The 144179-nt window shown below is 38.7% G+C and overlaps 2 protein-coding genes across 2 annotated transcripts; both read left to right on the plus strand.

The window, feature by feature from the left end:
• The first annotated feature begins 15306 nt into the window (after positions 1-15306).
• LOC127634878 (SEC14-like protein 2) lies at positions 15307-37130 on the plus strand. Its single transcript, XM_052114609.1, has 12 exons — positions 15307-15461; positions 15992-16067; positions 22093-22136; positions 23820-23882; positions 25497-25685; positions 27278-27373; positions 27465-27525; positions 27687-27770; positions 28482-28588; positions 34625-34764; positions 35942-36111; positions 36215-37130. Exons 1-12 carry the CDS (start codon positions 15408-15410, stop codon positions 36316-36318), a joined length of 1188 nt encoding a protein of 395 aa, XP_051970569.1. The 5' UTR covers positions 15307-15407; the 3' UTR covers positions 36319-37130.
• A 1767-nt stretch (positions 37131-38897) lies between these two features.
• LOC127634871 (metal transporter CNNM4-like) lies at positions 38898-96567 on the plus strand. Its single transcript, XM_052114600.1, has 7 exons — positions 38898-40274; positions 53675-53818; positions 54795-54929; positions 55554-55723; positions 66570-66666; positions 74579-74754; positions 94854-96567. The coding sequence occupies exons 1-7, from the start codon at positions 38903-38905 to the stop codon at positions 95079-95081; spliced, it is 2322 nt and encodes a 773-aa protein (XP_051970560.1). The 5' UTR covers positions 38898-38902; the 3' UTR covers positions 95082-96567.
• The last annotated feature ends 47612 nt before the right edge of the window (positions 96568-144179 follow it).

The raw sequence follows: 144179 nt of genomic DNA on the forward strand, positions 1-144179 counted from the left end.
CCCTTTAACAAATAACTACATGTAATTACTGTATTTGATGGAGCAACCTGCCTGTACTTATACATCACTGTTTGTTTTTATTGTAATTAAATCTATTGACATGAAATATGTTTTATAAACTATTTCAGGTAAGCCAGTTTCTCAAACACAATGGAATCTTTCACATGAGTTCATTGGGAAAGTGAGTTGTTCGTCCTGCATGCACAGGTGTTTATTTATAGGATTATAATACAGCGCTGGACTGCAGACACTGTTTGAGAAAGCTCAGTCTACACCGTACATTTTTTTTAACTGCATTAAATTCTTTGTTTATCGGTGCAACTTGAAAACAATACAGATTATTCTCCAACACCTAATGATTAAGACCATTTAGTAAGCATCAACAAAAAACATTGCCTCATAATGTCCCCTGTTAAATAATAGGGGAAAATTATATTAGACTGTACATTATTATCTTATATTCCAGACTGTCATTAAAGGAATAGTTCACAAAAAAAAAAAAAAACGAAAACATTCTCTCATTCAATCACCCTCCACTTATATCTGCTGAACATAAACATATATATATTTTATTTAATTATATTATATCTTTAAAATGTTTTTATTTCTCTTCTCTGTAGGTCAATTAAATGCAAGTGAATGGTGGCCAGAACTTTGAAGGTCCAAAAAACACATACAGGCAGCATAAACGTAATCCATACGACTCCAGTGGTTTAATCTGTGTCTTCTGAAGTGATATGTTAGGTGTGGATGAGAAACAAATCAATATTTAAGTCCTTTTTTTACTATAAATTCTCCTTTCTGCCAAGTAGGTGGAGAAATGCACAAAGAATGCAAATACAAATATGCTAAAAACAAAAGAAGAAAGTGAAAGTGTACATTTATAGTTTAAAAAAATGACTTTTTCCACCCACTTCTATCATATTACTTCAGAAGACAAGGATTTAACAACTGTAGTCGTTTGGAGTACTTTTATGCTGCCTTTATGTGCATTTTGGAGCTTCAAAGTTCTGGTCACCATTCACTTGCATTGTGTGGACCAACAGAGCTGAGATGTTTTTCTAAAAATATTAATTTGTGTTCTGTAAAAGAAAGAAGGTCATACACATCTGGGATGGCATGAGGGTGAGTAAATCATGAGAGTTTTCATTTCTGGGTAAACTCTTCATTTAAGCAGTCTGGCTCAGGTTGTGGTTACCTACACATCTCATGTTTTTGTGCATATCTGAACTTGTTTCTTTGTCGTCTTATTTAGCAATATCAGACATAGTCATACATACATTGGTGTTCCTATTTTAATTAAACTATTACATAAATGAGGCTGTTGGTTTAGATATTAATTTAGAGCAATGCTTTCAGAGAGACTCACTACAGGTATTTTTTTCTAGTAATTTCTACTAGTTTGATATTGACACTTTCTTGTAAGTTGCTGTTTAAGTGTCTTATAAGAACTTAATGTAATGGAAAATTCGACAATGCAACTAGCCTAAAAAAATCAACTGCTCAATGATATCAGGTTGTCTTGAATTTAAGAAAATAAAGTGCGGTCATGCATTTTCTTTTGGCACATTATGAGAATTGCTGAGAATTTAAATTTGGGATGTATTTTTGCCATATGAGCCACAGTCAAATCTAATGATTTGCCTAAAGAGATGATTTTATGTAACACCTATATTTGATTGGTGGAGACAAATTTTTTTTCACAGATGAACCCTTAAAGGGTTAGATCACCCAAAAACGAAAATTATTTCATTTACTCACCCTCATGCCATCCCAGATGTGTATGACTTTCTTCTTTACAGAACACAAAGATTTGTTGAAGAATATCTCAGATCTGAAGGTCCAAGCAATGCAAGTGAATGGTTACCAGGCCATTACCATGTTAAAAATGTATTTAAATTAATAGGTTTCATTATTGTTCATTTTATTATGCTACTATGAACATTGTTAATACTTGATCATTATTCTAACTAATAAACTAATTCATAATACACAATAAAATGTTAAACCATATATAGAATACATAAAAATGTATGTTTTTTTTTAATTATTTTTTTTATTTGTGAAATATTATGAGCTTTTCTGGGTAGAGTGAAATTGTTTTCCTACTTAGAAATATGATTTGATATCACGTGAAAAAGGCAACACAGACAGCAGTAAAAAGAAAAAAAAAAAGAGGGGTGCAATAACATACAGTATTTTCACAAAGTTTAAGTTACATTTAAATGTATATACATAGTATATACATATATTTACGTTTAGCAGGGAAGTAAATATGCAGTGTAAATTATAGTTTCTCCAGGATTGCTTGTGTATCAGACGCTGGAAATGTCCCGCCCCTTACTGAAACGGAAATATGATTGGTTAACAAATATCCAATCGCATCTGAAATGAACGTTCTGATTGGTGGATCAGCTTAATCCGACTGTCTGTCTTGCCAGTGCTACCCAGTGCATCTCCGTGCGCATTTAGAGAGAATCTCTGTAAAAAAAAATTTTTAAATCATAATAATAAAACACAATTCACTCAACGGTGCTGCGGCATCGCGTTATTAGATTGAAAAATGTCCGGGTCAAATGCTCGTTGTACTGGCGGTCACACGTAGGCCTATCATCAGTTATTTAATGTGGGCATCCGCAAAATCCTAAAAATGATAGGAGGACATACGACACATAGACTACACACCAGAAGCTGTTTCTCTGATTTTCTTTCATTACCTCTACAAGACACTGATCCCTCTTGTTTGAACGAGTCTTGTGACGGCGCGAGCGCTTGTGTTTTTCAGCATTTATGAAGTTAAGATGCGTAGAAGAAACAGCTCCCAAACTGCACAAGTGTTTACTAATATAGCCTAATCCATTTTATTTCACTTTGAAGCTTATGATTATTGTTCGTGGTAAACAAATAATAATACCCCTAGTTAAAAAAAATATATTTAGAATCGATATTTTTTGTGTAATAATCGATATTTTCGATACAACATCAGTATCAGAGGTATCGATACTTTTAGGATCGATCCGATCCGCCCATCCCTAGTATGCCCCCGGACACAAAAACACAATGATAAGAGTTCCCAAGCTAGCTAAAACGGGTATTTATTGATAAAATATTATAAAAGTATTGATACATTTTAAGTTTTAATGAGCGAATTACCTCATGAAAAAGGCATGCAGAAAAATAAATGTAGGCTACAATGCTACAAGCTAGAAACACCTAAAGGTGCTATAAGTTGCTTTGGTAAATTGACAATTGTGAGTCGGCTTGTAGCCTACTAAATCCATTATACCAGCACAGTTGAGAACGGTTAAGCGGTTAGCTAACTACGGTGGCCCAGTAGTGCACAACACAACGAAATTCAAAAAGCAAACATAAGTTCACAACACAACGCAAAAAAGCCGCAACACAACGGAAACAAGCCACAACACAACGAAATAGCCACAACACAACGGAATAGCCACAACACAACGGAAATGCTCCCGACCACTAGGGGGACAGGTGGTCTCCGGAAACGGTAAATTGCTCTCAATCTCCCATGCGTTATCGCTGGCGGTCTGGATTAGTGATGGGCAATCCGGCTCTTTTTCGTGAGTCGGCTCGTTTGACTCAGCTCACTGAAAAGAGCCGGCTCTTTTGGCTCACAAACGGCTCTTTAAAAAAAAATGTTTTCTCTATGATAGGTGTGAAAACAATTCTAATTCAATTATTAAATGAAATCATACTCGCAATGTCTCACAATTTCTTTAAAAATGCATTGATTTGTTATGAAAAAATAATACTATTAAGCATTTGCATTAGAACTTTTTAATGTATAGAAACAACATTCAAAACAAATACAATCTGAACATAATAGAACCCTTATTAAAGAAAAAGCTGTTTCTCGAAGCTCCGCTAGCTTCACAGTTGGGTGCACAGTTTGCATATGCCGGTGTAGGTTGTGCGTAGGACCGGCTTTATGCGATATTTTTTTTGGGCAAATTCTACACTGTGCTTTAACATTGTCCACATCATTAAAGTGGTTCCAAATGCTGCTGTGCTTCCGACTCATTTTCCTGCTTTTGCTTTGTTTTCACATGTGTTTTTCCTCTCCTCTCCTCCGAGTTTGACGCTCTGTGTGTGTGTGTGTGTGTGTGTGTGTGAAATATCAGCTTTTTAGTGCCGATGCTGCCCCCTAGTGGTCGGGATCATTTCCATTGTGTTGTGGCTATTCCATTGTGTTGTGGCTATTTCGTTGTGTTGTGGCTTGTTTCCTTTGTGTTGCGGCTTTTTTGCGTTGTGTTGTGGCTTGTTTCCGTTGTGTTGTGAACTTATGTTTGCTTTTTGAATTTCGTTGTGTTGTGCACTACTGTGCCAAGAATGGTTTATAATCGTGCTTAAGTGCAGATGCTACTGTAACGGTTCTGTACACAGAACCGTTCGGCATGACAGCAGAAAAGCGGCTAATGTCTTATGAAGTGATCCAGTTGGTTTTGGTTGAGAACAGACCAAAATGTAACTCCTTTTTCATTGTACATCTTGACAGCAGTGTTCTTGAAGATCATGATTTCAGATTTGATTGCACTTCCTGAAGCTCCATCTAGCACTCTGCATATGCGTCAAGCACTAGGAAGTATAATTGAGCCTGAAATCACGATTGTGCATAGAGACTGCAATGGCAAGATGTACAGTGAAAAATTAGTTATATTTTGATCTGTTCTCAACCAAAGCCAACTGGATCACTTCAGAAATCATTGATTGATCCACTGGAGTCAATGGATTACTTTTATGCTGACTTTATCTCCTTTTTGGAGCTTCAAAGTTTTGGTCACCATTCTCCTGCATTGAATAAAAGGATTAAATATTGATCTGTTTCTCACCAACACAACATATCGCTTAGTATCATATTAGATGTATCGAGTCGTACGTTTGGAGCTTTTTATGGAGCAACAGAGCTGAGAAATTCTTCTAAAAACCTTCGTTTTTTTTCTGCAGAAGAAAGACAGTCATACACATCTAAGATGGAATGAGGGTGAGTAAATGATGAGAGAAGTTTCAATTTTGGGTGAACCATCCCTTTTATTCCTGCTTGAGGAAAAAGGGAATTGCCTCAAGCAGAGTCTCTTTTAAAGTGGTTGCTTAATTTCACCAATGTATAAATCTGGAGAATCCTTGAATTGTGTGAAGTCTCCATATGTGATGTGTTTCCGCTGTAAAGTGTTAAACAAGCCACGTGATTAGATGCATGGATTGCCGGCCTCAGACGTGGAGGCAACTTAGATTCGTCCTCTGTCACCTGGATTGAGGCAAGTCACAACACCACCACGAGGACTTAGAGTGTATTGGGAATTGGGCAAATTTATTTTTTGCAGTAAATATACTTAAACAAGATGGGTGGACAGTTTAAGGTCTGTTTTGCATATATCAATTTGTGGAATCCATTGATCCCTGTGTTTGAATGTGTTGATCTAAAATGAGAGTTTATTGCTGTTTGTGAAATGTATCTTTTAAGGACTGTACCCAAGAGATGCTGGGACTGTTTGCAACTTGGTGTCTTCCTGGACCTTTTGAGGGAAGTTTCAGTCCTGTTCCAGACTATCAATGCTCAGCTCAGTCCCCTCAAAATGTCCCTGTCTGGTTCCACTTCCTCTGTGTTACCTCGCCATCTGACAACAACCCCTTTTCTGAGACTTTTCTACAATGGTGGGACAGTGTAGGAAGATTCGGGGACTCTTTCGTTCCTCTTTCTCTGAGCCTTATCTTCTAAACAGTTTCAGTTTTGTTTACTTATCGCTTGTGATTTTCTTGTATTATTGTTTTTAAAAAATGTGCATGGTCATTTTCTAAATCTGCATGGGTCTTTGCTGCACTCATAAGTCCAGTCCAACATTCAAACCTCAGCAGGTGGCAACTCATGTACCTCCCATTAACTACCGCCAGGGAAATCCAATCTTCACTATCGATGACCAGTACTTCACAATACCACAGGTGTATGCATCCATTCATTTATGAATGTATTGTGTTCTGTCAATGCAAATCACACATTAAATCATTGTCATTTTGCTTGTATTCTAATTCTACACATGCATCTCATTGGATCACATCCGGTCAGTTGTATAAACTTTTCAGCAATTATATTTAAATATGAATTAGTACAATTGCTAAATAGTAACTTTAAAAGTGAAGTGTATAATTCCTGTGCCACAGAATAGCTGAAATAGTGTTCATTTACATTTTACATTTTACGAATTTGGCAGACGCTTTTATCCAAAGCGACTTACAGTGCACTTATTACAGGGACAATCCCCCCGGAGCAACCTGGAGTTATGTGTCTTGCTCAAGGACACAATGGTGGTGGCAGTGGGGATCAAACCAGCGACCTTCTGATTAACAGTTATGTGCTTTAGCCCACTACGCCACCACCACTTTTCCAAACATACAATGCAATGAAATGCCACAGTGGCAATGAAATAAGTTGTGATCTGAAGAAAAGTTTAGAGAATAATAATAATAATAATAATAATAATAATAATGATTCATGGTCACTGTGGGCTTCCATATGTTTGGAAAGATTCATTACTTTGCCGTTCCATTTGGTGCTGCTGCTGTTTCAGAAATTACACACTATACATAAAATCAATATATTTAATATTTTTCACAATAATAATGTCAGCTTATTATATATCATTCATTATTATATTTTATTACACTGCTATATGGAATACATTCCGATTGGTTAACTGTGCCACCCAGCGATCTGATATTTCTGAATAATGACCACACATTATGGTCATTCACCAGTCATTCGGGTATTGTGAATCATCTTTCCTACTTCTCGTATCATTCTGTGTCTTTACAATTAAGCTAATAAAATAATTAACTCATATCAATATTTCAGGCTATGTTGGAAAAGCACTAGCGCTAAGTGCAGCGGTATGCTTTAAGTCATAAGTGGCAAGTCGATGGGCATGGCCATAATGTTTTGGTAAAAAATTTAAACAAAATATTTCAAAATTTAAATTACACCTCAGACGAAATGAAAATATAACCAAAATAATGAAGTGGGAATAAAAATCATTCCATATTCCGACTTCTTTTACCAGCACCTTTTGCAGTGACATAAAAATCACTCAAGTCAACAGGTGAAAAAATATCAGTACAAATTATATCATAAATACAATAGTAAATAAATAAATAAACAATAATAATAATAATAATTGAAAAATAAACCATGACCTATAGATAGTTTAACACAAATCTAATACATTTTTGTTTCATAAAACGGTGATTGTCAGGGACATCATTTAATGTTCCACTATATTTTCAGAGTTTGAACATGAACTTTATTACCATCTGCTGGTGAAATCTCTAAACTGCAAATGTAGGAAGTGAATTTAGACTTTGCACTGAAAACAGACATGGGTTTTAAACATCTTAGCACAGTGACCTAAACCTCAGGAAATAGCCAATCGCACTTTGCACCACTTCATTACGATACAATACACCCGTTGTGTGCATAGACCCACAGATAGCACAAACACTACCAACCACAGCACGAAAATTTTGCAAACTGGATAAGACGTAGTGCAACGCTGCACCTTGCATGCTTATGAAAATAGAGAATAGAGAAAATAGAAAAAAAACCCTTTATGGTCAAGTAGTATTCAATATTGGAGGGGTCACAGCCTATTCAACGTCTATCTCTTGAACAGCTGAAGCTCATAGTGTGGATGTTGGCACAGCACTATACTGTCATGCAGAGGCAACTACACATTTTGCCAAAATGTTGTTTTAATCAAAATGAGGTCCACTAAAATCTAGACCAGGATCTATCCTGTGACAGACGGGTTCAGCTCACCAACAGTATGCTCAGATTCGCACAAAAAAAGGAGTGTGAAAATTGCATTAAATACAAAAATCCTCACTAAAGGCCATTTTTCTTATTTCAAGTGTTGCCATAGTTACTGCCATGCACAGCATAAAACAGTTCTAAGCGCAATATATTAGAATGTTCCAACTAAACTCAATATTACAGCACAATTTAACATGACATGCCCGTTTTGACTGTAATTTCACACTGCATGCTGTTCTAGCTGGATTAGTGTCTGCAACTCTGGTCTCCAGAATAGGGAAGCCAGATTTTTCCAAACTTGTGTACTGGGTCAACATTTCTAGTGAGCAACCAGACAAAGCACAAATACACATCACTGTCTATAATACTGTATATTAAGCTGTTTTTAAAATTGCTTTCCACTGAGTCCAGCTCTGATTACTTAATTATTGAACACTTGAAATTCCTGCCAAAATACAGCCTATATGTCAAAATAAGATAAAACAAATAAAAACATTTCACAAGAACTTTCAAAAAGTTTTGTGACAACTTCTAACCGTGCTCCTTTTAATCTCAGCTTCGGTGCAGAACTCCAGTCAGCCAGCAGATGGCAGCAGTGGCGAATATTCTGCTGTTCCAACACGCCTCCATATTCACGGTAGTAGCGTCATCATGGGTAGGGTGCAAGGTGTGCCACAGAATGTTTTCCAGGCAGTGGAGATTAGGTACTGGGTCATCTCATTTAGCTTCTCCTTGCACCTTGATTTACTAAACAACATGGAGGATAGAGTGCAATATGGGCATGTCTAACCCCTGTGTAGGCCCAGAGATGATGCAGCTGTTCTCTGAGAATCCTCTTAAAGCCCAACCCCCTAGATCCAGGTGCATATCAGCGTGATTTTAACTTTATTATATAATTGCACTTACTTAAAGTACCATATATACTGTATATACCTGTATAAATATACAAAACGTTATTTTATTAAATTACAAATGTTTGGTTTTAAAAATGAAGCATTTCACAAATGGGTGATCTTTTATTCCTGTTTGTTTCAGTCTAAGGCTTACGTGAAATGAATTCATAAACCTTAGAAAGCCATCTGGCCTGTGTTTGAATCTGTTAAATATAATTGAAGTGTTTTTTCTGCTGCAGGTTCAGTATTAACTTCACAGAATTTGACTGTGACAGGAACGATGTGTGCTGGCCTGAGCTGGCTTTCCCTCTCACAAGATACTACACTGGTAAAAGCATGAATGAAGTACAGTTACTAGTATAGCATGGCAGGAATACAGTACAGTACTGCATACTGTAAAAGTTTGAATGTGTGAAAATGGTCAGGAACAATTTGCATGATTAATACGTAATTTTCCTATTTTTCTATGGGCTTGGAAAGTGTGCTGAAATTGTAACATGTGGAACATATGGTTCAACTAGTTTATCACTTGTGTTTCTGGTATATTTAAATGAATATATTGATTTGTTGACATGTCTGTGCCTTAACCTCTTTGCAGGTGAGCCATATTCCCAGGCTCTGGCTAAAGGTCTCATTCTAGTGTTCTTCTTCATTGCTGCGTCTGTCTGAGGAACACCATGGATACAAATCAGACAAGCATGGAACAGTGCTTCACTGTAAGAGAAAGAGTTTGCAGTAGGAACTCTCCTTTGGGTGTAACATGGATATGATTGATTTTGGTTTCCAGAATAGCTAGTGTTGTTGGAATGGATTTAAATTATGAACCGAGATTGTCAGACAAATTATATATATATATATAATTCACCAAAGTGGCATTCAACTGATCCCAATGTATGGTCAAGATATTAATAATGTGAAAAATTACGAAAAACAACTACTTCTTAAACTACTACAGAGATTTCTCATCAAAAAATCCTCCACATTTAGCAATGATAGCTTTGCAGATCTTTGGCATTCTAGCTGTCAGTTTGTCCAGATACTCAGGTGACATTTCACCCCACACTTCCTGTAGGACTTGCCATAGATGTGGCTGTCTTGTCAGGCACTTCTCACACACCTTACAGTCTAACTGATCCCACAAAAGCTCAATGGTGTTAAGATCCATAACACTCTTTTCCAATTATCTGTTGTCCAATGTCTGTGTTTCTTTGCCCACTCGAACCTTTTCTTTTTGATTTTCTGTTTCAAAAGTGGCTTTTTCTTTGCAATTCTTCCCATAAGGCCTGCACCCTGAGTCTTCTCTTTACTGTTGTACATGAAACATGTTGAGTGGGTAGAGTTCAATGAAGCTGTCAGCTGAGGACATGTGAGGTGTCTATTTCTCAAACTGACTCTGATGTACTAATCCTCTTGTTTAGTTGTACATCTGGTCTTCCACATCTCTTTCTGTCCTTGTTAGAGCAAGTTGTCCTTTGTCTTTGAAGACTATAGTCTACACCTTTTGAAATCTTCAGATTTTTGGCAGTTTCAAGCATTGTATAGCCTTCATTCCTCAAAGCAATGATTGAATGACAAGTTTCTAGAGAAAGCTCTTTTTTTCTGCCCTAATATTGACCTTAAGACAAACAGTGGGTGAAAGTCTTTGGTGCAGTTCTAAGCAACATAGCTGTCATGACAGTGATGAGACATAAACCAATATACAATAAACATCAGATTTACACAACACAATTTACATATCTAATATACACATAATTACAATATACAAATAATAATATACAATGTACAGTATACAATATAGAATACACATACACACAATATAGTATGTATACATGTATACAACAGAAATAGTATATCTAAAATATACAGTACGTTGTATTATACTGTATTGACTTCAGGCTGTCGGTTGATAGACAGTTGCCAGTGTGTTGTCAAGAGAGATTATAATTTATGACAGTACAGTGTGAGATTAAAGTGCAGTGCTGGTGTATATTGATCGTGAGAGATCAAGAGTTCAAAAGTCTGATTGCTTGGGGGAAGAAGCTGTCATGTAGTCGGCTGGTGCGGGTCCTGATGCTGCGATATACCGTCTACCTGATGGTAGCAGTGAGAGCAGCACAGGTGGCTGGAGTCTCTGATGATCCTCTGAGCTTTTTTCACACACCGCCTGTTATATATGTCCTGGAGAGAGGGAAGCTCACCTCTGATGATGTGTCTGGCAGATCGCACCACCCTTTGCAGGTCTTTGCGGTTGAGACAATGTTAAGCTTCATTTAATAAACCAAATAGCTTTCAACTGTGATTGATATAATGGCAAGTGATTTTCTTGTACCAAATTAGCAATTTAGCATGACAACTCAAGGATAAGGTGTTGGAGCTGCTGGAAATGGGGCCTGTCTAGATTTTATCAAAAATAACTTATTTCAAATAGTGATGGTGCTTTTTTTTTACATCAGTAATGTCCTGACTATACTTTGTGATCAGTTGAATGCCACTTTGGTGAACTAAAGTACCAATTTCCTTCCGAAACCGCAAAATCTGTTCCAAACATTTGGCTGCTAGTGTGTGTGTGTGTATATATATATATATATTTGATTTTTAAATAACTGTAAAGATGTAATTATTTCTTTTCTATTCTGGTTTATACATTTATTTATTGCTTATTATGTTTTGTGAAAATACAGTTTGTACTTTTTGAATTGTGAATACAAAATAAAACTATAGATTTTTATATGTAAAAGCAATAGTTTCCACTAACTTCTGCTACCACTATAATAATAATAATAATAAATAATAATAATTTCTTGCACTTACTGCTAATATATTTAATTTACTTTTAATATCATTATATTAATAATGTACAATATTTGTTATAAGTTTTAAAATTTGATATAAAGTGTTGCTTAATTAAATACTTGAAATCAGTTTTGTAGAAATATAAATTGTGCCTATGTATGAAATTTTGTAAAAGAAAATACAAAATAAAAATTACATATATTTTTTTAGATTTATTGTAATGGATAAGTGAAGAAAAGTGAAGAAAAAACAGCCAACAAATGTTCAGCATATGTGGGAATTCTTTTACAAACATTCCAGGTGTCATCTCATGAAGTTGGTTGAGAGAATTCCAGAGTGTGCAGAGCTGTAATCTAATCTAAGGGTTTTCACGTGGGGGTGAAAAAAAGGGGGTGTAAGAAACGTGTACGAATCTTGACATTATCAATATTTCATTCTGAAATCATTAGATTAATCACATTTATTTTGCATTTTGTCATGTATTATCAGCCATGGAAAAACATAAATATAATTTAATATATTATATAAAAATCTTATTGTAAGAAATAAGGGTTGTAAATTCTTTGTAAAGCTGATTTGAAACAATATTTATTGTTTTATTGCATACATTTACAAATGTATTTATATAGTATTTTTCACATTAAAAGTATTATTAGTATATAAAAAATACACACACACACATACACACACACACACACATATATATATATATATATATACACACATACAGTATATATAATTTTTTACATTGAATTGAAACTATGGGTTTATTCATCTAACATCATTAATCAGAGTTATTATTATTCATCAAGTATAAAATGACTATAGTAAAGCATAAGAAAGATACACTGTCAACTTAATGAGAAGTAATTATTTTCCAGATAATATTTTAATAATTTATTTTGGCTTGAGTACAATGACAAAATATATACCGATTATTTAATTTTGCAAAAAATATGTCTTTATAATATCATCTTGGTTGCTAGTTTTCTCACACTGGGTGTCTCTCACATGGGGATCATCAGATTTGTGTGGGTCCTTGGATCAAAAACTATGAAACCCCCTTATTTAGGCCAGGGCCAGCCCAAGCCTTTATGGGGCACTAAGCAGGTGCCACCAATACGATTGACTACTGTCAATGCTGGATTATTCGCACACTATAACACACCCATTATTCATTTTATTAGTTGTAGCTGTGTTGCTTACATCATACCAATGTCTGCCTGTCATGTTTTTACCTTTCTACGGTTTTTAACTGTAATGGTAGCAAACACACAAGAGTAGTCAGGTGTTAATTTGCACTTTAATAATCAAAGTCTTACAGTACTAAGTGGCATACTTAATGTGGTGTACTGAAAAGTAGCAAAATAAACCAGCAGACAATGCATTACTTTAATTGCTTTTGGTTAAAAAAAAAAATAGCAAAGTGCAAAAGTGCAAATAAAATACCTTAAAAGTGAAATAGCATTACATTAATAACTATAATTATTAATATTAATATCAGGATATTCTACAGTGAACTGAGCAAATACAATATACATTAAATAGCTGCTGTGCTATTAACTTACCTGCCACATCAGCTGAGGTTGAAACAGACAAGGAACAGTAGGATCAGTGGATGGACCTGATGAAAGATTCAAATATAATTATTATTATATATTATATATTATACTATAAAAGCAAGCCATGTTAGATGTCATATTAGAAGGTAATCTGTCAAAAACAAAAACAGATTTCACAAAAGACATGGTTTATCCAAATAAATATATTGATCTGGTTTTGTTGAAAACTCACCTGCCGTATCATTATCTGCTGTAGCACTGGCAATTGGGGCAGGTGGGGTTGGTTGTGCCCCACCTCCAAAATATTTCAACAGTGCTTCTAGGGAAGTTTCATAAGAGTAGTTGATGGAACAGGATGTTTTTTAACAACATAAATTATTATAAATGGCAGCAAAGCCATCTGTACACCTAAAACAACTACTCTTAAACTAGCTAATTGAGGCATAATGATATTGGAATATAATAGCAAAGACCCAAAATGATAGGCTAATGTAAATAATGTTAAGCTGTTATCAGTACCAAGTTTATGGAACAGAAGTTTATTTTTACTAAAACTAGCTCAGTAATATGTTGTATTATAATATATTAAGCTGCCAAGGCTATTAGATGTTTAATCAAATGTGAACTTTCCTAAAACTATGTTAACTAATTAGCCGGCTAACTTTAGCTCGCAACATAGCCTAGCTATTTAACATACCTTTATCTTGCTGATTTTTCTCTTCCTCGCTTTTCTTCTTTTTCCTTTTCTCTGCACCAGAGGGATTTGTCCCTTTTTGTGTCATTACTGTTTTGCTGCAATGTTGCTGCCTCTTCTGACTGTGCTCGCGTTGCATTTAATATTCAGTTTTTGGATAATTACCATTGTCATAATATCCCCCCCCCCCCCAATAAAAAAATTCAAGCTGTCATTTCATGTGCTCTTGGGGGGCCCATGGTGACCATGGAGGCCCTAAGCAGTCACTTAGTTCACTTATGCCTCTACTTTTTGTCTACTTTAAAGGGTAACTAAACCCCTGCTCAGAGTCTGACTCCACCCACTAGCAATATTTGAAAAATGCTGGAAAAGTGGGCAGACCCCAGCGGGGATAGAGGGGACGAACCGAGGGCAGGGCTGAGCGGGGGGGGGGGGCCTGCACCTGAGAGCCGTAGTGACGGATTAATTGACAGCTGCTGTCAGACTCTAAAATGGAGAGTGACTGGAGTGACGCAAGTAGCTTTGCCACGGAGCGGTCTTTTGAAGTCGAGGACTTTTCTCCCCCACCTTCACCTGAAGTGGAGGAGGGTGAATTGTCTGTTGACACAGGGCCGGAGCCATATCAATTCGAGCCGCTGGCTCAAACTGCGGTTTTAACTCCCGCATCGCGATCGGCATCCGAAGATGCTAGCGAAGCAGCCGCGCAAGGGAGAATGGGGCCAGTCTAGCTCGTACCAAGGGCGTGGTGAGCTGGAACCTGCTTACAGCTCTCACCGCTTATGTCACGAACTACCGCAAACAGCCAATAGGAAAATTCAACTGCAGTAGCCACCGTTCAACCTGAAGAGGGCAGCACTCAGACGTTTTTACACCATATATTGTAGAATTAAAACACTTTATACACAAATGTCAAAAAAATTACTTGAATCAATGACCAGTACTAATAAAGCCCCATTCTTACAGATCATTAACTAAAAAAAGTTGGTTTAGGGTTTAGTTACCCTTTAAAAAGGCTAAAATATAGTTTAACCTTTATTTTGTAAAAATGTTGGTCATGACAGTTCCCATTCTTTAATTTGTGCTATTCCATGGGTTTGATGACAACAATACATATAGAAAGTATCAATAATAAAGAATGAGTAGGTGTGAGTAGGCCAGTACTGTAGGCGCTTATACCTTATTCACGCTAGCGCCATTTTTGATTTTTATGTGAACGACAATGAGGGTGTGAGGGATACACTTATCATGTTTTCAACGACTATAAAGCGGTGTGATTTTCCACAACTCATGTTGTCTGGAGCTCTTTGTATACGGAATGTTCTTGGACAGATATTTTGCAATGTTTTGTCAACGGAACGATCCAAAAACACTTTAAACTACATTAAACCCCATTAAAGAGACTGTACGTCTGTCCCTCACAGCCTCGATGACATTCCAATTTAAAATCAAAGAAGGCGCTAACGTGAATAAGGTCATTTATGTGTTCGTATTTGTTTCCAATCCGTCGTCTGGCGTAAATATGAACTGAATGAGTGTTGTAAACGCTGCACAGCTGGTAGGAGGAGATACGAGACATCATTCAGTCCTCAAGTCTTTACAGTCTTTTTCACTGCTGTTATTTCTGGAGAACTCGTGGAAACATGAGCGGTAGAGTTGGAGATCTGAGCGTAATACAAACTGATTCCTTGGCTCAGGTGACTTATTTACTAATACATCTATCAACAGTTTGTAATAGATAGAATTTAACAGGGTTTTCAGAGTAACGTGGTCCTAGAGCTGACGGGGATGGAAAGCTTTTCCCGATCAGAGGACACGTAGGCTACTGTACAGGTCTTTGGTAGGCTAAATGAAAAAGGTTTCACGATTGATTTGGATGGATATTTAAAACACAAGTTTCCTTTTAAAAACTAAGTTTAAGATTAAAAAGTGTATCACTCGGTTGCGGTGAGTTTTGTAAATTACATTGTAAAGTAAATGTTCATCCTAGCACTGTTGTCGTCACACGTGAATAGATGTATTTAAATGGTAGAATTAGGTTTTGCCTGAATATAATCATATGCAATTTCTTACACGTGAATGAATGAACTCAAATGGAAAAATTATTAGTTTTGCCTGTATATATTCATGGTTGATTTTATGACAGATGAATAAATGCATGCATACAATTAATGCAAATGAATCAGTGCATTGCATAATTATTCATCTGTACTCAAACTTTTGTCAGTTTCGGGAGAGAGTTCAGGATATTCTGCCCCAATGTCCATCTCAAAGTGACTCCTTTCTTCTCAGATGGCTCAGAGGTACGTTTCTTTCAGTGTGAGATTTATGATTTATAAAAAAAAAATTCTAATGTGTTAAATATTAATTTCTGCTCAGGTAAATATATTTTGGGGAAGAAAGAGAGAGAGAATAATTTAATCAATTCTGTTATAATTATTAAATGTTACTGACTTGGAGAGAAGTTGTAAAACTCTGAATTACTACATATAGATTCGAATCTTATAGCAGGCCAATACCCGCTGAATAATATTTTATTGAATGGTAATAACTACATTCACAGAATCATAATATCTTTTGAATAGTCTTACAAAATTATACTACCTATTGAATATAAATATTTGGAATGATAGTGCATACAGAATAGAATTTCAGAATTATAATACCTATCAAAAAGTATGCTAATGCATACAGAATAGAATTTCAGAATTATAATACCTATCAAAAAGTATGCTAATGCATACAGAATAGAATTTCAGAATTATAATACCTATCAAAAAGTATGCTAATGCATATGGAATAGAATTTCAGAATTATAATACCTATCAAAAAGTATGCTAATGCATACAGAATAGAATTTCAGAATTATAATACCTATCAAAAAGTATGCTAATGCATACGGAATAGAATTTCAGAATTATAATACCTATCAAAAATTATGCTAATGCATACGGAATAGAATTTCTGAATTATAATACCTATCAAAAAGTATGCTAATGCATACGGAATAGAATTTCTGAATTATAATACCTATCAAAAATTATGCTAATGCATACAGAATAGAATTTCAGAATTATAATACCTATCAAAAATTATGCTAATGCATACAGAATAGAATTTCAGAATTATAATACCTATCAAAAAGTATGCTAATGCATACGGAATAGAATTTCAGAATTATAATACCTATCAAAAAGTATGCTAATGCATACGGAATAGAATTTCAGAATTATAATACCTATCAAAAAGTATGCTAATGCATACAGAATAGAATTTCAGAATTATAATACCTATCAAAAGTATGCTAATGCATACGGAATAGAATTTCAGAATTATAATACCTATCAAAAAGTATGCGAATGCATACAGAATAGAATTTCAGAATTATAATACCTATCAAAACGTATGCTAATGCATACAGAATAGAATTTCAGAATTATAATACCTATCAAAAAGTATGCGAATGCATACAGAATAGAATTTCAGAATTATAATACCTATCAAAAAGTATGCGAATGCATACAGGATAGAATTTCAGAATCAAAAAAACCAATCAAAAAGTATGCGAATGCATACAGGATAGAATTTCAGAATTATAATATCTATCAAAAAGTATGCTAATGCATACAGGATAGAATTTCAGAATTATAATACCTATCAAAAAGTATGCGAATGCATACAGGATAGAATTTCAGAATTATAATACCTATCAAAAAGTATGCAAATGCATACAGGATAGAATTTCAGAATTATAATACCTATCAAAAAGTATGTGAATGCATACAGGATAGAATTTCAGAATTATAATACCTATCAAAAAGTATGCGAATGCATACAGGATAGAATTTCAGAATTATAATACCTATCAAAAAGTATGCTAATGCATACGGAATAGAATTTCAGAATTATAATACCTATCGAAAAGTATGCTAATGCACACGGAATAGAATTTCAGAATTATAATACCTATCGAAAAGTATGCTAATGCACACGGAATAGAATTTCAGAATTATAATACCTATCAAAAAGTATGCTAATGCATACAGAATAGAATTTCAGAATTATAATACCTATCAAAAAGTATGCTAATGCATACAGAATAGAATTTCAGAATTATAATACCTATCAAAAAGTATGCTAATGCATACAGGATAGAATTTCAGAATTATAATACCTATCAAAAAGTATGCAAATGCATACAGGATAGAATTTCAGAATTATAATACCTATCAAAAAGTATGCGAATGCATACAGGATAGAATTTCAGAATTATAATACCTATCAAAACGTATGCTAATGCATACAGGATAGAATTTCAGAATTATAATACCTATCAAAAACTATGCTAATGCATACAGGATAGAATTTCAGAATTATAATACCTATCAAAAACTATGCTAATGAATATAGATTAGAATGTGATCTTGTCAAGAGCGGGTATGCCCTGTACTGACACATGTGCAGACAGTATGAATCAGTGTAATCGGACCAAACCCTGATAACTGTGTCTATCACTGTAATCAGGAACAGGGTTTGCCAAAGGTTGACAAGTTCAATACAACTCCTACTTTATGACAGCCTTTGATCTGTTGTTTGGAAATGTTCTTAATGTGTTCGTTCATGCACTTAGTTTTACTGTATGCAGTATGCACTATGCAGATTGTACATCAATAGAGGTTGCAGACTAAATTTAACCAGTGTGTTGCTTAATAATAATTAGTTGCTAACTTTGGCAGCGTTTCAGACTGTCTTTGGGTTTTGACAAAGGCTGTTTTGTGTGCATGAATATGGCTGAGTACAGCCAGTATTCTGCAGGGATTTCTAGGCAGAGAATAGCAGCACAGAATTTATGTAAGATCACTGATGATGTAACTTTTAATTAGCATATCCATATAAACAATTACACCACCTAGAGTCTAGAATGTATAATAGAAGTTTGACAATTTAGAATGAATGTCATAAATTGTGACAAAACATGTATTTCCTCTAAGGGATCTGAGATTTCTCTTAAATGTAGCATTGCAGTCTTGTGTTATCTTCTTTCATGCAGTGCTAGAGAGAGTTTATTTTCGTTAATAAAGGCCAGGCTGTTTCGGCATTGATAAAATAAACACTCCATTATGAAACATGTCATTGAGGTCTGCAAGGATATGACATGAGTTCACTGCTGTCTAATGGCCCTGGATCATTACAACATCATGGAGTGTGTATAGTGTGAGTGTTAATGCGCATGGAGTTAATGCGTTTGAATAAATCAGATGACAATGATCTGTAACTTCCTCAATGATTGTAGAGTTTTAATTAGTGGTACTTGCCAAGGCATTTGAACAAATACCCATCCCTAAGTATTAAACTTCGGCATGAAACTTGTCCCACACCATTTGTGCTCAATAATACGGCTTGTTGAGGTGAGTGTGCTATTTGTTTTCTAAGCATTTAGACATGGGATTGTTTGCTTGGTGGATGATAAAACAAGCAAATAGACTTATTTAGCCTTGCAGTGGCATTACATAATATCATAGAGACTTGCCGTTGAATTGTTTTTTATTTGGGCCAGTAAGCAATATCCTTACTATCAAACAGCAATGTTCTAAAAACTATTTAGAGCACCTTAGCAACCACAAAGCAATGCCATAGCAACCACCAACAACATCCTAGAATCATGGTGGCGACTTTTGCATGGGCAAGCGCTCACATTTTCAACAGAAAAGTCAAAATGTAGATTGCTTGAATATTGGTGCATTCCAAATAAAAGCATTTAACTGTGATTCATGTTTATCAATAAATAAATAAATATATATATATACTCTGCAAAAAAAGAAATGTCCTCTCACTTTCAACTGCTTTTATTTTCAGCAAACTTAACATGTGTAAATATTTGTATGAACATAAAAAGATTCAACAACTAATGGACTACACCAGATTTGCCCGTTCTTGCTGTGAGATGTTACCCCAGTCTTCCACCAAGGCACTTGCAAGTTCCCGGACATTTCTGGGGGGAATGGCCCTAGCCCTCACCCTCCGATCCTACAGATCCCAGACGTGCTCAGTGGGATTGAGATCCGGGCTCTTCGCTGGCCATGGCAGAACACTGACATTCCTGTCTTGAAGCAATTTAAGCACAGAATGAGCAGGATGGCTTTTGGCATTGTCATGCTGGAGGGTCATGTCAGGATGAGCCTGCAGGAAGGGTACCTCAGGAGGGAGGTGGATGTCTTCCCTGTAACACACAGCATTGAGATTGCCTGCAATGATAACAAGCTCAGTCCGATGATGCTGAGACACACCGCCCAGACCATGATGGACCCTCCGCCTCCAAATTGATCCCACTACAGTGTACAGGCCTCAGTGTAACGCTCATTCCTTCGACGATAAACGTGAGTCCGACCATCACTCCTGGTGAGACAAAACCACAACTCGTCAGTGAAGAGCACTTTTTGCCTGTCCTGTCTGGTCCAGCGAAGGTGGGTTTGTGCCCATAGGCGACGTAGTTGCTGGTGATGTCTGGTAATGACCTGCATTACAACAGGCCTACAAGCCCTCAATCCAGCCCTTCTCAGCCTATTGCGGACAGTCTGAGCACTGATTGAGGGATTGTGCATTCCTGGTGTAACTTGGGCAGTTGTTGTTGCCATCCTGTACCTGTCCCGTAGGTGTGATATTCGGATGTACCGATCCTGTGCAGGTGTTTTTACACGTGGTCTGTCACTGCGAGAATGATCAGCTGCCCCTCCTGTCTCTCTTAAGCGTCTCACAGTACGGACATTGCAATGTATTGTCCTGGCCACATCTGCAGTCCTCATGCCTCCATGCTGCATGGCCTAAGGCACGTTCACGCAGATGAGCAGGGACCCTGGGGATCTTTCATTTGGTGTTTTTCAGAGTCAGTAGAAAGGCCTCTTTAGTGTCCTAAGTTTTTATAACTGTGACCATAATTGCCTACCGTCTGTAAGCTGTTAGTGTCTTAACGACCAGGTGCATGTTCACTAATTGTTTATGGCTCATTGAACAAGCATGGAAAACATTGTTTAAATCCTTTACAATAAAGATCTGTAAAGTTATTTGGATTTTTACAAAATTATCTTTAAACAGAATCCTGAAAAAGGGACGAATCTTTTTTTGCTGAGTTTATTTATGAAAATTCTTAGACCGGAAGAAAGCGATTGACATTGAATCTTCTTTATGAGTATTAAACACTTATGTATGACTCAATGTCTGTGTAATTCTGGGTCAGTCATGTCTCTCAGACAGTCAGGTACAGTGATGTCTATGAAAGTAATCCAGTGTGTCTTACTTTGTCAGGACTGTGAAATTGAAATGTATATAATACATCAGTTGAAGTCTGATTAAAGGGACAGTTCACCCAAAATGTAATTATTTAATTAATAAAAAAATACTTGTGTTGTTCCAAGCTTGTTTGACTTTCTTTCCTCTGTGGAACACAAAAGGAGATGTTGGGCAGAATAATGTCTCAGTCACCAGTCACTTGCATTGCATCTTTTTTCCACACAATGAATTTGAATTGTGATTGAGGGTGTCAGTCAGTCAACATCTCTTTATGTTCCATGGAAGAAAGAAAGTCATACAGGCTTGGAACAACATGAGGGTGAGTAAATGATGACATAAATTTCATTTATGGGTGAACTATACCTTTAAAATGTTTTACTAGTAGTATAGGCTTACGAAGTTCTTACAAAATATCTTACAAACATAATAAGCCAGCCCACATGGGAATATGCTGAAGGTCAGAATACTTTGGCCTACCGTATCTACTCAGGAACCTACAGACCTGTAGAATAGCCTCAGCAAACATTCCTTCTTTTCAACCGAAAAGTTAATGTGTTACCAAAAGTAAGACCTTCAGTGGCACATGGCATTCAATTATTTGCAAGTCACCTTCTTAGAGTTAAGACTAATAAAAGCACTTTGTCTGCAGCTTGCAGAGTCATGATGTCTATCTGTCTATGATAACTAGTGGCAGTATAGACTAGTGATTAAAGATCAGGGCTCATAGCTGAGAAGTTGTAGGGAATGGTTACTATAACCACTGTGCCATTAAACAAGCCATTTAACCACAGGCGTTTGAGTTTTGAAATCAAGTCTCTGAGACAATTACACATCCAGTCAAACAAAGGTTTGGGTCAGCTAAGTTTTAATGCAAATGTCTAATAAATACATTACATTTACAACTCATTTGGCTAGACTTTGAAGCCATTTTTCTTTTTTTCAGAGATGCTGTAATTTGTAGGGCAGTATAAAATGCTTTGGATTAAAGAATAAGAAAATTGCTTACTTGCTTCTGTGCAATTTGTCTTTTTTGTGTTCCAGCCAGAAATTTCAATCTACAGAAAGCAGAGGCCATGCTGCGCAAGGTATGACACGACCATCAATCTCATGGAATTATTACATATTGATTTCTTTGATTGTTTGACATATTGACATATTGAATTCAGACTAATGCTGTGGATAATTCTTCTGGCACAGACAGTGCAAAATTGGTTTGATAAAAGATAATTTCTGTACGTCTAGAGTTCTCCATTATTATGTATTGGAATGTGACTTGACCCTCACAATGCCAGGCTTTATGTGAGGGGCTGGTGATTATGACCCAATGTCAAGGCCTTCAAATAAGATCATTAGTATAATTACAACATTTATAAAATATGGAACCTAAGTAAACAGTATCATGTTACATATCTGTATAATATTTAGTGTTACACCATTGTCAGGTGACATGATATGGCTATTCAAGAGAAAAAGGTTATTCAATGGGAAAATTGTAAGCTGGGAATTGATTTTATTGAAAAGTGGTTACATACCAGAATGCAGCCAGATGGTCCTACATGAGGAATTAAATATGTTTACGTCAACCAAAAAAGGAAAATCCTTTTGAATGAAGATTATAAAGAAAAGGCTTTTCTCTTTAGAATACTATTGATGAAACGTGATGAATGGTTCACATTAAGACCAAAAATGAGTATTAACTCGTTTTGATTACATGTTTACTTTAAAGTTAACAGTTTTTTACACTGTGTTTTATTTATTTATATATTTTTCTCCCAATTTGGAATGCCCCATTCCCACTACTTAGTAGGTCCTCGTGGTGGTGCGGTTACTCAATTCAGTCCGTGAGGCAGAGGACAAGTCTCAGTGACCTCCGCTTCTGAGACAGTCAATCTCTGCATCTTATCACGTGGCTCGCTGTGCATGACTCCGCGGAGACTCACAGCACGAGAGGCTCATGCTACTCTCCGTGTTCCTCGCACAACTTACCACATGCCCCATTGAGAACCACTAATTGCTACCATGAGGAGGTTACCCCATGGGACTCTGCCCTCCCTAGCAACCGAGCCAATTTGGTTACTTGAGAGACCTGGCTGGAGTCAATCAGCATGCCCTGTATTCGAAACTCACAACTCCAGAGGTGGTAGTCAGTGTCAATACTCCCTGAGCTACCCAGGCCCCCTCACTGGGCTGTTTTGTTTTTTTAAACTTCCTGTACATTTGATTTTAAGCATGCGAGTAGAACAAATTAAAGCACAGCAATTAAGAACAAATATTTATTTTGCATCATTAACATGTGGTGCAGAACTACAGTGCTTCCTGTGCTTTTAAGGATTTTGTTCAGCAGTTTGCACTGATGAGACACGTCTCTGCATAATCATAGCCTGTGGCTCATCTGATCAGAAAGTGATAATTCTATGGGGTTCTATTGGATGTTAACAATGCTTTCAAGTGAACAATGTTTGCTTTCTATTAACATCGTGTCATTAATACTGGTGTAGCTCATGGGTCTGCAATTGTTAAAACAAGTGTCAGTGTCCACTGTCTCCATACAGTGTCCATTGAACCTCCGGTCAAATCAAGTCAATAGTATCTAATGCAAAGAGACTCTGTGGAAATTGTCTTCAGGCAGAACTGATAACAGTCATACAGTGATACTTTGCTGTGCTGAGGGACTGAAAGCTGTTTAAAATGCTAAATTAGTTCATGTCAACAGTTTTTGTCTAAATGTAAAGGTATGTTTTTAATCATATGTTGTTTTGCATGTGCAGCACGTGGAGTTTCGGAAACACATGAAAGCTGACACAATTACCACGGAGTGGCAGGTGCCAGAGGTACAATAATATCACTTTATGATCACTTTATGATTAGCGAACGTATGCAAAGACACTTGTTATTTTGTAATTTTTCACAGCTAAATGAATTGAATAACATTTACAAGTTACAAGAATGCAATATTACTGTTTTCTACTAAATCTTAAAGGGGCCATATTCTTTACTTTTACAGCATTTTGTTTATTATTTTTTCCCTTTTAGTCCAGTTATAATGTTAGTTAAGGTTTATTCATTGATCTAGATTTAGTTAGGGATGATAGGGACATGTCCCTATCAACTTTCAGACAATTGAAAATGTTCCGACCAACATTTTGGCAATTTAAGACACATAAAATACTTTCACTTTATAATATGTTTTTATTCTACTATTAAAAATTGTCAGCATTATTCATGTGTAAATTATAGTTCAATGTCTTCTGAAGCGACGCATGAAAGGTATTGTCATGTGACAACTTTTACTTTGCTCAGCGCTGTTCAGGAAGGATGCACCAATCACAGTCGTTTGTGATTACTGTATAAGGGCTTTTTTAATCATTCTCTGGTGATTACATGGTTGGATTTCCATTTGTATCTTAAGTGCATACATTTAAACTAATAGATTTAAAAAGCTTGCTATATTTTCCTTCCAACTTTCAAACCAAACCTACACCCTTGGGTTTATTACACCAAAAACAATTTAGTTTAGCATGACCATTTTCTTCTCGTTCACTGACCTTTAGAATTAAACATGCACATTTTGTTACTGCATCTTTTTATGTGTGTGTGTGTGTGTGTGTGTTGGGGGTGTTCCTCCTCTTCTCTCCAAATTTGAAATGCCCATACCCAATGCGCTCTAAATCCTCATGGTGGCATAGTGACTCGCCTCAATCCGGGTGGCGGAGGTCGAATCTCAGTTGCCTCCGCATCTGAGACCGTCAATCCGCGCATCTTATCACGTGGCTTGTTGAGCGCATTACCACAGAGACCTAGCGCATGTGGAGGCTTCACGCTATTCTCCGCGGCATCCACACACAACTCACAACCACCGAGAGCGAGAACCACATTATAGCAACCACGAGGAGGTTAACCCAATGTGACTCTACCCACCCTAGCAACTGGGCCAATTGGTTGCTTAGGAAGCCTGACTGGAGTCACTCAGCACGCTCTGGATTCGAACTTGCGACTCCATGTGTGGTAGTCAGCGTCATTACTTGCTGAGCCACCCAGGCCCCTGTTACTGCATCTTCAAGATTAATATATGTAAATGACCTTGTCATGATTGTCTAACCTTTGCATACTGGTGTAGTTTACACGGCCAAATTGCTGTATACTAAATAGGTGTTGATATCCAAATTTTTTAGTGTGTCTAAAATCGAAATGTTATTGTGCTTATGGTTGTAACGTCATAAATATGATCATATATAAATGGCTTCTTTTTGCAGCTTAGTTGCTATACATTTTGTATGTGCACTGCGGGAGTGAGCTTTGCAATGTAAATGTTAGCGAATGTCTACAGTCATTTATTTGGTTATTTAAAAAATGATGTTTTCCATGATAAGTCCCCTTTAAGAGTTTGATCCTACTCGTTACTTTTGAACAGCCATTATATTTCAGCCAGTGTGTTTATTTTTCAGGTAATAGACAAGTACCTCTCTGGTGGCATATGTGGCCATGACCGGGAAGGGAGCCCCGTTTGGTATGATGTTGTCGGCCCTATGGACCCTAAGGGACTGATGCATTCGGCAACTAAGCAGGACTTAATCAAGTATAAAATCAGAGACTGCGAGATGTTGCAGAAAGATTGTGATTTACAGAGCGAACGGGTATGTGTGCAAGACGTTGAATGAGGACTAGTTCACCCGAAAATGTACATTTTGTCATAATTTACTCACACTCATTCCTAAACCGTATTATTTTCTTTCTTCCTTGAAGCGCATATGGACGAAAACACATCGGCCTGGTCGATAATCGGATCTGATATTCATAATCTTTCTAATTATCGGAATAGTTATTTTGACTGATCTGATTCTCGATACATTTTAAAATGCGCCCCGTTGGCTCTGATGCCACTGCTTGTAGTCTGGCTCAATTTCCCGCATACACCATTATCGGATTGGTTATATGTCACGAGTAAATGGCCATTCAACACTGTACTCCATGGGTGAGAGTTGGGAAAGAGGAAAGCAGTGAGAGAAAGATGAATTACTGAGAGGACAAACTGTTTTCAAAGATAAGAATGCAGATACTGAAGTTACAATAAACATCACAATACTCTATGTCAGCGATCACCAATTAGCAAACCACGGTACGGGTCCGGACCTCGGATTTATTCCATCCGGACCATGAGACATCATGACAACGGCCATTTCTACACTTCAGTTTATCAGCATGACAAAACAACCAAGCGCTCCGTGGCTTAGATAGCAGTGATCTTTCAGCTCAATATCTTTGAATATTTTTCTCTAACACCGAACATGCTTCATTAAAGCCCTTCTGCACTCCGCATGCATTGCCTCTCTCTCCCGGCCCACGACAGGAGGTGGCACATAGTAGAGCTGCAGACACGGTTATTTCAACGACAGTAGACTGTAATGGAGAAATACAGAGCAGCAATATAGATGGCCGGCAGAGATAAGGACTGATTTAACAGTAGTACTCACCTGTATGAGTTGCTGTTTTTACATGTTATAGCTGATGATGGCATTGACAGTGGTAGCTAGCTAACCAAGGTTAGGAGGAATAGCAAATATAACGTCAAGTTTTCTAGCATTAAATCTTTCACCTCCATTGTGAATAAAATCCTGTCGCCCTTTTTACACTTGACTAAATGAAGAGATGTCAACTCCAATATTCCAATGTTGATTCTCGTCTGTAATCACGGTAATATATAACATTCTGTTATGGGCTGTTTAGTTCATTTTTATATATATATTTAAAGTTTCAGTTAAAAAACTCCCTTCACTTTATTTTTGAAAGAAATAATGTTGATATGTTGTTTTCTAGTATTTAAAAAAAAAATACAAATATTGAAATGTTCTGTTTTGCAGTGTCTCATTAAACACATGTTCATAGGCATTTAGGCATATACATACTGCGAAATGTATATCGGCCCCAAATATCGGATATCGGTTATTGATATACTAATAACTGGTATCGGTCCCGAAACAAAATACATCGGTGGACTCCTAGTGGTCATTATGGACTTGTGTGTTCCATAAAAAAAAGAGAAAAAAAGCATATTGGTTTTGAACAACACGAGGGTGAGTAAATGTTGACAGATTTTTATTTTTGGGTGAACTTTTCCTTTTTTTTTTTTTTTTTTTAGTTATTAATAGCACTGAAGAACTGAGGTTAAAAGGAGTTTGTCACTCATCACAATGTTATTTCTGTTTGTTTTCACTTTCTCTCTCCAAAGCTGGGTAAAAACATTGAGACCATTACTATGGTCTATGACTGTGAAGGTCTGGGAATGAAGCACTTATATAAACCTGCTATAGAGACTTATGGAGAGGTGTGACTTTTTATTTATTTATTATTTGTTATCAATGTACTTTTGGCTTTTTAGTGTCACATCCTAATGCACTGTCTTATGTCATTCATAGATTCTTACAATGTTTGAGGATAATTATCCAGAGGGACTTAAGAGGCTATTAGTCATTAAGGGTTAGTAGCATTTCACAAGCTGTATCAGTTATCAGTGACATATAGACTGTATTGTCGTACAAACACTTTAGCAAGTTATTTAGCAAGCATTTGTATTTATGTTAAATAGCAAGTTGTTTTGCAAGCACTGTTATGCATGACACTTTGAATATCTGTTGCAGCACCCAAACTGTTTCCCGTGGCTTACAATCTGGTGAAACATTTTTTGAGTGAGGACACTCGCCGTAAGATCATCATACTGGGATGTAAGCAAACGCATGTATCGCACTGAAATAATGGTCTTTGTAATATTTATCTGTTGCTATTATGGAGACATTCCTCCACCAATTAAAGTAACCCCACCTAAATAGGATGATTTAGCAACTTTACAGCTTAAGTAACAAACTAATTTAACTGAAGAAATTATGCTTTAGTGCTTTACTGATACGAGATTCGCATCAATGGCTGATATATACATAATACAATTTAATATGAACAAATGAGAAGACACAAAATTGCTAAAAATCTAAATAACCCATATTTTATACAATGTTTGCTTAAAATTCAATGATAACAGAAAATGTTTATTATCCATTGACAAGGCTGTTGGTAGATTTTAGAATTGATAGCATGAGAAATTAACACTTCTGTCAAATTCAAACTGGACAGAAATTTGCAGGCTAATCGACCTGGTGAATATATTGGTCTGTCCTTATTTTAAGCACACTAGCCTGCTTGCCTGCTAAGCTTCCATTATAAGTACTTTTTAAGTTACTGCAAACGTGTTTCCCATTTTAGCTTGGGTCGAAATCTTTCGCAGATGTGATATATAAACATTAGGTTGAAAAACCCTTAAAATATTCCTACTTGGTGGTAACTACTGCTGTCATCCAAAAACAGAATCACGGTTATACACAATTCCATTTGTACCATAAAGTGAACTGTGACTAAGCTTCTCCATACTTCTGTTTCCTCAGCAAACTGGCAGGAGGCATTACAGAAATACATTGACCCTGAGGAACTTCCAGCTTTCTATGGGGGCAAACTGACTGACCCTGATGGTGACCCCAGGTGTAGAACCAGGGTGAGTAAAGGACAAAGGTCACACATCATTAGAATTCTGGCTAAGAAACTTTTCCCACTTAATCCCAGTTTTCTCATTTTGGGTACTTTCAGTTCCCTTTCTAAATAGGATGCCACGACATATGGAAGTCGAGTAACTCGCATGGAATTTAAACAACAGTTCTTTCTTTCTTTCTTTCTTTCTTTCTTTCTTTCTTTCTTTCTTTCTTTCTATCTATCTATCTATCTATCTATCTATCTGTCTGTCTGTCTGTCTGTCTGTCTGTCTGTCTGTCTGTCTGTCTGTCTGTCTGTCTATCTATCTATCTATCTATCTATCTATCTATCTATCCATCTATCCATCTATCTATCTATGTCCGTCCGTCTCAAACTCATATGACTTTCTTTCTTATGCATTTCAATGCAAGTCATTTCAATGCAAGTCAATGGGGTCCAACACTTAGGAATCCAATACAATTACACTACCTCGCTCTTGACACATGCACAGAGCTTGTGCAGAGCGTATGTACAGTGCCATGCGCCAAGCACAAGGAAGCGTAATTAAGCTTTAAATCATGAACGTGCCTAGGAGACGGTAATTTCAAGATTTATAGTTAAAAAGGAGTTACATTTTGGTCTGTTTCTAACCCAAAATTAATCATATCGCTGCCGAAAACATGGATTACACAACTGGAGCCATATGAATTACCTTTATGCTGCCTTTATGTTTATCCTTTTTTGGAGCCTGGAAGTATTGCACCCCATTGACTTGCATTGTTTGAATTAATTCACATCATATCTCCTTCAAAATATCTTTCATAATATAATCTGTGTTCTGCAGAAGAGAGAAAGTCATATGAGTTTGAAACGGAATAGGGGTGAGTAAATGATGAGAGAATTATTATTTTTGGGTGAACTACTCCTTTAAGGGTTGGACAGACTGTCAGACAGAAGAAGGTCAAAGAGAAAGTCAGGCATTATGTTCATCTGTTTTATCATACTGTTGGCCAGATATAAATGAAATTCTGCAGTCCACCTAGTGGACTCTTGCACAGCATCCTGAACTTCATTATGATATGCTTGATGCTATTTGGTGTAATCTGTCATGGGATTGCGTCACTGGTTATTGCATATAGGCTGATTACTCAGTTGATCGGCTGGCAAGTTTGAAGCTAGAAGCACATGATATGACTAATCTGTCCACTAATCTGTCTGAGCATTGTGGGCATGATTCTGTTTGTGATAAGTCCTAAGTGTAATGAGCTTTTATGATGGTGCAATGGGCACTTGATAAAGCACCTTATGTAATGGGCAAATTGCACATTTAGGCATTTGTTTCTCAATGTTAATTTTGTGTATGTGTGCTTATGTATACAATGGATATAAAGGAGGCAGAATCACGTCCAAAGGTGTGGTTCTAAACTGAGGCCGTGTTTAAAATAGCAAAGCCTGCTGAATGTATACTGTATGCACAGTTTTCAAATTTTCTGTATACAAAGAATACCTGGATGACCTTGTTCATTTTGCTAAAATGTGCAGTATACAAAAGAGCATACTGTGCTAGGTACTTTTTCGCACGATCCAGTGCATTATAACTTTATTATATAATATTATTTGCATCTTTACACAAAATTGTATATAAAAAAAAGCGAAATAAATGTTTTTACTCCCAGGATGATAACTGGATGCGACTTGCTGCATTAAACATGCAACATGATGAAGTCACGTGACAAGTGCTGCATACTGCTGTTTAAAACATGAAGGTTTCGGTTTCCGGAAGTAGAAAAAAATCGTATATAAACCTTCAAAGACAGACCTACCGTGAGCCTCAAAGGTTGTTGGATAATGGTACTTATTTCTTTTGAAGCCATCAGTTTGTGTTATTTCAACTTTCAACATTTGTAAAAAAAATAAAAATAAATAAAAACGTGTTTAATAGCGGAATTCCTGGTGAAGAACTACATTACCAATGAATCCTGAAAGGGATAGTTTACCCCAAAATGAAAATTCTCTCATTATTTACTCACCCTCATGCCATCCCAGATGTGTATGACTTTCTTTCTTCTACAGAACACAAATTAAGATATTTAGAAGAATATTTCAGCTCTGTACGTCCTCACATTTTGAATGGTTGCCAACATTTTGAAACTCCAGAATCCACATAAAGGGAGCATAAAATTAATCCATATGACTCCAGTGGTTAAATCCATGTGTTCATCCATGATATGATAGGTGTGTGAGAAACAGATCAATATTGTAGTCATTTTTGTCATAAATTCTCCTCCCTGCTCATTAACGATATGCAAGAAGGATGTAAATCACCAAAAACAGGAGAATGAGAAAGAGGCAATTGACTGAGCAGGGAAGAGAATTGATAGTAAAACAAAAAAGCACTTAATTATTGATCTGTTTCTCACCCACACCTATTAAATCACTTCAGAATATATGGATTTAACTACCAGAGTCATCTGGAGTACTTTTATTTTGCCCTTATGTGGATTTTGGAGCTTCAAAAATTTGGCACCCATTCACTTGCTAAAAACCTTCGATTGTGTTCAGCAGAAGAAAGAACGTCATACACATCTGGGATGACATGAGGGTGAGTAAATGATGAGAGAATTTTCATTTTTGAGTGAACTATTCCTTTAAGAAGATATGAATTTATCCTGGAGTCTTATGGATTACTTTTATGCTGCTTTTTGGACCTTCAGTTCTGGTCACCATTTACTTGCATTGTGAGGACCAGCAGAGCTGAAATATTCTTTTGAAAATCTTTGTTTGTGTTTTGTAGAAGAAATAAAGTCATACACTTCTGGGTTGAGTAAATGATGAGAAAATGTACATTTTTGGGTGAACTATCCCTTTAAGAAAAAGCCAATCAAATAGTTGCGGCAAATGAACTCCGCAGCGACTGTCCACTTTCTGATGCATAATGACGCAGTCGAGTCTGTTTCTCTACACCATGAAAATACTTTTATATTTATATAAATCTGAATATTTTGCAATAAAAGTATATAAAATATAGTTTCTGTACTTACTGTAAATCAATAGTTTTCTATATTTTCAAAATTTTTATTCAGTTACATCATTCAAAGCAATATGCAATACTTCATGGGATTGCCGTTCATTCCCTCATTCAAGATGACAAGTGCACACTATATTTGTGTGAGATTTTCACTTTCATGCTTTAAAAATTTTGTTTAATGTTGTGATTCACCTTGGAGATGGCTGTTTTAGTTCATGGGGTAGAATTATTTTTATATAGTTCTTTATGCGAACCAAGACGGATGAAAAAGTTGACGGGCACTGTTGTGCTCTGTTGCTATATAATGCGTTCTGTTTCAAACATAATAGTAGGTAATTAGCAGCATATAATGTGCACTGTTCAGTGAGTAGTAAGCTAGTATACCATTCTGAACATAGCTTGAGATGTTTTGTTTCTGTGTAGATACATATTGTTGATCATTTTAAGTATTTAGGATTAATTATTGACTCTAACTTAAGTTTTAAAAAACACATAAAAAAAATATCCAATTGTGTCAGAGCTAATTTGGCTAATTTTAGACATATAAGACATCAGTTACCAGTAGCTGCAGCTAAATTGTTTTTACATACGATGATCTTTTCACATTTGTCTTATTGTTCTACAAGCTGGTCACAGGCGGGTGGGATTACGATACAACCCTTATGTACCCTTTACAAACAAGCGGTGAAAGTGTTGGATAAAAAAACGAGAAACTCCCACCATTGTATCATTATAAAAAAATACAACTTATTAACCTTTGACAGTTTTTTAAGCTTTGCTGACATGTGCCTGATGTATATAAATTGATACATGATCTTGCACCACCCCCACTCAAGCAATTTGTGTCATTTTGCAGAGATAATGTAAGGGTCACCAGGGCTTCTGTGAGAGGTGACTGTTACACTCAATTTAGGAAAACTACATTTGGACAATCAGCTTTTTCATTTGCAGTGGTTGAAAAGTGAAACTTAATCCCGCATTATATTAGAGATTGTGCAAGCCTTAGCAGTTTTAAAATGTCCGTAAAGACTTGGCTGAAGACGAATCAGATATGTGATCATTGACTTTTTTTTATATATTGTATATTTGTATTCTGGTTTTTATGTAAGTACTGTGTGTTTATGTTGTCTTTACTTTTCCTTGCCCAGGGACCACAGACGTAAATTAGCCGTATAGCTAACTCTGGTACAGGGCTTGAACTGTGCATGGTCCCTGACAAATAAACTAATAAATAAAAAAAAATAAATATAATAAAATACATAGGTAGAGCTGCATCCCCCTGCAGGACTGGAAGTGAAGTCCTAAAGACACCACAGATGACATTTTACATTGAGAATACTATGTAAAGTGGACTGATATTTAGGACACAATTTAACTTTAATGTTTAGTTTTTTTTAAGAATATGTGTTGAATTGTGACATCGCAATAAGTCAAATAAAGTTTATGTATTTGTGTTTCTGACTAGAGAGCCATACATAGATAGTTGTCTATTTTAAATAAACCTATTGTTAGAAATCTATTGTTAGAAATTAGTTTGTAAACGGTGTTCCACAAAGAATAGAGCAGGCATTAGTATTATTCTTGTTTGTGTTTTCCTACTGGTGTGACTATGTGTAGGGCAATTTATTTGACTATTAAACCAGTGATCATTGTTAAAGAAAAAGAGCATGGGGAAATGGGGAAAATGCAAGTAGATAAGAAAGATCAAGTGTTTGTACTTACAAAGTTAGAGAGGGTTGTGACATGTTTGCATGATGCATACACTTACACAAATCATAAAACAGAGCACTGCACAATCTATTAAAAATGTGGATGTGGATTGTAAAAGTTGTCTGAATCCCAATTTGCATTTTAGTACTTTTATGTATAGAGATAGATTGTACAGTATGTCAGTTTTGGACCATATTACCACATCATAAAATTGTGAGCGGGAACCGTCACAAACATATTTTCCATAGTGTAAGGGATTGTAGGCAACATTACCCCATGCATGGATGCATCCTTAAAAAAATCTAGCTATAAAAGTATAACATCCAAGCACTTTTGGATGTTATTTCAACAAAGTATTTAATATTTTTTGGGATGCACTGATCCTAATCTTGCATATTATCCTTTATAGGATGTATAGCATGTCAATTGGGATTTAGCCTACTGTATATGTTGAGTCTACTGTGAACTATTGTTAGTGTGTACTGTGTACTGTTCTCAAAGACTTCATTGGTCAATGTAGGATTTTGTGATTTTGAGTGACTCAGCCATTCTCTAAATATAATCATCTTTATTTTTGGGTCTGTGACTCCAGACAATGTGACTCTTTGAAGTCTGATGTTTTTGTTGTTGTATTGTCTATTTTGGACAATGTAGACACTTTTCTGTTTTTTATTGGATATGGAATGCTTGAATATGCTTTTGTGAACTTGAGGAAATCTACAGGCTGTTATCTTGCAACATTTCTTTCCTAGAGCCTCAGAGAAAACAGAGTATGCTACCCTATCTGTATGTAGTTGTGGCAGGGCGGAGGGCGGGCCGGGTCGGGATTTTACACACCCTGTCCCTTATCAGGCTAATTAAGCCTCTGAGAGGGATAAAGGCAGATTGCGGGCGGTGGTGCGGGAGAGAGAGATCGTTTACGGACATGTCCATCATGTGTGTGTTTGTGTCTTCTGTTTAAGTTTCTCATTAAACTATTATTTATATTGTCAAGACGGTTCTCGCCTCCTCCTTGCCCATCTAAATCACATTACAGTAGTGATGATAATTCATCTTAAACAGTGTTTATAAAAGCAATTTGTGTTCCAAATTAAAAGCCAATTTGATTGGGCTACTTACCTGTCCATTTTGTCCTTCTGTTTCCTTTTTGTCCATAAAATACTGAACAACTAATTATTAAATGTCAGGCTTTTATCTTTTGCACGCATGATGCTTCTGTAAGTTTCATTCTTTGTTTTATTTCCAATCATTCCAAGCAAATTATTACCAACTTATCCAAAACAAGCACATGTTAAACTCGTCTTTTTGTTGTTGTTTTTTAAGATTACATTTGCGTCAGAGGTTCCCAGATCCTACTATGTTCGAGACTCCATTAAAGTGGAGTATGATCAGTGTGTGACTATAGGCCGCAGCTCCTCACACCAGGTGGAATATGAGATACTTGCACCAAACTCTGCACTGAGGTGAGCAGATCTTATTATTAGTCTGAAGAAAATATTCTCACTGATAATATTAATGGGATTGGAGTGTGCCATGAACCAATGACCATAACATAAAATGTGCCCTCAGTAATTGTTTTATGCATGTCATCTTGGACTTCATTCACAAACGTGAACAATTTCAATTACTGATGCCATTGTAGAAATTAATTATTCACAGAGAGCCATGATTCCTTTAATCCATGCATGAAAGTGTCCAATAACAGGGTGGTCACTAAGGCTAAGCGAGAAGTATTTGGCTGGTCATGTGATCTCAACATGGCAGTTCCCATGAGGGGACCCTCTCCATGTATATTTATACAGCTTTTTTAAGGTTACTGATGTGACTGCAGTCCTTATCATATGAGTACTGATGATTTTATACAAATGTTTCAAAATAACAATTTATTTCTTAAGAAGTAAACTTATTTAATGAGGAAAAATTTGATTTATTTTAGGAATAGCATGCTTATCAATGTCCATACTACCTGACAGATATCACTGAAATAGGTGTCATGAGAAATCACACCTGTCCCTGTAACAGCTCGGCAGGTCAGCTGGTTGTCCCGCACTTTTTTTAGCCAATCAGAAAACAACCAACATCCTGAAACGCTCTGTTAACGTCATAAAAAAGAATTTACACAATAAATCATTTTGTTTGTTGGGATTTGCTGACATTGGGTTTGTTGACATGTTTTCCGAGGGATGTTTTGGTGGGCATGGTCTAATTCATCGACTAAGTTCGGTGAAAATTAGCAAGATGTTGAAATCGATAACAGCACCTATACATTTACTATGCAGGATTCAACATACATACGCCTCCATAATTTTGACCTACTGTGAACAAAACTAGTGCACTAGCTCTGTGTGTCTTTAATGGAAAATATATTTGTGTATATATATATATATATATATATATATATATATATATATATATATATATATATACACAATTTAAAGAATAAGGAAAAATATTTTAAAACATTTAATGCAAGTTTAAACAAATGTTTAATAAACTGGAGAGAGCAATTATCTATGTACACATGAGTCATTAAATATATTGTGTCGTAATTATAAATGTATGGTTATATATTATCTCCCTATTTGTTTATTTAAATTATTATTATTATTATTATGACTTATTCATTGATTTCTTTCTCAGATGGCAGTTTACCTGTGATGGTGCCGATGTGGGATTTGGCATCTATTTGAAGAAGAAGATGGGTGAGTGGATGAAGGCCGGTCAGATGAAGGAGATTGTGCCGAATCAGCGTTACAATGCACACCTGGTACCTGAGGATGGATCCCTCACCTGTCCAGAACCAGGAGTGTGTAAGTACAGAGTTACAGAGAAGACAATTCTATAGCATTACAATTAAAATTAAACTTGCATGATTGAACTAAAATAAATGTACTATCATGTATTTCTTCTTAGATGTACTACGATTTGACAACACTTACAGCATTTTCCAGTCCAAAACGGTCAGCTTTTCAGTGGAGGTCCTCCTACCTAGTAATGACAACCAATCAGGACCTTAAAAATGCAAGAATTGAAGACAGAATTGAAGACCAAACAAATAACAAGTAGCAACCTATAAAATTATATTGTATAAAGAATACTGCATTGTAGCATAACTAAAAACTTTGATCTGTGTTGTAGTTCATAAATGAAATGTAATAATGCTGCTCTCAGAAAAGAGGTGAGTATTAAATCAAACTGACCAATCACTGCAATAAAATCTTGTTTGAGAATAACCATCTACAGTATGATGGTGGGATGATATTTATGGTTCACTCATCAACATCCAATGATGCTATATTGTTCACCGGCATATCTGGATCCCAATTTCAGCCAATACGATTCTTTACTTTTTGTTTTTCCGAGATAAAGCTGTTATCAAGTTGATTTTTCAGAATTGAATTCCTTGATATTAATGAGGTATTTACTGTATCATTGTTATTAAGTGTAACAACTGTATTAAGAGTCACAAGACCCAAATGTTATGCTCAAAAGCATATAGTGTATATTATTTGAGCTTTCCCATGTGGATATTTCATGACTGCCTTAAATACTAGTTATTTCACCTGTTTTTCTCATTTATATTGGGAGCTCAGATAAGACTGAAGACTATTTTCCTCAGATTACCTAAGGTTAAATTATTTTATTTTAATGGTAAACACAAATATGTGAACTTTTAAAACACATTGTTTACAAAAAGATTATTAGATTATTATCAGGAATATTGCATTAATATTATTTACTAATTATGCATTAAAATATCAGAAAACATTATAGACCACATCTCATTTTCTTTCACTTTAAAGTAGAGTGTAATACAACCATTTATATGAGATAGAATTAAGAGTACTAATATATATATATATATATATATATATATATATATATATATATATATATATATATATATATATATATTACAATCTTAATCTGTGCTTCAAAATCCATGCAGCACCAACAGCAACACAAACTACCACAGGACTTGCCTAAACACCTGTTTGGTACTACAGTATGCACTGCAAAATGTTCCTGTTCCATGAGATCATTGTGTTTATAAAGGTTGATTTTGAGGTTATTTCAGCTAACATTTAATATTTTTTAAATGTTGCAAATGTATGTAGCTAATGAAATTAACATTTCTTTTGAGACAAAATACTTGTTATTTTCAAATCAAAACATTTTTCAATAACTATCAAATAAGTGAAAGAATAGTATTTAGGGTAAAAAGCCCCCCTTTTGCTTGGGCTAAACTCCCCTTTTAAACACATTGTTTTCATTAAGTGGAGGGAATGCATTTGTAATGAAGAATGTTCAAAGTGGGCTCACATTGACTCATCTGATCATTATAGAGATTAGTTTGTTTATAGAATACTTGAGATGTAATGAAATGCCAAATGTGATTGAAATGAACAATAAATCATGCACACTTTTTCTGAAGAGGTTATTCTGAATAAGCATTATCTTAATTTGTTACTTAAAAAATAAAAACATCTTACTGTCTTAAAAGTATTTGGGCTTTTGGGCACTGTTGGGCCCTTGAGCAAGGCCCTTGAACCTATCTGCTCCAGGGGCGCCGTATCATGGCTGACCCCAGCTTAGCTGGGATATGTGAAAAATAAATAATTTCACCATGTATATGCAGAAATGTATGTATAATGTGTGACAATTGGTCAAATTAAAAATTAAATTAAATTAAATGAAATTAAATTAAATTAATTAAATTAAATTATTTGCATAAATTGACAAAATGTGCCCTATAACTATTGCCCCGCTATCTACACTACATCAATAAATTATGTTGCTCCATCAATATTAAATTAAAAAAAAAATGTTTTTCCTTAAGGTGTTTCTTTAGCAGTTGTATCCTACTGTTTATTTGCAGCCTGTCTGATGGCGCCATCTGTTGGTGAATTATCACAATAACACGGCATATCCATTCAATTGTTATGAACTAGTAGTTGCCGCACACACACACACACACACACACACACACACACACACACACACACACACACACACACACACACACACACACATATATATATATATATACACATACATATATATAAATATATATATCAAGTGGTAGTTGCACATCTGTCCATTAGAGGGGGCCATTGTAAACGTAAACACGAAAATTGCCAACGAACGAATTGATCACGTTTCACCACAAATTTTTTTAAAAATAAAATAATAATAATAATATATATATATATATATATATATATATATATATATATATATATATATATATATATATATATATATATATATATTATTATTATTATTATTTTTATTTTATTTTTATTTTACTTACCATAAAACTACACGAAACTATTACATGTGTGTACCCGTTTTTAAAGTGACACTCCCTCATATTTTCAAAATTAACGAGCGCTTGTGACTAAACAAACCGCTCTACCTTAACGGTTAAAAACCCAAACGTTATTCATTTTTCAACTGAATCAAAGAGGGCTCTCTTCCTCATTAGGTGACGATTCGCACGCTGATTGGAGTTCCACAGGTCTCATGTTAATGAGGAGGCGTGGCTGTGGGGACTGAGTATGTGACGTCAACTCCCATTCCACAGAGAGTGAAACAAACATGGCGACAGAATGGAGTGGGAAAGGGTTCACGCTGACTTTAATGCTGTTAATTTATAGTGGAGTCTGTGCGAATGGAGCGGAATCTACGGGGAGCGACAGCCGGATCCTCGGCATGCGCCTGGAGAGGAGCGACAAGCCCGCCATGATCACCGATGATGGTATCCTACAGGTAACCGAGGAGAGTGACATCCTGCTCAGGTTCTACGGGCTGCAGATCAGCAATGACACTTGGACGCAGATTAAGTTCATGGAGCAGGGCGAGGACATCAGCGCTGACTTAAACAGGACTTGTGCTGACTTCACAAAAGACATCTCCATCAGGGCTAGTATGAGTGTCAGCAGCCAGGGCACATCAGGGGTGCTGGGGGTCAAAATTAAACCACTTAGGAAAAGCGAGTCCCAGAGGGATTATGGTGTGTGCATCAGACACAGCCAAGATGGAAAGTGGTACCTCCTGGGAGAACATGATGGAAAGTTACGGGTGGTGGAGGAGAAGTCGTCACTGCTTCCCATTTGGTTCCAGGTGATCTTGATCATTTGCCTTCTGGTGCTGTCAGGTATGTTTAGTGGGTTGAATCTGGGTCTCATGGCTTTGGACCCCATGGAACTGCGAATCGTGCAGAGTTGTGGCACGGATAAAGAAAAGAAGTATGCACGTAAGATCGAACCCATTCGGAGGAAAGGGAACTACCTGTTGTGCTCGCTTCTCCTTGGAAACGTATTGGTCAACACCACACTGACCATCTTGCTGGATGATCTCATTGGCTCTGGTTTGGGTGCTGTGGTGGCATCAACCATAGGCATTGTCATCTTTGGTGAGATTGTTCCTCAGGCCCTCTGCTCTCGCCATGGCTTGGCAGTGGGTGCCAATACCATCCTTGTCACCAAGTTCTTCATGCTTGTCACCTTCCCATTGTCCTACCCCATCAGTAAGCTCCTAGATTGTGTGCTGGGCCAGGAGATTGGCACTGTATACAACAGAGAGAAGCTGGTGGGGATGCTGAAGGTGACTGAGCCATACAACGACCTGGTGAAAGAGGAACTCAACATGATACAAGGAGCTCTGGAGTTGAGGACTAAGACGGTGGAGGACATTATGACCCCACTTAATAACTGCTTCATGATCAACAGTGACGCTGTCCTGGACTTTAACACCATGTCTGAGATCATGGAGAGCGGGTACACCCGCATACCTGTTTATGAGAATGAACAGACCAATATCGTGGACATTCTCTTTGTGAAAGACCTGGCGTTTGTGGACCCAGACGACTGCACTACGTTGAAGACCATCACTAAGTTCTACAACCATCCAGTACACTTTGTCTTTCATGACACCAAGTTGGATTCCATGTTGGAGGAGTTTAAAAAAGGTATGTCACCTTTGTCATGGGGTTATTCAGAGTTGGAACAGATTTAAAGAAATAGTTCACTCAAAAATGAAAATTCTCTCATTTATTCACCCTCATGCCATCCCAGATGTTTATGACTTTTTTTTTCTGTAGAACACAAATGAAGATATTTAGAAGAAAATCTCAGCTCTGTAGGTCAATACAATGCAAATGAATGGTGGCTGGAACTTTGAAGCTCCAAAAAGCACATAAATGTAGCACAAGCGTGGTAGTGGTGTAGTAGGCTAAAGCACATAACTGGTAATCAGAAGGTCACTGGTTCGATCCCCACAGCCACCACCAATGTGTCCTTGAGCAAGGCACTTAACTCCAGGGTGCTCTGGGGGGATTGTCCCTGTAATAAGTGCACTGTAAGTCGCTTTGGATAAAAGCGTCTGCCAAATGCATAAATGTAAATGTAATTAAGCATAATCCACATGACTGCATTGGTTAAATCCATGACTTCAGAAGTGATATGATAGGTGTGGGTAGGAAACGGATCAAAATTTAGGTCCGTTTTTACTATAAATCTCCACCAGCTCCACACAAAGAATTTGAATCACCAAAAAACAAAAGAAGATGTGAAAGTGAAAGTGGAGATTTACAGTAAAAAAGGAGTTTAATATTGATCTGTTTCTCGTCCACTGCATTGATATCACTTCTTAAAACATGGATTTAACCACTGGAGTCATATGGATTACTTTTATGCTGCCTTTATTTGCTTTTTGGAGCTTCAAACTTCTGGCCACCATTCACTTGCATTGTATTGACCAACAAAGCTGTTTGTCACACTCCAAAAAAATATTTAGCCTATTTGTAAGATTTTGGATTTCAGTTGAATTGTGTAATCTTTAACAAAATTAAATTAATGAAACTTATTCAAGTTAAGCTTGTTATGAAATTAAATGTGTTAATCGTAAGAATAGATTCAAATATGTTTTTGAGTGTAGAATGACAGCCTCAGTCACCATCTGCTTTTTTTTGCTTGGAATAATTATGTAACATCTCCTTTTTTGTTTCAATTTAGAAAGCATGTGGGTTTGTAACAACATGAGGTTGAGTAAATGATGACAAGCATTCTTTCCTTGCAGCATCATTCACACATATCAGCGATATTCATGAGGTGTAGCGAGTAACAGTACAGTAGGAAGGAGGAGTATCATCAGTGATGTCACTTTTAGAGAGTTTGTATCTCTCCTCTCTAATCTTAATTGGTCCTACTCCTAGGTTGGAAAACACACATCCTCTCTCCCTTTGGGCATTTCTCTCCTCCACTGACTGTCAAGGTCAGTTGTCTCGCCTCCCTTGTATTGTGTCACTTTGTCCCACACATTGTTTTGGGAGGCTGTTTTCCTGTTGTTCTGAATCCCATGTGAATTTCTTTCTTTCAGTGGATCATAATGCTAGGTAGAATATTAGGGACTGACAGCCTCAGTTAAATGGTGACTAAGGCTGTCGTTCTGCCCAATATTTCCTTTCATATTCCCCAGAAGAAAGAAATGAACATAAGGGAACAACATAAGTGTGCGTAAATTATGACTGAATTTTCATTTTTGGATGAACTATTGCTTAGTCTGTAAAGTCTACATGAAACTAACAGGCAGGGGCTACATTAGGGCGGAACGGACCACCTCAAAAATCCCAATTCTTATGTGTATGATTTTTTGCTTACATTTCCTTTCATTAAAATAATAACTTCCTCTCCCCCAAAATTACTTCCTTTTTTTTGGTTTTACATTACCAAGCCCACTGTCACATTATGGAAGTAAAATGGGTTGTGAAAATAATTTCACGTTTTATTTTTTGGCTAAGAAAAAGTGTTAAAAGTGTATAGGATGTATTTTTAGATGATGAATTGCACCATTGTTTTTTCACAGGCCCTATTGAAAGTATGTCTAAGCAAAAATATTAAAGCCATGTGTAAAATATCTGACATTTAACATGACTAAACTGTGTTTAGCTGATCATGTGTTTGTTGTTATTACAGCAGTCATGCCCATGACACTATGACTTTGTATTCTGCAGAACACAAATAAGGATTTTTAGAAGAATATCTCAGCTCTGTAGGTCCTCACAATGCACGTGAACGGTGACCAAAACTCTGAAGCTCTAAAAAGCAGAAAGGCAGCATAAAAGTAATCCATACGATTTCAGTGGTTACTCAATGTCTTCAGAAGAAATATGATAGTTGTAGTTGAGAAACAGATACATATTTAAGTCCTTTTTAACTATACATCTCCACCTTTGACCAGCTCCAATCAGTAGGTAGCGATATGCACGAAGAATGAAAATCGCCAAAAAACAAAAGACAAAGAATGTGGAAGTGAAAGTGGAAATTTATAGTAAAAAAAAAAAAGAGCTTTTATTGATCTGTTTCTTACCCACACCTATCACAGTGCTTCTAAAGACATGGATTAATCCACTGGAGACTTTTGGATTACTATGAAGCTCCAAAAAGCACAAAGGCCACCAATCACCTGCATTATATGGACCTACAGAGGTATTCTTTAAAAAATATTTGTTTGTGTTCTGCAGAAGAAAGGCAGTCATACACCTCTGGGATGGCCTGAGGGTGAGTAAATGATGAGATAATTTTCATTTTTGGGCTAACTATTCCTTTAAGACTAGCAACCAGTCAACAGAAGCTGTTTAGCCACTTGTTGTATCCATATGTGGTCTATAACAGTTTTTGTCAGTGGGTGACTTTGAAAGTGTAATTATTACATCAGGCTGTGGAATGAAACTGCGTTTGCTGTCTCTTGGTTTAGGATGAGGAAATCATCAATTATGCCATTTGTTTCTTGAGTTGCATTTTTAACTGTTATTTTGCAGGTTGTCATTTATATGCGGTTAAATGTTGGAGGCTAATTGTAGGCTACTGCATTTTAGACAGTGGTATCACTGCTCTAAATAGGCTGTGTTTGGAATGGAATACTAGTGTTCTGCTATAATTGCCTACAATTTCTTTTTTTAACACTAAAGCAAAATGTTAACCTCAGTCACCATTCACTTATATTGTATAGAAAAAGATTCAATGAAAGTAAATGGAGACTGAGGCAAACATTCTGTTTTGCATCTCCTTTTTTGCTCCATGGAAGAAAGGAAGTCGTACAGGTTTGGAACAACATGGGCTATGCCACTATGTTTTCATCGGGCTAGAGGGCATAGCCCATTTCCCAGCCTTCACCAGTATTCAAAACAGCATCACACTGTGGGGTGTTGGTCAGGTTAGCTCTCTAGCTCAGACACACTGACAACAGTCAGAAAGAATTAAGATGAGATGCGACATGAGCTTGTCTGTTTTGAAGCACTTCCTGTTCCTTATGCTGAAGTCTTATCTTACTGCACTGATAATCTTCCTTTCATCGTGCATTTGCCGGTGATGTGCCACTGGTCATGCCTAGTTTTTGGGTTGGACTTCTACTTTTGTTGAACTGTATCAAATTGTTTTAGTTATGTGTTAGTATTCGGGGCCAATTACAATATAATTATAAAGTTATTAAGAGGAGAAGCCTCATGTTTCTGTTCAACCCATGCTACTTCATGTTGTTTTGGTCAGTGGTCGGTTGTCCAAAGTGGATTTGGCCAACTCCCTGTCGGTATTGTCATGTCATAAGCCTCTCCGTATTCTAATAGGATCACAGTCTGTTGGGTTTCTGTGCAGGCGTTCATGAATCTGGCTACAGTGTCACAAATACACTACTCTCAACCTGTCCCTCACTTCCTGTCATGCAGTGGATTGATTCATGCTGACTGTGCATCTGATGGTTTTTGTGTGTGTGTGTGTGTGTTTGTGTGTTAGAGGCTAAGACGCAGTACTGGCTCTGTTGACAAAGGAGCAGGCAGTTTTCTTTGTAGGGATGCACCAATCCGATACCTGGATCGGTATCAGCTCTGATACTAAAGTTTTAGACAGATCCAGTATCGGTCCGATGAGCCCTATCCACGTCCGATACCGTGTTAGTTTCTGTCAAGCTCCAAAACTGACTGAAAAGCACCATTAAAGTAGCCCATATGCCACTTGAAGATGTGCAATAGCTGTGTGAATCACAAAAGGCTGTGTTTGATATGTAAATATACAGTATAGTATGCATGGGCAGCGCGTTAGTGAATGGTGCTACTTTGCTGACACACGTACATAGCATGTGTAGGCTGGTAAGGCAGTCGCGGCTATTTTCAGCCCTCATAGCTTGCGGCTATTTTCATATTTGAGCCCTACTCACGAACAACATCTCAGATGTAGATGCTCAATAGTTCGGTTCACTTATAATATGCATTTAGAATGGCAGCAGAGGAGCATTTTACCAGAATTTGAATAAGAAGCGAATTAAACGTCTGTGAACTAGCCCACATACAGACACTTACAGGACTTCTTGGAGTGTGCCATCTTTCAAAATAAAAGCCTGCATGTTTTAAAATGAAAGGTGCAAGACTGAAATATATTACTGTTGTATTCTAAAATTCCAAAAGTAAATAAAGATAATAATAATTTATTATTATTATTATTATTTTTACAAATTATAACAACATTGAAAAGAAAACTAGCGTCATTTCTTCTGAAGGCTTAGACTGGAATCTCTGTTAATTTGCTGCAATCTCCAGCAGACTAGATTACAATAAAGTTTTTCTTTATAGGCTATACGTTTATAATGAAATAATGTTAGAAGTTTGTGATATTCTAAACTGATTATGAAAAAAACAACACTGGTATTGGAATTGTTATCGGCTGATACTGAGATATCCTAATCAAATCGGAGGAGAAAAAGTGGGATTGGTGCATCCCTAGTTCATAGTCAATGGCAATTGCAGAAGCCCCTAATTCTCCCTCCAACTCTATACTTCATGCAGATTAAAATGTATATTAAACAAAAGAAAAGGAGAAATATACATGTATATCTAAAAAAAAACACATTTCTACTACTGTGTGTCCTCACAGTAGGTCGAGGTTAATTAAAACAATATGCTTCTTTTAAAAGTTTACACAGCTGTGTCCGTACAATATCAGACATTTATAAAATCAGGCAAAGAGACCGGGGCTAGTTGTCACATTGGGAAGTTGTCAAAAGTCCAATTCGCCAAATGTGATTTCTTGATTGCTGAGGTTTTGCGTGTTGTTTTTAACACCTCAAAACCCTCTTTTGATTTTGTCAGTTTTGTGAATTCAACTCTCCAAAGTAAATTTTCCATATCATCATACTTTTAGCCCTAGAAATGAAGCACACAACCGGTAAAAAGTTTTGAAAACCTTGACTAAAATGTTTCTCATGATCTTAAAAATCTTTTTTGATCTGAAGGCGTAAACTTAAATGTTTGAAATTAGTTTTGTAGACAAAAATATTATTATACCACCATATTAATTTATTTCATTTTAAAACAAAAATGTAATAAAAAAAAAAAAAGATTTTGAAATCGATGACTTGGACCAAATAATAAAGAAAAGCAGCCAATAAGTGCCCAAAATAGATGGGAACACCTTCAATACTGTTTAAAAAGCATCCCAGGGTGATACCTAAAGAAGCTGGTTGAGAAAATGTCAAGAGTAAATTTCTGCAAAATCTAGGCAAAGGGTGACAACTTTGAAGATGCTAAAATATAACACAGTTTTGATTTATTTTGGATTTTGTTCAGTCACAACATAATTCCCATAGTTCCATTTATATTATTCCATAGTTTTAATGACTTTACTATTATTCTAAAATGTGAAAAAAAAATTTATACAAATAAAATGATAATAAAGAATGAGTTTTTCAAAACCTTTGTTTTACAGTTTTACCTTTACCTTTACCTTTGTTTTACCTTTGTTAACAGTGTATATAAACTTAAAATGTAGCAGTTCTGTATGTTTTGGCCAATTAAGGTACTGAATAATTAGTGAATTAATGTGGCTAGCAGGGCGGGGCCGAGCGGCGTCTGGGCAGGGCGGGGCCGGGAAGAAGTGAATGAAATCCACCTGTGTGCCACACCGGTCTCGCGTCCAGTGGGGGCGGCGGGAGTATTTGAGGAGAGGAGACAGCGGCAGACGAGAGAGAGATGCATGAAGCTGTCTGCGTGTATCTGCGTGTCAGTGTGGTGTTGCTGAAAAGCAGCCTTATTGTGTGCGACTGAAAAGTGCAACAATAAATGTCTATGTGTTTTTTCAAGCTGGCCCCAGCTTGCTCCTTTCCATAATTGTTACATTGGTGCTGAAGCCCAGGAAGGAGGAAGGACACGCTGTCAAGGAGTCCTTCCCGCTGACTGAGGATCGTGATGCCGAGTGTGTGCTCGATCCGGTGGCTCTGGAGGAATGCATCAACCGGCAACCGAAAGGGATGGCTGAGGGGTCCAGTGCCATCGGCCAGTGTCGCAGACGGAATCACGGCAGCGAATTGAGGGCCAGTCGACAGCATGTCCGGGCCAGCGAGTCAGTCTCTCTCTCCTCTCTCCTCTCTGCTTCCTCCTCTCTCCCTCATCCTGTTCCCACTCCCAGGCATGTGGGGGTCGGATCCTGAGAGCTTCACGATGCATCAACACTCCCTCCCTAGAATTGGTGAGAGGGGAGTGGGTGGTAATGTCACAGGCCGGAGAATTCCCCAACCTGAGTTTGGCGATGGGGATATGTGGCGAGCAGGGCTGGGCTGAGCAGCGTCTGGGCAGAGCGAGGCCGGGAAGATAAGTGGTAAATGAGCTCCACCTGTGTACCACACTGGTCTCGCATTCCAGTGAGGGCCAGCGGGAGTATTTGAGGACAGGAGACTACGTGTTTTGTCAAGCCGGCCCAGTTTCTGTCCACGACGGCGGGGGATGGCACTGGACCCTTTAGCCATTCCTTCCGGTTGCTGGTTGATGCGGGGCTCCAGCGCCACCAGATCGAACACTAACCTCGGCGTCGTGACCCCCAGCCAGCAGCGACGACTCCTTGGATGCCGCATCCTTCCTCCTCGGGTTTCGGCACCAGTGTAATGTTTAAAGATGGGAAAGGAAGAAGCTGGGGCCAGCTTGACAAAACACGTAGGCATTTATTGTTGCACTTTTCAGTCGGTCACAATAAGGCTGCTTTTCAGCAGTGCACAAAAGGTTTGATTTTCAGCAACACCACACTGACACGCAGATACATGCAGACAGCTTCAAGCATCTCTCTCTCTCTCATCTGCCAGTGTCTCCTCTACTCAAATACTCCTGCTGCACCGAACTGGAACACGAGACCGTGGAGATCATTCACCACTTATCTTCCCGGCCTCACTCTGCCCAGACGCCGCTCGGCCCCGCCCTGCTCACCATACTTAATTGGACACATCTACTGTTGACTGGTGATTCTCAGTCAATTTACTTGTGCTGCAGTGATGTAACTGTGAAGAGTTTTAGAAACTACGGAGCCACAAACCACATGTGCCACTAAAGATGCAATGAAGTGCTTCATTGCTCAGGGGACTGCGGCTCAGTTTAGCAAAATGACTCATTGTGATGTAACGCCTTGATGAGATCAACACTGTTTTTTCTCCGCCTCAAACTATTTCTGTGGGACATGAGTTTGTGAATATATTTTTTTAAAGTTGGCTGACTGCTTAATTTACTAATAATCATATAAATCCCTTGATTTTCAATTTTCTGGCATCTTTTAAATGGAACAATCGGGCCTGATTACATAAATCATTAGAGGTGTGACATTTATAAGCAAAAGTGATCCAAAAGGTTTAAATGACAACATCAATGTTTTTTATTTATTTAATTTATGGAGTTGTGTTTGTGAAATCAGAATATTTTCAATTTCAAGTGAACTTTTTTTTCAATGCACCTCTATCTTCCAGAAAGTAACTAAGTGACATATAAACTAGCGTTTGAGAAACTTTAAAAAATGATGTATACCATATAATGGTTCATATCTTACATTTCTTTAACCTTTTGAGCAATCTTAGTTTTTGGTAGTTTTTTAGTATTTAGTTTAATTATTTATTTCTCAAGTAGATATTTGAATGGCATAATATTGATTACCACAAAAAAATTTATTCTATATAAAAAAAGGAAGAGGCACTTACAATGGAAATGAATGGGGCCAATCTGTAATTGCTAAAATACCAACTTTTTCAAAAGGATTGCCACCAGACATAAACAATATGTGTTAACTTGATTTTAGAGTGATAAAATCGCTCACTAACCTTTTCTGTGTAAGTTATTTCTAAATATATGATTTTGTTTGCATGATGACGTACTGTAACACATTAACCATACAAAACTAAAATGGCCATAATACACACGTTTTAACTGAAGAAATCGTGTTTATGCTTTTTTTAAATTATGACATTTCTTACTAATTTCTTGTGTAAATTGGCCCAATTCACTTCCATTGTAAGTGCCTTAAGCCTTTTTTTAAAGAAAAAGAGGAACAAGTCGAAACAATTGTTTTGTGGTAATCATCATTATGCCAAAAATGCTTTCGACTGAGCTTAACTTGTATTGAACCCAAAATGTTAATGTAAGCTAATTGTGAAATGTTGAATTAATGGAATTTGGAATAGGGTGCAATGGGGCTAAAGGGTCTGTGGGGTCAAAGGCTCCATTGATTTTTTTTATTATCTCCTAAAACTCTAAATAGCATCAAAACCTACCACAGCACTTTCCTAAACACCTGTTTGTCTTTTCCTTGCGATCTTTGCATGTGGTGTCTAAAGGATGATTTTGAGGCAGTTTGATCTAGTTTTTTATATATTTTTTTAAATGTTGCAAATTTATGTAGCTAATGAAAATCCCTGAAATTAACACATTTCTTTTGAGACAAAATACTTATTTATAATGTTCAGCTTTGATTAAGGACATTAAATCAAAATTGTTTCAATAGCTATCAAATATGTAAAAGAATAGTATTTGGGGGTAAAAAATAGAGCTAAAGGCTCCCCTATAAAACACATTGTTTTTCTTATGTGGAGGGAATAGATTTGTAATGATAAATGTTCAAAGTGGGCTCACATTGACTCATCTGATCATAATAGATATTAGTTTGTTTATAGAATAATTGAGGTGTAATAAAATGCCAAATGGGTTGAAATTAACAGGAAATGGTTGACTTTTTTTGAGGAAGTATATCTAATTTTCTTACTCGATTTGCATTAGTTGACAAATTATAAAATGAAAATCGAAAACTGATTTGCATTAGTTGACAAATTATAACCTATAATTATTGCCCCTATATCTACACGATATCACTTTAAACCCCCTAGGGGCCTTTTACTCCAAGTGAGGGAGACTTTTACACCAAGTGTGTGGTAAAAAGCTCCCTCACCACCTTTTTTCTTTTTTTACTGAATTTTAATAGAAAAAAAAAATCATCTGTTTTCATATACATATTTTTTTTTTGTTTTCGATCTTGACACAATTTGTGACCAGAAAAAAGCAAAGTTTCCTTATTGGGTTCCTTTTGCCCTATTGTACACTACAAAAAATGTGTTGTCCACTCTTGGTCTTTGGCACTTAGTTGTATTGAATTGATTAGAATCTATATTATATCTCAGCCTTTGGTATTAGCTGACAGCTGGCTGAAGAAAGAAGCCAGCTGTCTAGACAGAGAAACATTGTTTTTAAAACTTGTTTTAAGAAATTAAAACTTTGCTTTTAAGGTTTTCATGACTCACAAGATTTACGGTAAACAAGTATTTGTCTGTGTGTGTCTTTGTCTGACTCAAATGAACGTGTATGTGTGGAACAGATGATGTCATATCTGTGAGAAATATATTTAGATTTGCAGTCTGTGTTTTGTTTTTCCTGTTGTCATCATTATGTTAGCTCATTTCCTCCCCTGCAACATAATGTCAACCCGCTGAGAAATCTGCTCTGTTCCAAAGCCATGTCGAAATGATTTCACACTCAAAATGCTTTGAGATTTTTTTACATCAAAGACTCTTGCTCTAGAATCCACCTTGAGTCAGTTTTCTAGAACTCACTCAGCAAAGTTATGTCTCTTTTTCTACATTACTCAAGTTCAGGCTGCCTGTGGTGCTGCATGCTTTATTAGCTCAATCCTGTCACGGGCAGATTTGTTTCACATTACTAACAGTGAGATGGCAGATAAGCAGACAGACATTAACTCTTCGCTCCCTGTTCACTTACCCAGTACTATTTTATTATCATGTTTTTCAGGACATGGTACCTTGCTAATATGATGTTACTGGACTTTGTGTCATGGTAATTTGCACTGGTAATAGTTTTTTTTATGTATACTTTGGCGTATGTAGAACCCTATAAAATCAGTTTAATTTTATTTTCCCAGTTCTGTGTTTTTCCATTCATTTATTTCCTAAATCCCATGTTTTAAAGTCTAATTAAATTGTATCATAAAAACATGTCTAATCTAATAAAGTTATAGAACCTTAATCAAATGAAAATAATAAAATAAAAAATATAATGAAATAAATATTGGGATTATTATTTATTATTATTATTATATATTGTTACTACATTGTATATTAAAACACTGTAATTTACTATGGAGTGGTTATATTGTATATTTTGTTGCAATTTCGTCAAGTTCTCGTATATTTAAACTGAGATTTTATTTTGGCGGACAGTTGAGTAAAGCATTTTTAGTTTGTATGTTTTTGACGACAACTTCTCGTCTCTGCATAACCTTTGGCATTGTCGCTATATGGCTCATTGTACCTATTGAACCTCAAAAGGCTGCAATTTTAATTATATCCAGATGTATTCTGCATGTTAAGGTCATGATGCTAATGATGAGGTGTTCAGTGTTCACTTTGAAGCGTGCAGCATGTGCAAACTGTATATTTATTTAATAGTCTTTTGTGGTTTAATCATTACACTAGGACACATGACGATTTTTAACTTTATTAATTATGCATTCATACATTTGTTTATCCCAAATAAGTCATATTCTGTGAAATTCCACCTTTTATACATAATTCTGAAATCATAGGGCCCTATTATGATGTATAGAGCAAAGGTTAGTTATAGTCATTGTTTAGTACTATGGTTTGCATATCAATATCATGCCATTACAATCTGTTACCATGGTATTTTGTATCAGTCTATAGTTGTTTTATTTGGGTTTCTTATAGACACTATATGTACTTTATGGCAGTAGTATATGTGGTCCTCTGACAGCTTTGAAGTCTGTATAGTCGTGGACAGTCTGACGGATTGTATTTAATGGCTTTTATATGAGACAGGAAAAGTTGTAGTTTTGGATGGGAAGATGATCCTGTACAAAAAATCCTGTATTTTATTGTGAAACTCACAGTATTTGCTATTTATCATTATGAATGTCAGTGCAGCATTGTGTTTTATCTACTTGTAACTTCTGTATTGAATGGGCTTATTGTTTTGATGAGCAAACTCTTTAGGATTTCCTGGCTCTTTGTATGCTGCATTGCCTCAATAGACATTCTCAGTCTGATAAACGGCATTAACCCTTAACAGTCACCATTTGTCCTTGACACTGTTTATGCAGAAGACATTACAGTCCTGTGTTTTGTCTTTACTATCTCTGCGTTACTGAAAGTACCGCAGTGTTTTTGTTTTTTAGATTTGGTATAATGTATTTACACATTTTGTTTTTCTATACCATACCATGTAATGCCATGGTATTCATTGATGTACCCTTAGGTGTTCTATGTAAACACCATAAATGGTAATCATCAGATTCCATCACTAAGACATAGTACCCCCATAGTGCTTTTCTTTGTAAGGGTATGGGTCTGTCTCTGTTTTTCTCGCATACTGTCAGCTTCACAACCTCCCTCTGTCATAGAAAGCATTAGCTTTTCAACTACTCGTTATTTCATTTTGACAGTGTGAGGTAGCTTATTTTAATCTCTGATTCTATATTTAGGTCGAATATAATGTGTATTATACACTCACCTAAAGGATTATTAGGAACACCTGTTCAATTTCTCATTAATGCAATTATCTAATCAACCAATCACATGGCAGTTGCTTCAATGCATTTAGGGGTGTGGTCCTGGTCAAGACAATCTCCTGAACTCCAAACTGAATGTCAGAATGGGAAAGAAAGGTGATTTAAGCAATTTTGAGCGTGGCATGGTTGTTGGTGCCAGACGGGCCGGTCTGAGTATTTCACAATCTGCTCAGTTACTGGGATTTTCACGCACAACCATTTCTAGGGTTTACAAAGAATGGTGTGAAAAGGGAAAAACATCCAGTATGTGACAGTCCTGTGGGCAAAAATGCCTTGTTGATGCTAGAGGTCAGAGGAGAATGAGCCGACTGATTCAAGCTGATAGAAGAGCAACTTTGCCTGAAATAACCACTCGTTACAACCGAGGTATGCAACAAAGCATTTGTGAAGCCACAACACGCACAACCTTGAGGCGGATGGGCTACAACAGCAGAAGACCCCACCGGGTACCACTCATCTCCACTACAAATAGGAAAAAGAGGCTACAATTTGCAAGAGCTCACCAAAATTGGACAGTTGAAGACTGGAAAAATGTTGCCTGGTCTGATGAGTCTCGATTTCTGTTGAGACATTCAGATGGTAGAGTCAGAATTAGGCGTAAACCGAATGAGAACATGGATCCATCATGCCTTGTTACCACTGTGCAGGCTGGTGGTGGTGGTGTAATGGTGTGGGGGATGTTTTCTTGGCACACTTTAGGCCCCTTAGTGCCAATTGGGCATCGTTTAAATGCCACGGCCTACCTGAGCATTGTTTCTGACCATGTCCATCCCTTTATGGCCACCATGTACCCATCCTCTGATGGCTACTTCCAGCAGGATAATGCACCATGTCACAAAGCTCGAATCATTTCAAATTGGTTTCTTGAACATGACAATGAGTTCACTGTAATAAAATGGCCCCCACAGTCACCAGATCTCAACCCAATAGAGCATCTTTGGGATGTGGTGGAACGGGAGCTTCGTGCCCTGGATGTGCATCCCACAAATCTCCATCAACTGCAAGATGCTATCCTATCAATATGGGCCAACATTTCTAAAGAATGCTTTCAGCACCTTGTTGAATCAATGCCACGTAGAATTAAGGCAGTTCTGAAGGCGAAAGGGGGTCAAACACAGTATTAGTATGGTGTTCCTAATAATCCTTTAGGTGAGTGTAAATGCAAACTCTAAGAACTATGCATGAGTTTCTGAGTAAGTTGGATGATTGAGTAAAACTGTAATGGTGCCTTCTGTCTTTTGTGGAACTGTTTTGTCATATGTTTTGTAGCTTGATTCTTTTATGATTGTGTTCACTGTTACAAGGTCTTTGATGGGTGTTATTTGACAGCACACACTGCACATTATTGTTATTGAAAGCTGTTAATCTCAGTAATTGAAGAAGAAATAATACAACTCTTTTATAAATGTGTTGTCGTGTTGTTATGATTGATTTGATGATTTCTTAAGTGATCTGATGAAATTGTTATCTTCCCCTGCAGGTAAATCCCACTTGGCGATTGTTCAGAAAGTTAATAACGAGGGGGAGGGAGATCCGTTCTATGAGGTGCTGGGATTGGTCACCCTGGAAGATGTCATTGAAGAGATCATCAAATCAGAAATCCTGGATGAATCTGACCTCTACAGTGAGCGTCTAAATTATTATTATTATTATTATTATTATTTTTTTATGTAAAAAAATTCAGTGTGCTAACTGTGTTGTGTGTTGAGAAAGGGATAGTTTGTGCAAAAATGCACATTCTGCCATCATTTACCATTTTGTGTTCCTTGGAATAAATGAAGTGATATGGGGTTTGGAACACATGAGGGTGAGTAAATGATGACAGAATTTTCATTTAATCTCTTTAACACGACATAGGCTATATTAAAACATAGAAGTACAGGACTCTCGAAACACCAACCAGACTTTTGACTGACAAGCGCAAGATTGTTGCACGCATAACTGCTTCTTACAAAATCAAAGAGACACATACTCAGCATTTTTATAGAACATGTGATTTTAGGGGTTTTATTGTACCAGTGCAAACTTTGGAGTAAAAATATTATTTTTAAGATTTATTATAGTATTATTTATTTGTCACTGTAATGTAGTACATGGGTCATTGACAAATAAGGTATAAAAAATAAGATATCCTTTAAAAATCTAGTTTGAAACACTTTATGTCAAGATCTTGTCAAGATCTTAGAAATTTCATTTTGACTGATGATTTCATTAATTTGTGAAAAACCTTTTATAGTATTTTCTACAAAAACAAAAATAATGATTTAAAAAATGTCAGGTGATGTAACCATCGAGTTAAATGTATTAAAATACTTTCCTTGCACCTTGTAAGATTGCGCATAAACAACTTAATTTTTAATTTCCAAAAACTTTTTAAACATTATTTCAAGGTAAAAATATTTGTATATACATCATGATTTTTTTTTTTTGGTAAAAAATGTCAAGAAGTTTTCTCAGGGTTACAACATATGACCTGAACAAAATGTGTCTTTTTTTTTTTTTTAACAAACGCAATTGGTTCACTGCTTATTTTTTTTTTTTACTTATTTCACTTTCTGGTGAATTGGAATTAACTCTTTGTGGATCTACTGTATTTGCAGCTGATAACCGCAACAGAAAGAAAGTGGCACACAATAAGAACAAACGTGACTTTTCTGCCTTCAAATACGAGAGTGAGTCTAAAGTTAAGATCTCTCCTCAGTTGCTGTTGGCCGCTCACCGCTTCCTTGCAACAGGTAAATAATCAATCACAGCCATCCCCAGAATGACTGTAAAGCTTATAAAGTTCTTCCCTGTCATATCATTCCCTCCATGACCCACAACACGCTAACATGTTTAGTGTTGTTGTAACTTTTGGACTCTGTTATCGAGGCCTTGTGGGCTGGCAGTCAGTAAATTGCATTGTAAGTAAAACAACGGCTGTTATTGAGGTATATGATAGGGAGGTTTGGAGAACATAGTTTATCAGTGTGTGGTCAGCTCACTGTTCTTGAGTCAGTGGTTGAGTCATTATTACAGAATGAGAAATCTACATTGTTTAACGGCATTGAGAATTTTATCTCCTGTTTATACGAATATGTGACAGAATACAATTTGGATGACCTTTCTGATTCTATTTTAGTGCTATGAATAAGAAACGTGTATCTGTTTTGTGTTAACACCTTGCTCTACTATTTGAATCCTTTTTTACATTAATATTTATTCAGACACTTTCAAGGTATATATTTTATAAGTGTGTTTTCTGGAAATCAAACCCATGGCATTGCCGTTTGTTAGTACCAGTTGAGCTAGAATTACTTTTTTTCTTTCTTTCTTTTAACATTATATATCTCTGCCCTTTTTCTTTTTTGGCTCTGCAGAGGTAAATTTGTTCAGTCAGTCTCAAATATCAGAGAAAATTCTTCTGCGGATCCTTAAGCACCCTGATGTGATCCAAGAGATCAAATTCAACGAGAACGACAAGCGATCACCGCAGCACTACCTTTACCAACGTGGCAAACCGGTGGACTTCTTCATACTCATATTGCAGGTAACAGCACCACTGTTATCTGAAGTGCTCCAAATCTGGTGCCTGCTGTTGGTTTAAGTGATGGCCTTATTTGACCAGGTTTGGGGCTACGAGGGATCCTAAAGCCAATTAGGCAGGCAGGGTGTTTTAAGCCATTTAAGACAGCAGGGTTTGGCTTGCAGCATTGGTGTCTGGTTGGCATTATATTGTGGCACCACATTGTAAAGTAAAAAAAAAATGGGCTCAACTGATGCTTTAGCTGACATAAGAGTACAAAAGAAACTTCCTTTATGGAATTCAGAGATTCCCACCCTGGGTATCTGCAAGGTACTTACATTTTGGTTTTGCATGTATTAAAAAAAATAAAAAACAGTTTTTATTAAAATTATAAACAAAGATTTGGATAATTCATTTAATATTAATTTAAATATATACTAAAATAGAAATACAAATATATAATTAATAACAAATATATATATTTTCTGTAAAGCTGCTTTAAATCAAAATGCATTGAAAAGTGCTTATACAAATAAACATGACGAATTAAACAACTAAGCACTTCCTGATTCAGTTCCTTGGTCAACTTAAAACTTTTTCTGAAAGTTTTTAAAATGTTTCTAGTTGATGGGTCTGTTTTTCGCCTGCAGTATATACTTTATATTTCATTTTTCTTAAGTAACTGTAGTCCTATTACTGGTAATGCTAAAATGATAAACAATCATCCTATAATATGAATTAAAGGAACATGTTTCAGGTTTGGTGTCAATGAATCATACCCATGAGACTGTGTGTACCTAAAACAAAAAAAGCTAGTGAAACACTCCTAGTTTATCGGGCCAGATGGTGATTTTTTTGGAATGTTCTGACTATAAATGTTCTCATTCAGTCCAATTCAGCTGATCAACTAATCTAGTTTGACAAACTATGTAGATATTTGTTATGTGAGGATAAGCTTCCATCTTTAGCCATTGTGAGCTAGAGACAAGTGGTGTTGAGCAGAATGTTAATTTGTTGCTGTCTGTTGTGTGAAACCCTAAAAAAAAAACATCTATTTAGAAAGGCATCCCAAAAATAAGCCTGAATTGCAACTGTTTCTTATAAAGACATGCACCAAAAAACATTATAACAGTTGCACAACTGCAATAAAGGAGCAATAAAAAGCATTTGGTAGAGGTTATAGACAATAAATCAGGTTGAACTAAATATAAGTCTTCCCATGATTTTCCCATCAGGGAGCTTGATTATGCAAATCATTTGTTTACACTGTAAAATGTTGTTTCTTAAAGGGATAGTTCACTCAAAATATGAAATTCTGTCATAATTCACTGACCTCATGTTGTTGTCTTTCTTTCTTACAAAGCATGGTCATTGCAGGTTGTCATTGCATCTTTTTTTCCATACAGTGAAATTAAATGTTGTCTGAGGCTAACATTTTTATCTAACATCTCCTTTTGTGTTCCAAAGAAGAAAGAAAGAAAGTCGTACAGGTTTAGAGGGACATGAAGTTGAGTAAATGACTTTTAGAATGTTTTGATAGAACTATGCCTTTAAAAGGCGCATGCCATTTCTTTAATTATTTTAAATAAATCCCTTGAAGCTCACGTATGATATTAGTTGTTTTTTGCACAAAAAAAAAAGTCATACAGTATATTTGTAAAACATGATCTTTTGCCACCCTCATTCTGACCCTCAGTCAGAAACACTCAGTTTTGGTGTTGCTGCACCTTTAAGACTTGACAGTAAATGCCCACTCTTATGATTGTCTCTTTGCTCTTGGCTGACCTGCTCTCTCCTTACCATCTCACTGCTCACCACTGCTGGGCGGGCTACAGGAGTAATAAGGTAAAGTAGGTGTTGATGTGTTGTGTAGGTGGTCACAATAGCCTAGTTTCCTTCCACCTTTCACGCTATTTTATTATCGACAAAGTGAAAATGCGGAAAAAATAAAAAGTGCGACATTTGCCGCCTTTTGCCCGTTTCCATTCAAATGGACTTTTATCGATAAAAATGGTGTGCGTGATGACGTCATGCCTAAAAAAAACACTTTGTAGCATAGGTTTTGGTTTAGTGCAAAATAAATCTGCCCTGAAGCCGTTTCCATTCAGAAATGTGTGTTTATCGCAAATTCGCCTCCCTATTTTGTTTCCTCTGACGTTTGGGTAAAATGAGGGATTATTGAGACAATTCATTGAAATTATTCAGTTTACTATCATTTGAATTAACAAATAAAAGCAATCAGAAGAGGAGGAATTACAATCAAAAGGGAGCAGTTGCCCTGTAATATTGTAATATTAGACTGTAATATTGGTCCTGATGTTGCGCATATCGCAGGTTGGCACCGGTTCCGACCCAACAGCAGATCGTCATGGCCCTGTTCAAGCTGGCAACCTGCTGGCAAAAGTAGTGGGGGAAACTTTCTGTCTCAGTATAAGGACCATCAATCGATGTGTATATGCGGTGTGTACTGCTATTAAAGAATAAAAAATGATGCGCTGTTATATCAGGGTTTACATATGATACATTCCTGATATTCAATATTTTGAACAATCATCTAATCAAAAGCATCGCCGTCACAACTGCATTATGTCCCGCATATTTCTCCAGCAACTTTTAATTATTTGAGTTTTTGAGTTTAACTTTTAAACTTGATTATCATCTAAAATTTATTTTAGCTTCATAATGCAAATTTACATTTTCTGAAGAAGCAGTAAATGCGATCCAAGGTAAAGATGGTTAGATTTAAAGTATTTAAACGTTTAAAATTTTTATTTTGAGGACTTGTTTAAGGACCCGTCAATGTACACCTGCGTCAGAAAAATAAACAGATTAATCAGAAAATATGAACTTAAGTTATCAAAACTGTGAAAACCAAATAAAACGTCTTTATAAAGCAAAGAACAACTAGTTAAAATAGAGGTACGTACAAACAATTTTCTCCAAAATACAACAGCGTGGACACATTCCCCAAACATGTGAGGGGGCAGATTCATCTACAGCATTACTGAAGGAGCAAAGTGGATCTATTTCAGGGAGCATGTTTCTTAAATAAATATTGACTAGGTAAAAACAGTGTAACAGTTTAAAGGACACCTCCTTAACCTTGTTGGTAATTAAATATTCATTTTTCTCAATCTTCAAACACATCTTGAGATCCCTTAGTTTATGTTGTGTGTCTGCTGAAGAGTTGTTAATGTTTTGTTCACTGTAATAAACTGCACGTTGCTGAAGTTTCACTTACTGCCCTCTGGAGTAAACAGGTGGTACTACAAGCTTGAATCTCTCAGGAAAGCATACAAAAAAAGTATTTTTTTTAAACTTAATCGCACGTTATTAACGCGTTAAATCGACAGCCCTAATATATATATATAACAGATCAGTGGTTGGCACTCCTGGAAGTGTCACGTCTGCAGATCGGCTCTATATGCCGTAAAGATCAATCCATAATCACGTACAATAAATTGGCTTTCAATACTGTCATGATTAACACAGGCTAACAATTAGGGCAACTCGGTCATGTGACACTATATTTTTACGATAATGCCAATTTTATCGACAAAAATGTTTCCAAACCAGATTTTCGCGACATTTGATGTATCGACATAGAGTTTGTGCGCTTGAGTTAAACAGAAAAATATGATGTCGACATTTGTGACATTTTAGCGATAATGTGCGTTTCCATCAGCTTTATTTTGATGCGCTAAAACGTTTTGCGCAAAAAATCCTTGGATGGAAACGTAGTTAGTGATAATGTTTTTACCAAGTTAAAAGGTCCCCTGTATATTTAACAGCATGAGTCTGGTCTAATTGCAAGTTTCTTGGCTTATATGGGCTGGTTTTGTTTTAGTTGTAGTTGATGAATAATCATCATAACCGGCAACTTCCTCTTTTCACTTTGAGCATCAGGGATAATAAATTTTAATAATATGATATTTAGCCTTTGGTATACAAGTATATATTTTGTGTCGATGAAAAGGGGTACTTGAGCCTTACTGATGGTGCTGTGTGTGGGTACTTATAGCAAAAATGTTTGGGAAACACTGTCTTAGATGAAGATTAGATCTTATTTTAGTTCCTGAAGGTAGAAGTTGTACTTTTTCCCACAGTGTTAAACGCTCATATTCACATATTCCCTCGTTCATTGTCTCACATTACCTCGGATTTGTTATGTTGCTATTAGCTTCCAAACAATCATTAGACCGTTCAGATCATGATGGCTAAACATCTCATGCCCACGCCAGAGAATCACGGACCCCACACATGCTGTCTTTACCCATGAACATGCAAAACTACAACAATCCCCCAAAGAAATTAGACATTATTAAAACAAAACCACTTTAATGACATCAAAACATCACACACATCTGTGCATGTATAGAAAAGATCTAGATCTTAAGAATGTCTTTGCTGCTAACTAATGATCTTTGTTCCTTGAACTATAATGAATTCAAGTTAACTTCAAGTTCAAGTGCCGAGAATGTCTGATTTCAGTTTACAGCTGTGTAGATTATTCACTGTCATAAGGAAATTCAATAATAGGTTATGAAGTGTGCACTAGCAGCAGTTTGAGACTTTTAAATATGTTGAGCATCTGTTTGTATGTTTGTTATTTATTATTTAAAGCACCCAGATGATGTGTTTGTGCAAACAGGATGTGCTGTATTATTATAATTAATATTTAATACATTTAGTGTGCATGCAATTGCAAGTAGACATTCCAACATGGAGACCTTTCTTTCCTGGGATCAGTTGAAGATTGCCTCCTGCCAGACTTCAAGCTGAGAGCGGGCCGAGTGACCTTCATCAAACATTAATGCAGCTTTCTCAGAGGTGTCAGACTTTGTGTTAAAGATCCACAACACTTCTTCTGTTGAATTACTGTTTATATGTGCAACAATGACTCAGAAAGGCAATATACTTTTTTCTCTTGTGAAATACAAGTTACACTTAAAAAAAAAAAAAAAAAGGACAAATTAGCATCTAAAACTTAAACTTCACTTAAATTTAAATGAAGGTTTAAGTGCAATCAAAAAACATAATTTTAATATAAACTAACAAATATATTAAATACATCCACAGGTACACACAATTCAGTACACCTACAATCAGAAGCGAATTGTCTAAAGGCTTGACATAATTTTCTGGAATTTACCAAGCTTCTTAAAGTTTAACACAGTTCATTTAGTGTGTGTAAACTTCTGACCCACTGGAATCATGATATAGTCAATTAAAAGTGAATTACTAAATTACAAATGACTTGTACAAAGTAGATGTACAAATGTCCTAAACAACTTGCCAAAACTATAGTTTGCTAATATATACTGTATGTGTGTATACATACATACATACATACACACACACACACTATATATATATATATATATATATATATATATATATATATATATATATATATATATATACACTCACCTAAAGGATTATTAGGAACACCATACTAATACTGTGTTTGACCCCTTTCAGCCTTCAGAACTGCCTTAATTCTACGTGGCATTGATTCAACAAGGTGCTGAAAGCATTCTTTAGAAATGTTGGCCCATATTGATAGGATAGCATCTTGCAGTTGATGGAGATTTGTGGGATGCACATCCAGGGCACGAAGCTCCCGTTCCACCACATCCCAAAGATGCTCTATTGGGTTGAGATCTGGTGACTGTGGGGGCCATTTTAGTACAGTGAACTCATTGTCATGTTCAAGAAACCAATTTGAAATGATTCGAGCTTTGTGACATGGTGCATTATCCTGCTGGAAGTAGCCATCAGAGGACGGGTACATGGTGGCCATAAAGGGATGGACATGGTCAGAAACAATGCTCATGTAGGCCGTGCATTTAAACGATGCCCAATTGGCACTAAGGGGCCTAAAGTGTGCCAAGAGAACATCCCCCACACCATTACATCACCACCACCAGCCTGCACAGTGGTAACAAGGCATGATGGATCCATGTTCTCATTCTGTTTACGCCAAATTCTGACTCTACCATCTGAATGTCTCAACAGAAATCGAGACTCATCAGACCAGGCAACATTTTTCCAGTCTTCAACTGTCCAATTTTGGTGAGCTCTTGCAAATTGTACCCTCTTTTTCCTATTTGTAGTGGAGATGAGTGGTACCCGGTGGGGTCTTCTGCTGTTGTAGCCCATCCGCCTCAAGGTTGTGTGTGTTGTGGCTTCACAAATGCTTTGCTGCATACCTCGGTTGTAACGAGTGGTTATTTCAGGAAAAGTTGCTCTTCTATCAGCTTGAATCAGTCGGCCCATTCTCCTCTGACCTCTAGCATCAACAAGGCATTTTCGCCCACAGGACTGCCGCATACTGGATGTTTTTCCCTTTTCACACCAATCTTTGTAAACCCTAGAAATGGTTGTGCGTGAAAATCCCAGTAACTGAGCAGATTGTGAAATACTCAGACCATGCCACGCTCAAAATTGCTTAAATCACCTTTCTTTCCCATTCTGACATTTAGTTTGGAGTTCAGGAGATTGTCTTGACCAGGACCACACCCCTAAATGCATTGAAGCAACTGCCATGAGATTGGTTGATTAGATAATTTCATTAATGAGAAATTGAACAGGTGTTCCTAATAATCCTTTAGGTGAGTATATATATATATATATATATATATATACGTGTGAGTCGGGGCAGCGGGGGCGGTATCGCACTCGCTCTATCTCACTGTTGTCACGAAAAGAGAGCTGAGCCGAAAGGCAAAGCTCTCGATCAACCGGTCAATTTTTGTTCCTACCCTCACCTATGGTCATGAAGGCTGGGTCATGACCGAAAGAACTAGGTCGCGAGTACAAGCAGCCGAAATGGGCTTCCTCAAAAGGGTTGCAGGCTTCTCCCTTAGAGATAGGGTGAGGAGCTCAGTCATCCGTGAGGAGCTCTGAGTAGAGCCGCTGCTCCTTTGCGTCGAAAGCAGTCAGTTGAGGTGGTTTGGGCATCTGGTAAGGATGCCCCCTGACCGCCTCCCTAGGGAGGTGTTTCAGGCACGTCCAGCTGGGAGGAGTCCTCGGGGAAGACCCAGGATTAGGTGGAGACATTACATCTCCACATTGGCCTGGGAACGCCTTGGGGTCCCCCAGTCAGAGCTGGTTAATGTGGCTCGGGATAGGGAAGTTTGGGGCCCCCTGCTGGAGTGGTTGCCCCCGCGACCCGACTTCGGATAAGCGGTTGAAGATGGATGGATGGATGGATATATATATATATATATATATATATATATATATATATATATATATATATATATACAGTACTTAAAATCGGCTGAACGTATCGAGACGACCCGTTTGCATTCTCTGTCTAGGGGGAAAACAGTATGGCATTTGCGATAACTGGCATGATGAAGAGACAGTATTCCGTGTTTTCTTGTCATGTTTCAGAAGATGAAAGACAAACAGAAATGGTTTGCTTGGCGACATTTTCATAGTATTCGTCCAATCACTGTTATTGTAAACGGTGGAGCGACTCTCGTCTATGGGTTCTTCTCTTTTATAACATTGTACATCTTCGTTCTCTTTCCTTGCATCATGTCTTTGTGAATTTTATGTGAAATATCAAGAATATTTGTATTATTTACTGTGAGCATTTTTGGGCGGAACCATGTTATTTTCTTTTTGATTCTCTCATAAAAAAAAAAAAAATCCCATCTGCGGATTATAAAAAGGCATTTAAAACACATTTCATTTTAATGTGGTGAGGCCTATGTTTAAAATTAAAATCCCTGTTCAGTTCTTTATTTATTTTAAATGCATCAACAGATTATTGTTTTTTTTTTTTTATTTTTTTTTTATATAGCATACAGTCAGGGCCGTAGCAAGGTAATCTGGGTCCCCTGACTGTATATTGCTCTGGGCCCCTTTCCTATTAAAAAACACAGTTTCGAATTTGTTGTGGGGCCCTTCTGGACCTGTAGGCCCCTAGAATCAGTACTACTTTTCACCCCACTAGCTACGGCCCTGCCTACAGTACATATGAGCCATTCATTTATTATCATAGTATTTTGAAACACTGACATATTACCTGGAATTTAGACTCTCAGACTGTCATCTAAGAGTGAGTTAGGCTACCTTTTGTAAATAAACGTTTGGATTGATTGTTATAAAGTTTATATGTGTCATTTTATTTCTGTATTTAGATTTTTTAAGTGTAGGTTTAAATACTCTGTATTTGAAATTAGAGCTCAAACTATAGAATTTAGCTCTTGGAATTCATTTATGAAATTGAGGTAGGCTAAATTTGTGCCTCATTAAATAACATCACATTAATTCACACCTTTGTAAATGTACTATTACACCATATCTATTGTTTTTTTAGTGTTATTAGTGCTCTAATTTCTTGATTTATACTTGGCTAATACACCCGAATGTATATATCATGACTATTTTATTAGCAGCTATGCGTAATATTACTACCCACACGCTAATCAGTAAAACTAACAGACAAACAAATATGAAATAAAAAACTAAATTGGATTTTTAAATAAATGTAAAAAATAATTAATAATTCCTAAAGGAAGGTAACCTCACTTTGGGGACATTTGGGTATGTCCTCAATTGGAAAATCAATTCATAATGTTGTTTAAGGTTGATCTAAATTTACAGTATTATAATTATCTTTATATAAAAAACTATTGAAATCTATGCTGCCCTGCAAAGGCAAATGCCGATGGAAAAATGTCTTCTTACAGTGTCCAGCCAAATGTGGATTATCAAATTTTCACACTTGTTTTCTCTCAATCGGAGCATAGTTGTTTCATGCCTCTCTGTCTAAGGATCGATCATAGTCCTTAAGACTCAATCACTCAACTTTCACAAAATATGTAGTTACTATGTTGTGGTTTGTTGTTTAAATAGCAAAGGAAATGTGTTGCTGTGTGTTTGGGTTTAAGACTTGGTTAAGAATTGATTATCTGAGAATGTTCAATCTTGACATTTTAAGGAGGGAAATGCTTTGTGAAATGTGTTTATGATTGACAAATTTGAACTTTTCCTTTGCCAACACACAACTTAGTGCTGCCCCCTCATAGCTATGAATTTGTATACCAAGCACAAGGTCAAGACAGTCTTTTGGAAAACCATCCCTACATTTCTGCTGTTTGTGTGTGTGCGCGTGTGTACACTGTTTGTTCTGGAGGTCTCATGAAGGTCAGTTCATATATTTGTGAAATGCAGTTAATCGCATCTTTCCAGAAAAACAGGATTTACTCTGGCTGCTGCAGTACCCTCCCTGCAAAACAATCTCTCTCTCTTGATTGCTCTCTCTGTCTCTCCAGAGCACTCGCACACACAAGGTGAACTGTGTGTGCATCAACATTGTAATCACGATGCATTATGCACTGCATTGTGTGGACATCAATCACTCGATGGTATTTGACCCCTCTATTGTGTGTGCGCGCGTGTGTGTGTGTGTGTGTGTGTGTGTGTGTGTGTGTGTGTGTGTGTGTGTGTGTGTGTGTGTGGGTGGGTGGGTGGGTGGGTGTGTGTGTGTGTGTGTGGGTGGGTGGGTGGAGGGGGGCCAGTTTCATTGTTGTTTGAGAGGGGATTTACTGTGCTACAGTTCTCACATTCCTCTTGACCAGAGCACACACACCCTTATCGTTTTAATTTACCCATGGCCTTCTCAGTCTGTTTAACAGCTATTTGTTTTCCCCTTTATGTCCTTTATTGGTCTGTCCACCATTTGTGTTTCTGAACAGGCCTAGGGGCGAACCTTCCAGAAAAATTACTTTAATTTATCCATCCAAAACATTTTTGTCCTTGACATAAAATTTGTCTAGGAAACTAGTCTTGTGGTATTTTTGACTTTCGGTTTAAAGAAGGATTAAAGGAATAGTTCACCCAAAATTAGAATTTTCTTATAATTTAGACCCCGTTTCGGGTGATCCGATCGCATGTGGTCAGGTGAGACACATCGCTGTTCACACATGGTCGCTAAATGCATCTTCGGTGACCACTTGTGATCAGATTTGGAGAGGAAGAACTCTGATTTCATGACAGCATACATAAATCACTATTTCAGTGTGTTCCTGGATGTTAATAAAAATACCCATGAAAAACAACTCCAGGGAGTCAAATATTGCCCCTTATTGGAAAGGTATTAGAGTGACCACTAATATAGTGGCATGTGACTCAAGCTCCAAAACATGGACAAGCACCTTGAAAGTAATTCATATGACTTGTGTTTTACATTCCAAGTCTTCTGAAGCCATATGATAGCTTAGTGTGAGAAAAAGTTATTTTCTGACAATCTCCCCGTCTGCTGCGGCTTACAAGTTTTGTTTGTGTGCTTTCAGATATGGCACAATAAGTCACAGTGTGCTAGGTTTGACCTCAATGATGCCAAACGTTATTTGTTTAGTTACTAATTTAAGTTATAATAGGCTGATACAAGTTGAATCTCATTCACGTTGCCGCTGAGAAGATTTTCAATGAATAACAATATACATTTTATTTTACACATTTATTTCATATGGATTTTTATGCTTCATTTCTGTGTTTTAGGGAGCTTGATAGCTCCTTTGTCACTTCATACTTTTGTTCTATGGAAAATTACAGCTCAGATATTCTGCAAAATGTCTCCATTTGTGTTCCACAGAAGAAATTAACTCCTATAAAACAAAATTAGAGTAAGTAAATGATGACAGAATTTTCATTACTAGGTCAAATATTCCTTTAATAGTACAATGATTGTATTCTCAGTAAGATGTGTATGTTTAAACCTACAGTTCATGCAACTGCTGGTAGGGCCACCAGTTCGACTGGTTTGTCTGTTTAAGCAATATGCTTGTCTAATGATGATGTGTTTGTGTGTTTAACCAGCCAAAATCATTCCTTCTCTCTTTGTGCACAGGGCCGTGTGGAAGTGGAGGCTGGGAATGAAAATATGAAGTTTGAAACCGGACCTTTCTCTTTCTATGGAGTCACAGCTCTTAGTGCACCGACATTAGGTGAGACTAGCATACTCAATGTACATCACATGCAAACAAAGCCCTCCATCTCCTTTTCATCCTTAAACTCCTGTCTGCTTCATACAAATATTTCAAACAGAAGCAAAAAGTATTTTTAGAGTTTTTAGCCACACTTAAAATGGATGAAAGTCATTACATTAGATAGCAAATTAGCATTTATTTGAAGCACACTTTTCATGCACAACATTTTATGAAAAGTTTTAAATGATCAAACACACATACAATCTAATGCAATCAAATTCATACATTTAAAGAGTCGCTTAGGTGTGCAAATACTTTTTGAGGCAAATGCTATAGATATATATTTTGTTGCATGGTGGCATTATTTTCAAAATGGGATTCTACAAGGAAATCTGTACCTCTAATATTTAACAACAAGAACAATATACTTTTATATTTTGTTGCGAACCCCCTCACAGCTGTGGTTTTGAGGCCATTATGTTCTATTTAAAGATCTACATTTCTCTTGTGTGAGTGGGCAAGTGGTAGGTGGACCTTTTGTGTGTGTGGGTGTGTGTGTGTGTGTGTGTGTGTGTGTGTGTGTGTGTGTGTGTGTGTGTGTGTGTGTGTGCGCGTTTTAACCTATGGTAAATATCAGGATTAAGCAAAAGATGGGAACAGACTGACATTAAAGCAATGGGCTGCTTTGCCTCTGATCACTCATAATAATAATTATTTTATGTGGGATATTGAGATTTTAACAGGCCACCCATCTTCACTTGTTGGGCTGTGTGAAAAAGCAGTAAATCATTTCCCTCTAGTGGCTGTCTAGGCAATGACGGCTTCTCCGTTTATTCAAAGGAATAGTTCACACAAAAATGAAAATGTTTCATCAATTACTCTTCCTCATGTTGTTCCAAAACTAAATGTATTTCTTCTGTGGGACACAACGAGATGTTTTGAGGAATTTTCACACTGCTCTTTTCCAAACAGTGAAAAACAGGTAATCAAAAAACTTTAAAGTATTGACTTTAATAATATTGAACTTTAAACATAAAAGAAGTCCATGTGACTTTATGAGCTGTAGTCCAAGTCTTCTAAAACCATAAAATAGCGTTGTGTGTGGAAAACAAAAATCATTTTAATTTGTTATTCACTGATAATCTTCCACTCTGTCATAGCTCTCAAATCTCATTAGCACTTGTACATATTAAATTTGACCTGTCAGCTTAAACTAAAGCCGTTTGGCATCATTGACATCAAACCTGGCATGCACTGTACATTTGAGAGCCAGAGCTGAGTGGGAGTTTTTTAGTGGATAACAACTCAAGGGGATAGTTCACCCAAAAATATAAATTCTCTAATCATTTACACACCCTCATGCCATCCCAGATGTGTCTGACTTTCTATCTTCAGCAGAACACAAACAAAGATTTTTAGAAGACTATCTCAGCTTTGTTGGTCCTCACAATGCAAGTGAATGGTGATCAGACCTTTGTAGCTCCAAAAATCACGTAAAGGAAATATAAAAGTAATCCATATGGCTCCAGTGTTTAAAGCCATATTGTCAGAAGCAATATGATAGGTGTGGGTGAGAAACAGAACAACATTTAAGTCCTTTTTTACTCTAAATCTCCAATTTAACTTTCATTTTCAGATGTGAAAGTGACACTAAACAGGCTTTCTGATGTAAAAGTGAAAGTGGAGATTTAGAGGACAAAAGGCTTAAATTTTGATCTGTTTCTCACCCATACCTTTTATATTGCTTCTGATGTTTCCTTTATGTGATTTTTGGATCACCATTAACTTGCATTGTAAGGACCTGCAGAGCTGAGATATTCTTCTAAAAATCTTTGTTTGTGTTCTGCTTAAAAAAAAATCATACACATCTGGAATGGTATGAGGGTGAGTAAATGATGAGAGAATTTTCATTTTTCGGTGAACTGTCCCTTTAAATTTCGGTCTGTTTGTCACACAAAGCTATTAAATGGCTTTTGAAGACTTGACATATAGCCCCAAGTGATATGGAGGACTTCAATAGTGCTTGTTCTGTGCTTTTTGGAGCTTGACAGTGTCCGTCCACATTCACTTTCGTTATATGGAAAAGTGCAGTGAGAACATTCTGCTTTTGTGTTCGACAGAAGAAAGTCATACAGGTTTGGTATGATATAATGGTGAGCAAATTACAGAATATTCATTCTTTCGTCAACTAACTCTATCTGTGATCATGAATACCCAATGTGTGTCTTCTACCGTTGTGTTCTTCCCTTTACCTGTACTTCTCCCTTCTCTCCTCAAAACCCCAACCCTTACTGTTCCCCCTCTCTCCCTCTGTTTCTCACTTTCAGTGAGTGTGTCTCGTCCTCGTCATCTGTCTCTTAAGAGATGCTCTCTCTTCTCTCGTTTCCCAGGTAACTGCCGGCATGTCGGGGCACTCTAAACACTTACTGGGGAGGGTCAGCTTGATTTACAAGTCTTTGCTACCGTCATTTCCCCTTCAAGTCATGAGTGGTGGTGGCGGCATAGTGGTCTAAAGCACTGTTATACTGTTAAGCAGAAGGTTGCTGGTTCGATCCCCACAGCCACCACCATTGTGTCCTTGAGCAAGGCACGTAACTCTAGGTTGCTCTGGGGGGATTGTCCCTGTAATAAGTGCTCTGTAAGTCGCTTTGGATAAAAGCGTCTGCCAAATGCATAAATGTAAATGTGTTGTAGGAGGGGCAACACAACATTTCCAAATTTCCCACCACCACCACTGAAACTAAATCTATGCCTCTGTTTAAATGTGCACCTGCAGCTAAATAAAAAAATTGAAACAATTATGAGGCACAAAATTATTTATAAAGCAACAGAAATGGCAATGTACAAATATATCAAAACATTGTTTTGGCAAACAAATATTGTAATTTATAAATTGTATAAATCTATACAATAGCCTGCCCCGATAACAATTTGACAACATGTCCCAACCTGACTTTCATGAAAATACAGTTGTCCTAAGAACACGTTTAAACGTTTTGATAAAAATATATCTTAATAATATAGTTGACACTTAATAATATAGTTGATACTGGCCTGAATTTATGGCAGTGTGGTTGATTGTGTCGGCATGAAAAAGTAAATGAAAATTTACTTTGGAGGGTTGAATACACAAAATGATTCTAATATTAGAGGGTTTTGAACTTGGTGTTTGAAATCAATGTACAAAACATCTACTAGAGAAAACACACAATTAGACTTTTAACTCTAAATCTTATAGTTACTGAGACATAGCCCTTGAAACAATTTCCCAGTGTGACAACTAGCCCCATTCTTCCCCATATAGCAGAATTTCTCAGCTGCTCTTTTCAATTCTTTAATTCATTTAATTCCTTCCCTGATCACTAATTCATCAGTGGTCTTTATTGTTTATTGGAATTCAGTATTGAGAATTTACCAGTAGGGGGCGCAATCTGATTTGAGATATTTTCCTCAATATGATTACGGGCACTTCAACAGTTTCTGTTCTTGTGTTGTATTTTTTAAATCCAAACCATATCCATATGACAGAAGTCAAACTTCTCTCTGTGCACATTTAATGGAATGGTACACACCAAAATTTAAAATCAGTCATCATTTAAACCATTTTTCCAAAAGTGAATTTCTGAAGAGGCCCCTGTTTTTCAAATAACAAAAGGGGTTGAGTTCTGAGACTTTCAAAACCCATAATGACAAAAAAAGGATGGTAAAATCATAAAAGTGGTCCATAGGTGTGTTTTCTTTCCAAGTCTATTGAGGACATATGATAACTTTGTGTGAGGAACAGACCGAAAATTAAGTCCAAAATTTGGACCACTTACATGGTGCTTTTACTATCATCATTTTAGAGCATGACAACCTCAGTCAGCGACAAATGGATTTTATTATATGGAAGAGTGGCCAGGATATTCTACAGAAATGTACAATGTTTTTTTTTTTTTTTACATAAAAAAAAAATAGTCATACAGGTTTATAACGACATGTGTTAGTAAATAATGACAGAATTTACATTTTTGGGTGAAAATACTGGAAACCTGTCATGGCCATTGATATCCATGCAGACCTGGAGTTGATCTTATAAATACCACGTGACCGTGGTATCATTTTTGCACAACAAAATTGTAGTTTCCTAGTGAAATGTCCAGTGGGGGCGCCAAAAGCGAGTGAAATGATGTCGTAAGCATACAATATTTAATTTTTTATTATTATTATTATTAATAGATGGAGGTTTTAATGAGAAAAACTTACCTTACTAACCTAAAACTTTAACCTAAGCCTAACCAATAGTGTCCTAAAAGCAACTAAGAGGTAAACAAAATAGACATCCTTACCCCACCAATGCCTAAAGTGGAATTAAATAAACAGATTGTGTCCTAGAAGCAAATGTAACATGAAAAGCAAATTTTCTGAAGCAACCACGTCATTTTGTGTCGTATCCATGACACTTTTGTCTCATGTGTCAGCTTACAAATTTGGCTGGGCTTGAATCGTGATCTTCCGAGTCTGAGATTCAACACTCTATCAGGTGAGCTACCGTGCAAGCTTATTGTGTTTAAATAAGTGTGTAAATGTAGGTGGGTCTGTAATGCAAGCATTAAATGTAACGTTTTTCAAATGATGCGTTAAAGAAAAAGTGTTTCGATATAATAACATAGTAGTGTGTGAGTAATAGAGCGAAAAATACGTGTTTTTTATTTCATAATCAGCCGTTTAGGTATAGTAACGTTCATTCTATAAGACTAGGTTGATATTGACACATTTCTAGAGAAAAACATTTCTTTTGTTTAAAAATGCCACTAGAATTTTAATCTGGGAGTGATGATGTGTGTTTGCATGACATCTTTGTTTGTGTTCACATTAACACATTAGACGCTGATGGCCAAAAATTTGGTAACTCCTGTGTAAAATTGCGGGTTTTTTACATTTTAGATATACTTTTTATAGGATTTTTATTAACTTTGTAGGCCTGTTGCAGGTAAAAATGTGTATATCCATTGGATTTACTTTCAATTTCTGCATAAATTGGTCATTAAAGTAATATTCCAGGTGCAATACAAGTTGAGCTCAATCAACAGCATTTTTGGCATAATGTTGATTATCACAAAAATTTATTTTGACACGTTCCTCTTCTCTAAAAAAAAAAAAAAAAAAGGTTACACACAGGCACTTACAATGGAAATGAAGGGGACAATTTTTACAGAGTTTAAAGGCAGAAATTTAAAGCTTAGAATTTAATAAAAGCACTTACATTCATTCTTTTGTTTAAACTAATTTATTATTTGAGTTGTAAAGTTGTTTTAAATTGTCATTTGACAGGAAAGGTTAGTAAATGATTTTATCACTACAATCATGTTTATATTAATGGTGTTTATGTCTTGTGGCTAATAATACTTTTGAAAAAGTAGTTTAACATTCAAAATAGGACCCCATTGACTTCCATTGTAAATGCCTCACTGTAACTCAGATTTTTGTTTAGTTTTTTTAAAGAAAAGGAGGGAAGAGTTGAAATAATTTTTTGTGATAATCAACATTATGCCACAAATGCTGTTGATTGAGCTTAACTATATATTGAACCCAGAAAATTCCTTTCAATATGATCTGGTCTTCTGCTAAATCAGAATTATAGACAAACACATTCTGCTGCAACAAATTACACAAACACGGATACCCTTTTAATGTCTTTGAACATGCCTTGTAATCATTCACAGATGTTCATTAATAAGACTGCTAGGGGACAATTGTATCATTGTATGAGCTGCTCTTGTCCTGAACTGAGTGTGTTTTTTGGACTTACATGCCGGAAATGCTGGACAGCTGGAGTTTTTGAAAGCTAAACTGCATGATTTTATGTGGTTTGTCTATATCATGTCTCCTTGTACTGTCTTCTTTGCTCTTTTTAATATTTGTATATTTTTTGCAACAGTTCCGTAGAATTGTAACATCCATAGTTTGCAGCAGTCCACAAAAAATCCCATCTGAAATCGCCAACGAGAAGCTGATACATTTATATATATTGTTGTTGCATATGAACCTTTCATAAAAACAGATGTAAATCAATGTGATAGGCATAGTTCACCCCAAAATGGAAATTTCCTCATTATTTACTCACTCTTATGCAATCCCAGATGTGTCTGACTTTCTTACATCTGCTGAACTAAAATAAAGACTTTTAGACGAATATCTCAGCTCTGTAGGTCCATACAATGCAAGCAAAATGGTGCCGCAATTTTGAAGCTCCAAAAATCACACAAGTCAGCATAAAAGTAATCCATACAAATCCAGTGGTTAAATCAATGTCTTCAGATGTGAGAAACAGATCAATATTTAAGTACTTTTTACTATAAATTCCCCTCCCTGCTCAGTTAATCTCCACTTTAACTTTCACATTCTTCATGCATATCGCCACCTACTGGGCAGGGAGAAGAGTTTCTTGGAAAAAAGGAATTATATATTGATCTGTTTCTCACCCACACCGATCATATCACTTATGAAGATATGGATTACTTTTATTATGCTTTTTGGAGTGTCAACATTTTGGCACCCATTCACTTGCATTGTATGGACCTACGGAGCTGAAATATTCTTCTAAAAATCATAATCACTTGTGTTCTGCAGAAGAAAGAAAGTCAGACACATCTGGGATTGCATGAGGGTGAGTAAATAATGAGGAAATTTCCATTTTGGGGTGAACTATGCCTTAAAATGGATATCACATTGATTTACATCTGTTTTTAATGAAAGGTTCATATTCAACAACAATATATATATATATATAAAAATATATATGTATCAGTTTCTCGTTGGCGATTTCAGATGGGATTTTTTTGTGGACTGCTGCAAACTATGGATGTTACAATTCTACGGAACTGTTGCAATATTTGGGTGAACTATCCCTCTAATGTGCACTATGTAATATTTTGTTTATGTTGTACTGACATTGAACTTCTGTTACTGATGTCATTGTAAAATGCACTATTCACTGATAGCCATGATTGACTGATTTTGTGAGTAAAAGCGTCCAATTCCAGGATATTATTAAGAAAAAGTGACATCATTTAATTTGGTATTTGGAAGGCAAATACCAAATTCCTGGGGAAGTACCAAACTTTTCATAATGCCGAATGGAGACCCACCAATTAGAGAAGTCGCCCTTAGCTTGGAATAGGGAATTGAGACAAGCAGGGTTGTGATGCGTGTTTGCATATTAGGGAATATTAACTTAATTGAGGTTAACTAGCTATGTAGTAATCTACTTGCCTAATGTTAGTTTATATGGAATGGTTTACTTATAAAAGACATGGTGTTTTACATGGTAGTGGTGTTTTCTCATTAGAAAATATATTAAAAAAGGCAAAAATCCGGTCTGATTTGATTTCATGGGATGAGTAGTTCTTAGTAACTGAAATTTCTCCAAGTAGCACATGTTCCTGGATTAACATTGTTGCTGGTTGTAAAACTACATTTCTGTCAGCCAATTAGATTTTATGCTTACATTTAATGTTAATGCTAGGGTTAGACTTGGGGCTAGGGTTAGGATCTTCTACCCCATTGTTATGAACTTATCATTTCCCTGTGAGTATAGGGGTAGATTGTGGTTAGGATTACGACAAGAGTGATGTTCCAGGTCAAACCAAAGAGGGTGAAAAGAGCATATCCTTAATCTTCAGGCCCTCATGTACATGTGCTTTCAACTACTTTTTTGCTTCAAATCAAATGTCATGATTCATCTTGGAGCTGGTCAGTTTGTTTTAAGGCTTAGAACTCTTAATTGAAGAACGTTTTGAAATCTATATGTTTTGAAATACCTTATTGTCCGGTTACTGTTACGCTCTGTATCACTTCTTTGTGTGAAGACATTGATTGTGTGTTTGGTGTGGCTGCTTGTGTGTCTTGCTTCCTAATGCCTTTCCAACTTTCCATGCATGTGTTGCAGAGTTCCGTTCACCCTCTTATATCAGCGGACTGAACCGTTCTGCATCTCTGAGTCACACGGATCGCCCTGAACTTCAGTCCGTAAGTGGCAGCAATACACAGCTCAATAGCGCCGCCTCGCCACAGTACACACCAGACTTCAATGTGAGAGCTCTTGTTGACCTACAGATTGTTAAGGTAAGGATATAAAACAATATTTGTATGTTTTATTCATTCATTCCTCATTCATTTTGTAATATGACCTGTGTTGGCTAAAATACTTAATTTTTACACGTGCATCCTAGCTTTCGAAAAATAGTCGATTAAGTTGTCGGGCACATGCAACAACTGACATTTCAATGCAGTTAATCTCAGGCACATATACAGACAAAATCATAAACGCTCTCCATTACGGCATACTTTGGAAAACGTTGGTGTTAGTAAACTGAAAATGTAAACCTCGGTTCCCTGAGACGAAGGGAATGAGGCATTGCGTTTGCTAGCGCATATGGGAGTGTCCTTCCACACAACCTAGTTGAAACCTCACTACAATAAGGCCAATATTCTAGTATTGGCTATTGTGTTTGAGCCCTGCCACAAAATCAGTCCCGAGGAAAAATGTGCGATAAGATCTGTTTCTTAATTTTGAATGGGTGCGTCGTGAGCGTCCGATTCAAGCATCTCAGGACAAAAATGGGGCGAAGTCACGTGTCCTTCTCCAGAATGAGGAAATAGCGGCTGTAAATTCCACTGTTTGTGTCACAGTCTGTGCATGCAACACCGGCATATTGTGTAGTCGCACCATATATTGTGCTCGATTGTTGTAAACACCTGATATGCATGTGAGGACTTGCCACGCATTCGCGCAGCGGGACAGCAGGCTTATTAATTCATATGAAACAACTTCTATTGCGCTCTTTGCGAGAAGATTGTGTATTTCGGCTTGTAACATCGGCATGTCTTCAGACGGAATCACGAAAGACTCAACACCTTTGAAATGGGACGGCCGATGTGTAAATTGGATTTTATAATCATATTAGATCGTTTTTTCAGCACTGCATCAGTGTGGAGTGGCCTAAAACAACATAAGAACTATAGGACTCCTGCCCCCAACACTGTAGGTAACCAACAACTGCTTGTCTTAAATCCTGTGCTAACCAGCTGGTCCCCATCTTAACACTGATCTTCAATAGATCACTGGAGCAGTGTGAAATCCCATGCTACTTTAAATGTTCAATCCTAATTCCTGTCCCAAAGAAACAGGACTCAGCAGTCATTGAGTCTCTCCTCTGCACTTGTTTGGTCTTGTTTGGTGCAGCTATGAAATTGGATATCAGAAGACTACAAAGGAGAGTTCGGAATGCTGAGAGGATTATTGGTTGCCCCTGCACTCTCTTCAAGAGTGAGGGAAAAGGCTGAAAAAAAATCACTCTCGACCCCACTCACCCAGCCCAATACCTTTTTGAACTGTTACCTTCTGGATGGCTCTACAGAGCTCTTGAGAACCAGAACTGTCAAGCAGAGGAACAGTTTTTTTCCCTCAGGCTATCCACCTCATAAACAGTTAAAACTGCCTTATTGAGCAATAATTATGTGCGATTCACAGTTTCAAGTCTTTTTATATTTACCCAACACAACACTATGGCAAGCCGTTTTAACATTTAATCATTTTAACCTACTAGTCTCTATTTTCAGGCTACTAGTGCTTATTTTTTAGATACTAGTATCTATTCCATTAAGTACTAGTACTTATTCATTAGCTACTAGTGCTTATTATTTAGGTACTAGTGCTTATTCAACAGATACTAGTGCTTATTCTTTAGGTACTAGTACTTATTCAATAGATACTAGTACTTATTCTTTAGATACTAGTCCTTATTTATTAGATACTAGTACTTATTCATTAGATACTAGTCCTTATTTATTAGATACTAGTACTTATTCATTAAATACTAGTACTTATTCTTTAGATACTAGTCCTTATTTATTAGATACTAGTACTTATTCATTAGATACTAGTCCTTATTTATTAGATACTAGTACTTATTCATTAGATACTAGTCCTAATTTATTAGATACTAGTGCTTATCAATAAGCTACTAGTACTTATTCAATAGATACTAGTACTTATTCATTAGATACTAGTACTTATTCATTAGATACTAGTACTTATTCATTAGATACTAGTACTTATTCAATAGATACTAGTACTTATTCTTTAGATACTAGTCCTTATTTATTAGATACTAGTACTTATTCTTTAGATACTAGTCCTTATTTATTAGATACTAGTGCTTATCAATAAGCTACTAGTACTTATTCAATAGATACTAGTACTTATTCATTAGTTACTAGTACTTATTCATTAGATACTAGTACTTATTCATTAGATACTAGTACTTATTCATTAGATACTAGTACCTATTAAATAAATACTAGTACTTATTCATTAGATACTAGTACTTATTCATTAGATACTAGTACTTATTTCAATAGTGACTAGTAACTATTCTTTTGTTACTAGTAACAAAAAAAATTTTTTGCCATTGACTTCTATGGGGATCTGTCATTTAGATATCAACTATTCAGTTCTGACTAGTATCTATTCCAATTGTGACTAGTACATATATATTAGATACTAGTACTTATTCATTAGATACTAGTACTTATTCATTAGATACTAGTACTTATTCATTAGATACTAGTACTTATTCATTAAATACTAGTACTTATTCAATAGATACTAGTACTTATTCAATAGATACTAGTATCTATTTATTAGATACTAGTATTTATTCCAAATGTTACTAGCAAGATTTTTTATTTTACTAGTAAGATTTTTAATTGAACTATACGGTGGCCGTTCTGACTAGTCATAACATAAGACTAGTAAAAAAAGCAGTTGTGACTAGTAAGATAAGAATAGTTACTAGTAACATCTGGAATAAATACTAGTATCTAATTAATAGGAATTAGTATCTATTGAATAAGTACTAATAGCTAATTAATAAGTACTAGTATCTAATTAATAGGTACTAGTATCTAATGAATAAGTACTAGTGTCTAATGAATAAGTACTAGTAATATTTAAAAAGATACTAGTCAAAATTGGAATACTTACTAGTCATAAATTAATAGATGATATCAAAACAGAATAGGTACTAGTATCTATTAATTTGCAGATATCTTCAACCTCATAAGGAACTAGTAAGGAAATATTAGGAGATATCTTCTTTCAAGCAGATTATTACATAAACATGAGTACTCTCAGCCATCCAATCAGAGTTCATATGGTAATGCAGGCTAAACTACGGCAATAGAAGAAGCTGATTGGTTAAGGGTAGAAAAGATGCGTTTAATATGACTTTTACATATAGACCATACTAAAGGCTTAACTGCCAATAATAAAATCCAAACAACCGGTTCATAATTACCAGCCAAACAACCACAATCCAGAGATTGTGACTTTTGGAGAGCATTCATAATTCACATAAAAAAAAAATTTGGATAGTCTGCGTCTGATATGCGATTGAATGTCAAAATTAAAGTAGCATGCACTATATTAGGCTACATGCCTAGTCATTATTATATTTTTTATACTGCTCACTCGCACACAGGTCTGCAACACAAGATTTTCATAAAGGTAATAACTTGTCATTTTGGTCTGCTTGGGTTATTTCACGACAGATTTGGTAAGATTTCATAAGGTGACTGAGTTACTAGTTCACAGTTCCAATACGTTTTTTTATTAGCCTATTCAGCAATAGTGTAAAAGGCCGGTAAATAAAATACAACCTTAACATTGTAAACACAATTAACATGTAGGCTATGCGAATTTTACTTCCCCTTACTTTATGACAAATCCTTCAATAAATGGTATTCAGAAAACAAGATTTAAAAAAATAAGTAGCCATGTAGGCTATAATAAAAAATATACAGTAGCCTAAAGCCTTTTGTGCTCTTTTATTACAAACAACATTTAGCCTATTTAAACGCCAAGGCTAAACTAATTTATTTGTATCGAAACTGAAATTGTACGCGACGTTGGGTTCAGCGATCTCTCATTCGGTCCAAAAGTTTCCATATTTGCAATGTAACATTTGCATCTATTAATATAAAGTCGAGTCCCAACATAGGCTAAATCCGCAACTTCACATCAAGGGATATGAGTTTGACTAACCGGCACAGCCTTTATATTTTAGGCTGACAAATTAAATTAAGCAACTTTTTATGTTTTGTTGACTGTTTTATGTGGTCTCATGAAAGTGCGTAACTATACCACAAATTTAATTTATCGTGCCATTTATACTCCAAAAATAGTTTTTGCATGTAGGCCTAGCTATATGATACGCAGTTTTCGCGTGCATATGATATGGCTACTGTAATACAGCCTACGCACGCACTCCACATCCCTAATCCCAAGAGATTTGCAGTGTGTAGCATATGCACGCAAAAAAAAAAAAAAAAACTATTTTGGCATAGGCCTATACATAGCACGAGAAATTAAAGTTGTGGTATAGTCTACGCACTTTCGACATCGTGTTGCAATGCCATGCCAGAAGTGAACTGATAATATTGTGTGAGCGTGCGGCGCGGCGCCATCACTGGATTTGTTCCTCAGGGAAATAACTTAATACACTGTCATTAGTCATACAGATAATATGACATCATTCGAAAGAGTAAAATGTATATTTTTATTTGTGTACATTCAAAATGACTACAAATCATGTCATGCCTTTGAAAAATAAAGAAAACATGCTTTAGCTGTCTCGGTCTCTTTGAACATCTTTCTGGCACACACCAAAAATTAACCAAAATACAGCAATAAACGCCTTCTTGGCGTGTCTATACTTCTGAAAGTCAACATTTAGATTATTTGAACGAAGTTAAATGCATTATATTGGCCTAAGTCACTTTGGAATAAATCACAGCGTGTTTCATTAACCTATAAAAAAAACGTGACTTTAGCTTACAGTCCGGAAAATACAGTATAGGCTGTTATCAAATTATTTCACACACCCCCCTGCACTTGAGAACTGCTGGTCTACACCAGTCTATGGTCTCTACACAGAAGAAAATCCCTGTCTACTCTTCCCGGTACGGATTATGTCTGGTTGTTTGATGAGAAAAAGATGAAATATAGTTGCAATAAAGGCGTTAAGAATCCGTACAAATGCAGCCGCGGAGGACTTTTATTCTGCTGTGCGGAACTGATGAAGGAACAATTTGATCTTCGGCTGATAAATCAGAGGCAAGGATAGTGTCTAATAAATAGGTACTAGTATCTATTGAATAAGTACTAGTAGCTAATTAATAAGTACTAGTATCTAATTAATAGTTACTAGTATCTAATGAATAAGTACTAGTATCTATTGAATAAGTACTAGTTTCTAATGAATAAGTACTAGTATCTATTGAATAAGTACTAGTATCTAATATATATGTACTAGTCACAATTGGAATAGATACTAGTCAGAACTGAATAGTTGATATCTAAATGACAGATCCCCATAGAAGTCAATGGCAAAAAAAAAAAATGTTACTAGTAACAAAAGAATAGTTACTAGTCACTATTGAAATAAGTACTAGTATCTAATGAATAAGTACTAGTATCTAATGAATAAGTACTAGTATCTATTGAATGAGTACTAGTAGCTAATTGATAAGTACTAGTATCTAATGAATAAGTACTAGTATCTAATGAATAAGTACTAGTATCTATTGAATAAGTACTAGTAGCTAATGAATAAGTACTAGTATCTAATGAATAAGTACTAGTATCTAATGAATAAGTACTAGTATCTAATATATATGTACTAGTCACAATTGGAATAGATACTAGTCAGAACTGAATAGTTGATATCTAAATGACAGATCCCCATAGAAGTCAATGGCAAAAAAAAATGTTTTGTTACTAGTAACAAAAGAATAGTTACCAGTGACTATCGAAATAAGTACTAGTATCTAATGAATAAGTACTAGTATCTAATGAATAAGTACTAGTATCTATTTAATAGGTACTAGTATCTAATGAATAAGTACTAGTATCTAATGAATAAGTACTAGTAACTAATGAATAAGTACTAGTATCTATTGAATAAGTACTAGTAGCTTATTGATAAGCACTAGTATCTAATAAATAAGGACTAGTATCTAATGAATAAGTACTAGTATCTAATAAATAAGGACTAGTATCTAATGAATAAGTACTAGTATCTATTGAATAAGTACTAGTAGCTAATTAATAAGTACTAGTATCTAATTAATAGTTACTAGTATCTAATGAATAAGTACTAGTATCTATTGAATAAGTACTAGTTTCTAATGAATAAGTACTAGTATCTATTGAATAAGTACTAGTATCTAATATATATGTACTAGTCACAATTGGAATAGATACTAGTCAGAACTGAATAGTTGATATCTAAATGACAGATCCCCATAGAAGTCAATGGCAAAAAAAAAAAAATGTTACTAGTAACAAAAGAATAGTTACTAGTCACTATTGAAATAAGTACTAGTATCTAATGAATAAGTACTAGTATCTAATGAATAAGTACTAGTATCTATTGAATGAGTACTAGTAGCTAATTGATAAGTACTAGTATCTAATGAATAAGTACTAGTATCTAATGAATAAGTACTAGTAGCTAATGAATAAGTACTAGTATCTAATGAATAAGTACTAGTATCTAATGAATAAGTACTAGTATCTATTGAATAAGTACTAGTATCTAATGAATAAGTACTAGTATCTAATGAATAAGTACTAGTATCTAATGAATAAGTACTAGTATCTATTGAATAAGTACTAGTATCTAATGAATAAGTACTAGTATCTATTGAATAAGTACTAGTATTTAATGAATAAGTACTAGTATCTAATGAATAAGTACTAGTATCTAATGAATAAGTACTAGTATCTATTGAATAAGTACTAGTATTTAATGAATAAGTACTAGTATCTAATAAATAAGGACTAGTATCTAATGAATAAGTACTAGTATCTATTGAAGAAGTACTAGTACCTAAAGAATAAGCACTAGTATCTGTTGAATAAGCACTAGTACCTAAAGAATAAGCACTAGTATCTGTTGAATAAGCACTAGTACCTAAATAATAAGCACTAGTAGCTAATGAATAAGTACTAGTACTTAATGGAATAGATACTAGTATCTAAAAAATAAGCACTAGTAGCCTGAAAATAGAGACTAGTAGGTTAAAATGATTAAATGTTAAAACGGCTTGCCATATGTTGCACCTTAATTCTTTCTCCTCTTCTCCTTCCGTTTCCTGTCATCTCCCCTTAATATGCAGTTGGTTCATTAATATTCAACATATTATTTGCATACTGATTATTTAAATAGTACTAGTATCTATTAAGGTAAGGATATCTTTGATCTAAAATGTTACCTAAAAAATAAGCAATAGTTCTATTTTTTCTTAACAAGTTGGGTATAATTAAATACTAGACACTATTGGAATAAGCACTAGTATCTAATAAATAAGGACTAGTATCTAATGAATAAGTACTGGTATCTAATAAATAAGGACTAGTATCTAATGAATAAGTACTGGTATCTAATAAATAAGGACTAGTATCTAATGAATAAGTACTGGTATCTAATAAATAAGGACTAGTATCTAATGAATAAGTACTGGTATCTAATAAATAAGGACTAGTATCTAATGAATAAGTACTGGTATCTAATAAATAAGGACTAGTATCTAATGAATAAGTACTGGTATCTAAAGAAAAGGCACTAGTACCTAAAGAATAAGCACTAGTATCTAAAGAAAAGGCACTAGTACCTAAAGAATAAGCACTAGTAGCTAATGAATAAGTACTAGTACTTAATGGAATAGATACTAGTATCTAAAAAATAAGCACTAGTAGCCTGAAAATAGAGACTAGTAGGTTAAAATGATTAAATGTTAAACCGGCTTGCCATACTCTTTTGCCATTACATTCCCTTGCACTGTATATAACAGATTTGAATTTGCACTGCATATATATATATATATATATATATATATATATATATATTATACAGGTGCTGGTCATATAATTAGAATATCATCAAAAAGTTGATTTATTTCAGTAATTCCATTCAAAAAGTGAAACATGGATAATGTAAACATTCATTCCACACAGACTGATATATTTCAAGTGTTCATTCCTTTTAATTTTGATGATTAAAACTGACAACTAATGAAAAACCCCAAAATCAGTATCTCAGAAAATTAGAATATTGTGAAAAGGTTCAATATTGAAGACACCGGGTGCCACACTCTAATCAGCTAATTAACTCAAAACACCTGCAAAGGCCTTTTAATGGTCTCTCAGTCTAGTTCTGTAGGCTACACAATCATGGGGAAGACTGCTGACTTGACAGCTGTCCAATAGACGACCATTGACACCTTGCACAAGGAGGGCAAGACACAAAAGGTCATTGCTAAAGAGGCTGGCTGTTCACAGAGCTCTGTGTCCAAGCACATTAATAGAGAAGCGAAGGGAAGGAAAAGATGCGGTAGAAAAAAGTGTACAAGCAATAGGGATAACCGCACCCTGGAGAGGATTGTGAAACAAAACCCATTCAAAAATGTGGGGAAAATTCACAAAGAGTGGACTGCAGCTGGTGTCAGTGCTTCAAGAACCACCACACACAGACGTATGCAAGACATGGGTTTCAGCTGTCGCATTCCTTGTGTCAAGCCACTCTTGAACAAGACACAGCGTCAGAAGCATCTCGCCTGGGCTAAAGACAAAAAGGACTGGACTGCTGCTGAGTGGTCCAAAGTTATGTTCTCTGAAGAAAGTAAATTTTGCATTTCCTTTGGAAATAAAGGTCCCAGAGTCTGGAGGAAGAGTGGAGAGGCACAGAATCCACGTTGCTTGAAGTCCAGTGTAAAGTTTCCACAGTCAGTGATGGTTTGGGGTGCCATGTCATCTGCTGGTGTTGGTCCACTGTGTTTTCTGAGGTCCAAGGTCAACGCAGCCGTCTACCAGGAAGTTTTAGAGCACTTCATGCTTCCTGCTGCTGACCAACTTTATGGAGATGCAGATTTCATTTTCCAACAGGACTTGGCACCTGCACACAGTGCCAAAGCTACCAGTACCTCTTTTAAGGACCATGGTATCCCTGTTCTTAACTGGCCAGCAAACTCGCCTGACCTTAACCCTATAGAAAATCTATGGGGTATTGTGAAGAGGAAGATGCGATACGCCAGACCCAACAATGCAGAAGAGCTGAAGGCCACTATCAGAGCAACCTGGGCTCTTATAACACCCGAGCAGTGCCACAGACTGATCGACTCCATGCCACGCCGCATTGCTGCAGTAATTCAGGCAAAAGGAGCCCCAACTATTGAGTGTATTGAGTGCTGTATATGCTCATACTTTTCATGTTCATACTTTTCAGTTGGCCAACATTTCTAAAAATCCTTTTTTTAGTAATATTCTGATTTTCGGAGATACTGAATTTGGGATTTTCATTAGTTGTCAGTTTTAATCATCACAATTAAATTAAATAAACATTTGAAAGATATTAGTCTGTGTTTATTGAATGAATATAATATCCAAGTTTCACTTTTTGAATGGAATTACTGAAATAAATCAACTTTTTGATGATATTCTAATTATATGACCAGCACCTGTATGTATGTGTGTGTGTGTGTATATATATATATATACACACACACACACACACACACACACACACACACACACACACACACACATTTTTAGTTTTCAATTAATTTTTGTTCTAATCTTTCAACCCAAAGACGATCATGTTGGAGAAAGAATCATCATTAGCTAGTACATTTTTTGTTTTAGTCGCTAGACTTTTGACGACATTTAAGCATAATATAAAATATATTAAGCAAACGAAAGATGGGGCCTCTTCATATATATTCACGCAATATAGTATATTATAATATTTTTTATATATTTTGCTTTATGATTTTAATCACATTTTAGCTTTTTAAAAATGTACAAATTTCACATTCTATAAATTTATATGATGTCATGACATTGCATTATTAATAATGATACAAGCTGTTGTCACTGTTTGAAATTTCTTACATATTTTTACCAAAACAGTTCACAAGGTAGGAACCTAATAATGAAAATTAGGGGTCACGATTGTGAAATTTGGCTGACAATTAATTGTCAAACAAATAATTGTGATTATGACGATTAATTGTCTGTTTTAGGGATATGATGAATAATTGTCTGTTTTAGGGATATGGTGATTAATTGCCTGTTTTAGGGATATGATGAATAATTGCCTGTTTTAGGGATATGGTGATTAATTGTCTGTTTTAGGGATATGATGAATAATTGTCTGTTTTAGGGATATGGTGATTAATTGTCTGTTTTAGGGATATGATGAATAATTGTCTGTTTTAGGGATATGGTGATTAATTGTCTGTTTTAGGGATATGGTGATTAATTGTCTGTTTTAGGGATATGGTGATTAATTGCCTGTTTTAGGGATATGATGATTAATTGCCTGTTTTAGGGATATGATGAATAATTGTCTGTTTTAGGGATATGGTGATTAATTGTCTGTTTTAGGGATATGGTGATTAATTGCCTGTTTTAGGGATATGATGATTTATTGTCTGTTTTAGGGATATGATGAATAATTGCCTGTTTTAGGGATATGGTGATTAATTGTCTGTTTTAGGGATATGATGAATAATTGCCTGTTTTAGGGATATGGTGATTAATTGTCTGTTTTAGGGATATGGTGATTAATTGTCTGTTTTAGGGATATGATGAATAATTGTCTGTTTTAGGGATATGGTGATTAATTGCCTGTTTTAGGGATATGATGATTAATTGTCTGTTTTAGGGATATGATGAATAATTGTCTGTTTTAGGGATATGGTGATTAATTGTCTGTTTTAGGGATATGGTGATTAATTGTCTGTTTTAGGGATATGATGATTAATTGTCTGTTTTAGGGATATGGTGATTAATTGTCTGTTTTAGGGATATGATGATTAATTGTCTGTTTTAGGGATATGGTGATTAATTGTCTGTTTTAGGGATATGGTGATTAATTGTCTGTTTTAGGGATATGGTGATTAATTGCCTGTTTTAGGGATATGATGATTAATTGTCTGTTTTAGGGATATGATGAATAATTGTCTGTTTTAGGGATATGGTGATTAATTGTCTGTTTTAGGGATATGGTGATTAATTGCCTGTTTTAGGGATATGATGATTAATTGTCTGTTTTAGGGATATGATGAATAATTGCCTGTTTTAGGGATATGGTGATTAATTGTCTGTTTTAGGGATATGATGAATAATTGCCTGTTTTAGGGATATGGTGATTAATTGTCTGTTTTAGGGATATGGTGATTAATTGTCTGTTTTAGGGATATGATGAATAATTGTCTGTTTTAGGAATATGGTGATTAATTGTCTGTTTTAGGGATATGATGAATAATTGTCTGTTTTAGGAATATGGTGATTAATTGCCTGTTTTAGGGATATGGTGATTAATTGTCTGTTTTAGGGATATGGTGATTAATTGTCTGTTTTAGGGATATGATGAATAATTGTCTGTTTTAGGAATATGGTGATTAATTGTCTGTTTTAGGGATATGGTGATTAATTGCCTGTTTTAGGGATATGGTGATTAATTGCCTGTTTTAGGGATATGGTGATTAATTGTCTGTTTTAGGGATATGATGATTAATTGTCTGTTTTAGGGATATGGTGATTAATTGTCTGTTTTAGGGATATGATGATTAATTGTCTGTTTTAGGGATATGGTGATTAATTGTCTGTTTTAGGGATATGGTGATTAATTGTCTGTTTTAGGGATATGGTGATTAATTGTCTGTTTTAGGGATATGGTGATTAATTGCCTGTTTTAGGGATATGGTGATTAATTGTCTGTTTTAGGGATATGGTGATTAATTGCCTGTTTTAGGGATATGATGAATAATTGCCTGTTTTAGGGATATGGTGATTAATTGTCTGTTTTAGGGATATGGTGATTAATTGCCTGTTTTAGGGATATGGTGTTTAATTGTCTGTTTTAGGGATATGGTGATTAATTGCCTGTTTTAGGGATATGGTGATTAATTGCCTGTTTTAGGGATATGGTGATTAATTGCCTGTTTTAGGGATATGGTGATTAATTGCCTGTTTTAGGGATATGGTGATTAATTGTCTGTTTTAGGGATATGGTGTTTAATTGTCTGTTTTAGGGATATGGTGATTAATTGCCTGTTTTAGGGATATGATGATTAATTGCCTGTTTTAGGGATATGATGATTAATTGTCTGTTTTAGGGATATGGTGATTAATTGCCTGTTTTAGGGATATGGTGATTAATTGTCTGTTTTAGGGATATGGTGATTAATTGCCTGTTTTAGGGATATGATGATTAATTGTCTGTTTTAGGGATATGGTGATTAATTGCCTGTTTTAGGGATATGGTGATTAATTGTCTGTTTTAGGGATATGATGATTAATTGTCTGTTTTAGGGATATGGTGATTAATTGCCTGTTTTAGGGATATGATGATTAATTGTCTGTTTTAGGGATATGATGAATAATTACCTGTTTTAGGGATATGATGATTAATTGTCTGTTTTAGGGATATGATGAATAATTGCCTGTTTTAGGGATATGATGAATAATTGCCTGTTTTAGGGATATGATGATTAATTGCCTGTTTTAGGGATATGATGAATAATTGCCTGTTTTAGGGATATGATGATTAATTGTCTGTTTTAGGGATATGATGAATAATTGTCTGTTTTAGGGTTATGATGAATAATTGCCTGTTTTAGGGATATGATGATTAATTGTCTGTTTTAGGGATATGATGAATAATTGCCTGTTTTAGGGATATGATGATTAATTGTCTGTTTTAGGGATATGATGAATAATTGTCTGTTTTAGGGTTATGATGAATAATTGCCTGTTTTAGGGATATGATGATTAATTGTCTGTTTTAGGGATATGATGAATAATTGCCTGTTTTAGGGATATGATGAATAATTGCCTGTTTTAGGGATATGATGATTAATTGTCTGTTTTAGGTGTTTCACAAACATGATGATTAATTACCATACAAACTCCCTATGTGTGCTTCATGCACAGAACAAAGTAATTTATAAAAATGTAGCTTATAAAATAAGGGTATATGATTTCCTTTTCAGTCTTCAAAAACATATGAATAACAGTCAAAAATAAAAGTATAACATTTTAAATAATATTTTAATTATCAAAATATGTCTAAATACCTAAATTAAATCTCTTATTTGTCTGATATACTTATGATCCATTGGACTTTTTCCAATGTTTTGTTTTCTTTTGCTTCTTTTGTAACCAAGGCAACCTGTATTGCTATTATATTATATTATGCAATAGTAAAATATTTCTGCCTTCAAATCTTCATTTTCACACATTATTTTAAGGCTCTCTGATTAACTCACAAGCCCTTATTTCTCATGAAGGAAGACTTTGACATTCCGTTTCTTGCATTTTATCATCTCCACAGAAATTGAGCAGGGCATGTTATTAACACTGCGTGCATAACCCCACAATGACCGTGGACATTTGCCATTACATGGCCATTAAGTGAAACTAGAGCACTGTGCGCTCACAAAATTTCATTTATATCTTGTTTATATTTTTGCGGGAGTTTGGTGCAAGCATCTGTAGACGGCGTGCACATCAGAGTGCTTGAGAAGTGGTTCATCTACACAGGCTCTCAAGAGAGCTGCTCTTGTGATGTTCGCAGTGCAGTTCCCTGAGATGCTCGGAGTTCAACTGAATGAGACACGTGCTTTTTCCTGCTCACTCATGAGACAACATGCAGGTGTCGTGGAAAATCGCGATGAATCTCTCTAAGTTGTAAGAAAACTCTCGGAGTCTTGAGTTCCAGATGCCAAAGTTGTAGTTTATTGAACACCAACAAACATGAGACCGGTCAGCTGTCCGTTCTGACTCATTATCCTAAGTTCTCAGTTATATACCTTTTTGTTATCATCTTACCCACTATCTCTGACCCACAGGGCCGTCGCCAGAACAAACCAAATGGGGGGGCATTTAATTTTCATAGGGGGGCACACTTTTTTAATGATCTGAGACAGACCAAAACAACAACCCATATTAGGCTATAACTTAAAATAGTCCACAATAGTCTTGTTTTGTTCAATTATTCAAATAAAATACTTCACCGTATGATCTCAACGTTTCTGTTTATTTTCTCTTAACATTTCTAGTAGCCTATATTTTTTGTTAATCTGCATTGTTCGTCACATACACAACACAGTGCCATCTAGTGGCTTTCTTGAGTAACAAGCACAATCAACGTAATCATTACAAGTCCAACCTAAAACTACACCAAAACCAATTTGATTTATGACTCTACAACACTTCATAAACACGAGTCACAAAAGCTCCTGGTTTCCACCAACAGCACAACAATAATAAAAGCAATGCATAACATACTGCAATAAAATTCTTTTTTTTTTGTTATACACAGAGACTTCAGCTCTTGTTGAGCAATACGTTTTATCCTCTCTCACTTTATCTTTCTCTCTCTCTCTCTCTCTCTCTCTCTCTCTCTCTATCTCTCTCTCTCTCTCTTTCTTTCTCTTTGTATCTCTCTGGATATTTTTTCTTTTGAATGAAAGCAAAAGAGCATGGCTAACCAGCTGTATCCAAGAACAACACAACAATAGCAATGCATAACATACTGCAATAAAAATTTAGCAATGAAGCAGGCAAGCATTGTATTCACAATTGATTAAAGTAGTTCAAGGCGGCGGGTCTCCGAGTGAAATCTCCGAAGAACATTATCTTTCCATTCATGTTGACACTTGCGTGTGAGATCCTTCTCAAATGCCAGCTGAATGAGCTGGGCCTTGCGTGTGTGCCGCATAGAACGTCTGTGGTCGGTGAATACATTCCTCAAAACTGAAAATGAATTTTCACACATTGCGGTTGAAGCACCAAGAGTCAGTCCGGTCTTCAAAGCTGTCAGTACACTTGGCATTGCTTCTAATGTTTTGTGGTACTTTGAAAGGAGATTTTGTGTTGTCAGTTTCGCGTTTCCTTCTTTGTTTATTTGTGTAGAAATAAACTGTTTAGCAACAATACATTCTGTCTCAGCGATGGTTGATTTTGTTAATGACATGATGTGCTGAAGTAACTTCAGATTCAAAAATTGATCGCTCTCTGGGTTCAAAGCAATCAGCGATTGCGCAAGCTGTGTGTTGCGCTCACCGAAGCGATGTTTGATTTCTCCAAGAAGTGTGTCAAGTGCACTGTAATAAAGCCTTCGTAGCTCTGGTTTGTCATTGTCCTTTTGTCCTGTTGTTTCTTCAACAAAATACTGGTGTAAATTCTTATTTACTGTGCGCTGCCGTTTTGAAGGTGCGGAAGTAACATCCAAATCGGTGACCGCATCCCACAGCTCTGTGAACTTGGCCTCACAGCGGAGTTCACTCACACACTTAGAGGCACTCGCGACCAGTTCCAACCCAGTCAACAGGTCCATGTCCTCACTTTGCAAAAGCTTGTTAGGGCCATCCAGCAACATCAACACTGTCTTTACAAAGTGTGCGATGAACATAAACGCAGGCTGAGAAATTTCCCTCAAAAGCCCAATGGCCTCCATCCTCACCTCAGCACCATGTGTGCGCTCTGCGTCGATCTCCGAAAGCAAAGAAATGATCTCCTTGTAAGACTTAATGATCGCAGATACTGTTGATAAATGTCCTGTCCATTTCTGCTCAAGAAGTCGCTTTAATCGCTCGCCTTTGTACTGCGCCGAAACAGTAGGCTTCCGAAAGAATCTGTACAGGGTGCAACATACATCAAAAAAATCGGTGACTGCTTTCTCTGCTGTCAAAGTGTTCACAACCACCAGGTGCAGCTGATGGTTCATGCAATGAACATATGGGATTTCTCGCCCCAGCTTTTCTTGGAGTAGTTTCTGCACACCGCCATTCTTTCCAGCCATAACAGAAGCTCCATCATACACCTGACTTAAAATGTGTGACGTGTTCAGTCCGGCTTTTGCCAGTTCTTCCATAATTTTGTTTGTCAGTGTGTTGGCATCGCCGGCATCTGCTGTAGCTATTGTGAGAAGACGTTCTGTTGTTTCATGTAATGCAGACACGAAGCGAATAACTATAGATATGTTCTCGCATCCAGTGGGGTCCCGTGTCCCATCCACTTTAATAGTATACCACGAATCGCCATTTTGCATATCCGGACTTGTGTAGCTTGCATTACGGGGGATGTGTTTTATTATTTCAGACAATGTAGGGTCTTTCTTAACAGTATAATTCAACAGGGAGAGAAAAAGACCACTACCATCCTCTGCCATGTCATCAAACGCACCACAGCTCCCTCTGAAAGGTAACTGATTTTCAGCGAGAAATCCCACAACATCAATGAGAGCAGACACGTAATAACGATTTCTGCCTAGCTGATCAGAATTAAGAAGTGTGGAAATTTCCCTTCCACTATCCATGCGCATTTGGTGTTCTTTCCATCTTGCCAGACATGTCAAATGTTCTTTTGAACTTGCGTGTTTATGGAATCCCTTGTCTTTTTCAGCGGCATGTTTCCAGTCCCGTTACCCTTTAACTGTGAAAGTCGAGTCTACTATGGCGTGCGCACTATTGAACACTCGACATGGGAAGCAGAATGCTGCATCAGCTTTGACACTATATTCAAGCCAGTCACGAGTCTGATACCATAAAGACACAAAGGAGCGATTTTTATTATTATACAAGCGAGCAGGGTATCGCTGTAAAATGATCTGATTCGGTCCTTCATTTCCAAGATCATCAATGGCCTGCAGCTTTGGCCCAGTCACAGTCACAGCGACGCCGATCACGTCACTAGTAGTAGGCCCATTCATAATTACACCCGCTGCTCTGTCTACGCTGTGAACTTGTGTCTCATTAGACAAATTCTCAATTACCATCTCATTAGCTCCAGAGTCGTCTCCACACACGTTGTTGTTGGTCAAAGTCGTCTTTGTCAACGACGAATCTTTAAACCACTTTCTTATATCCATAGCTTTGCTGTAGGTCTACAAAACCGCCAAAATTTGATTCTGAGATCGCACGCAATGCGCAGCTGAGCTGCGCAAAGGAATTACGTATAAACAATTCTCTATGCTTAACTAAATGAATTGCATGATTTATATGATATATATATACACTTACACACAAACTGCATATTGTAATTTGAATAAATAAAACTACTAACACAAAAATAACATATTGAAAGGTCTGCTGCTGGAGACTTGCCATTGGCTGTTGTATTTGAATAATTAATGGAGTAGGTCTTTGCAATGTTTGGGTGCTGTTTTGGGATGTTTTAACAGTCATTTATGAATATAATTATATTTCAAGTTACGTTCTGTGTAATAATGCGTTGAGTAATGAATTTTCTGAATCATTTCTGAAGATAATGTGTATGTGTTATGCATATCTACCGCTGTAGAGATTACTGTTCCTGTGAGATAAGTTCTGCTGAAACAACTGGATGAGAAAGTGAAAATGATCACAATCGTAGACTTTTAATATCAAACGATTAGGGGAACACACTAAGTCATTTGGGGGGGCACAAGAAATCATTTGGGGGGGCACTGCCCCCCAATGCCCCCCTTGGCGACGGGCCTGCTGACCCACGAGGTCACTGCCTGGTCTCTTTCCCACCAATATGTTCTATGTCCTTTGTTAATTAAATATTGGTGGGAGATCCCTCACCTATCTATTAAAAAGAAAAAGAAACATGTATCTTTGGTAGCCTCTCATATCTTAACCTTGTGTTACAGTTCATGGTCCGAGTACATCAACTCCTAAAAACATTTGACTAATGAAAGAAAACACCAGCTGCAAAGATATCATACATTCAGCCCATTAGAAAAAGACACCATTCATATAATAACTGATTAAAAGTGTCTTTGAAAAGATACATGTCAGCACAAAGGAAACACACCAAGGACTCGCATCAGAATACTATTGATTAACAGAAACACATTTTGTTTTTGAAGGATTTTAAAGGAATACGCTTGTTGTTCAAGGATATCAACCATTCTTTGTGTTTTCTGCAGCATCAACACTTTTAGTAACCTCATATGCTCTCTCCTGGGTCACACAAAGGCCTGGAAACTCATATAAGTATTTTGATATATAAAAACATACTAGAATATTGAAAGATATACTATACAGGGAAAAACCAGGCTGAATCCAACTTCTTTATCAACTGCTTTTTATTCAGTAAAAAGGCCTCGGTGCTTCCACTCTACACAACTCTATCACTGCCGAGTGAAATGATAATATTTACTTGCCAGTGGCTAATAACAGAAGTTTTTTGGTCGCATAGTGTGAAATTTACTCGCATATGTGAACCTTGCATCTATTTATTCATACTTTTATTTTTAATAATTTGTTTAATAATGGGGAAAAAAGCCTATCTAGAGACCTGAGATGCAAATTAACATGTGCTATAATCTATATGCACAATGTATCTTTTTTAGTTTTTGTGCTGAAATCATGTTTTGAAACTGTCCCTATACAAATAAAGGACTTTTAACTAGGGATGGGCACGAGTACTCGGACATGGCAGCAATGATCGATCATGAAAACGATGATCGATAGTGATCACGCATGATGTAACTTTTCACTTAATTCGACAATTACCTGACAACTAAACACAAACGTGTCAAAGAGATAGCTTATTTTTAATTTTGAGGTTGATTACGTTGTGACTTGAGGGGTACATTGATTATGGCAAACAAACTGAAACGACGCTGCAATGCTATCATTACAATAATCAAAACAAAGAGATTGTAATTTACCATGTTTTTTGAAAACCTGTCTCTGTAAAACGTTGCTAAACACGCTGTATTGTCATGTAATGTAAGAACTTTGACTCGTTTATGGATATTATTTAATAAACGTGAATGATTGTCACTGATTAAACCTCCCTGTCCTGCGTGATGTAACACACACCTGCATCTCGACGAAATTAATCAAGATTTCCGCTCGAGTTTCCAAGTTAGATATCCGATATAAAGTGTCATTCCTTTGCACTTTCCTCTGTTGAAAGGTGGAAATTCAGAATCTCCGAATGTTGAATGGAACGCTTCATGATTCACAGCAACAGCACAGAGTATCGCGGCTTTTCTCACTAGACCGAACATTTGGACGCACACGTACACACCAGGCGCGTGTGGCAGTACAGCACGCGGGTTTTTCAAACCGCTAGACAGAGCGCATTTAAATGGAACACAATGCAGCATCGTCAGAACTTAACGTTATCTTAACATGCTTATTAAAACGCAATGGTTATGGCATCTCCTGTTATTTGAAAATATACTATTCAGACGGTCACTAAAAAAACACGTGCGCATTTACTAAGATGACTACGGTAACCCGAAGGACCAACTGACAGACGCGCGTTGGGCATATTCTTTTAGATGTGGGCAGCGAATCTTCACATAATGACAAAATATGAAGCATTATATATTGATTATGCAATCTTTTGTCAATTTTTTGACACACTAATTTATAACAGCCTATAATAATAAATATACGATACACTGGAACAACAAGACGCAATGCAGCAGAAATGTTATTAACAGTTATGAACATGTAATTGTCCCTTGAGTACTCGACGAGTCAGAGTAATCCGGTAGACAAAATGACCAAAATGCCCATCCCTTCTTTTAACCATAAACAAGCCTGAAATACACAGGGACTCTTATTTTGAAATGACAGAGATTTGGCTCTGTTACAATGCACTATATGAAAGTATTAAACAAATAATTTTTTTAATACCCTATATATTCACCAAGAGTTTTTGATGAGGAATTAAAAAAAAAAAAGAGGAATTTAAAACAAATGTATCAACCACTATCGGCAAAGATACTTGCTTATAAACAATAGTTTAAAAAAAGCAACTATCGGCACGATTAATCAGTAAAACTGATATATCAGTCGACCACTATCCAAAACACATGCACAAGATCATAGAGATGAATCGATCGTATTGCTTCAGGAGATTATTTTTATGCTGCCTTAATGTCCTTTTTGGAGCTTGTAAGTTTCAAAGAGAGTCATACGAGTTTGAGACTGCATGATTAATTTTCAGTGCATTATCATTTTTGGGTCCCTTTAAATAACTGTATGAGCGGCTTGTAAATCATTTAAGCAGCTTGGCAAGTTAATGTTACAGACTAACTTTCCCAACTCTGCTTATGACCAACATTTGTGTCTCTCTTTCTCAGATTACACGCTCTCAGTATCAAAATGGCCTTGTTGCATCACGGTTGGACAGCTCACCGCAATCTCCTGACAGCGGACACACACGAGTGGAAAACAGCACATCATCTGCCCCGCTTCTCTCAATAGAAAACATGCTCACTCTTACAGATGGCCCTGATGAGACAACCTCCCTCCTCAATGAGCAAAACTGCCTACCTTCACGCCAGGCCAACCACAACTCTCATAACTAGAGTGCCATCTGACACACTCGCACACAATCATCAACACACACTGACATCGGTGACCACATGGTTGTTTGACTGGCATGCACAATCAACCACTGGACCTACGGACGAATCGAGATCCCAAACACTTGGAGGATGTTAAGCACTTTTCCAGACATTGGTTAAACATTCCAGTATAAACAGACACCTTTCAACGCTAACGGGAATTTCTGCTGGTAACTTCATTCTGATGAAACATATCACTGGGGGCTATGAGGAGCAATAGTTTCACAAGACAGCTGAAAAAGACGTTGTGTAATAAATTGTGCAAGATGAAAGCACAGAGAAGCCAAAGTGTACCTGAACTGAGAAGGGCCCCTGTTTCAAACAGACAGCTTTTGGAGCATTTTATAGACTGTGCGAATGGAAAAAATTATATACAGTGTATGAACATTTTTGTTGAGACTGCTCATAGAAATGTTCTGAAGTCATTGTGAAAGAGGGAAACTGTGGATGCCTATTTTATTATAAGTATTTTTGTCTTTTTTTTCTTCCAGAAAATAAATATCTAAACAGTCTTAAAACAAGATAGATTTACTTGAAGTGCAGTAAGAAAAATAAACTTAATTCAGGACATACTGTTTTTTCTTATTGTCTCAACATGGTTTTCTTGTTTTAAAGGGATTGGTTTACCCAAAACATTTTATTCTATCTACATTTACTCACCCTCATGTTGTTCCAAACATGTTTGGTTCCAAAAGGAGAAAGAAAGAACGAACGAAAGAGAGAGAGAGAGAGAGAGAGAGAGAGAGAGAGAGCGAGACATATGGGTTTGGAACCATTTGACCATGAGGGTGAGTATATGGTGACAGAATTCAAATTTTTTTTGTGAACCAATATCTTTAAAGGGATAGTTCACCCAAAAATGAAATTTCTCATTATTTACTCTCTCTCATGATATCCCAGGTGTGTAGGTCTTTCTTCCTTCAGCAGAACACATTTGAAGAAAATTAGAAAAATATCTCCGCTCAGTAGGTCCTTAAAATTCAAGCGAATGGGGATTTATCTTTTGAAGCTCCAAAAATCACAGACAGTCAGCATAAACGTCATCCATACAACACCAGCTGTAAATTAATGTCTTCTAAAACAACAAGATCACTTTTGGTGTGAAAAAGATAAATATTTAAGTACTTTTTGTTTTACTCTAAATCATGCTTCCGGTCAGCAGCGGTATGCACGTGTCATAATCGCATTGGCATTTGAAACATGCGAGAACTGAGGCATGTGTGTCACAGCCAGAAGAGCAGCGCTGTTTACAAGTGAGATGGAGGAACGCTGACAGTAGGTTTTGGTTTAGATATGTATTGATCTATTTCTTTACTCACAATAGTGCATTTGTGTGCTCATCCTGGATGAAGAAGACATTAATTTAACAGCTGGTGTCGTATGGATGAAGTTTATGCTGGCTGTCTGTTATTTTTGGAGCTTCAAAAAAGAAATCTCCATTCACTTACATTTTAAGGACCTACTGAGCAAAGATATTTTTCTTCAAATGTGTTCTGCTGAAGAAAGAAAGTCATACACACATGGGATATCATGAGGGTGAGTAAATAATGAGAATTTTCATTTTTGGGTGAACTATCCCTTTAAAGAAGTTTCAAGAATTTTTACTGGAAAACAAGACAAAAATGCTGATTAAGTAAAAAAAAAAAACTTTTTTTTTGTTTTTGTTTTTTGCCAGTGTAGCTACTTCACTTTTGTACCAAATAATATTAGTGTCATATGCGTGTGTGTGTGTGTGTGTGTGAGTGAAAGATATGATGAGGCTGAGATATTTGTACGTGCATTTGTATGTCTAACAACGCATGAGTCTGATTTGACCATTGCAGCCCAAACAAGCAACAACTCAGGGAAACAGCGACCTTCACATACAAAAGTGCATGTTAGTCCTTTGACAATTCGCTGCTCATTTATGTGAACCCATGTGAAACCAAGTGATCAAAATACGTGAAGCATGCTGTTGTTAAATGTACCAAATACTGAAATAATAAAACACACTGCATCTGAAGTATACAGGAACACGCGGCATTTACAAGTAATTGCTACGTCAGATATTTCCATTGCTTATCTGTGCTCATGTGATTAAGTGTCTGAGTATGTGAAATTGCATCAAGTCCTTTGAAAAGTAATACATTAACTTTTTTCTTTAATGTACTCCCACATTTGTCGTCATAGTGCAACTGTTTGTAAAATGAGTCACTTTTCTGCACCAAACATTGTGTAATAGATCTCCCAAACTGTATCTGTTGCACCCATTGGACCAGAGGTAATCTAGCCAAATGAATATATCTATTTGCTGTATTTATTTAGCATAACATTTAAACTGTATATTTTTGAATTGATTTTTCATGTTTTTTGTGAGTTCTTTAAATTGTTGTGTTTTACAAGCAGGTTCAATTGTTGTTCATGCTAGCAAGATTTGTTTTTTTTATTATTATTGTCAGGTAGCTCTTCATGGTAGTCTCATTGAGATGCCTAAATGCCTGAAGTTGGCACATCATAAAGTGTTCTATTTCTTCTTTGCCTTTTTCACCCCCACTGTGGACATCTTTTGCTCTCATACCAAAAATGTTTGAAACAGAAAGTCAAGAAAGAAAAAGAAACGTGTCTTAAGACAAGACGTGTTGATCACATGAAAAAGAACCTGAAAGTCTCTTTTAATCTGTAACATCCTTTCAATATAATATGAATATGATAAAAAGGGGTGCAACAACTGCACTGTGTATTTCTATTATTGACTGTTCATGTGGAAAACAGCTCCGTGTGATGCATTAAGCAAGAAACTCTCCTTTCGGTCAAGCTTTTAATCATTTCCTGTCCTTTAATCACGTATTGGGAATTACTGAAGCAGCTGTTCTATGTAACAACTTTATTCTTTTATACTGTTATATTGTGGTTTGGATGAGATCCTTCTTTTTAATTATCTGAGTCTGGCTATTAAATTATTTATTTAATCAGTGTAATACATTAAATATTCTTGTATTCATCATCACTGATGTGTTATTTTGTAACAACCTCATATCCTGCTGTTGCGTAAATGAACAAAAGGACAATAGTTTAAATGGTAACAGGTCAAAGAAATTGTGAAATTTTTCTATAAAAGTTTACTTTTGGCACTGTCATGTGTATTTAAACAAATTCTGTTATATTTTTGTTATCTTTCCCTTTTATTAAATTGGAAAACAGAGAGGGAGAAGTGGAGGATTGGGAAAGGGCCTTGAGCGGGGCCTTGATCTCAGGTAACCTGTGTGACAGAACCAAATATCGGACCTCTGCCACAAGGTTGTGGCTCCAACAGTACATTAGAAAGTTAAAGGTTACGGTTCTACTTTATTTTAGGTGTCTTCAGTTACCATGTACTAACATTAAAATGCATACAATACAATGTATTAATTGTTTAACTATATGATGTTCTGCACAATTCTCACAAGATTCACATTTGCTGCTACTGTGGTTGAGGTACAGGTAGCAATAGGAATAGGGTTAGGGTTTAAGGGTAAGGTTAACAATGTAATTGAATTCAGGTACTTCATGAAAGTGCAATGCAACAACATGTATGTGCAAAATAAGTGTTTCATATTGTGGCAGCGGGGGCGTGGTCAAGCGCCCGTCCGGGAGAGGAAAGCGGTAAGGGCGCTTACACCTGAGCTAAATTATGCCTAACACCTGTCTCTAATTCCAGTGAGCACAAGGAGAGCGGCATAAAAGCAGACACAGAGCCTCTAGTCAAGGGGAGACGACAAGCCAACTCAGTGAGCTTGTATTACATTGCGTGTTGTAAAGAAAGAGAATAAAAGCTTACCTTGCGCTGAACACCTGTTTCCTGTCCTCCTTCCTGTGGGAAGCGTTACACTGGTGCCGAAACCCGGGAGTTGTTCATCCAAGTATGGAGATGGCTCGCCCCGTAGAGTCCTCCCAGCTGACGGAGGTCCTCCAGTCCCTCGCGACACTACACCAGAGCCACCAACAATCCCTGCTTGAGCTCCGGCAGGACCAGGATCGGCGGTTTTTTGAGATCATGCGGGCTTAGGCAGAGGACCGGCACGCCATCCGGAGCCTCCTCAGCCAGGAGGCCGCGCCAGCCACAGCCGCGACCCGGACACCCGCTCCACGCTGCCCCGCCCGCGTTACAGAAGATGGGGGTAGCAGACGATCCTGAGGCCTTTCTGGATTTGTTTGAGCGAACGGCAGAAATCTGGGGCTGGCCACATGAACAATGGGCAGCCCGCCTAGTTCCTCTCCTGTCCGGGGAAGCTCAACTCGTGGCTCAACAACTGCCGGCAACTAACCTCCTGGCCTATACAGACCTAAAAAGAGCCATTTTGCAACGGGTCGGTCGGAGCCCGGAAGAGAATCGTCAGCTCTTCCGGGGCATAAAGTTGGAAAAGTCCGGTCGCCCGTTCGCATTTGCCCAACGGCTCCGGGACGCCTGTCGGAGGTGGCTGCTCGAGGGTGTTATCGACCAGGTGGTACTGGAGCAATTTAGTCAACGGCTGCCCCGGAAAACAGTGGAGTGGGTCCAGTGCCACCGCCCGGCGTCGCTGGAGGAAGCCGTTCGTCTTGCAGAGGACCATCTGGCGGCGATCCCGAGGGCGGACGAGCCCTCTTCTTCGTCTCTCTCTCTCTCTCCCCTTCCCTTGTGTATGCCCCTGCCCTCGCCCCCTCCCCTTTGGTCTCTTCTTATGTTCTCTCCCCAGGGCCCGTTCCTGCCCTGCGCAGGCGTGGAGGGTTCCAGAGACCAGCTTCCCGGCCTTGGGAGAATGTACCCTCCCACTCCCCGTCTTTCAGCCGCTCTCCTCCTCAGGTGGGTGCGCCCGCCAGCACAAGTGCGGCCGCAGCGCCTGGGCGGCCTGTTGGAGGTGCGGAGACCCGGACCACTTCGGGATCAGTGTCCGCTGATGGAGGTGGGGACGGTGGTGTGGGTCTCCGGCGTCCCGCAGGCTGCCCCTGTCGGGCTGGAGCATACCGGATTCGGTAAGGATCAGGGGGTATTTACCAAGCTTTGCTGGATACCGGCTGCAATCAGATCACCATCCACCAGCGCTTGGTTCAACCCGGGGCTTTGGGTTTAGCTAAACTGGTGAGGGTGAGGTGTGTGCATGGGGATGTTCACAAGTATACCATGGTGACTTTGGTGATTAAATTCAGGGAAAAAACCATAGTGTGGAGGCAGCGGTTAGTCCCGCCTCACCCATCCGCTAATCTTGGGTACCGATTGGCGAATTTTAAAGATATTTTAGAGGGTATTTGTGCAGATGGGTCCTGCATAAAGAGGTGTGCGGTGTGCGATGCTTTGGCAGGGGAGGCGGGCAGGGGCCTTCCTCGGCTGCTCGGAATGACGAGGGAAGAGGCGAGGTGGCGCCCCTCCTCTCAGGGAATTACCTGAGGGGACTTCCCTCTAGAGCAGTCGCGGGACCGAAACCCTTAAACATGCTCTTGACCAAGTGAGAGTAATTGATGGTCAACAGCTCCGGCCGGGCATCGCCATTTCATACCCATATTTTGCCATGATTAGAGATCGGTTATATAGAGTGGCGCAGGGCGGCTCAAACAAAGGAGGAAGTAACACAATTATTGATTCCACAGAGCCGCCGGAAATGGTTTTCCAGGCAGCTCACTATAATCCTATGGCCGGTCACCTAGGGGAGCGGAAAACACTTCTCCGTCTAATAGCCTATTTCTATTGGCGGGCATTGGCGGTGGCGTCCGCAGGTGGTGTGCGGCGTGCCGTGAATGTCAGCTGGTAAACCCACCGGCCACCCCAAAAGCGCCATTACGCCCTCTACCATTAGTCGAGGTCCCCTTGAAAGAATTGGGATGGACCTCGTCGGGCCATTAGAACGGTCAGCACGCGGACATCAGCCGTGTTAGTCCTAGTGGATTACGCGACGCGATATCCGGAAGCAATGCCTCTGAGCAACATCTCCGCGCGTAGTGTTGCGGGGCACTCTTCAAGATAATCTCCGGGTGGGGATTCCGAAAGAAATCCTAACCGATCAAGGCACGACTTTTATGTCACGAACACCGCGCGAACTTCACGAGCTCTTGGGCATTAAATCGATTACGCACTAGCGTTTACCATCCGCAGACTGATGGCCTAGTGGAGCGATTTAATAAAGCAGCTCAAGAACATGATTCAGTAAATTCAGTACCCGATGACGCTAGAAATTGGGATAAGTGGCTAGACCCCTGTTGTTTGCAGTACGAGAGGTCCCACAAGCCTCCACAGGGTTCTCCCGTTTGAGCTGCTGTACGGGCGGCGCCCCGCGGTGTCCTTGGCGTCATCCGCGGCGTGGGAGGAGGACCTTCTAATAGCAAAAATGAAATTCAGTTAGTTCTCGATCTTAGAGCAAAACTCCACACACTGGGGCGATTAACACAGGAGAATTTGCTCCAAGCTCAAGAACGCATAGCGCCGGCTGTATGACAGGGGTGCTCGGCTCACGGGAATTCGCACCGGGAGATAAGGTATTACTCCCAACATCGAGCTCTAAATTACTCGCCAAGTGGCAAGGACCCTTTGAGGTCACACGACGAGTAGGGGATCTCGATTATGAAGTTAAGCGTACCGATAGAGGGGCGACGTCAAATTTATCACCTCAACCTCCTGAAATTATGGAGGGAGGAGGCGGCCTCTGTGGCGTTGGCCACGGTAGTTCGGAGAGGGCGGAGCTCGGACCGGAGGTAAACAAAAAGTACAATCTTAACACTCCGGTTACTTGTGGAGACCAACTCTCACCGCGGCAACTCACAGAGGTTTCAGATTACAAAAGGAATTTGCGGATGTGTTTTCCCTCTACCGGGCCGTACAAACATCATACAGCACCACATCGAGACCGAGCGGGCGCGGTGGTGCGTTGCCGCCTATCAGCTTACCCGAACATAAAAAGAACATAGTACGGGAGGAATTAGATCGCGATGCTTGATATGAGCGTAATAGAGGAATCCCACAGTGATTGGTCCAGCCCGGTTGTTCTTGTTCCCAAGAGTGATGGGTCTGTTCGATTCTGTGTGGATTACAGAAAAGTCAACGCGGTGTCTAAATTTGACGCGTACCCAATGCCCGTGTTGATGAACTGCTCGATCGGTTAGGTACTGCTCGATTTTATTCGACCTTGGATTTAACAAAGGGTTATTGGCAGATCCCTTGACACCAATGTCCCGTGAGAAAACAGCCTTCACTACGCCGTTTGGATTACACCAATTTGTGGCGCTTCCGTTCGGTTTGTTTGGGGCTCGGCCACGTTTCAGCGACTCATGGATCAGATCCTCAGACCTCACACCGCGTACGCCGCTGCCTATTTAGATGATATTATCATTTATAGCAATGATTGGCAGCGGCACATGCAACATCTGAGGGCCGTCCTGAGATCGCTGCGGCGGCGGGGCTCACAGCAAACCCTAAGAAGTCGCGATTGGGCGTGTGGAGATGCGGTATCTGGGGTTCCACTTGGGTCATGGCCAGGTGCGTCCCCAAATTGATAAGACCACGGCGATTGCGACTTGCCCTAGACCTAAGACCAAAAAGGGGGTGAGGCAGTTCCTGGGGCTGGCTGGCTATTATAGAAGGTTTGTGCCTAATTATTCGGACGTCACCAGCCCGCTGACTGACCTCACTAAAAAGGGGCTCCAGATCCGGTCCAATGGTCAGAGCAGTGCCAACAGGTGTTTATGCAGATTAAAGCCGCACTTTGTGGGGGGCCGCTTCTTCATGCACCTGATTTCTCTCTCCCTTTTATTTTTCAGACGGACGCTTCAGACAGAGGGCTGGGGGCCGTACTCTCGCAGGTGGTGGAGGGGGAGGAGCGCCCAGTGCTGTACATTAGCCGGAAGCTCTCTTTGAGGGAGACTAAGTACAGCACCGTGGAGAAGGAGTGTTTGGCCATCAAGTGGGCGGTCCTCACCCTCCGGTATTACCTGCTGGGGCGGGCCTTCACCCTCTGCTCGGATCACGCCCCACTCCAGTGGCTCCACCGCATGAAAGATACTAACGCCCGTATCACCCGTTGGTATCTGGCTATCCAGCCCTTTAAATTCAAGGTGGTCCACAGACCGGGGGTGCAGATGGCTGTCGCCGACTTTCTCTCCAGAAATGGGGAGGGGAGTGGTAGGCAGGCCGGATGGTGCCCCGGCCTGAGTCGGGCGGTGGGGGTATGTGGCAGCGGGGGCGTGGTCAAGCGCCCGTCCGGGAGAGGAAAGCGGTAATGGCGCTTACACCTGAGCTAAATTATGCCTAACACCTGCCTCTAATTCCAGTGAGCACGAGGAGAGCGGCATAAACGCAGACACAGAGCCTCCAGTCAAGGGGAGATGACAAGCCAACTCAGTGCGCTTGTATTACATTCTGTGTTGTAAAGAAAGAGAATAAAAGCTTACCTTGCGCTGAACACCTGTTTCCTGTCCTCCTTCCTGTGGGAAGCGTTACACATATACTTAAGTGTACAAAGACACCTAATATAAAGTGGGTCCAAAGTTATGAAAAAAGTGCAAGTTATGTGCACATCATTTAGTTGATGTTTCACAAGAATAAACATAATGAAATGTGTGGGAATTAATTTAAAATGTTGGGAAGTTGAATTCCTTGCATGCAATATGATGCAGCCACTGGTGGAGATCAAGACTGAAATTTCTATTAAATGAATTCAGCTGACTTGCATACCCAGATCTTTCCATAAAATAAATAGTCCAAATAGAGCATTTCAAGTTAATGTGTTGAGTGAAATAAATAAGTACTGGTTCACAAGTAAATAGGTACTGGCTCACAAAGGGTTTTTCCATATATGCCCAAACAATTAGTAAAATGTGCCAAATTTAATGTAGGAAGAGGGCAACAGATGTTGTGCAATATTGAAGTCTCTTTCCCTCTCAGTAAGAAAACTCTCAAAGTCTGGGGTTCCAGATTTTATTGAGCAAAACAACAAGCCTGAGACGCCAGCTGTATGGTCTGATCTTCTCATTCAAAGCTTACTTGTTTATACACTTCTGTTATCACACATTACCTCATAAGCGCACCCTTCCTGTTATCATAACCAATAAGTGTGCTTCTCCACTCTCCTCACCACCAATATTTTACAGACTCTCTGACTTCTTTTTAATGGTGAAATTCTGGCAATTAGTCTATTTAAAAAAACTTTTCTCTCATAGCTGAGTGCCCAGGTTTCTCTCAGCAAGGTCACGAAGACCTTACAGTCTCATCCTTATTTCCTGGATTAAAATAATGCCATAGGTAATCACGGCAGTGCTAATTTAGGGCCATATAGCAAGACTGTGAGTGTGCTATTTCTTATATAAAACAGTTCAATGAACAGGTACATTTAAAATAAATTTGAGTATGGTCATAAAAACGCATTTGTGCATGGAACTACTTTCTTACACAAAGGATCAGAATCTGCCATTACTGGTTCAAATCAAATGATGCATCCAAGACTTTGTTAGTAGTTCAAAAATATCACTTCAGAAATAGTATCATGGCTTGTGCTGTTTCTAACAAGCTATTGGATAAACAAGGATGTGTGTGTGTGTGTGTGTGTGTGTGTGTGAGCGTGTATTTATCACTTTGTGGGGACCAAATGTCCCCATAAGGATAGTAAAACCCGAAATTTTTGACCTTGTGGGGACATTTTGTCGGTCCCCATGAGGAAAACAGCTTATAAATCATACTAAATTATGTTTTTTGAAAATGTAAAAATGCAGAAAGTTTTCTGTGAGGGTTAGGTTTAGGGGTAGGGTTAGGTTTAGGGGATAGAATATAAAGTTTGTACAGTATAAAAACCATTATGTCTATGGAAAGTCCCCATAAAACATGGAAACACAACATGTGTGTGTGTGTGTGTGTGTGTGTGTGTGAGTGAGAGAGAGAGAGAGAGAGAGAGATGGAGTGTGTGCAATCACCTGTTGCCACTCCCAAGCAGAGATGCTGTCAGCTTTCTGAAGATCAGCTTTCTCAGTGGAAAAATAGCATCCAAGCAGATGTTTTTCTCCCTATTTCGCGGTAGCCGGTGCGCAAGAGTCGATCAATAAAAAAACGCAATGTCCTCCGCCATTTTAAACAGCACCCATTGTGTAATTAATCAGTTTGTTGTGTCTCTCAGCTGTGATGAGTCGTAATGCTGAAGTTGTTTGTTTAAAGCCTTGTAAAGCTATTTCCTAACTTTAGTAGTAGTAATACAAGCGATCAAGAAGAGCTGTTTTATATAAACACTACCTGATGCAAATTCACTTCACGTCACCTAACTGATTCATATTACACACACAAAAATGATCTTTTGCCACCACCTGCTGGCTAACATATGTAATGCAAAAAAAAGACAGACAGAAGCTCTTAACAGATCTGCACTGCTTTTACACTTTAGTTTAGAACAGCATGAACACAAGCGGAGTGATATACACACACAGTGAAGTGTCCAAGTGCTGATGGTGTCAGACTATCAGTGCTCATGGAACGTCTCTCGTCCAATCAGATTCGAGGACCGGAACTAACTGTTGTATATACTATAATATAAACAAATATACTATATATTCCCTCCTTTGAGACTTATTAAAAGTCTCACCTCTATTGCCCTTACCCAGAGTGTGTAGGGCTCTACATTTAGGAGCGGGTTTGGTTATTAGCAATAATTAATAATTATCATAGATAATTAGAGCGGCATAAAAACGGCCACAGAACCTCCAGACGGGGGAGAAAAAGAGCAGCCGCGTCAGTCTAGTGTTGGCGTGTACAGAGGTCCTGCATGTTTGTTGAATGCTGTAAAAATATAAAAGTTGTGAACACTGCTGTGGCCATTAAAAGTCTGCTTAACTCGTTCTACAACGAGTACATTTTGACTAGGCGAGATTTGTGTTTATTCAGTTGCCATGACAACTAGGTTCGCGCCTTCCAAGGGCTTCTGAAAACAGAGCACGAAATTGCAAAACTAGCAGTATTTGAGACTAGCAACCAGCAGCTACTGCCCGGATTATGCAAAACTGTCTGATTCCATTCAGAGCAAGTCAGACAGAAAGGTAAATGTAATCTATTGTGCTGTAGGTGTTTTGAGTTTAGTGTTAAAACTGAATGATATCAACATTGAACATTATTACATATATATTTTTTTTATTAATTAGAAGATTAATTCCTGTAGTGATACATGCAGTAGTCCCAACAAGCATTTAAAAAAAAATGAAAGTGTTTTTTTTTTTTTTTTTTTTGGTAGATCTTATTGAGTTGGCCATTTAAATGTAGATCATCATGCAAAAAAGTGTGTGCACCCCTGGTTTAAATCAACAATCATCAAAGACAACCATCAATTATCAAAGTCAATAGAATATTAATTATTATCAAAGATAATCATTAATTATTAAAATTAATGGAACATTGATTAGAATTAACACTAACTTATTGATCCTTCAAATTCAACAATCATCAAAGATAATTGTCAATTATCAAAATCAATAGAGTATTAATAATGATTAATATCGCTGGGGCACCACCCTGGAATCAGGGACAAATAACCAGACAGTATAACAGTCTCAATATTAGATTGTTCTCTTAGGAAAATCGACGTCCAGAGAGCATCAATATTCAAAAGGAAACAACGAAGGCTTGCATCCGAGCACTGGCATCCCCTGCCAGCCTTTGACTTTGTGTATGCAAAACAAACCAAAACACTTCTCTTTGAAATATAACTAAGTTTATTGATGCAGTAATATCAATTAATAATCAATATAATGCAGTCAATAAACTTCCGACTTACAACTACAAACTAAACAGTGACATGATTAGATATGGTAACCACAGTAAGCCTATAACACATGAGGAAGGTGTGTGTGTGTGTGTGTGTGTGTGTGTGAGAAAGGAGTGACGCACACAAAATGGCGGACGTGACTCTCGTGGAGAGTATGTCAGGTGAGATTTCTGACCAGAGAACAGGCCCTCGAATGTAGGCAGAGAGAAGTTAATGGTGTCTGCATCTTTACGGAGTGTCTCCGCTTATACGCTAACTTGGGGATGTTATCTACTAGCCAAATGTTTGTGAGGGGTTGCGTGTGTGTGCGGTTAGTATGACAGAGAGATAGAATAAATTGGTGGCGCCGAAGCCAGTTTAGCGATCGTGGGAGAGAAGGCAGCTGTTAGTTTACCCGTCCCGACGTTCACTTTTGCAGGCAAAGAGATGATGTGGATTTCTCGGCGGTCTCCTTCTGATCCATTAGAGTGTTCGGTGGAACACAGATTAAGGAGTGGTGGTGGCGTAGTGGGCTAAAGCACATAACTGTTAATCAGAAGTTTGCTGGTTCAATCCCAACAGCCACCACCTTTGTTTGCTTGAGCAAGGCACTGAACTCCAGGTTGCTCCAGGTAGATTGTCCCTGTAATAAGTCCACAGTAAGTCACTTTGGATAAAAGCGTCTGCCAAATATATTCATGTAAATGTGTGGCCACAGTTTCAAGTTTTAAGTTACTTCCTTGTGCAACGAGGCTACACCTGAGAGCAGCGATGAGTGTAGATGAAGGATCTCCGAGGTATTTCTACTCCTGATGACATTATGGTTGAGGGGCATTCTGTTAATCGCCTCATTCAATAGGAGCTGAGAGTTCGATCCTTTGGACACACATAGTTGTAAAGTGAGCTAGGCTTCTTGGGATATGTAGTCTGTTTTGTACTCCCTTTGTTTGATTTTGGCATGGTTTTTATCAGTAAGATTTATGTGTGTTTGTGGGCCTCAGTCAGGCTTTACGACTGTGTTAGGCCTGCCTTTGTCTTGTATCTGAATTCATGAGGCCCAACAAGTGAAACCTCACAAGTCAGTCTCCTTACTTCCTACCAAGTGACCAATAAAAGTCACACATTCCTCTAACAATAACTGCGCTTATGGAACTGCACTCCGGAGGGGAAATATGATCAAACAACTCCGCCACATTTGGCTAGGAGGGAGTAAAAGATCTCATCTCCCTAACTAAGTTCTTTCTTGGGGGTGACATCAATCAAAAACAAATCAATTTCTAAAAATATATAAATATAAAAGCATGTGCATGCAGATTTAGCCTTGCGTTATGAAGGGTACATCAGTGATTAGACTTATTTCAGTAGATTACATACTTCAGTGATTAAAAAATATCATCAAATTACTCAGCATATGATACTAGTGCTATCTGGTGGTATTGGAGCAGACAGTGGGTTTTTAAACCACCAGTAGAGTCTTGCTCTTGCTGCTAAGCACTGAGGTGCTCGTCAATCCTTTCCTCATTTTGTAGTGTTTTATACTCTGGCTCTCCCTTTACCCTACCACTCTTGTGTAATCCCAGGGTTTTACTAGAATTCAGAATTACTAGAATTTATTAGAATTATTAATTCTGTTGGAAGTAATGATGGCGCCGGTGTCTGTGGCATGCCGTCTGTGGTCCTCCCTGTTTCTGCCTTTGGCATTCACTATGTTTTTATTATTGTCTTTCTTAAACTCAAATTGCAACTCTTTACGACCGCCTAACACTACTCAACATTCATAGTGTGGTCATTCCCCTGCCCAGGCATGATGGTTGCAGACTGTGTTTCTGCTCTCCACCATTTTCCTCTCATCCACCTGCATACCTGTGTTGGCCTCCCGTGGATCTGCCACTGCAAAGACGCCGGAGGAGGCGCGGAAAGCATAGGGGTATTTCTGTCCGTCTCAGATCGGACTTGATTTAGGATTGTGGAGCGCATCTTCCTTCCTTCTTGCATGCATATGGATTCGTTCATCGACTTAGTGCTGGTCAGTGTCCTCGTGATGGTTTACATCGATAGCTGTGCCCCATTATATCTGGATTCTGTTCTGCACTTCCATGTTTTATTTCTCCACGTCCTCGCCTCGGAGTAGCAAATTCTAATTACATTCATCAACTGTGTCATCAAACACAGTCTGTGAAAACTTTTGTCAATCACAGTTGAATATGGCTCTCATTTTATTATAAATGACTTTTTAACCTCACATGCACTGGATTTTGTATGTGTTACCGAACCTTGGATTAAGCCAGGCGAGCTTTACCCTTTTTCAGAATTGGTGCCTCGCAGCTGTAATTTCTTAAACTCACAGCGTTCATCTGGATGTGGAGGGGGTCTTGTGACTGTTTTTAAAGACACTTTTCATTGTCGACCTTTACCTACAGGCATATATCACAGTTTTGAGGTGCAAATCTTCCAATTAGTTTTAGTTAATCCCATTGTTAAAACTCTAATATATCGAAAAATCCTTCACTGGCCCATCTATCTTGCTCTCTCACTACACGCTCCAGAGAACAGTTTTCAACTACATATCAGGAAGTATACAAATCTCTGAAAATGGACACTACTCTGCATAATATGGATACCAATGAACATTTTAATCTATTTAATTCCACCTGTGCCAATATCATGAACTCCATTTCACCCTTAAGTTTTAAAAATCATAAGCTTGTGCCATTGCAGACAGGCTTGCAGACGTGCTGAGCATAAATGAAAAAAGGACAGACTGCAAGTTTCATATAAAATCTTGAGTAACTCCTACAACATGTTTCAGAATGCTGCAAAGACTGCTAAGTGTATACATTTTTCTGAACTTATCACAAACAATAGCCATAGACCAAAAATTATTTTCTCTACCATTAACATTTAAACCCTTCTATGCATCCTTTTTCTGAGCCTTCTGTCTCTCCCCAATTTTAAGATCTCAGATGTCTCACTCAGATTATACTTTGCCCGATGTTCCACTACGCTCTGTCACTTGGTTTGAGTTTAAGACTATTGACTTTGGCTTATGTAAGGAAACTGTAGGTGTAATGCAGACTCAGGTTGGTTGGAATCCATCAGCGGTTTTATTGAGTAATCAGAACACAGGTAGTACAGGCAGGTTCTTGGGCAGGCAAACAGTGTGTAGAAGAAAGGCAGAGATGTTATCAGAGCAGGCTAAGGGTCTGGGCAGGCATCAAACAATCGTGGTCAGTAACAGGCAAGAAGTAAACAGGACAGGTAGCTAACAATCGTAGTCAAGGTGAACAGGCTAGGCTGGTACACAGAATATCTCGAGGTAAGGTTTAAACTTGCTTGGAAATGTCGCCCGGGCAAACAAGACTTCGCAATGGAGAAATTCGCAGACACTGTTAAATAGGGCAGAGTAACAAGAAACAGCTGGGGAATAATCAGACCTAGGTAATCAGTACTCGGGTGAATGCGATCTCCGAAGGCTGGAGGAGGAGGCGCCTTCACCGGTGTTCGTAACAGTAGGTCACATAAAGCCAACAATATGTTCCAGGATGTTATTTCACCTATTTTCCTTAAACAAATCATTGACACTGTTGGTCCTGCCCTGTTGCTGGTCATTAACTAATATCTAGCTACTGGTTCTTTCCCAAACTGCCTTAAATATGCTGTGGTGTCAACATATCTTAAAAAAACTTTGATCCCTCCCCTTTGTCTAATTTTCACCCAATTTCTAATCTACCTTTTGTTTTAAAAATTCAGGAGAAGTCAAGTGGTTTTTATTGTCATTCAACCATATACAGTTACTACAGTACACAGTGAAACGAGACAACGTTCCTCCAGGACCATTGTGCTACATAAAACAACATAGGACAAACACAGAACCACATGAGACTACACAGACTAAATAACATACCTATATAAAGTGCACGTGCAAACGTGTGTAAAAAGTACGGGACAGTACAATAAATGACTAAAAATTAACAGGACAATAGGCACAGTGAGAGAGAGTGCAGCGCCGATCAGTACACAGTAGTGCAAAAAGATGACAGTTTCTAAAAATGCCAAATGTAAACATAACATACTATGAGATGAGAGTTCTATGGACATAGCAGTTATTGAAGTAGCAGCCAGGTATAAAGTGACAATAATTAAAGTGCAACAGGACACGTGTGTGTGTGTGTGTGTGTGTGTGTGTGTGTGTGTGTGTGTGTGTGTGTGTGTGTGTGTGTGTGTGTGTGTGTCAGTCCAGTCTCTGAGTATTGAGGAGTCTGATGGCTTGGGGGAAGAATGCTTCGGTACCTCTTGCCTGATGGCAGGAGGGTAAAGAGTTTGTGTGAGGGGTGTGTGGGGTCGTCCACAATGCTGGTTGCTTTGCGGATGCAGTGTTTTTTGTGAATGTCTTTGATGGAGGGAAGAGAGACCCCGATGATCTTCTCAGCTGTTCTCACTATCCTCTGCAGGGCTTACGGTGCAAGTCCCAAACCAGGCAGTGATGCAGCTGCTCAGGATGCTCTCAATAGTCCCTCTATAGAAATTTATAGAAAGTGGTATTTATTCAATTCCAATCATATTTGACTGTTAATTCTATACATGAAATCTTCAATCTGGTTTTAAACCCTTACACAGTACTGAATCTGGCTCTTTTTAGACTTTCAAAAAACATTTTTACAGAGACTGATTCAGGGAAATCTATGGCTTTAGTCTTGTTAGACCTGAGTGCTGCGTTCGATCTGGTTGACCATGAGATCTTGATGACTCGCTTGGAGATAGCAGTAGGCCTTCGTGGTACTGTACTACAGTGGTTCCGCTCCTATTTGACTAATAGATGGTTCGGTGTTTGTATTGGCCATCACTCCTATAACATACCTCTCAAATGTGGAGTTCCTCAAGGATCAATCCTTGGTCCGATGTTGTTCTCCCTGTATATGCTTCCTCTTGCTTTTATTTGTAATAAATACAGAGTTGCTTTTCATTTATATGCTGATGACACTCAGATAAAAACATAACATAATAATAAATCAGCCTTACAACCAGCCAGGGGCGATTCTAGGGTCAGAGCTTTAGGGGTGCTGAGCACTGCCACCACCCACCCTCTTTTCACACAAAAACAAAAAATATGTCTATTGAAAAATAACTTTATCATTTTAACATTGGTTCAACTAACTCCAAAATCCAGATTTTTTTTTTTCTTTTTTTGAGACCTTATCAGAGCACCAGCTTAATTGTGAGAGTTCACACAGACAGCCCCATGTAACAAACACAAAACCTTCTTCACTCAGCTGGTTTTCCTGATCGTTAACTCCATGTGCCTCCTTTTGTATCAACAGTCATCAGATTGGTTAGATTAGATTCAACTTTATTGTCACTGATCAAAGTAACAGGTACTTGGACAACAAAATGTAATTCCCTCTCATCCCTTATGGACTCTCCCTGTTGTTTTTCTCCTCCTTTATTATGAAAAAATGTGGTGTAAAATAATGTTATAAAAAGTAAATGTAATATAGGCTACTTAATGCCAATAAGTTAGTATAGGAGTATGAGTAGTTACTGTTTTGCTTGCAACTATTCACTATATGTCAATTTATTGTTGTTGTTTCCTCACCTGGTTCTTCCTGCATGCTCTCCCTTTCCCTTTCTCCTTCTCCATCTCCCTCTCTTTCCCTTGGCACTGACAATCAGAGGGGTTACCAGGATATCATGTTTGGGGGGGCATTTGGCTTGTTTGGGGGGGCAACATAAACAATTGAAAAAATCGGCGCAAAATTAAGCTATACTACACACAATCTGTTTTAGTGCATATCTTTTTCTAAGCCAGGAACCCAGAGATTAGACTATAGGGCTATCACATAAAAGTTAGTTAAACCAGGTCAACATTAATAATATGATGATGATATTATTATTATTTATTATTATTATTGACAGATTCATATATCAGATCACGGTGATTGCCTGGTGATGAGTGACAGGTGTTTGCTTGTGAGAAGACGTGCTACACGAGTAGGCAACCGAGACAAGAGAGTTTTTTAAATGAATCTGAAGTCACGTTTGTATAGACAAGAGGTCAATTAATTTGTTTCTTCTTCTAAGCTGTTCCAGACTTAGGTGCTACTTTTAGGGCTAAAATGCTTCGTGAATTACTCTTAGTAAAACACATTAGGAGTCTAAAGTTATGAAGCTACTTGTAGCCTCTTATAAGATTCTTTGTGAATGCGGCCCCAGGTAAAAAAAATGTAAATGCTCATTTGAACGGTATGAGAACAGTATTTTAATGTTATTCTCTGGTTGTAAGTGGCTTTGGATAAAAGTGTCTGCTAAATGAATAAATGTAAATGTAAACAGTAGGCCTATATAAAAGAAAACATAACATATTAGGCTTACAGGGGGTCAGGAGACCTAGAGAGTTGAAGTAAAAGCTATTTTTGTGAAACTATTAGAATTGAAATTATGATATGATTAGCAGAGGCAACATAACTTTTTTTTATTTATTTGTATTATTATTTTACCCTTTTTGTGAACTATTGTAGTACATCCAGTGTATCCTATCTACAGGACCAGTCTGCGGCTAGTCTTGGCAAATTCAGAAACAAACTGATTCATGTCCAGACCTTTTGTGATTTTCTTTTCGTGTGCCAAAATGACCAAATCTCTCTTCCTTGAATGCAGTATTGATCTTCGGAGAGGGGTGAGGATGTGGCTCAAGGTAGAAAAATAACTTTCACATGCAGCGGAGGACACACCAATGATGAGTGCTGTGACATTCAGCTTATGTAAAATGGGGAAGGCCTCTTTGTACTGCTGAATGCACTTGCATACTTCAGAGAGGTTAGCATCAGTGGACAGTTTATTGAGCAACATTGCTTTTGCCACAGCAATTTCATTTTGCAAGGTCATACTATTTTGCTCTGTGCCTACAAGCACATGAAGTGGCTTCAGGAGAGAAAGGTCAAGGAAAGACGCTGATTTTGGTAGGAGAAATGATGTTGCCCTCATTAAATCAACATTTCTTTGAGAGAATCTGGTCTCCATCTCCACAATAGCCCTATCAAGAATGTTGAACATAGCCCTTTTAAAAGTCTGATTAGGAGCAGTTTGGTCATCAGAGTCACCACCATGCCCTATTGTAGACAAGATAACACTACTGACAAGTTGTGAATTAACTATCCCTCTCCTTTTAGGTGGGTTGGTAGGCCTTCTTCCACACTGAGAGAAATGCTCCTCCCAGAATGAATTGCATCGCATCTCCTTCAGTGTGACCAGGGAAGCTGTCACCACTTCCCCTGCAGTGCACAAATCCACTGTTTGTGACTGCAGAATTTAATTGGCTGGCTTCAGCGCACCAAGCACATGCAGAAGAAACTTGCCAGTGTCAAAGAAGTTCTGTCTGTTAAGCTGGATCAAAAGACCACATCTGTGTTAATGTCAAATGGAGCACTGTCATCCTCTGCTATCTCAGACAGAAGCCTCCTGATGACATCCTCATTGTGAACAATAGACTTGGTGACATCATAATGACTGGTCCAGCGAATTTCTAATAGTCTTTTCAGTGTGGGTGTACTGTATCTATTTGCAACATAATGTCTGTGACAAAATGTATTCAGTGAACTGGACCAGTCAAAGAACTTCTTTGCCACAGGTTCTGCATGCATTGCATGTACCACTGCCAAATGGAGTTGGTGGTTGTAGCAGTGCACATATGGGATATCTTTACCCACTTTGTTTTGCAGCAAAGCCTGCACACCGCCCCTCATTTCAGACATGACAGAAGCCCCATCATAACACTGAGACACTAAATTGTCACCATTGTAACCCAGGTCAGACAGATTAGACAGAATTTGGTCACACACATACTCAGCATCAAGCTGATTCAATTCAATGAGGCCGATTAGGTGTTCCTCTGGGATCGAGTTGCGGACAAATCTAATGATGACTGACAAATTCTCAATGTTACACCGATCCCTGGAGAGTCGGCCTCCTCATATTTGGTCTGGATGTCTTTTAGTACCATTTTGGCAAGAGTTTGAATTATCTCGTTCTGAATCAAATTGGATGTGTATTTCGCGTTTTCGGGAATGCTTTTTGCAATCTTTGCGAGTTTAGGGTCTTTTTGGAGGGTGTAATCAAATAGCCGAATTAAAATACCTTCCTCATCCCCACCCCCGTGATGGTGCCCACGTAGAGCAAGTTCATTAACCGCCAGAAACTGAATAACTTCCCCAATACTTTTTACATAATATCTGTTTTTTTCAATGTGAGTTTGATCAAGCTGGTGAACAATGGTATTATTGGTCTCTGTCCGGCACTGGTATTCCTGCCACGCAGACATGGCTCTGACGTGCGCAGTGCCTGAGGCATGTTTCTGAAAACCACTGTTTTTTATCAGCGCTTTTTTCCAATTGTTGTAGCCTACTTTTGTGAACTTTTGTGCTGGTCCAAGATGGCGGCGCGGTAGCACGCAGCGGCCACTCCGGATCCACAATGGTGCTATTTTTGTTAAAAAAGCCCGACTTTTGCAACACATGGACATCGGAGCAACCGGTGTTCGTGTCTACCATCGCCAGACACTACTGAAATATAAGACTCATGCAAAAACCAAGCTGCATGATGACCTGCAGGAGGCGCTACGCGTACTCGGCTTGCTGCGGAGACCAGGCCTCCAGCCCTCGGCGTCGCCTGATGCCGGTGGCCGGGGAAGAGGACATCGTAAGCGGTGTGCGAGAAAGCGGAAGCGCGGAAAGAGGGCGGGGTCCATGCTAGGCTAAAAACAAACCCTAGCCGGCCGGCTCTCCCGTCTATCCTGCTCTCAAATGTTTGCTCCCTGGACAATAAACTGGACTATATCCGACTCCAGCAGGCTACGCAGCGTGAGTTTAGAGACTGCTGCGTCTTTGTTTTCACGTAGACGTGGCTCAGCGACAGAGTTCCGGATGCCGCCATTCAGCTAGACGGGCTCGCCTCGTTTCGTGCCGACAGAAATACATTTATGCATTTATGCATTTTGGCAGACGCTTTTATCCAAAGCGACTTACAGTGCAATTATTACAGGGACAATCCCCCCGGAGCAACCTGGAGTTAAGTGCCTTGCTCAAGGACACAATGGTGGTGGCCGTGGGGTTAGAACCTCTGACCTTCTGATTACCAGCCCTGTGCTTTAACCACTATGCCACCACCACTCTACTCTCTCAAATACAGCTCTCTGCGGTAAGACTCGCGGTGGTGGCTTGTGTGTTTACATCAACACGGAATGGTGCAAGAACTCTATGCTAGTCTCTAGTTAATGTTCATCGCTGTTGGAGCTTGTGACTGTTAGATGCAGACCTTTTTATCTACCACGGGAATTCACCACTGTTTGCATAACCGGAGTTTACATTCCCCAGCGCTAACGCTAAGGAAGCTCTGTGAACTGTATGGGGCTATGAGCTGAACTGCAGAACGCTCACCCCGACGGACTGTTTATTGTCGCCGGAGATTTCAACCATGCAAATCTCAAGACAGTGCTCCCTAAATTCCATCAGTATGTGGACTTTGCAACGAGAGGGGCGAACGGCTTGATCTTGTTTACACAAACATCCCAGGCGTGCACGGGCGGAGCCCCGCCCCCACCTCGGCTACTCAGACCACATCTCTGTTATGTTAATTCCAGCATACAGACCGCTAGTCAGACGCACAAAACCGCTTCAGAAGCAGGTGAAAACCTGGCCAGCAGGAGCCATCTCTGCTCTTCAGGACTGTTTTGAGTGTACTGACTGGCACATGTTCAGGGAGGCTGCAACATATGGCGATTCTACCAACTTGGAGGAATACACAGCATCAGTGACCAGCTACATCAGCAAGTGCATTGATGATGTCACTTTCTCAAGACCATCACCACACGCTCCAACCAGAAGCTGTGGATGACTGCGGAGGTGCGCACGCTGCTGAGGTCCGAGACTCCGCCTTCAGAGCAGGCGATAAGGCAGCCCTAAGAACAGCTAGGGCCAAACTGTCACGGGCAATCAGAGAGGCAAAGCGCGCTGCGCCCAGAGAATCCACAGTCACTTCCAGGACAGCGGTGACACGCGGCGCATGTGGCAGGGCATCCAGGCCATCACCAACTACAGGACAACATCAGTTGCCTGTGACAAAGATGCCTCCCTTCCAGATGTGCAGAACGACATGATGGCGAGGAAGTCCACCCCTCCTCCCAACGACCAGGTGCTCTGTCTTACCACGGCAGATGTGAGGAAAACTCTACGTAGAGTCAACCCACGGAAGGCTGCTGGACCAGACAACATTCCTGGCAGAGTGCTCAGAGGATGTGCAGACCAGCTAGCAGATGTTCTTACCGACATCTTCAACATCTCTCTGAGCAGCGCCGTTGTTCCAACGTGCTTCAAGGCCACCACCATCATCCCCATGCCAAAGAAGTCTTCAGTGTCCTGCCTCAACGACTACCGTCCCGTCGCACTTACACCCATCATCATGAAGTGCTTCGAGAGGCTCGTCATGAGGCAGATTAAGACCCAGCTGCCCCCTCACTAGACCCACTGCAGTTTGCGTATCGTTCAAACCGTTCAACGGACGATGCCATCACCACAACCCTCCATCTGGCCCTCAACCACCTAGACAATAAGGACTCATACGTTCGAATGCTGTTCATAGATTTCAGCTCAGCATTCAACACAATCATTCCCCAGCACCTGATTGGAAAGCTGAACCTGCTGGGCCTGGACACCTCCCTCTGCAGCTGGATCCTGGACTTCCTGACTGGGAGACCTCAGTCAGTCCGGATCGGGAACAGCATCTCCACCACCACCACACTGAGCACTGGGGCCCCCAGGGCTGTGTGCTCAGTCCACTGCTGTTCACTCTGCTGACTCACGACTGTGCAGCAATGCACAGCTCGAATCACATCATCAAGTTCGCCGATGACACGACCGTGGTGGGTCTCATCAGTAAGAACAACGAGTCAGCATACAGAGAGGAGGTGCAGCGGCTGACGAACTGGTGTAGAGCCAACAACCTGTCCCTGAATGTCGACAAAACAAAAGAGATGGTTGTTGACTTTAGGAGAGCACAAGGTGAACACACTCCGCTGAACATCGACGGCTCCTCTGTGGAGATCGTCAAAAGCACCAAATTCCTTGGTGTTCACTTGGCGGAGAACCTCACCTGGTCCCTCAACACCAGCTCTATCACCAAGAAAGCCCAGCAGCGTCTCTACTTTCTTCGAAGGCTGAGGAAAGCACATCTCCCAACCCCCATCCTCACTACATTCTATAGAGGGACTATTGAGAGCATCCTGAGCAGCTGCATCACTGCCTGGTTTGGGACTTGCACCGTTTCGGACCGCAAAGCCCTGCAGAGGATAGTGAGGACAGCTGAGAAGATCATTGGGGTCTCTCTTCCCTCCATCAAAGACATTTACAAAAAACATGGTATCCATAAAGCAACCAGCATTGTGGACGACCCCACACACCCCTCACACAAACTCTTTACCCTCCTCCCGTCTGGCAAGAGGTACCGAAGCATTCGGGCCCTCATGGCCAGACTGTGTAACAGCTTCTTCCCCAAGCCATCAGACTCCTCAATACTCAGAGACTGGTTTGACACACACGTGTCCTGAGTTGCACTTTAATTACTGTCACTTTATAACTGTCTACTACCTCAATAACTGCTATGTGCATAGAACATTATCTCATAGTATGTTATGTTTACATTTTAGAAACTGTCATCTTTTTGCACTACTGAGTACTGGTCGGCGCTGCACTGTCTATTGTCCTGTTCATTGTCAGTAATTTGTTGTACTGTCCTGTACGTTTTGCACATGTTTGCACGTGCACTTTATATAGGTATATATAGGTAGTTTATATAGGTATTTTATTTCGTTGTGTAGTCTCATGTGGTCCTATGTTGGTCCTTTGTTGTTTTTATGTAGCACCATGGTCCTGGAGGAACGTTGTCTCGTTTTGCTGTGTACCGTACTAACTGTATATGGTTGAAACGACAATAAAAACCACTTGACTTGACTTGACTTGACTTGAATGCGTCATCTCTTTCCGAATTACGTCAGGGAAAGCAAAAGCTGGCATCACGTAAGACAGAATATTCGAGCCATGGTCGAGACTGATACCAGCCCGCATTGAAACACCTGAGAGCCTGTCCAAATGGGCGCTTAGGATAGCTACTTAGCTTGGGCTGGGATGGGCTATACAAACCTAAGTCAGGGGGAACAGACACACTAGAGCTGGAGGAGGATTGTCTGTTTTGGGGAGGGCAGAATGTTGCTGGCTCCGACACAGATGCAGAGCTGGAGGATGGTGCATGTGGATTTTGTGGAGGACATGCGTTTGGAGGATTTGCCGTTGTGGATGCAACAAGGCTCTGTTCAGTGTTGGGAGCAGAGGTACTGGGCTTGTCTGAGGCAGCATGTTCACTGTTACTAGCAGGTGTGCTGAGCTCGACAGAGGCAGCTTGCATGGAGGGTGAATGACAAGGTGCCTGTTTTTTAATGAGCCACTTATGCATTTTTTATGTTTAATAAAAACTGGTCTAATTATTACATCCAAAAGTCTACTTCATTGACTTTAGTGCCAACTTCATTGACTAGAGACTAGCAATTTAAGTGACTAGCAGGTAGCTAAGCAGCCTGAGCTAGGGTATGTTACCCAACAAATTAATAGCCTGCAAAAATGACAAAAAAAAGAGTTGCAAACAAAACTTAACTGTTCAAATACAAAACTTTCATGAAAAGCTTATAAGTACACACTAGCATTAAATGAGAAAATAACAAAGTTGTGAGCAGTGAGCCTTGTAACACAAGCTTCCAACAGATTCAAAATATATATCGTCTGTGTGCAGTGTGACTGTCTGACTGGGACTACTGCGCACTCTGGTTGTTAATGTGATCCGGCAGCAGACTGACACACACCCAATAATGGCCAATAGAAAAGCAATAGGCTACATTTTTTTTAATGAACGTCCTAGTTAAGACTGTTCGTTTTTTATTTAAGGGGCTACTGGAGGATTTTTGAGATCTATAGTCAAAATAGACTTAGATAAATGTATTTAATTAAATACTACTATTTTTCACAGTCTCATTTTTACTTTAAGACCGGGGTAAAGCAAGGAAAACTAAAATTTACCTCAACAAGGCGGGATAATGAACGACTCTAGTCTCATTCGTGGAGGTGGAAAAACAAGTTCTTTGTGAAATGCAAGATTTATTGTATTAAAATTTAAATGCAAAAGAAAAGGTATGAGTCTGCTGTTTTTGTCAATTTTAAGTTTTAATTTAAAATGTTTGCGATTTTAATATAAATACATGGTTAAATATTTTTCCACTTAATTGCTCGAGCAAATTAATATATACATCTGTATAGAAGTAATGCATTGAATACGCTGATTAAATTGGGTTTTAACGTGAATACGTCTATTAAAGAGTGTATATGTGTACAAAGAGAATCGCAATGCTGACAAAACTTTTTTTTTTAAATAAAAGTTGCTGATAACTTCTGGATTTGAAATAAAAAAAATAGTGAGTATGCCTATGTGTTTCTGGTACAGTACAGCCACGGATCAGTTAGCCTACAAAGTAATGCAGCATATGTGAAATCATCTCGCGCTGCTCGTGCACTGCACACTGCTTTCTCATCGCCGCACATTCTATCAGCTGCAGTTCTGGCGCCTCGATCAGTCCCCCGAAAACTTGTCGTACATTCACATCATATGTTAATGCAGCGGTAGAGTTACACTCACAGGACACTGCACTTATTCGCAATCAGAAAAGTTCATTGTTTGCTCGTGCTTTAAAGCTCTGCCAGGTAAACATTTCATTGGCATTCTGTTCTGACATAATGCACTTTTTCTGAGCGCGTACGCCGAGCTCGTCGCGCACTGTGAAACAGCACCAAAACTGGATTTTTGTTGTGTCAGACCTCACTCATCTGCTAGCGATGGAAAAATATGCACAAAACAATCCACTTTAAATTGTAATTTATCATCAGATGGACAGATTATTTCTCAAATTCTCAGGGGAGGCAGAGCTTATCCTAGGGGAGGCACTGCCTCCCCCAGCCTCCCCCTAGACACGCCCCTGCTGACAATCATACACAAATATATTGTAGGCAGGAGAGTGTAGGTCAGTTTGTCATGTCACAAAAATGTTATGGAGACCATTTACAGATTCTAAGGATATGATCAAAAGGCACACAGAGGCATGTCATTTTAAATGTCTTTATTATTATTATTATTATTGGGCTTAGAAACTTTTTTAAATCACAAATTCCTTTCACAAGAGAAGCTGTATTATCAATTGTGGGTTTGAAATAAATAAAATAAATAAAAGCAGGGGACCATTGCCTAGATAAGTAATTTGATACAACAACAGATAGCTGGTTTGCATTATCTGTTACTTTAGCTTAACACTTTTCAGAAGAACAAAAAAACAATCAGAGGTCATTATCGACTGTCCCTAGTCTCTCACCTGAATCTGTCTTTTTTCTTTTAAAGAACTGTCGTATGTCCATTGCTCACTGGCAGGCCACCACACACACACACACACACACACACACACACACACACACACACACACACACACACACACATGTTGTGTTTCCATGTTTTATGGGGACTTTCCATAGATATAATGGTTTTTATACTGTACAAACTTTATATTCTATCCCCTAAACCTAACCCTACCCCTAAACCTAACCCTCACAGAAAACTTTCTGCATTTTTACATTTTCAAAAAACATAATTTAGTATGATTTATAAGCTGTTTTCCTCATGGGGACCGACAAAATGTCCCCACAAGGTCAAAAATTTCGGGTTTTACTATCCTTATGGGGACATTTGGTCCCCACAAAGTGATAAATACACGCTCACACACACACACACACACACACACACACACACACACACACACACACACACACACACACACACACACAGAGACAGAGGGTAAATGCTAGGAGTTCAGGAGTTAAGCCTGGTTCAGGTTAAATCCTCTGTGTGTGAGGAATGAATAAATACAGCAAAAGAAAAACATTTTGAAAAATAACTGAAAAATAACAGATATAAATCTAGGAATGAATAACAATTCATTTCAAAAGCCACAGTGAGTGTTTTCACACATACTGGTGGTATACAGTGATATGTTTGTTTTCACTCTGGTCCAAACGCCAGGGCTTCATGTTTCCATGACGACTGACCAGAAAAGACGCACGTGATGTCATGTTTACATGACTCCCGATTGTTAAAATGAGTATCAAATTAACGATAAACTTTAACAACAGAGACACACGTACGCACTACACAGGTACGCAGTTTATTTGTCGCACTGCTGTTTTTGTTTCACGCTCTGGCAGTTAATAAACAGAACTGCATGCGTCTTGTGGAAGAACATTGTAAACGGCGCTACTTCTCTCCGTTTATGACTATGGACGAGTCACCCAGGTCCGGTGCTACTCCACAGCGGCGGCGACCCGCTAGACTAAAAGTACCATGGTGATTCAGGATACTGACTCCAGTACTCACCGATATGGTTTCGGAATCGGAACAACTCTAGGTAAAAGGAAAGAAGTGTGAGACACAGCTTTGGAGCAACTTAGTTGATTCACAACACTACATAACGGTTCTCCCTCTGCGTGTGTTTCGCGCTGGATGACGGTCGTGCTGAGCAGTGCAGGTACAGAGGAGAAGTAGAAGAAGAGAAGAGGATGACACCATTTGCTAAGCGTGGGTGTTTACATTTTCATCCTTAACACATACATTGTAAACCACAAACTACGGAGTATGTTTTGGACATTATTTAACCTTGTCAAAGTTTTAGAATAACAACATTTCTTACTCCAAGTATTAGGGGTGCTGAGGGGCTAGCCTCGCCCTTGCAACCAGCATATAAATTCTTGAACCTAAATGAAGATAAAACTGAAATTATTCTATTTGGGCCTAAGGAAAACTGTGCTGCTGACCTCATCCTTGGTTCTCTTGCCCCATATAAAACACAATGCGCCAGAAACCTGGGTGTACAATTTGATAACAGTTTAAAATGTTATAAACAAATTAGTATGGTTGTAAAGTCATGCTTTTTCATATTATCCTTCTCACCATAGTAAAACCTTTTTTATCCACGCACAACTTTCAAACTGTGATTCATGCTTTGGTAACGTCTTGTTTAGATTATTGTAATTCTCTTTACTACGGTGTCTCTCAGACTTCCCTCTCTCGTCTACAGCTGGTACAAAATGCTGCTGCCAGACTTATCAAGGGGACTTGCAAGTACAAGTCAGTTACACCTATTCTAATTGCTTTGCACTGGCTTCCTGTCAAGTACAGAATTTACTTCAAAATGTTACTGTTTGATTACAACGCACTACATAATAGGTGTTAGACATAATTTAGCTCAGGTGTAAGTGCCCTTACCGCTTCTCTCTCTCCGGACGGCATTTGACCACACCCGCCACCGTAGCCAACAATTGTCTTCCTCCACAGATCCAAAAGTAGTCTGCTCTGGCTACTGTAAATGTTCTTATCCTAGGAAAAACTAGTGTTTGGTTTTCACAATTTAAAAAGCAACCTTCCCCAGTTGTATTAAAGCATCCTGGAGCTCTGTGGCTGTTGCAAATGGGGCTTCTTTTATTGTACAATTTTGGGGACCAATATCCCTGTCATTTTATTTTTGTAATCACAACCCCCCTTTGCGCATCTGAGATTAGAATAGTAGGAGTGCTGTTAGAGCAATCACATGTCCTTCATGCGATCGCCATATACCATTTACATCTCTGCTGGCTGTTACACATTTATACAGTGTCTGTTCCACCTTCTCTCTTTCAGCTGGTCATCCTGACCCAACTTGCTTCAGTGATGGCATTCATTTTATATGCATAAAGCACACTGTAATCACCTCATATGATTACATATTTTATATTAACTAAAAATCATTACTTTCTGTATTAATTTGATTAGCATATTAAATGATTTCCCTTATGACAGCCATTGGATTGGTAATTGTCATTGTATTGCATTGGACCATTCACATTGATCAGTGTCATCTGCTTCGTTGTCGCTCAGATCAAGAATGATTTGATCAATGGTAACACTCAACAGAATATTATTCCTCTCACAAGAATAGTTGTTTCAGTCATTATACCAATTTTAGCCAACCATACACAACAATTACATTTAGACTGTTGTAAACAAACAAGACAAGAAATCTTTATCTTTAGTCACCACCATGTTTTCCATTCTTCATTACTATTCAAATGTACATGAGTTCAAAAAAAGCACAAGTAAAAGTAATAAATCATCTTCCAATCTAAATTAATTATCAAACAAACATGCCCAGGTTTTGTTCCATACTTCTTTAATAAGTAGGCTCTCCTTTGCAATGGCTCTCAAAACTTTAACCCCAAAACCAATCTATATGATCCCCTGATGGCACAGTGACAGAATGCTTTGAATTTAACACTGTGATAAGTTGTTTTAGTAAAGCTGATATTAAAATTCAGTCAGGTTAAGTGGAACTCACAATTTTCGGGCAGGTCTCTTCTAGACCTCACTTTTGATGCTTCTGATCTAAGATCATTGATCCACTTCCTTAAACCCACATCAAACCTTCTTGGGCAGATCTCCAAGGCGGTGATGCCAGCGTCTCACCCAATCTCCACATCAGACAATGCCTAACAAAATAATAAACGTTTTTTCATCTGATGTCTGAAACCTGACTCTGATGTAGTTTGTTAATCAGGTCTTACCCTCAAACTCAACTCTCCTTTTTGCTTTCATGTCCCTGTTTCATCCAAATAATGTTCTGATGTCCATCTACAGGAGCCAATAATGTTTGAGTCAAAATAAGATCATCAGTATTATTTAGAAACTTACTTCAGTTTCATCATGTTTTCATAGCCTAATTCTGACTTGTGTGCTGACACCTGAGTAGGGTTGCTCCAGCTGTGCGTAAGTTCTCACGTAAGTTAGGAGGTAAAGTTCACACTAAGGGCTTACTAGTTAGTTTGTAACTAAGTCAGTGCTTAATTTGGTTTCACCACCTGTTCTTTAGGCAAGACCTATCTAGTAGGTTGTAAACTCTCCATAAAGTAATGTGTAGTCGCATACTATGATGTTTACCTGTATTGATCTAATAAACCTCCTTCAAATTTGTACACAGATGTGTTAAAAAGCCATGAATTTCGCTACGGTTGATGTTCAGACCTTTTCTGCTTGTCTAACTGTCAGCTGTAATAAATGATATCCCCATTAAAATACGATCATATATGAATACAATGTATTAAAAAAAGATTTCATAAATAGTATATTTGCCCTGTGTAAATAAAAATATATAGAAACTGTATATAAAATAAACAAGGGGTGATAAATAAATACTAATACAACAGGCTGGTAAAATGAAATGTATTCATTTTAATATATTTTGTATATGTTGACGTGACAGCGGACGACGTACACTGAAATCTGCACTGTTTGAAAGGTTTCATGCTGAAGAGCCGCTTAAAAGTAATTTTATTTTTCTCTCTTGTAAATGTAAACGAGTGTAAATGCCAACATCATCATATATGTCGAAATGATTGATGACTATCACGCAAAACATGAGCACATTGATGTCTTTAAATTAGTCTGCTTTTTTATTCCAACTATTACTCCTGGTACATTCTACTAAGTTTAATGGTGTAACGCTTAAATATTTAGTAGTGCTTAAGTTGTGACTTAGTGCCCATTTATGCCACAACTAGGTTAAGTTGTAATGTACATATAGCTGGTGCAACTTGCCCCTGGACTTGTGTGTGGCTGTGCACTGCGGTGGATTTGGTTATAGCAAGCGCACAGGTGTGCGCCGCACAGACATGGATTTCTGTGCATCAGATTTGTGTTTTCGGTTAAACTGCGTTGTTATTACAAGCATTGATTGGGTGGGTTACTGCGTTGCATAGATCCATTTCTTTTTTATGGGATCTAAATTAATGCACTGACAAATAAATAAATTGTTAAAACTCAAACTTGAGATTTTACTGTACCCAGTAAAAGGGGTCTAGTGATGCCCCAGGTATGGAGTTGCTTTATTTTAACAACGCAGATATGTTACCATAGTCTACTACATGTTTGTCTTTAGATTCAGAGCATAGCAAGATCTTGACTAAATGAATGTAATTACCAGCCAGGATTTCAGGGGCGGAGCCAGGAGTTTTTCACAGGGGTGGCTGGGCAGAGGCCAGTGATCAGTCTGTGGTGGCACAGAAATTTTCGGGCAGTTCATGTTAAGTCTTGTGCTCAAAAACGGCAGTTGCGAGTGGGGTGGCTAATGGGGTCCCGCCACTGCAGGATTTTGGCCTTAACCTGAGGAGTGATTGCTGCAGCTGGTGGGAACGGCGGAACTCAACGGTCTCCCAGGCAGGAATATGAAGCTCTCATGTGTTTGCGAGGTTCTGGCGAGCATCGCCTGCAGATCTTATCCTGAATCATCTGGAATAGGAGAAAGAAGAGCTGGGGCATGTCACTGGTTCCCTTCCGAGGGAACTCGCACTGCGTCGTTGAAAACGACTCTTTGGGGAACGCTCCTTAGCATAATTCAGAGAAGTATGAATGAAACTATTCCAATCTTGATTGGTGTTGCGTCATGACGTAACATGATCCGGCATAACCGGATGCATAAAAGTGACGCCGGCACACAAACACATTAGCTTTCGCTCTTCAGCAAGCGCTCTATGTGTATTGTTTGTCTTATTTGGTGTTGTTTGTCTGATTTAAAAATATTATGGCCACCCAACAGTTCATGAAGTGCGTGCACCCCTGCCCTCGTTTCATTACGGGTAGGGACACGCACGCTTTATGTGTGAATTGTTTGGGAGTGCAGCACGCACAGGCAGCTCTCGAGGGATCTGCCTGTGAAAGTTGTGAAGCACTACCCATGAGAGTGCTGCGCTCCGGTTGGCGTGCTTTGATGATCACGGTCAGGCTCGCGTTCCCCACGGATCTGGTCCCGCGTCTGTTGAGGCAGCGGCGGTTGAGATCGTGGGGTTTGCAGCGGATCTTGCAGATGAGAATGAGACTGCTGCGGCACTTTCTCATTCTTCGTTTGAGGATCCCGAGCCTACTGTGAGTGGTGCAGAAGCCCGCGTCGCGGCTTCTTCTGCGCACGATCAGGTCCCAATGCTTGAGCTCTCTGCTTCCGAGGAAGTGGATATGCTCAGCATTGATGCAGACGACCGTGAGTCAAGCACGCCAGTTTTCGGCCAAGCTTATGAGGAGCTGATTGAGGTTGTGGCGTGCGTGGCCAGACTTGAGATCAGCTGGCCACAAAATGAGCAGGAAACGCAAGTTGAAAGACAAATTAGACGAGCGTTTCCTGCGGCACAGATCACAACCTCAGCGCCGGGGTTTGCCGTTTTTCCCGATCTCCACAAAAAAAAATATAAATATATATCTCGAGATCGTGGGGTAAACCGCATTAGTCCCGTGTCTCCAGCCCCAGTGTGGTGATTACAGGCGATGTTTTGGGGGCACGGGATATGGGCTAAAACCCGGTGCTGCCTAGTAAGCCCTGCAGGGATACATCTGCTTTAATAATTAGGGCTTACATGGCGGCAGGTCAGGCTGGTTCTTGCCTGCACTCAATGGCTATTGGCCGCTCTATGGCAGCTATGGTGGCCACAGAGAGGCATCTGTGGCTGAATTTATTGGGGATAAAGGAAAAGGTTAGATCTTTTCTGCTTGATGCTTCCCCCGTAAGGTAAGTCTAAATCGAGTAGGGCAAGCAGATCAGCCCCAACCATCAGTCAGCTCCTCGCACCACAGAGTTCCCCCCCCCCGCTGCAGAGCAACCGAGGTTGCTCTCGCAGCGGAGTCCTCAGGAAATCGGTGTCGGTTCCCGCCGTCTCTGACGCCTCGGGCCACATCAATTTCCAGCGGACGCACGCCGTGCCGTTCGTGTCAAAAAATATAAATAAAAAAAAAAAACAAGCACCAATTGTGGTCACAAGAACCGTATCGACTAAATCCTGCCGGTCTCTCGCTTCAGGAAGTCGAGAACAGTGCTCGAAAAACACCCGAGACCAGACTCGAGAGGCTGGTTCCCTTAGTAGATTTTGTAGAGGCATGGAATCATCTTCCCAACATATCTGCATGGGTCCTGCATATAATAAAATCAGGGAACAGACTGCAGTTCGGGCACCACCCCCCAAATTCTCTGGGGTGGTGCAGACTACAGTGGTTCCGGAGCAGACTCAGGTGATGGAACAAGAAGTGCAATCTCTGCTGCTAAAGGAGGCCATAGAACGTGTTCCTCATGCAGACAGGGAGTCCGGATTTTACAGCCGGTACTTTATAGTTCCAAAAAGGATGGGGGTTGAGGCCGATTTTAGATCTCAGAGTTTTGAACCGGCCTTTGAGGAGGTTCAGGTTCAAAATGCTTACTATTCCTGCCATCGTGAGCCAGATCAGATCCGAGGACTGGTTTGTCATGATAGATCTAAAAGACGCCTATTTTCATGTATCCATCCTTCCATGTCACAGGAGGTTCCTGAGGTTAAGCTTTGGTGAAGCTTACCAATATCGGGTTCTTCCGTTCGGCCTAGCACTCTCTCCCGCACATTCACCAAATGTATGGATGCAGCTCCTGCTCCTCTGAGACTTCAGGGCATCCGCATACTGAATTATATCGACGATTGGCTCATTCTGACCCAGTATCGAGAAATGGCGGTTCAGCATCCAGATGTAGATCCTTGGCCACATTCGAAGTTTGGGGTTGAGACTCAACACAAAAAGAGTGTGTTACAACCATCCCAGTGCACAACATTTCTGGGTGTTGTGTGGAACTTCGATTACGATGCAGGCACGCATGTCTCCTGCACGTGTCGAGTCCGTTCTGGCGATGGTGTCGGGTTAAAGCTAGGCCAGGCCATCACTGTAAAGCAGTTTCTAAGACTGCTGGGCCTCATGGCAGCGGCATCCAACTTTATACCTTTGGGCCTTCTACACATGAGGCCCCTCCAGTGGTGGCTGAAAGCCAAGGGGTTTTCCCCAAGGGGAATCCATTTCAGTAAAATCAGAGTAGCGCGCAGATGCCTTCGTTCTCTGCTAATATGGAAGAAACCTTGGTTCCTGTCCCAAGGGCCAGTGTTGGGAGCGTCATGTCGCCGGAAACCGTTTCGACAGGCGCCTCCCTCACTGGCTGGGGCACGGTCATGGGCGGCCGCTTTGCAAGGGGTCTGTGGCAGGACCATCATCATTCTTGGCACATAAACTGTCTAGAGATGTTGGCTGTGTTCAGGGCTCTGAGGAGCTTCCTTCCAGACATCTAAGGTTAACATGTCCTAGTACGTTCGGACAATACATCAGTGGTAGCTTATCTGAACCGACAAGGGGGACTCAGATCGCGCCCTCTGTGCAGACCGGCGCATCAGATAATTTCTTTGGTCCCAAGGGAAAATACTGTCTATCAGAGCATGTATGTTCCGGGGGTTCAGAATCAGGGAGCAGACATCCTGTCGAGGCAGGGGCTGAGGCCCAGGGAATGGAGACTTCATCCAGAGGTGAAGTTGATATGGGACAAATTTGGACCATCGAAAGTGGATCTATTCGCGTCTCGAGAGCGTCCCACTGTCCATTTTGGTTCTCCCTCTCACATCCAGCCCCACTGGGGTTGGATGCCATGGTACAGGCCTGGCCGAGGCTTCAGCCTATGCGCATTTCCCCGATCGCTCTGCTCCGGGAGTCCTGGAAAGTGTCCACCAAGAGGGCATCAGTCTACTTCTGGTTGCCCGATGTGGCCGGCCAGTATGGTTCTCAGACATAATCTCACTCCTGATAGCTCCGCCATGGCAGATTCCTCTGAGGAGGGATCTGTTGTCTCAGGCAGGGGCACAGTTTTCCACCCTCGTCCAGAGCTGTGGAAACTGTGGGTCTGGCCCCTGAGGGGTTCAATACCTAAATGCTGGTCTATCAGCGGGGTGGTTGAAACCATACTTAACTCTAGGGCTCCGTCTACTAGGAGATTATATGGCCTCAAGTGGAATGTGTTCTCCACTTGGTGTAGAGCACATGAAGTAGATACAGTTAACTGCCCGGTGGCTTCAGTTCTGGAGTTTCTTCAAGATCGTTTCTCTGCGTGGTCTCTCCCTTCCACACTTAAGGTGTGCGTGGCTGCCATTGCGGCTTTCCATGCACCATTGAGTGCTGGGCCTCTGGGGAGGCACCAGCTGGTCATTAGTTTTCTCCGTGGTACATGGAGGATGAGACCGACAACCAGGTCCAGGGTTCCTGCCTGGGACCTGGCGGTGGTTCTCGAAGGGTTATCCCTGGCCCCCTTGAACCCCTTCAGTCGGCCTCGCCCAAGGACCTGACGTTCAAGATGGCTTTTCTCTTAGCTATTACCTCTCTAAAGAAGGTGGGAGATCTTCAAGCCCTGGCAGTAACACCAGCTTGCTTGGAGTTTGCCCCTGGCAGGGTTAAAGCCATTCTGCACCCGAGACCTGGCTTTGTGCCTAAGGTGCCTTCTAACACGGCACGGTCTACGGTCCTGCAGGCATTCATCCTCCACCTCATGTGTCGGCAGAAGAAGAGAGGCTCCATTTGCTCTGCCCTGTCAGAGCTTTGAGCGTTACCTCGAGAGGTCCTCTTCTTGGAGGAGGTCGGACCAACTGTTAGTGTGTTTTGGGTCACCTAAGAAGGGGCTCCCTGCTTCGAAACAAACCATTAGTAATTGGATTGTTCAGGCTATTATCTCGGTCTATAAGGTGCGCAATTTGCCTTCACCTTTGGCCATAAGGGCTCATTCAACTAGAGGCATGGCGTCCTCTAGGGCTCTCTTATCGGGAGTGCCCCTCCAGGAGATCTGTGAGGCAGCCGGTTGGGCTACCCCGCACACTTTCATCAGGTTTTCTGCACCTCCCTAGTACGCCTGGCGCACGTGTGCTCTCGTCCTAGCTGAGTGCCTGAGTTCAGTTTCACTCTAGGGCAGGCCTTTTTCGTGGCGTGGCCTAGTGGGCATTCGTTCCCCAAAGAGTCGTTTTCAACGGCGCAGTCGCGAGTTCCCTCGGAAGGAGCGTCTCGGGTTATGACTATAACCCTTGTTCCCTGAGAGGAGCGAGACACTGCGTCGTCCTGCCACGCCCCTCAATGCCTGAGAGTGGCTTGCTTCATCGCTAGGCTAATGTGTTTGTGTGCCGGCGTCACTTTTATGCATCCGGTTATGCCGTCACATGTTACGTCATGACGCAACACCAATCAAGATTGGAATAGTTTCATTCATAATTCAGAGGCGCACTCTAAGGAGCGTTCCCCAAAGAGTCGTTTTCAACGACGCAGTGTCTCGTTCCCTTCTCAGGGAACAAGGGTTATAGTCATAACCCGAGACGTTTTCTAGGGCTTGTACCCTTGCTTCCATATTGGATAATGAGCCTTACAAATCATGGCTGATTGAAAGGGTGGAGTTGACGGATCAGCTGAGCATCAGTTGATGCTGGTTAGCAAACCGTGGTTTGCCTGAACTAAGCTTAAGCTCCATTTGATCGCTCAAGCTATATTTGATAGATGAAAAAAACAACATAAAAGGAATCATGATTCATAATATCATATTTGATCTAGAGCTAAACTCGAGTAAAACTAATTTTGAATCATACAGCAAAAAGTTAGGTGTATGGAGCACTACTTGTATTGTGTTCTCAATTTGAGTGATTGCTTCTTATAGTATTCGCTCTGGATAAAAGCATATGCTTAATGAATGTATATAAATGTTTAATACAAAATATTTGACATTTTGTTTACTATAAAAACTAATTCTATAAATTATTCTAGGCAAAAATGTATTCATAAATATTCATAAAAAAGTGTCCTTCCATGAGTTAAGCCCAAAATGTATCTTTGTGGGAGTTGTATCCTCTAATATGAGGAAATATGAGGGAGGAGGCCAACCACATATTTAAATACTTTTTTCTGTGGTTAAACAATGCTAAGATTTCAGTGATGTCCCAGAAAAGTGTTGTTTAATCACTGTTCAGATCTTTATCTTTTGATTTCAGTATTTGTTGGTTTGTTTTTGCAATATCCTGATTATGCAAAACTACCAAAAGCATCATAATGAATCCATTGATTCATTTCCCCTGCAGATGTTCATAAGATTTAACTACAGTAAAAACAGGGCCAGTGAAAATATTGGCAGAGCAAATAAAAATGTGGACAGAGTACAAAGATCATTATTGTTGAGCCCTGTTTGGGTCGCCTGTAAAACACCAATTTATATGACTGTTTATTGTGGGTGCTCACAAGCATGTTCAGAATTGATCAGATGCTTTGCATGTCTTGTGTTAAAAGGTTGGCCGGTGGAGCAGGTCAAATATGTGCTGCCTCGGGTGCCGGTGCACAGATGTTTGCAAAATACTGGATCTGCCAAGCCAGATTAATGGAAAGAGATGACAATCTAGAAGTCTTTCCCATGTTCCAGGAAACTGTTTGTGTAGAGAGAGAAAAAACAGTGGTTCTGAGAGAACCATTCTGAGATAAAGAAAATTAGGTATTATTGTCTAAATGATATAAAAAATATACGCTAAAACCATTAAATTCTAAGCAATAAATGACAATTAAGTTCAGTTAGGAAACTCTTAAAGGTTCAAGGGGAAAAAAATATATCACTACCAATATATTTAATATATTAAATCCAAAGTAAGAATACTCAATTTGGTAACAAACACTTCAACAGGTTTGCCTTTAATAACAATCATTGTTTTACAGTAGTAAAAACATAGTAACTACAAAATCAATGTGGTTACTGTCATGTTTACAATATATAGTATAATCATGGTTACTATATGGAAACTACAGTATTAAAGGGTAACTAAACCCTAAACCAACTTTTTTTAGTTAATGATCTGTAAGAATGGGGCTTTATTAGTACTGGTCATTGATTCAAGTAATTATTTTGACATTTGTGTATAAAGTGTTTTAATTCTACAATATATGGTGTAAAAACTTCTGAGTGCTGCCCTCTTCAGGTTGAACGGTGGCTACTGCAGTTGAATTTTCCTATTGGCTGTTGCGGTACTTCGTGACGTAAGCGGTGACAGCTGACGTAAGCAGGTTCCAGCTCACCACGCCAGATTCATGTCGTCTTGCGACCGTGTGAGGAATAACAATAACATAGAGTCTGACAGCAGCTGTCAATTAATCCATCACTACGAGTCTCATGTGCATTAGCAGTGGTTGTAAATGTGCATGTCTATTGGATGCTTTATTTTCTTCACAAAACCTTGTGCTCCAGATGTGTCAATAAACTTTAGGTGAACCGTGATGCTAATGCTTACTGAACCGTACAGTTAATTATTTTTTACCAAGAACTGATACACCCCTAGCATTCACCCTCCACCTCCCCATATCCACTGGTCTAGATCTGCTTCACTGGGGGCTTTATCTTGATGTTTGTACAGCAGCATGTCCCTACTGTCTCAGCAGCATCATGTTTCTGTGCCAGCAGCAGCACCAGCATTGCGTAAACAGATCTAGTCCAACAAGACCAAGCCTACTCTGCTGTCATTAACATCAATTAAAACCTTTAAACTATTTCAGAGAGTTGTCCTAACTGAACTTACAGTAATATGTAAATACAGAGATAAATGTACAGCAAATGCAAAAATAATAATAATAATAATTTTTAAAAAAATCACATAGCATATCAGTATTCTTAATTTTTCTTTTTCTTTTTATAATTCTGATTTCTCTCAACAGCCAGTGGATGAGTTATGGTCTGTGGTTTTTGAGATCCTTAAAAAGAGACAGGCTCAATGTAAAAAGCAATGAATGGCGAATTGGAATTCAATATTTCTGACCCAAGTCACACAAAAAAAATGTATGAATGTCAGTGCATTAGATAATAAAATATCAAACCAGATGGAATCTGCAAATAAATCTCAAATCTTTATCAAAACTAACTTCACTTTTCTTTGCCATTTTACAAAAACTTTGAACCAATTGGTCCTAAATTTTGTGGATGTATAAAGGGTATATCAATATAGGGAAAATCAAACATTCGATAGACTACCAATGATTGGAGTGGATGTGGTTATTTGATAAAGTTTTTAACTACACAACATGATGCTGAGGGGCGAAAGAGTTAAACGAAATAGGTTAAAGCTGGCCATGGCCCAATTTGAAAATATGGAGTCGTTCCATTGGCGAATATCTTTAGGACAAAAATGGGGATTAGGGATTTTTCCATGGTACATTCCTCACTGACCGCAATATCACTATCACCTTGTTAGGATTCACTGATGAAACCATAAACCATAAAAGGCTTTTGTCTTCTGAAAAACAGCGTTAAACCCCATCAACTCAAGCTCAAACATGAAATGGTGTTGGATTGTAACAGCCCTAGAGAAAATTAGAGATGCATTTGGCCCATCTGAATCTGCAGGATTTAGCTTTAATAGGTGGCTAATAGAAAACTTTGGGCCTTGGGGGCCATTAATAGCTCAGGTCTTCCTGCCTATGATTGTGGTTTTGGGCATTTTTCTGTGTTTCTGCACATGTGCCCTAGCCTGTGCTAGAGCAGTGACACACATATGGTAGGTGGAATGGTAGCTGGGCAATTTTCTCTTATACAATGCCAACAGGTGAATAATGAGGATAATGAAAAGGAAGAAGAATGGCAACCGCCATTCGCAGAGAAACAGAGTGAAAATATGACTTAGAGAACTAGCGAGAGTCCAGAGACGAGGGGTCTCTATATATATATATATATATATATATATATATATATATATATATATATATATATATATATATATATATATATATATCTTTTGTTATACTGCCTGTTCTAAAACCATTGTTGGTTTTGGGCAGTTTATATTGTGTTTATCTCGTGATAAGTTTGTTAGTTCTTTTCATTTAAAGATTATATATTGATTTCCTTTTTCTGTTCTGTTGTGAGCCTTGGTTAATTGAGTGTGTTTTTGTTACAGTGGCTGAGAGCCATTGGTGGTGCTGGTGTCTGTGTGGTAGCGTCCCCTTATGGTGTGCTGTGTTGCCTTCCTTGTTTCCATTTGTATGCACTGTGGTGTGGTGGTGTGTTTGCTAGGGGGACTTTCCGTGGGATTTTTCTACTGCCTTTGACTCCTTTTCTCCTCCATCGGTAAGCCTCAGTAACTGTAAATTATATATATATATTTTTCTTTTTTTTGTTTATTTCCTTTTTGTGCTCTCTTCCCCGAGAGATGAATGTGTTTTAAAATGGTTTTAAACGATTGAAATAAAAAGGTGTTTCTTTTCCAACATTGAACGTCGTCTTTGGCTGAATTGTACACGTACCTGTGTGTCCTTAATTCTATCAACATCACTGCCATTAGGTAGTACAATTATTCTCTGGGTGAAATTCCCAGGGTGGCGTAGTCTGCATGTTATTCGTCCTTTTCTTGCCCACCGCCCGAGTTGCCACAAAAGCAAAATCTTTGATCAGATCTTGGAAATCAAGCTATCTTGCTCTGTTGTGTTAAACAGACAGCATAGCCAGACCATTTAAGCTGTGTTCACACTGCCAGCAACTTTGTTGCTGCAGGTCACCAGTGGCTGGCAGTTAGGTTGCTAGTGGGCCTTCCCACTAATGGTTGTCTAGTAACTTTTATAAATTACATTCACAGATTCCATTCCATTGGTATTGACAGTGAATCAGTTTTCTTGCTGCTAAAAACAAACATTTTAGAGGGAAAAGACTAAATATAAATGGAATCAGTACATAAAATGCTTTATATCAAAGATGAACGAGCAACAAGGCGTGCTCTTTGCCATAGCGGCTGTTCCTCTGAGGCAAAAATGCAAACGCCGGTCTGTCTGGGTCCACAAAACCATTCAATCTCGAAATCAGCACGGTGAGTACCACCGGCTAGTGCAGGAGCTGCGGCTGGATGAAGTCCGGTTCCAGCAGTACTTCAGGTTTGACATGACCCAGTTTGATGAGCTGCTGCAGGGGGTGGGTCCCCTGATCTTTCCATTACTGCAGGAGCTGAGAGAGAGAGAAGGATCACGTGAGCTCTACCATCATCTCTCGTATTGGCTGTCGCTCCCGTAAGTCACTCTTCATTTGAATAAAGTGTAGCCTGTGGGCCTGGTTAGGATTGGGTCCCTTTAGTTTACTCTCGTTCTGACTCTTTCATTTTCATGTTTAATCACGTCACTAATTGGTGGGTGGAGCGGGCATTTAGTAAGCCATCAAACGCGATTGAGGCAGGCTTCTATATAAACACCTGGTGTCCTTCGATTGGGACAGTGTAAATGTACTGCTAGCTCTGGTGTGGTGAATCAGCGATTCAGATGCTGTTGGAGTGTTTAGGTATGTTCAAAAGTGTTTTTCTTGTCTGTCGTTTTTCACTGTGGGTTAGATTGCCAAGCGAATATTTGTTTTAATAGAGGAGCCGACGCTGATTGAGCCGCGGCGCGCCATTGTTTTCCTGTCTGACCATGTATGGGCGAGCGGATTATGGCAAAGTAATGCCAAACTACGTCCGCGTTTAATAAGCATCGGCTGGAGACTGTGACTGCAGTGGGATGTTTACATTCAACTTAGTGTTCCCCCTTTTCACTGTGAATGTTACGACAGGTATGTCTTGAATTATGTTCTGCCCGTATTTCTTTCCCCTCGCTCTGACACTTGCACTAACTAGTTTAGCCCAAGGGGTGGCATAGTCAGTACAATTAGGGGTGCCACAAATTGGCGCAGTCGGCAGGGTATCTTTTTTTCTTTGAAGTGTTGGTTGGCTACATTGAGCAGCAAGTGTGTGTGTGTGTGCATGTGTGTGTGTGTGTGTGTGTGTGTGTGTGTGTGTGTGTCTGTGTGTGTGTGGAGAACAGCGGCTGGCAGCATGATGGACTCAGGCGACACCGGTGGACAATTTGATGCAGCGCTGCAGCAACTGCGGGACCGTGTGGCACAGCTCCAAGTTGAAAATGAGAGACTGTCAGGTGCACAAGGAAACGATGCTGGCGGGAGTGGTCCCCTGCCAGTACAAAGAGAGCAGGCAGTATATCTGCCTAGAGAGAGACGGTGCTCTAAATTCTCCAGCTCTGTAACAGCTGGGTCACTTTCTATTGAAGAGTGGAGTGAAGAAGCACAAAGTTGCATTAGGTCGAGGTACATGTCTGATTTGGAAAAGGCAATGTTTTTGTATGATCATTTGGAGGGGGAAGTCCGAAGTGAGATTAAATATCGACCTGTAGTTGTAAGAGAAAATCCTACAGAAATCATTTCAGTGTTAAAAGAGGTATATGGATGTTCTAAGTCATATGTATATTGGCAGCAGCGTTTTTTTGACAGAAAACAAAGAGAAAATGAGTCATTATTTGAGTTTTCCCATGCATTAATGGAGCTTATGGAAAAGGTGAAACAGTCCAAGGGGGATTCAATTTCTAATCCAGACATAGTGTTAAGAGACCAATTTTGTGAGAATGTGCGAGATCATATGTTACGAAGGGAACTTAAAAGACTGGTACGGGCTAATGGGCATTTGTCCCTCTTGATTGTAAGACGGGAGGCCACTAGGTGGGTGGAGGAGGGACAGACAGGTCGTGACCGGGGTCACCGCGTACCGGGGCGCAGTAGTGAAACATCTTATATGTCTCAGTGTGACTCCACTGTTGCGCAACCTTCTGAGATGGCAGAGTTAAAGGAAATGGTTTTAAAGCAACAAGTCCAACTAGATATGCTGGTCCAACATTTGGGACAGTCTATTGGTAAACCTCACGCCCCTCCGTTAAATAGGGAAGGCCGTTTTAAACGTGCTCCTAATGGTCAGCCTATCTGTATTAGATGTGATCGACCTGGACATATAGCCCGGTATTGTCAGTCTGCTCCTCCTAGCAATAATAGGTCTATCTCTCACACGTTATCAGATTCCATCAGTCAGTCAGCGCCCCTTGTAAGTAGTTCCAATAGCCAGCTGGGAAACTAGAACCCCCCAGTGTGCAGAGCCGCACACTGGGAGGGATGGGTTCTGGCTCTGCATGTCCTTCCTTTCTTGGACAGTTAGTGGGTAAATGCCCGGTGTTGAGTGTGGTTATGGGAGGTGTGACAGTCCCTTGTTTAATTGACACTGGATCCATGGTTACGACCATAACTGAGAGTTTCTTTAGTAAGCATTTTAGTCATTTGCGGAGGAAAGATTGCAAGTGGTTAGGCCTTAAGGCAGCTAACGGGCTAGACATACTCTACACTGGCTATATTGAATTGGATGTAGTCGTTTTAGGACAGCATATTCCAGGAAGGGGGATATTGATTGTCCGGGACCCACCAAATGGGACCCTCCAAGACCGTAAGGTGGCTACCCCTGGTATATTGGGTATGAATGTACTTTCAGAGTGCTATAGGGTTCTCTTTGAGCAGCATGGTGCACAGCTCTTTCACTCTGCTCCAGTTAAGTCGGCGGCCCCAGCAGCTCTACGGGCCCTGCGACATTGTGCCCTGCGACATTGTGCGAAGGTTCAGACCCTCGTCAACGCCCCCAAGCCATTTAAGGTTAAAGTCCAGGGGAAGTTTCCGATCTGCCTTGGGGCTGGTGCCCTGACTATGGTTCCAGTTACATGCCCTCAGCTGGAGACCGCTGAGTTCTTGCTTGAGCCGTTAGGTTTTGAAGATGGACAATTGTCTGAAGGTCTTCTGGTGTCTCCCACCCTGGTCTCTGCCAAAAAGGGCCTTTTGTATGCCCCTGTAGTTAATGTTGGGTGTACTGAAGTGTGGCTCTCCCCCCGTCATGTCATTGGGACTGTGCAAGCAGTAGTGGCGACCTCTGCTGGAACCAAATCTGTCGCCGTTGAGCCCTCATGGGAAGAGTGTTGCGCTTATGTCTCTGCCCAGGAGGCAATTACTTCCTCCAGTGTCCCTGAATCTGTTCTCCCTGACTTTGAGGGGCTGGCTCCACAACAGGTTTTTCAAGCCAAGGCCCTCTTTGCCCAGTACGAAAGCATCTTCTCTAAGGGTGATGGAGACAAGCTGACTTGTCCACTAACCCCACGGTCAGGGAAGAGGAAGGGCAGGAAGATGTGGTCATTTTTCATCCTGAGGAGATCCAGGAGGCCCTAGATTCACTCTGTCGCTCCTGCTGAAATGGAGGCTATACTTGAAGACGTGACCATGACTGTGCGACGCTCAGTTAGATCTACGGCAGGTCAGCACCCTAACCCCTGCCGGCTCCCTCGAGCCGTTTCCATGGGGATTGAGGAGGGGATATTGTCAAAGGGTGGTGACCAGAGTATTGGAGTGTGAACTGCCATCGTCGGGCTGCCGATTCACTTGGAGGGGTGGAATGTAGCCTGTGGGCCTGGTTAGGATTGGGTCCCTTTAGTTTACTCTCGTTCTGACTCTTTCATTTTCATGTTTAATCATGTCACTAATTGGTGGGTGGAGCGGGCATTTAGTAAGCCATCAAACGCGATTGAGGCAGGCTTCTATATAAACACCTGGTGTCCTTCGATTGGGACGGTGTAAATGTACTGCAGGCTCTGGTGTGGTGAATCAGCGATTCAGATGCTGTTGGAGTGTTTAGGTATGTTCAAAAGCGTTTTTCTTGTCTGTTGTTTTTCACTGTGGGTTAGATTGCCAAGCGAATATTTGTTTTAATAGAGGAGCCGATGCTGATTGAGCCGCGGCGCGCCATTGTTTTCCTGTCTGAACATGTATGGGCCAGCAGATTATGGCAAAGTAATGCCAAACTACGTCCGTGTTTAATAAGCATTGGCTGGAGACTGTGACTGCAGTGGGATGTTTACATTCAACTTAGTGTTCCCCCTTTTCACTGTGAATGTTACGACAGGTATGTCTTGAATTATGTTCTGCCCGTATTTCTTTCCCCTTGCTCTGACACTTGCACTAACTAGTTTAGCCCAAGGGGTGGCGTAGCCAGTTGTACAATTAGGGGTGCCACAAAAGTTAAACTTGTCTCAACTTTGTCACGTCGCTGGACACGCCCACATTTGGTTGCCAACGGTCGCGACAGCTCGTGTCGCTGGAAGTCACCGTCTTTCCTGAGACATTGTTGATCGGAGGTAGTTCTTTACTAATATAAGCTTAAGAAAGGATCTCTCTTCATCGTCACAGGCAAAGTGCACAATATGCGCACGGCAATGCACACTTCACTGAAAATACTCTGGAGCTGCATCCTGTAGATTTTATTCAAAAGCTCAAGTGGGGACAACTCTGAAGGGAAAGTAGCTGCATATACAGCATTGAGATGTCTCATCTCATTAACCAAATCAGGAGTAAGATCACTGTGGTATTTTTGTATTAGTGGATGGCACACAACTGAGATGGTATCCTCACTCATACGCCCTATTTGCAGGACACTTGCAAAGTCCTCGACTATAGCTGCTGTAGTAAGGAATTGTGTATTCATGTCACTGATTAGGCTGTCCATGGCAATATAAAAAAATTAATTTCTGAATACTATGTCAGCAGCTACTTCTGCTTCATTAACTTCATCATGGAATCTCTTCCTTTTACGGTGGTGTTCATGTTCTTTAGAATTTAGGTTCAATCTCCATTTGATTTGCCACCAGTGAAGCTTCAGAAAGCAGGATGTCCCTGGGGCAGGGCGGAGGGCGGGCCGGGTCGTGATTTCACACAACCGGCTCCTAATCAGGCTAATCGAGCCTCAGAGAGGGAAAAAGGCGGACTGGAAGCTGCAGTGTGACAGAGAGAGAGAGATTTACGGACAGCTGTCTGACATCTTTGTGTTTTACTTTTTGGTTTAGTTTATAATTAAAATATTATTTATATTGTCAAGCCGGTTCTCGCCTCCTCCTTTCCTTTAACCCCTTTACACTGGTGCCAAAATCTGAGGAGGAGGAATGATGCACCGTAGTAGAGTGCTCACAAATACCATCCACCCCAATGGAGCAGCTGCGGCCATCTGCCGGAGGAGCGGAGGTACGGCAGCCGACCACGAGGGGAGGTGGGGCTCCTAACCAACCGCCTGGAGCAGTTACAAAAACACAGCGGGTCTGTGAGGAATAAAGGCCGACTGGAAGCTGCAGTGCAACAGAGAGAGAGATTTACAGCTGTATGACACTTTGTGTTGTCATTTTGTTACAGTTTTTTATTAAACTAGTATTTATATTGTCAAGCCGGTTCTCGCCTCCTCCTTCCCATTAATCCCTTTACAGTCCTATTTCCCTCTAATAGCCAGCTTATGATTTAGCCTCACCATTGAGAATGCAACATAAAAGTATGCTCTCAAAGGCCTCTATAACAGATGGCAGATGCACTGCAATTGGTCTGACGGCATCTATCTGTGCACTCCAATGGGTATCTGACGGCCTATGTAAGGAGCAACCGAATAACACATTGTGCTCTGTGTGGGAAATGTCTGGAGTTGCGTCACAGAGAATTGAGAAATATATTGCATCTTTCTTTCCTTCAGGATTGTCTTTAAAACTCTCTACCCACACACAATGTATTCATTTATAATATCAGAACTCAGATAATGTGTCAGCCTTGTTTCTGTTTCTTATTCCTAATTCTATCTAAGTTTTCTTTAAGGAGTGGATCATAATGTGACAAAAGTTTAACTGTGCCAAGGAAATTGCCATTATGTACATCATCAAGGTTTTTAGTTTTACCACAAACTGTTTGTAGTTGTTCGTCCATCTGCTTATTGATACCACTTGCTGTCATCACTGAGTGCTGTAGGTTTTTCCATTTAAAATAGCAACTTGTGTGGACTTTGTTGCTTTCATGATTTGGAAGCTTGTCATACATCCTGCACCATGATACTTCAGACATCTTGTCTCCATCTCTATTGCTTAGAGCACTCTGGGAACCTCTTTTCAGTTAATTTGAGAAAAGCAAGCATGGAATACAGTATAACGCATTTGTGCTTTTACTGTAAGCAAGCCAATCTCTTCTGAGCTTTTCCCTTCCATTGGCGGCCTTTGTGAACTGCAAATATTCTGGAAATTATTTCCCTTGTAAATCTACTGGCATCTCTTTCAACATGTCTACAACCTTATTTGCTAACTTTCTGACAATCATCTCCCTTTCAATGTCTGTTAATTTATCTGGCCACAGACCTGGGTCATCGGTTAGGTAATCTGTGTTCTCATCTCCCTCATCACCAAACTCTTTACTCTGCCTCTTTTCTTCAGCTAGACTTTTGTTGTCTTGACTGTACTCCATTTATTGACAGTCCAAAATGCATATTTAGGGTGCATCAAAATAATCCATACGACTCCAGTCGACAAATAACGTTCTTTTGAACCCAAATGATTGATTATTTTTAGAAACAAAACAATACTTGTATGTTTTTTATCAACAAATGTTTGCTTCCGTACATCTCTGACGCACACTCATGAGAGGGATGACGTAAGCTCGTTGGTAGGTTCACACGTCACGTGGAGGAGGAAGCAGGAAGCACGTCATTGTTTACAAGAGGAGGAGCACTGTACAAAAGTGTCATTGCTGTAGATGTGTATTGTTCAAAGTGGTCGTTTGGTATTTGTATCCTGGATGCTTGAACCTTCAGAAACCCCAAAGAAAATGCACACCGGGAACAATATAAACATTTCATCGATTGCTTATACATGATCTTGAGCAATTAAAGCTCTGGCTTATCGTGCTGAACCTGGATATCAGTACACCCCTACATTCTTTCAAATATTGGAGGGTGTGCAGTGAACATTTTACACTTGAGGATTTCAGACCATCGGAAAGAAACAAAGGGTCAATATCTGAATTCATCGGCTGTGCCCGTGCTGAAATTTCCAGCAAACTCAGGTTTGTGTGAAATCTTTGTAATTGTCACGCCTCCCTCGGGCTCATCACCTGATCTCTAATTCACCGCACCTCCACTCAATTCACTTGCTCATCACTGCCTGCATAAATAACTCACCTTCACACCACTTCACTGTCAAGTCTCACACAAAGGACTCGCAGTGTTTATTTACCTGTCTGTATTTGCTCTTGATCTTCGTCGACACCTGTTTAGTGCTTACCCTGCTGTTTTGCCTGTTACCTCTTCAAATTGTGAAGCTTCTCCTCTGTGATATCACCTGTACCATTGATCTCACTGTGTAAACCCTGTAAATCTTACTTCACTAACTACAACTTGTGTGGCTTGAATTCCTGAAAGTCATATAGCCTATATATTTCTGCTAAACAAAAAGCACATGTAGATAATGCAATGGCATTGCTCCAAAATAAAGGATGATTATTAACTGCAGTAATGTTTTTATTTTTATTGAAATAATTTTTATTTTATATTGTTATGAAATAGTTTTGGACTGTTTAGTTTGCGCTTGGTCTGTGCAAATTTATCTTGTAAACAATGACGCGCTTTCTCCCTCCACCTCTACTTGATGCGTGACCTTACCAATGAGCTTACATCATCCCTCTCTTGAACGTGCATCACAGAGATGTATGGATATTTGTAATGTATACTATATATGTAATATAAAGTATATAAATATTATTTTGTTTCTAAATATAATCAATTATTTGAGTTTAGAAGAACTTTATTTGTCAACTGGAGTCGTGTGGATTATTTTTGATGCACCCTAAATATGCATTTTGGATCGTGAAAAAATGGAGTACATTCACTTGCATTGTTGTTTAAAGGAGGAGGTCTGAAATGAAATCCTAAAAATCTTAAAATCTGTTTTGAAGAAGAAAGAAACTCAGATACATTTTGGATGGTCTGAGGTTGAGTAAATTATCAGCAAAGTTTGTTGTAATTTGGGGTGAATTATTAAATTAAATAAATGTAAACAACAATAAAGCTTGTTTTCTGAAGCTCACCTTCTGCCTCAAATAACACCTCCTCCTCAGTCAAGGCATGAGTGGTTAAGATTATCAAGGCACTGAGTGAATAATAAGTTTCACACACAAAAGCAGCTCCAGAAAGAAATGTGGAAATTATCTAAAACACCGACAGGATAATTGAATCAGTGAGTTGAATTCGAGAATCGAATCAGTTCTATTCGTGAATGAATCATTCAGACTGGTTTTATCAACGGGATGCTCCGATACGTTGAAATGAACCGACTCAAACAAAAAATTCACTCACGAATCGGACATCATTACAACACGTCTTTCTCAAATTCACCCGGGACAATTAAAGCAGATTTATATGATTACAGCGTAAATTTCGATTGATTCCTCAAATAAAATAGAATTTCTATTTTATCTTAATTATAAGTTTCATACGGACTAGCTTCAGAATCATAGCACAATACAGTGAACATAAATCACCTTTAAATAAAAACTGGGTGAGTAGCTGTCTTCCCCGTCTTGCTCTCTCTACATTTTCATGTTTTTCTTTCCTCTTTTGGTAACCCGATTTTGTCTGCGCCATCACTGAACGTGTCCGTATACGTTTGAAAAGACACAGCACAACAAATAGAACAGAACACGTGT

Source organism: Xyrauchen texanus, chromosome 4 (genome assembly GCF_025860055.1).
Source record: "Xyrauchen texanus isolate HMW12.3.18 chromosome 4, RBS_HiC_50CHRs, whole genome shotgun sequence".
NCBI lineage: Eukaryota > Metazoa > Chordata > Actinopteri > Cypriniformes > Catostomidae > Xyrauchen > Xyrauchen texanus.

Coding starts and splice junctions, on each gene's coding strand:
- LOC127634878 (XM_052114609.1), top strand. CDS start 15,408: ATGAGCGGTAGAGTTGGAGATCTGAGCGTAATACAAACTGATTCCTTG. Junction 16,068..22,092: donor TCTTCTCAGATGGCTCAGAG/GTACGTTTCTTT, acceptor TTTGTGTTCCAG/CCAGAAATTTCAATCTACAG. Junction 34,765..35,941: donor GCACCAAACTCTGCACTGAG/GTGAGCAGATCT, acceptor TTTCTTTCTCAG/ATGGCAGTTTACCTGTGATG.
- LOC127634871 (XM_052114600.1), top strand. CDS start 38,903: ATGGCGACAGAATGGAGTGGGAAAGGGTTCACGCTGACTTTAATGCTG. Junction 53,819..54,794: donor GGATGAATCTGACCTCTACA/GTGAGCGTCTAA, acceptor CTGTATTTGCAG/CTGATAACCGCAACAGAAAG. Junction 66,667..74,578: donor TCTTAGTGCACCGACATTAG/GTGAGACTAGCA, acceptor CATGTGTTGCAG/AGTTCCGTTCACCCTCTTAT.